This window comes from Sphaerodactylus townsendi, linkage group LG01, assembly GCF_021028975.2.
Source record: "Sphaerodactylus townsendi isolate TG3544 linkage group LG01, MPM_Stown_v2.3, whole genome shotgun sequence".
NCBI lineage: Eukaryota > Metazoa > Chordata > Lepidosauria > Squamata > Sphaerodactylidae > Sphaerodactylus > Sphaerodactylus townsendi.
The window spans coordinates 74,910,151-75,028,812 of record NC_059425.1 but is presented as its reverse complement, the minus strand read 5'-3'; the positions used below and the strand labels follow the sequence as shown (position 1 = coordinate 75,028,812).

The window sequence follows — 118,662 nt, the reverse complement described above, 5'->3', positions numbered from 1 at the left end:
TGCGTTTCAATGTAGCTAGTGGAAAGTGTTGTCAGATTGCAGTTGATTTAGGATTACCCTGTAGAATTTTCAAGGCAAGAGATGAGTAAAGGTGGTTTGTTATTGCCTGGCTCTGCCTAGCAACCTTCAACTTCCTTGGTTGTCTCCCATCCAAGCACTAACCAGAACTGATCCTGAGACCCAATGAGATTGAGCTAGTTATGCCTTTGTGAAAATTTCATTGTTATACAATAACAAGGGAAACTGCCATGTTGTTTTAATTTAAATTCATAGCAGCATTATAATCCACCTTTCTCACTGCGACTGAAGGCGAATTATGCAGAGCAAGTCAACAGGATGGGACACCCAAGTACACAGTGCAGTAAAATTAGGGTTTCAGAAACCTGGAACTAAGCAAAAATCTGAGCAGAACTGAAATAAATAATAAGCATTAACATGTTGTGTTAAATTACACAGTAGAATCCTACTTCCAACATTTAGGGTGGTTTTAACTCTTTACCCAAGCATCTTTCTGAACCATTTTGTTGCAGTACAGCCCTATTACCTATGTAAAAAAGCTCTTCTGAATAAACCCAGAGGGTGGGAGGCTTCCTGATCTCATCAAGCAGCCATTTCATGAGGAGGGGCCACAACAGAATCTCAGCAGTGGGAAGCCTTGCTAACTTCAAGAAAGCTACTCCATAAAATAGAAAAAAACCACAGGAAAAAAATCCTAAATTGTATCAATTTAAGTTGCAGTCCTAAACACATGTACTAGTAAGTAAGCCCCTGCTTTTGAGTGAACATGCTTAGATCATGTATACAGAACAGTTGATTCTCCATGAAAGCTTCTCCTTATCTTACATACCATAATGTAGCAAAACAAGATAAGCACAGAACAAAGTCTCGTGAAAGGAGTCTTATCTGTTGAAATACTGAAAGTACTCCAAGATGAAGTCAGTAGTTATTACTGAACTTCCTAGGGCGTTCAGCCACCAGCCTGGATTTCCTGTACTTAGTCTCTTGTAACACTGTAAGGATCTTGTGTAAGTACATATTACTTTTTTCATATTGTATTGGAATGTGTTATTACCCTAATTCTGCACTGAGCAGGTGATTGGACTAGAATGGCCTGTATGGCCCCTTCCAGCTTTATGATTCTATTATACCCCCGTTGAGGACTTATGAGAAGACATTCTGCTCTTCCAGGTAATTACCATTGAAGAAGGTAATGGACATATTGGGTTATGTGTGGATATTGATTATGGAATGTCTGGATGACAATTTTATTAAGCAAACTTTAGTGATACATAAGCATGTTTTTTTCTAGATTTCCCTCTGTACACATTCCAAAAAACTATATGTCATTATCTCTCAGCTGTGTTGCTAGGAAAGTTCCCATAGGAAGTTTGAAGGGAGAGACAAGAACTGGACTATTGTTCGATCCTAAATGCTAGGCAGAAAAAAAATGCATCTTTTCCTTCTTTCATGAAACGGTTATTAAAATATTCATGCTGTCCCTCTGTTAGTAGCCAATTAGGTAACAGTAACAAACATGCTAAAGGCTAATCTCATATAAAGGGCATATTCTGAGTTAGCAAAAATTGTAATAAGAGTATATAAACTTTGTGTAAATAGCTCATGACTGAGAATATTTGATAATTCTAAGACTGAAGCAAGTTGCTAACAATTTGATTGTTAAGTTTCCTTAAACTTTTGTAGCACAGAAGGTTTTTAGTTGAAATGTATTGCCCCCAGAGGGAGGGATGATTGCCATGGTAACAAACACACAACTTATTGAAATAAAACAGACACTTTATTTGTGGCAATAAAATTGGCCATAGCCATAGCGTTTATTGGCAGAAAGACAGAAGAGCGTGGCGCAGCATGGGGGTCTGATCTGATAGCTGGGCTGCCAGGCAGGCTGACCCAAAACAGCTTTCCTCAAACCTGCTGTTTAAGGAAAATGAACTCACCCTTGAGTTACAGGAGGGCAGAAATGAAAGGGGGAATTCCAGACGGGAGGAGGGCTGCATTCTGAAGAATCCCCCATTTTCTGAGGGGGGGGGCGCAAGCTGTCTCAACCCAAGCAGGGCTGCCAGACCCCAGGCTTGCTCCACCCCTACCTCATAGGGAGGTTCCCAAAGGGGGCAAGCAAGCAGCTTCCCCGGGCAAGATCAGTCCCCCATGCGCAAATCGACAATGGCTATGACAAGGATAAAGCAAGAACAATAGCCTCTGTACCCCTGAAAAGAAAGGGGAGAGGTGGGTGGGACTATCTCAGCGGCAGGACGGGAGAGGGGCCGCACGTGGCCCGTCCCCAGTTTAAATGGGGGAGGGGCGGTCTGGGCAGCTGACGCCAGGGCTCTGCGACCTGATGTCACCCCCCAGCCAATCAGCGAGCGAGGCCCTGCTGGCCTCATCGCTGGAGGACGGGCCCGCCCCCGCCCCGGCCAGAAGAGGCGGAGGAGCCTGATGCTGCCCCTTCCCCTGGTGGCAAATGGCGGCCGCAGTAAGTCGCGGGCCGCCTCCCTATCTCAATAGTGTATACTCACATTCCAATATTTTTAAAATGAATTTCTTATGGAGTCACGTTATTTTTATAGGAGAGGCATTGAAGAAGCTGCATTTTCATGTAGGAGAAACTGTGACTACTTTCTTCAAGTCCTGCTGGTGTTTTGCTGATGGACAAGTGCAGGTTACCTAACACTTAAGCAGTACTAGTAGTATCCACCTACAGCCCAAAAATTGTATGAACACTACTTATTGGGGAGTAAATCTCATTCAGTGGAATAAAGCTAACTTTTGAGTAGTCAGGTCAACATTTGTTACCGCTGTTTGCTAGGTAACAATAAGTGATTTCAGCTCAGCAACTTAATGAGGTGCAGGAAGTAGGCGTTCTTCAAAGCAAAAGGATTTTATTGCAAGTGGTGGTCACAGCTTGGTCAGGAGAGAATCGCCTCTTGCAACACAGTGCAAGAACTTTTATTCCCAAACTTCAAAGGGGGCAAAGGGGAGGTGAGGGGGCGAGTCCCTCACCCAAAACACCAATTGTAAAACAAGACAGTTCAAAAACGAGATACAGTTACACTTTTCTGAATGGGATTCCCAAATCCCGCTGTCAGGCGTCTTCCCGCAAGATCTTGCAATGGTGCTGAACAGAGAGCAGATAAGGTTTTATTCATAAAATCCAGGTGACTCGCTATCGCAATGCCCTCAGGCTCCCACTTCACTTTGCTGTAACAGAGAAAAGTTCAAACTGTCCAATGGTGGTCCCTGCACGTCTTCCAGCGGCTGGGGGACCTTTGGGTGCTGGCAACAGATTCGATTTGCAAATCCAAAGAGGGTCTTAGTCCTTATCAAAGAGTCGGCTGGGCGTTGGTCTAAGCTGCATTCCAGAGCCAACTTCCTTGTCCCTTAATATCAAATCTTTCTAGGCTATTGCTTTTACTATCAGACACATATTTCAAAAAAATAACATTTCTAACTTTAAACATTAGGGGAAAACTCTTAAAGGATAAACACATATACTTTATCTAGGCAAGACTTTTACATATTACACTATTGGCTGGCAGGCTTCTGCTTAAAAAAAACTAATAGAACCTTAACCTAACCGAAGAACCTTATTAAACTAAAATCCTAAACTGCAGGCATAAACTCAACAAAAAGGGGCTTTTATTACATCCTAGAACAGGCCTGGGCATTATATGGCCTGCGGGCCACATCCGGCCTGCCGGATGACCCTGACTGGCCCCCCTGCCGTACTGGGGAGCGAGGTGACTTTGAAAGCCCCACAGAAGCCGGTTGCCTTGGCTGCCGGCTTCTGCGGGGCTTTCAAAAGGCCCCTCTGCCTTTTGGCCCAGCCCTCCACAATATTTTCTTTCTTATGCGGCCCCATGGAAAAAATAATTGCCCACCCCTGTCCTAGAATGACACAAACACAAGGGAAACCATATAACATTGGCACAAACATACATATATGTTCTTTGTGAACCTTATGGAGGCTTCTAAACTACACAAGTCTCCGCATCCAGGCATGGAGCCAGTGTAGCCAGGCAACCTGACTCAGGAAAACATTTGTTTATTTTCCTGTGGTGGTAACACATTCTGACTGCAATCTGAGTACATTTTCTTGGAGATTCCGTTAAAATTAATGACAGACTGCAACAATTCACCCTGCAGAAAATATGTACAGTCAGAGGAGGCATATGTCTCCAAAGTCAAATGTAGTTCCACAGGCAAGCACAAGCACTTCATACTGCTAAGTCAGGGGTGTCAAATTCAATTGCACAGGGGGCAAAACTCAAAGCACACTTTAGGTTGGGAGCCGAACAGGATAATCATTTATTGCCAGGCATGCAAACCCCCTCTGCCCCATGGAGAAAGCAGCCGCCTGCTCTGTTGGGCAGAGGGGATAGCAGCGGCGGCCTGCCTGGTGCTGCTGCTCTCACGTCGCACAAGCTGGCAACACCAGGCTTGCAAACCCTCTCTGCCCCACAGAGAAGACAGCTGCCTGCTCCATTTGGCAAAGAGGGGACTTGCCTGCCTGGTGCTGCTGCTCTTGCGCCAAGCGAGCCGGTGAACACCGGCCATGCAAACCCCCTTTGCCCAACGGAGAAGGCAGCTGCCTGCTCCATTGGGCAGAGGGGGGGCGGCGGTGCCAGGCATGCAAATCCTCTGCCCCACAGAGAAGGCAGCTGTTCCTCCTGCTCCGTTGGGCAGAGGGGACGGCAGCACCAGGTATGCAAACCCCCTCTGCCACATGGGGAAGGCAGCCGCCTGTTCTGTTGAGCAGAGGGGACGGCGGCGGCGGCCTGCCTGGTGCTGCTGCTCTCGCGCCGCGCAAGCTGGTGACACCATGCTTGCAAACCCTCTCTGCCCCACGGAGAAGGCAGCTTCCTGCTCCATTGGGCAGAGAGGGGACTTGCCTGCCTACTGCTGCTGCTATTGTGCTGCGCGAGCCGGGAACACAGGGCATGCAAACCCTCTGTGCCCCATGGAGAAGGCAGCTGAACCGCCTGCTCCATTGGGCAGAGAGGGGACAGCAGCAGCGGCATGTGTGGGTACAAGAGGGGGTGAGTTTGACACATGTGTGCTAAGTGTTTGAAAATATGTTATGCACCCTTCCATTTTCACATTACAGCAAATGCCAGAATAAGCAAGTGCCAAAATAAACATATCTACTGTCATTTTCTATATTTTATTATTTTGTGAGCTGACTTGGATGTTAGATACAGACATAATGCATGGAATATTCTAAATAAACTATTTAAAATAAAATATGAATCTGCCTTACTTCCTGTTAAGAATGCTTAGGCTAAGGATGCAAGGAGTTTGCATAAAAGGATAGCCAGTTTGTACTGAAACTTTCCCTCTGACATGTTTTCAAAATGCATGTTTTTTTCCTTAACATGAAAGTATTCAGACAAGCAAAACCTTATGGCATTAGAAGAAGGGGTATAGTCCACCAGAAAAACTTAATCCTGCTGACAATAAATGTGCATACAAATGTTTCGTCTGTACATGCTAGATGTATATAAAATGAAAGGTTTTGATCTTTTTCAGTTGTTTTATGGCCTGATTCTAGCCTGATAACGTTTGTATGAATATACATTTAGTGATATACATTTAGACTGCTCAGTGATTGTGCTATTTTTAATGGCTTGTTTTTAATATTGATTTTTAATAATCTCATGGTCTCTGCAGAGGTGCCTTAAATCCGTGAAATAACAAATACATGCTATATGCCAATTTTTCTTTGCGTGATTTCTGTCCACCAGTTATAAATGTGTTTTATCTGATTCCCGTTGAAAATATGATAATATTAGTGGTGATGGCCGATTTATATTGCAGTCATCAAGTGAGAAGGACATATGTAGTATAAACGAGGCACTAATGGACTTTGCACGAGAGGACTCCATTGTCCATTCTGAATGGAGTACTATCATAAAAGCCAGAGAGGACTATTTGCAAACAAGATTACGCCTCACTTTGGGACCATAAACCGTAAAATTCTTAACAGGTCCCCTCCTACCAGCCAACCTTCCCCTACACAAGCCGCTATAAAGAGTCTTCCGTGGCAGCAGGGGCCGCTAGAGGGAAAGGAACGTATTTCTGGCCCGGAAGCAAAGAACCCGGTTTCGAGTGCCGGGTTTAGCGGGTGTTCCTGGTATATAGCGCTACGAGCCGCAGGAAGGGGGTGGACTTCTACTAAATTCCTAGTAGGCAAGAGCACGGCAGACGCTACCGCTCCTTTCCCACCCCTGCTCTTTCGTACCTCTTGTATCTGCCTCCCTGTGATGAAAATCCACTTTCTTATCCTCGAAGTACACACTGATCCCTCTCCGCGCGCGAAGAGAATTTGGCATGTAGCAGTTTTGAATCACCTACGAGATTCTTTGGTTTAACTTTTTTTAAAGCCTCATCAGGTTGATGTAAGAGAGAAAGCGGAGGAGGAGCATATATAATCAATGTCAATGTAAGTTTCGCATTTTTACGGGAGCAGTTGCTTTAAGATATTTCAAAAGCCATCTCTATATAGTCACCCTAATTTCCCATTGGGTAAAAATTGAGAAGGGCTGAGATGGTGGCAAGGCAAGTTGCAACATATATTTCTGAATAATTTGCAAGTATCACTTCGGTTGAGACCTAGAATTCGACTTTTGCTGACAGAATCAAGAACATGAGCAGAAGTCTTGTGACACTGGCAAGTTTTTATTCTAGCATGAGATAAAGCCGTTTTGTTGGAAAGTGCAAGTGTATTTCTGTTTTTAGAGGTCACCTCAAATCTGGATTGAGATTGTTCTATGCCAGGGATGTCAAATTCAATTGCACAGGGGGCCAAAACTCAAAGCACACTTTAGGTTGGGGGCCCAACAGGATAACCATTTATTGCCCCATGGAGAAGGCAGCCGCCTGCTCTGTTGGGCAAAGGGGATGGTGGCGGCGGCCTGCCTGGTGCTGCCGCTCCCGCGTCACACAAGCTGGCAACACCAGGCTTGCAAACCCTCTCTGCCCCACAGAGAAGGCAGCTTCCTGCTCCATTGGACAGAGAGGGGACTTGCCTGCCTGGTACTGCTGCTCTTGCGCCATGCGAGCCGGGAACACCGGCCATGCAAACCCCCTTTGCCCAATGGAGAAGGCAGCTGCCTGCTCCATTGGGCAGAGGGGGCGGCGGTGCCAGGCATGCAAACCCTCTGCCCCACAGAGAGGGCAGCTGTTCCACCTGCTCCGTTGGGCAGAGGGGATAGCAGCACCAGGTATGCAAACCCCCTCTGCCACATGGGGAAGGCAGCTTCCTGCTCCATTGGGCAGAGAGGGGACTTGCCTGCCTGCTGCTGCTGCTGCACTGCGCGAGCCAGGAACACAGGGCATGCAAACCCTCTCTGCCCCATGAAGAAGGCAGCTGAGCCGCCTGCTCCATTGGACAGAGAGGGGACAGCAGCAGCGGCATGCCTGCTGCTGCTGCTCTTGCGCCGCATGAGCCGGCAATACCGGGCTTGCAAACCCTCTCTGCCCCACGGAGAAGGCAGCTTCCTGCTCCATTGGGCAGAGAGGGGACAGCAGCAGCGGCATGCCTGCTGTTGGTGCTCTTGCGCCGCATGAGCCGGGAATACAGGGCATTCAAACCCTCTCTGCCCCATGAAGAAGGCAGCTGAGCCGCCTGCTCCATTGGGCAGAGAGGGGACAGCAGCAGTGGCGTGCCTGCTGCTGCTCTTGCGCCGCATGAGCCGCCAATACCGGGCTTGCAAACCCTCTCTTCCCCATTGAGAAGGCAGCTGCTTGCTTCATTGGGCAGAGAGGGGGCGGCGGCAGCAGCCTTCCCAGTGCTGCCGGCTCTTGTGCTGCGTGAGCCGGTTGCACCAGGCATTCAAACCCTCTCTGCCCCACAGAGAAGGCAGCCGCCTGGGCCACTAGAGCTCCCAATCCCTATTGAGAGAGTGGGTAAGTGTGAAGGTGGTTTTGGGGGTGCATTGCCCAGCTTGTAATAGTGTGACCACTCTGTCAGTTTTTAGTTGTGTAGTTGCTGTACCTGGAATGGATCTTGCGTGGGAGAGCTCACCCACAAAGTGTGTAGACTTTGCTCTCCTGGCTTGTTCTTTGGGCAAAATGTGAGTCCAGAGTGTTGTCTTACCAAGTGCTCTGTCCACTACTACAAGTGCCACTTGCTCACTCTAAGTCCCAACAGCAGGGAGTTGAAGGGCACCATGTTGTGCCTCACACCCAACCTCATGGGGTATGGCAGCATCTGGCAGAGGTTTTTAAAGTACAGGGGGTTCAGCCATTGGTTGCTGGGGAGCGGGCCTGGCCACTGCTGGGGGCCTTTCCATTGACCTGGGGGCAGAGGCATACTGGCAGAAAATGGCACCCAGGGCAAGACCAGAGTTTTCCACCTGCACCCCCGTGGTGCCCGAAGTTTTTTCGCAGAGGATAGGGGACAGTGGAAGAATGTTGTTGCCCTTTTCTGTAAAGCAGAAGAAAATGTAGTGATTTAGCACATTTTATTCTTCATTCATAGAATTCTCAGGCTGGGGCAGTAGAGCTTTTTTCCCTTTCCAATCTTAATTTCTTGTTTTTGTTTTTTCTTAGGAAGTTGTAGCTGTTGTCCTTGGCCCTGGAGGAAGATGGAGGAAATTTTGGTTAAACTATGTGGGAGCAGTCAAATAGATCCAATCCCTGTCTGGGACCATGGCAATGTTGGACATTGTTTCAACCAGCTCATTTTAAACATCTTTCCTCATGCAGTCCTTGCCATCATCAGTGCTTGCTACATAGGAACACCAAGGTATATTGCCAGTCCAGATTCGTGAGTTAAATCCCACATACATGCCCATATTTTAACACCCATGTTGTATATGGAGAACTCAGGAATATTCCATTCAGTTTAAGTGAGGTTGCATTTATGAGCCATGATATTTGTTGAAAAATAACAAACACCATCCTTGCTATATTCCTTAGGTAGTCCTAGCAGCTTGTTGGGCTTTCAAACTACTGAGGTGTACTAACACTGCAATCCTAAAAGACTTTTACTCATCAGTAAGTCTCAATGAAAAATATTTAAGGTTTTGTTGCACAAAACAGTTCTCTAGCAGCCCATAGGAATAAACATAAGCATGAGTATTTCTTCATATTTTCTAAGCAACACTAATTGCAAAATATTGTCGAAGGCTTTCATGACTGGAACCAACTGGCCGTTGTGGATTTTCCAGGCTGTATGGCCATGGTCTGGTAGTTTTAGTTCCTAATATTTCACATGCACCTGTGGCTGGCATTTTCTGGGGCATGTCATGGTAAAATATGTGTGGAGTACTTTGTGTAGTTGGATATCTGTTTTGTCCACTTCTCAGGTGGGAGGGAGATGAAGCACATTTGCATGTGTCTGGGATAAAAACCTCTAGGAACAGATGGATGGGGTGGCCAAAGGAAACCCTCTCAGCCCTATTATAGTTAATTTTTACATGGAACAATTAGAAAAACAAGCTCTAGAATCAGCACCCCCAAAAAAACGGCAGTGTAGTTCCAATTAGGAGCCATGGTGATGAAATTTCTGGATCACCTTAACAACATTCACCCTCACATTCAATTCACCATGGAAAAAGAGGGGAAACTGCCATTTCAGGATGTCATGGTCATCCGTAAAACAACCTAATAATTGGGTCACAGAGTATAGAAAACTGACCCACACAGTCTTATTACACCAAATTTCCAGACACCACCCATGATAAAAAAGAAGCTTAATCAAAACTCTGGTAGACCATGCAAAACAGATCTGCCAACCTCATCTTCCTACTGATGAACTGAATCACCTGAACTGGGCTCTGCTAGCAGATGCGTGCTCCATAATCAAAATAAGAAGAGCTATAAAACTGAGGGGAAAAACTGACACACACACACACTGAGGAAAAAACTGCACCCTAAAGGGAGGGTATTTCTTCCATGCATCAAAGGAATCACCAACCGAACCGGAAAACTGATGAAAAAATAACTTTCAAACAGTCTTCAGACCTACCAGAAAAATGCAACAAAGTACAAGAGAGACCCCCTTACCACCACAGGAGTCCACTGCATACCATTCAGCTGTGGACTAGTATACATAGGGACTACTAAAGGGAGCATTCTGAGAAGGATGAAAAAAAATGAAAGGCATTCCAGACTAAACCAACCGAAGAAATCAGGAGAGGCTGAACATGCTCTTATCCAAGCCAGACATAAACTCTTATTTGATGGCATGGAAATTCTTGGCAACTTGGACAGCTACTATGTCCAACTACGCAGGAAAGCCATTGAAATACAGAAACAACAAGGCAGTTTCAACAAAAAGGTGGGAGTCTAAAAATCAACAAAACGTAGCTATCGATACTGAATAGTACTGACCAAAAACCAGGAGACTTTTTAAATACCATTCAGCAATCCATCAGATACTACAGATTTCTCCCTGCTCCTTCCCCATCGCCTCACCTCACTCTAGTTTTGGAGATGAAACCAGGTTCAAAACCACTAGGACACATAAAAATGCAACTGCAAATGAACTCCACCTGGACACTTGCAAATATTCATCATCCCCCTCCCACCTAGGACAAAACAGATACCCAACTACACAAAACACTCCACACTGTCTCAAAGAGAAACACATCTTACAGTGACATGCCTCTGTGGACGCCAGCCATGGATACGGGCAAAACGTTTGGAGCTAAAACTATGAGACCAGGGCCACACAGCCTGGAAAACCTACAACACCAAATAATTGCAAACATATCAGATACCATATCAGATACCTGTGGCTTGAACCAATATAGTAATTTTTCACATATTCCAAAGGTTAACAGCATGGGAAATATGACATCCAGGAATGACTAGTGAAGGGGTGAGAGACTCTACTCTAAAGCCTGCTGTTTTCTCTTTACTAGGTTTTTGGATTCTGTGAGTGTCCACAGACCTGGCTGGAAATGCAGGATTACTGCATCTTTTATCCTTGCTGGCCTGTCTGTCCTAGACATAATTCCAGCAACTATATGGCAACGAGAATTGGACCCCTTATATGTAGAAGTACTGGCAAGCGGCATAGCCACATTGGCGTGGCTTACTCATAGTTTGGCATTGCTTGCTCTCTACAAGTCTCCACATAGTTTCAGCCGTGGTCCTGCAACACTACTGATTCTTGCCTTCTTTCCAATTCCCTCCCTTATTATTACTCTGGTGTGGCGCTGTCAGACTGAGATGGATGTTCAACACCTTCAACCTGGCACTGTCTTCAGAGTGTCTATCCTATGCTTGCAGTTGACCATACTGATTTTCTACATAATTGGATATATTATACCTGTATCTCACAGGCATGACTTTTGCTGTATCAATGATTCATGGCAGCATGAGCCTCTTATGACAGATTCAGGGATTTCTCCACCCACATGGCAGGGGGTGGCAGAAGATGGAGAGAGCTGGCTCTCTCGTTTCTCCTATGCTTGGATGAATCCTCTTATGAAGCGTGGCTACCAGTGCATGTTAAATCGACCTCAGGATATCTATCAGCTACCTCGACAGCTCCAGACAGGCAGAGTCTGGGAATGCTTCTCCTCCTGTTGGAAGAAGAAAGCTTTCAGCCAGAACACTGAAGAGACTACAACTTCCACAAACTTACTAATTTCCAAAAGTGATGGATTCCCATCCCCAAAGCGTCTTCATGGTATTCAAAAGCGTGTGAGTCTCCTGTCAGTCTTGCATGCAGTTTTTGGGCTGCGTTATTATTCCCTGGGTCTTCTCAAGCTGGCTGGCAGCCTGTTAGGATTCTCAGGACCCCTGCTTCTAAACCTGCTGGTGAGTTTTATGGAATCGCACCAAGAACCTCTTAGCCATGGAGTGCTGTATGCACTAGGACTGTTCGCTGGTTCATTCCTTGGTGCCATCATTCGGAATCAGTTCAGTTATGAGGTAAACAAGATGATGCTGATGGTGCGCACAGCAGTTATCTCTGCAATCTACCAGAAAGCTGTCCGGGTGAGTGGCAGTAGCCTGGCTGGCTTCACCACGGGGGAGATTGTCAACTTTATGAGCACTGACACTGATCGGTTGGTCAATTTCTGCCTAAGTTTCCATGAGCTGTGGAGTCTTCCTTTCCAGTTTGCCATCACTCTCTACCTCCTGTATCAGCAGGTAGGCATAGCCTTCTTGGGAGGGCTGGCTCTGGCTCTGCTGCTTGTGCCCGTTAATAAAGTTATCGCAAATCGGATCATGGAGAACAACAAGGAGATGCTGAAGCACAAAGACTCACGTGTCAAGGTGAGGAGGGGCTGTCTGGCATTTCCAGGGCTCATTTTTGTGTTTATCTGTTGATCTTTCCTGGAATAGCTTCATGTTGAATTCTTTGGGTATCTGTGACAGTGAACTTTTATAACACAGTCTGCATGATTTACCTGTTAGTAGTGAGCTAGCAGGTCAATCACCAAGGCAGTACACACAAACCAAGTATGCATGTTGAGCTAGCTAAGAAACCCTCTTTTGGCAGGCATCTAACACTTTTACGCCAAAGGAAATAAATGCTTTTTGTCCTGGTTCTTCCCTGTACATAAGGTCTTCTCTCATGAGTCCAGCCACTTAAGGCCTGTACTTTTAACAATAGCAATTGGTGCTGAAGGGCTAGTGTGAGTTCCTTAGCACATGTGTACCATAGGAGAAATTCTGGCCAGATTTTGATAGGAACATAAATGATTTTTTTTAAAAGTAACTGTTGAGACTGTTGAGAAAACTCAGCAATGAAGGAATAAGAGGGGAAGTCCTCCTATGGATTAAAAACTGGTTGAGAAACAGGAAACAAAGAGTGGGTGTAAATGGGAAGTTCTCACAATGGAGAGATGTCGGGAGTGGTGTCCCCCAAGGATCCGTTTTGGGACCAGTGCTCTTTAACCTATTCATAAATGACCTGGAAGTAGGGGTGGGTAGCGTGGTGGCCAAGTTTGCAGATGATACTAAATTATGTAGGGTGGTGAGAACCACAAAGGTTCATTTCGAAAGAGCTCCAAAGCCCGAGGGACCCCTTGATAGAATTAGGTGAGAGTGGGCTCCAAGGGAAATGAAAGCCAAAATGCACCACCGAGTTCAATGCTTAGCAAAGAGAAATGTAAAGAGTGATGATGCACATAAGAAGGGACAAAAAAAAATCCAAACTTCACATACACATGCTACAGAGGGGGGTCCAGTGCTATCAGTCACAGAACCAGGAAAGGGATTTAGGGCGTCTTAGTTGATAGTTCCATGGGAGATGTCCAACTCAATGCATAACAGCTGTGAAAAAAGGCAAACTTATGCTGGGGATCATTAGAAAAGGAATTGATAATAAAACTGCAAAGAAGATTGTCATGCCCTTATATCAAAGCAATTAGATGCTGACCCGCGCGGAGTACTGTGTCCAGTTCACAGTGGTCGCCGCATCTCAAAAAGGATATTGAGGAGATAGAAAAAAGTGAGGTTACAGAGAAGGGCTAGCCTTGAGGATGATTGAGGGACTGAGGAGCACCTTCCCTATGAGGAGAGAGCTGCAGCGTTTGGGACTCTTTAGTTTGGAGAAGGAGGCTGGCTGAGGGGATTATGATTGAAGTCTCCAAAATTATGCATGGGGTAGAAAATGTTGACAGAGAGAAATTTTTCTCTCTTTCTCACAATACTAGAACCAGGGGGCATACATTGAAAATGCTGGGGGGAAGAATTAGGACTAATAAAAGGAAACACTTCTTCACGCAACGTGTGATTGGTGTTTGGAATATGCTGCCACAGGAGGTGGTGATGGCCACTAACCTGGATAGCTTTAAAAGGGGCTTGGACGGATTTATGGAGAAGTCGATTTATGGCTACCAATCTTGATCCTCTTTTATCTGAGATTGCAAATGCCTTAACAGACCAGGTGATCGGGAGCAACAGCCACAGAAGGCCATTGCCTTCACATCCTACATGTGAGCTCCCAAAGGCACCTGGTGGGCCACTGCGAGTAGCAGAGAGCTGGACTAGATGGACTTTGGTCTGATCCAGCTGGCTTGTTCTTATGTTCTTATGTTCTTAACCAGTGCCTGAGGGAACAATATTTTGAGTAGCTTACTACTCTTAATGTATTAATATCCATTCAAATTGGGATGATCTGATGACTTAAGTTGAAGTTCTATTCACATGCATTCAGCGTTTTGCTCATGCCACCCAATTGGGTTTAGTCAGAAGCAACTTACACAGTATTTTTAGCATATCATTGTCCTGTTTGCACAGCCGTAGTACTTTACATAAAGCCGTTGTCAGCATTATGTCATGAACATCAGAAATTCAATTTCTAAAAACAATTTCTAAAGAACAATTGGGCAGTGGAAAGGTGATTTTTTTTCTCTTTTTTCCTTTAAAAAAAGAACAGAAAAAAAAACCAAAGGAAAAAAGATAAAGAAGAAAATACACAAAGACAAATATATAATAACAGTGATAGTGGACCTAGACATAAGTTTCTATAAATAGTTTCTAAATGTCTAAATACAAATTAATGCACAGTTGCCATCTATATCCCATGTGTTCAAATGCTGATAGCATTTTAAGATCTTCAATCCATTGGTTTGCCAGAGGTGGGCTTTTATTTTTCTAGTGTTGTAATGGGCATGGAGGGTCCATTTTCATTGACCAATGGTTGGCCTCCAGAAGACAGGCAAATAAGTTTAAAAGTGCATAGATATCCTCAAAAATCAATAAACTTCCTAATACCAAATTGATATAAATAATAATTTCTTCCCAGTAAAACCAAATGACTGGCATCTCCCCAAACATATGGTATGTTTAAGGAAATAATCCAGTGAGTTACAATGCCAGAACTTAGACACTTTACTCATTCCTTTGCTAAAGAACTTCTCTGGTGTCCAGCATCACTTTTTGCTGAATAAGTCTCAACCTAAGATCCATGAAGAGAGCAGGTATAACCTTTAAGGCCATATCTCGTTGCTTTGGCAAAATAGGGCAATCTATCTCCTTATTCCATTCATTCCTAATACTTTGCATATTGTATTTATTAATTGGCATCAAATATTTATAAACTTTGTTTTCTGCTTTGATTCAATTAGCGTTTTCAGGAGCGAAAGGGACTTTGAGAAACATAATGCTGCAGGGCCATATTTAGATACTAACAGATTTAGCAACTTAATTGCCATTCTACATATAATGGCAAGTCATATCTAAACCTCAGCTCAGAAAATGGCAAAAACTCATCACAGAAAGGTGTAGGTGGGTGCCGTGGCTCTTACAGGTAGCCATGCTGGGAGCCTCTGGCCTAGGGCTTGTGGCTACACAATGTGATATAAGTGCCACAGTCATTGTGCATGCTGATATAGCACCATACAAGAGGAGAACATGGTTCAGATTTTCTCTAATATGCCTGACAACTTTGGAGTATGTAATCATGTGTAAAGAGAGAGGTGCCTATGTCTCATTGTACCTTCTACTGCTTACAGTTGATGACAGAGTTCTTGTGTGGCATGCGAGTGATCAAGTTCTATACTTGGGAGCAGCATTTTGGCACCAGAGTGTATGGTTACCGAGCCAAAGAGCTGAAAAGCCTCCGAGCAATCAAGTACCTGGATGCTGTGTGTGTGTATCTCTGGGCAGCACTACCTGTGGTTGTCTCCATCGTCATCTTTATCACATATGTTCTTCTGGGACACCAGCTCTCTGCTACTAAGGTAAGAAAAGTGACTATTCTACAACATCTCTGCTTGGGTTGCGTATTATGATACTTTTGCAAAATAGCTTCCTGTATGTATAGTAAACAGTAAACTCTATTGTGGAAAGGAATCAAGGTGTGAAATACTTTGCATTGTTCTGAATGCCCACTTTGGGTATCCTTGCTGTGAAATGGGCATATTTTTCAGTAAAAAGGACATACAATATGTCATTCTGAAGAGCTATTGTGTTTGTTTCCTAAGCTTTTGGGAATGTAAGAGCCATGCTGGGTCAGACCAGTGGTCCATTTAATCCAGCATCCTGTCTCATGCAGTAGCAAGCCAATTTACCTTGAGGGCCAGCAAAAAAAACATCGAACAAGCCCCCCCCCCCCCACCTTTTCAGGCCACAAATTATGCAGTTGATTTAGCTTATCCTAGAGACTTATTTCAGTCTGAGTTTGGGATGGAATAACCTGGGCCAGATAGAAGTCCTGAAATGCACAAATCCAGTAAACTGAAGTTTAGACCATACTACATTCAGGTGCTATTCAATAAGAAAACCACTCAAAAACTGAGGAGCAAACCCATCCTGGAGGAATAGGCTGCTGAATCTTGGCTGTAGTTTCCTATTTAACTAATTGTACCAAAATGCTACTTTGTTTATTAGGCCTGAAATAACTGTGTCCCATTAGTCCTTCTAAACATTAGGAAGAATTTCCTTACAGTAAGGGCTGTTTGACAGTAGAATATGCTGCCTCAGAGTGTGGTAAGGCCTCCTTCTATGGAGGCTTTTAAACAGGCTGGATAGGGGTGAGCCAGCGAACCCAGCAGAGCCTCAGACAGAGCACAGATTAGCCTGCTGCTGGCTTCTCTCCACCGGATGTTATCGCTGCGTCTCGTCTCTTCATTGCGTCTGCCGTTGCGACTTCAACGGTGTAAAAGGGTTTAGTGTTTTGATTGTGTTTTTTATTGTGTATTCCTGCATGACAGGGGGTTGGACTTACAACTCTATGATTCTGTTTCAACCATAGGTATTCACAGCCTTGGCACTTGTTGGGATGCTAATTCTTCCTCTCAATAATTTTCCCTGGGTGCTGAATGGGATCTTGGAAGCCAAAGTGTCTCTGGATCGAATACAGCACTTCCTTGAGCTCACAGACCAGGATCTGGGGGCTTACTATAGCCAAGGTATGGAAGCCAGAGGAAATGGAGTAGCTAAGAGGTTTGGTGGGTTACAAGAAGAGGGACGGAGCTCCTTTGGGTTCATAAGGATGTGAGAAGAGCAAGAGAATGGTCTGAGTTTTGTGTAGTTTTTTTTTAAATGTTACTGCTGTTGTTTTGTGACATTTAACTGAAATTCTTAAAAGTGTATTGCTGTTTGAATTTGAGTGTAATATTTTACTGCTGCCTTTTTGTGGCTTTTGTTTATTGTTTTATGTTTTTGGTTTGATGTTACATGAGAACTATTTCAAAGATGCTTTGGCAAGTACGGCACATTAACTATATATAAAAACAAGTCTTATATCTGTAGACTCCCCCTTGGCAGTAGTGTGTTCTGTTCACTTTGGAATGGCAGCTCTCCCATCTGCCATTCCCATCCCTTCTCAACTGTTCTTGTTATTTCCACCCTTGAGAGACGGAAAGCCATGTGATTGCTGTGGTTGTTACTCCTAAGTATTTTTTCAAGTTTGAGCTCATTGACCCCAGCTGAGGAGAATAGAAGGTGAAGGAAAGGTTATTACTAAGATATCCTTATTTGTACTGCACCTGAGAAGTGCCAGAGGTCAGTGTCATTTGCGTTGAGTGTTTTCAGAGACTACCGTTGGATCTGTCTGTTTTCCCCTGGAAGCACAATGTGCCACTCACAAATCCAGGATGGGCCTCTTGGTCTTTAGAGAGTTTAACTGTATCTGTGCTACTTTTCTTTCCCATTGCAGCTGGCCCCTCTGACCCATCTTGTGCCCTAGAAATGCACAACTCCACCTTTTCATGGTCACCAGCAGGCAAGGACAGTGCTGAACAACACATACCTAAAGGAAGTTTGCAACTCTTTATACAGGATCTAACAGTGGCAAAGGTGAGCAAGGAAGCTCACAAATTTGGGGAAAACCGTCCTCTAAGTCTCTTCACATAAAAAGTTGTGTAGAGAGAAAGATAATGAATAGTAAATCTGAAGACTTAACAGTAAAATCCTGGTGCTTCTTTCCTTCTGCAGGGCAAGCTAGTGGGAGTTGTTGGGAAGGTTGGATGCGGGAAGAGCACTTTGCTTGCAGCTATCACTGGAGAACTCAGTAGGTAAATAATACCTCCTCTCTTCCATGATTCCATTGACTAGATTGAAGGCTTAATTTGGATTAGGACTCACCAGGTCTCATCCCTGGAGCCTATTTTTACTGCTTGGGCTTAGCAATGTGTATTGTAATAAAAAAGAACAAATATTTGTGTAAATTCAGTGCTGGTTGGGTTTGCTTTCCCAAACCCACTCTATCTAAACAAATTCACTTCCGCCCCCTCTTCTCCCGATGCTTATCTGCTGGATTCATGCAGTCAAGGTGGCCTGGTGTATGTTGGAGATCTGGAAGGAGGATTTGGCTTAGCCGCACAGGAGCCCTGGATCCAGTTTACTAGCATTCGTGAAAACATCCTCTTCGGGAAGGAATACGATGCCAGATTTTACCAGGAAGTAGTGGAAGCCTGTGCTCTGTCTGATGATTTGAATGTAAGAGCCCTACAATGAAAACATTTTCAGTCAGTCTACACAGTGTGGGTGAGGACCACCCCTAACTGTAGGAAATTGTTTGAATGCCCAGATAGATTGGATGTATACCTGATGATATTTCACTTGCTGCCTTTTGCTTTTTATCTTTGGAATTTAATTGTCAGGCTTTATCACCCATAGATAGGTGTTGGAGTTATTAGCCAGATGTTTGAGTCCTTTCTTTGACTTCCCCTCAGCCTGGTTGTATCTGGATTGCTCTTCAGAGTTTCAGGTTGAGGTATTTCACATCATCTGTTTACCTGCTCCTTTCTGCTGCTGATGCTGACATTGAACCTGGGATCTTCTGTGTTCAATGCATAAGCTCTGTGACTCAGCCACAATAGCCCCTCCCTGCAGGGTAGGGTAAAGTAATACGTAATCAAGGAAAGTGCCTGTTCTTCACTTAGGAATGGTCCTCACCCGTGCAGGATGGATTTCTTTCACTTTGGTTGATTATTGTTTTAAACTGGCTTCTCTTTGTACCATCTTACTGTCTGTCTACTTGTAACTCTTGTCACTGACTGCTACAGATGCATCCTGTGATGTGAATGCCGATGCATAAAAGTTTTGCATCATATATATTGTTAATCCATAAGGTGCTTCTGGACTTCTCTTTTATTTTGAGTTCTACGGTTATGTATGCAGATTTCTAAATATGGCTGTCCCAATCCAAAGAACAATTGCTTTGTTTAAGCTGCCATTTCAATCAGTTAACATGTCTCACTCTGATGGAGACTTAAGCACTTATAACTTTTTTTGAAGGGGCCATTTTTAAAATTAACTATAGTATTTTATTTTTTAAGTCATTATTGTTAAGAGAGAAGCTCCTCTTTAGCCTTGTGTGTTGCCCTGATCTAATGTTGATTCTGATTTAGGAATGAGGCTTGCACAGAGCTGGAAAGAAAGGAAACCCTTTTCAGTTAAAGCTCATAGCCTTCCCTTGTGAGTGGCTGCCACCTCAAATTTCATGCTCAAATCCTGCTGTACTAACAGTGCCTCTAGTTGCCACTCAGTAGGGTGGTGTCTGCTTCCCTCCCTTTCATGAAATGCATTACTTTTTTTGTCTGTTTAACTTTTAGATCTTACCTGCAGGTGATCAGACAGAGGTAGGTGAGAATGGAGTGACCCTCAGCGGGGGACAGAAAGCTCGAATTGCACTTGCTAGAGCTGTATACCAGGTAAATAAAGTGCTGGGTGAGCAAGAGAATAGGACAAAATACTGAAATGAAATTGCAGGAACATAAAGGTCTCTCCAAAGGTCTTCCTGAGCAGACAGTGGGTTCTGCTCTTAAGAATAATTAGAGTCTGAAGAAAAGGGGATGTTTCCTGTTGATTTCTTACCATCCTTTACAATACCGGCTACATCTGTGTAATTGTTCTCTGTAGGAGAAGGACATATATCTTCTTGATGACCCACTGGCAGCTGTCGATGCAGATGTAGCCAATCACCTTATGCAAAAGTGCATTCTGGGAATTCTTAGAAACAAGACCAGAATTCTCTGCACTCACAGAACAGAGTTTTTAGAAAATGCTGATATTGTATTGATGATGGACAGTGGGAGAATACTCAAGACAGGTATGACCAGGTGCCTTCTGTTGTTTCTGTTTCTCTTCCTCCCCCCTGCCCCATTCCGGTTTGAATTCTGGCTTGCCACTTTAGAGTGGGAATTTTTCACAGGGTGAAGCAGAAGGGTGTTTTCATATCAAATAGGTTGTACCGCATATACTCGCATAGAAGTTGAAGTTTTCAGCACATTTTTTTGTGCTGAAAAAGTCGCCCTCGACTTATACACGAGTGAGGTGTATTTTAAAAAATATTTTAGGGTTTTTACTTTGTCGGCCGCCAGGGGGCGCATTTTCAGGCTAGCGGCACCAAAATTTCAATGATTTTTCAAGAGACTCTCTTGATGATACCACCCAAGTTTGGTAAAGTTTGGTTCAGGGGGTCCAAAGTTTGGTTCAGGACCCTCAAAGGGGGTGCCTCCATCCCCCATTGTTTCCAATGGGAGCTAATAGTAGATGGGGCTACATTTTGAGGGTCCATAACTTTGGACCCCTTGAACCAAACTTCACCAAACCTGGGTGGTATCATCAGGATAATCTCTTGCTGATACCAGCCAGGTTTGGTGATGTTTGGTTTAGGGGGTCCAAAGTTATGCATCCCCAAAGTGGGTGCTCCCATCCCCCATGGTTTTCAATGGAAGCTAATAGTAGATGGGGCTACCCTTTTGAGGGTCCATAACTTTGGACCCCCTGAACCAAACTTCACCAAACCTGGGTGGTATCATCAGGAGGGTCTCCTAAAGATACTCTGTTGGTACTGCTAACATAAACATTCCTCCCCTGACCAAAAATCAGACATTTTTGGCGAAACAGATTTTTAACTCTCTTGTGTTGTTTTAAGCTTCCCAGGGTTGCTGATTGAGCTAAGGTTTTTTATTTATTTTTTATTTATTTATCAGTCTTATATACCGCCCAATCCCCGAAGGGCTCTTTTGTACTTTTAAAGTTATCGTTGAGACCATATTGTTTTTGTTGACCCTCTTTTCCACTTACAGAGCTAGTTTACTGTTTTTCTTTGAAATAAATATTCAAAAACATTTAACCTACTGATGCCTCAATTAATGTAATTTTATTGGTATCTATTTTTATTTTTGAAATTTACCAGTAGCTGCTGCATTTCTCACCCTCGACTTATACGCGAGTCAGTAAGTTTTCCCAGTTTTTTGTGGTAAAATTAGGTGCCTCGACTTATATGTGGGTCGACTTATACACGAGTATATACAAGTATTTTAGATGGGTGTATTTGGGAAGTTAAAATGGCCTAGAAATGAGCCATGCTGAAAGGCCTCCTCAATGTTGTGAACCCCTTCTCTGTGGTTATTTTACAGTTTTGGAGAGATTAAGTTGGATCAGCTGCAGTGGATCAATTGTTTTTAAAGGATTTGTTTGCTTATTATCTTTTTTATTAGTACCACTTTTGGGACCTGTTGGCTCTGTGGTTAGATAGAAATGCAAAATGTTAAAATGTCCAGTTGGCCATTTAGAAAATAAGATTTAAAACTATCAGACTGAGTTGGAAAATGGTGTGCAAATGTCAGACCTTGGGTTCGGAAATAATAGAAATTGTAGATTTGTTCTAAAGTCTTTATTTCGATTCGAAAGGTAAACATAAGCAAAGACAAATCTGAAGATCCCGCTCAAAACTTCTGCCTATATCCCTCTAGGTCCCACCCCTCCAAGCCAAATGGCTCACTCGATTCCCACTACAAAGCACTACAAGCCTGGGAACAGTTCACACTTCCCACATGATAAGGAGAGGGTGAGAGCCGGACACCTGCAGAGAATAAAGCAACACAGTTCCCTTTGCAAATGCCCGCCACCCCTCAGCTGTCAGTCACAGTCCTGACAGCAAGGGACAGAGAGGAATAAGAATGATGAACAAACAAGTTTAAGGAGAAGGAAAATGTTATATGGATGAAGTAGAAGACTCCAAGCGGGTATTCATGCAGTGACAGTGAGCCAATGTTGAACAGAAATTTTACAAGTCTAGAGCAGTATACAGAGAAATAACACCACTGAGGTGGATCCAGACTTTTAACAGAGGCACTTTGATTAATGGATCAAAATGTTTCTGCCTTCTGTCTCTTGCTGTGACCCACTGAGCTCCCTTGGAACACCCTTTTTGGGGAGAGCTGCAGGCTGTTTGGAGGAGATGGCAGCAAAGTTATGTCTTTCATTAAGTTAGTCTCAATGTAGCCAAGAATCTGGAGCCTCAAGTGGGTGATACAGCACTGCAGCTGACATATGTTCTAATACAGCGGTGGCGAACCTATGGCACGCGTGCCAGAGGTGGCACTCAGAGCCCTCTCTGTGGGCATGTGCGCACAGAGTTCGTCATGTGGGGGGAGTGGAAAATCACACACACCCCACACACACACATCTAGACTGGCCTTGCTTCTGAATAAACCCTCTTAGGATTGTGATTCATCCGTTTGAAGCATTGCACAGTTGCTTCACCAAGCTTACTCCCAAGTAGCTCGTGCCTTAGTGAAAACCGTTTTTTCTAAACTAGAATCTCAGTATTCAGGTTAAATTGCCTTGTTGGCACTTTGCAATAAATAAGTGGGTTTTGGGTTGCAATTTGTGCACTCGGTCTGGAAAATGTTCGCCATCACTGTTCTAATAGCTTCTGGAAAGCATAAAATTATGTTCTTATTTTTTTCTAGGAACCGCATTGGAGATTCTGCCACTGATGGAAACTGCCCCTAAGCTTCTGGAAACAGACAAGAGAAAGAAAGACAAAAGTCAGTATCCTGGTACCTTCAAGAGTACATTGATGTGACTGAATGAGATCAACAACAATTGGGCAAAAATTGAGGAGAGATGTGGATCCCAGCACTGGGAAGAGGGAGTGCCCAGCCTCCAGAACATTATGCACACAAAAAACTGCCGAAAATACAGATTCACAAAATGAAAGGATGACATTTTTGGAGGAGGGATAGCTTTGCAGGGCTTTAACACTTGTTTTCCTTTTCTAATTAACATAAGAACATAAGAAAGAGCCTGCTGGAACAGACCAGAGACCATCCAGTCCATCACTCTGCTACTCGCAGTGGCCCACCAGATGCCTTAGGGAGCTCACATGCAGGATGTGAAAGCAATGGCCTTCTGCTGCTGCTGCTGCTCCTGAGCACCTGGTCTGCTAAGGCATTTGCAATCTCAGATCAAGGAGGATCAAGATTGGTAGCCATAGATTGACTTCTCCTCCATAAATCTGTCCAAGCCCCTTTTAAAGTTATCCAGGTTAGTGGCCATCACCACTTCCTGTGGCAGCATATTCCAAACACCAATCACACGTTGCGTGAAGAAATGTTTCCTTTTATTAGTCCTAATCCCCCCCCCAGCATTTTCAATGTATGCCCCCTGGTTTTAGTATTGTGAGAAAGAGATAATTTTTTCTCTCTGTCAACATTCTCTACCCGATGCATAATTTTATAGAATGCAATCATATCCCGCCTCAGACGTCTCCTCTGCAAACTAAAGAGTCCCAAACGCTGCAGTCCCAAACTAAAGAGTCCCAAACAAAATAAGTTGAAAGATGGCATAGGCATTGCAGAGCAAGGCAAGCACATTAATTTTATTACTGGGCAGCAGTGATGTTACCAGTGTAATCTTACTATCATGACAGATAGTATCATGACAAAACTGAGTTCTGTAATTTGGGGGAGAAAAATTTAAATACATTTATTCAGCAGCAAAACAGTGTAACTTGAATACTGGGGAAAACTCCATAAGCCTGCAATAGAAGCACAACCTTGACAACATATGCCTGGATCTACAACATAGTGGTACAGTTAATGGCACTAAAAAGTTATCTATAATAACCCATGATTACTACTGACTAGTTTCTTTTTCTGTCATGTCACATCAAACTTATGGAGACCTCTGGTGAGTGGCTGTTATAGGGTCTTTGAGCTGTGTGGCTATGGTCTGCTCGTTTTTGCTTCTAATGTTTTGCTCATGTCTATGACTGGCACCTTCAGAGGCATGACACAGTGAAATGTGTCTCCATGGTACATACTTCAACAATACAGAGTCTTGCTACTCTGGTGAGGTTTACGAGGCATGAGACATTCAGAGGTGGTTTGCCATTACCTGCCTTCATGTCACAACCCTGGTATGCCCATCCAAATACTTGCCAGGGTCAACCCTGCTTAGCTTTCAAGATCTGACAAGATCAGGCTAGCTTGGGCTATCCAAGCCAGGGCATCTCCTCATTTAATCTCTCTCAACTGTTGTTCAGGAGAATTCTCAGCCCATTCTAACTTGAAAACCAAGCACACGCATGCCCAAATTGCGCTGCAGTTAAGCCCTTCAATCATTAGGTCAAGCTTGCTTCAGGGGTAAAAGCTGGGTAAATTGGCTCGTAAGCAGTCTGTATGTTCTTACAGGAAGCAACTTATATTAATCCAGAAGGAGGCATTCGGGAAGGTTCTGGGAGGAATAAATGGTGTCCAAATGTAGATATACAGATTTGTATGCTTCTTCTAAACAATTTGTTTGTTAACTACATGAAAGGATGCCCTTTGCTTGAACTGTATTATAAAACAAGGGAGAGGCACTTCACAGATTCTACAGGAAGTCTTGCTACTCTTGTCCTGCAGGAAGCTCCACTTGCTTCCTGTGACCTTCAGTTGTATTTCTCTTTTCAAAGCTTCCACAGCACACATCCAAGAGGAGGACCTGGAGCCTGAAGAAGAGCAACGAAGCTGCCTTTTCAAGCAGGAGGAAGAGAAGAAAGGAGGAGCAGTGGCCTTTCAGGTCTACAGAGCCTATTGGCTGGCTGTTGGCAGCTGTCTTGCGTTGTCCGTTCTCCTCTCTCTGCTGCTAATGCAGGGTAAACATTATTTATTGCTTTCATTTTTCTTTATTGTAGGTGTTCTGCAACATCATTGAAATGCTGCTTCCTGTTCAGATGGTAGGATTACCGTTAAAGGACAGATTGGAAACCTGAATTGGCTCAGAACATAGCCAAGTTATTAACTGAAATTTCCCCAACCAAACACATGTAGCCATTGTTACAGGATTTACACTGGCTTCCAGCCTGTTCCATGTATTAGTTCTGATAACCCCAGTCCCTGCTGTTACCCTAAGTAGCAGTCTCTACTTTATTTGGGAGAATTAGTTGGAGATAGAGAATGAGAAGGAGTAACTGGAATCAATAACGTCTGTAAACCAGGATAGTTTTAGGTGAAAACTCTCAAATGAGCAGAGAGTTGTATAATTAAAATATTGTTTTATTCAAGAATAAAAATAGTAAAACAAGAATTATATTTTAGACAATGAACACATGCACAAAAGCACTGAAGAACTGACTAATAGAAAAGAGAGGAAGTTGGATAGGGTTTCTAAGATGGGTGATAGTTGCTAGCCTTGAAGAAACGTCCCAGGGAAAGCAGCACTGTAGAGGGAAATGACCAGAGTTTCCAGGAGTAAAAGGAAAAGCCCGCATGCAAGTGGAGGGTGCAGGCATGGATCCAGAACACAGTGTGAATGGCCAAAGGACTAATATTCATGCCACAAAATGTGATCCCCTATGAAACTTCCTGTATTCTAAGATCATACTTTCAGGATGTTTCTGTGTTCTGATAAGAAGTTGGTACCTTCACTGTGGTAGCATCCTGGGCCCTTTAAAAGCAGTGCTGCAGCAAAGTGGAGTCTGGCCATGGTGGCTTCAGGATTGGGCTATAAAAACATTATCCTTAGCGTAAGCTGACTAAATAGATCTAAGATTTGGAGTGGACTCACTTAGGATTGCTATCTATTATTAGTTACAACTATTGTGAATGGGCCCTGTGCTTATTTTATATAATTTGTGGAGAAATATCACAAACTAGATGTCTTGCATTTCAAGACCTTTTGATGGTTCCCAATATTTCTCTGTACACATACTTTATCTTATAGCAAAGGACTAGCTTCTGTCTAGACAGGGAAATCTGCATTATGGAACCAGCCATATCTCATACCAGTTTTGCAGAAAAATCTGACTTTCAGAAAAAAGGCTAATTTGGTGGTAAAAAATCCCAAGACCATACCTAAGAGATGGCACAAACAGATAAAGTGCATACAGTAGTTTGAGCTACCATAGCAACCTAAACTTCCACATGAAAAATGGTGGTGGCCAGTAGCGTATCTAGGGGGGATAGGGGGGGTCTTAGGCCCCAGGTTCCACTTCTGGGGGACGCATTTTTCAGCCACAGCCACCCTCCCCCAAACTGTGCCCTGGTCAGGAACTCCCCAGTGCAGTTGAAGGCTAGTAAGCAGAGCTCGCCCTGTATCTCCCCAAGGAGGTAGGGTGTGCCACACCTAATCTCCGCGTAGAAATGGGAACAGCAAGAACCTGTTTGAGGCCGGCTGAGGCCAGGCTTGGACCCAGCTCCAAACTGCAGCCTGCTGGTGGCATCACAGCACTTCCCCCTGGCCCCATGCCTGACTTCCATATGGAAGGGCTTGTCCCATTTGCAGTCTCAACATGGAGATTGTGAATGGGGACGAACCCTGCCTGCCGGCCTTCTATTGCACTTCATATGCCCTGGTGGTGGCTGGGACAAAATGGAAGCAAATCATGGCAAGTAAGTGATGACTGTGAGGGATGGGAGCTTGGAGATATTGATGAGGGTAGGGTTTTTTTCTACCTGTTCAACTTACTCCTGATTTTCTTGGCAGTCAATTGGTTTGGACACAGTTCTTCCATATATCCACCCTCTCTTTACGTTATCACGGCAGTGGAATGGGAGGGTGATGTTATCATTGGTTGCATCATAACCCCCGTTTATTTTTTGTACATTGTTATATTGATATAGTGGCTGCATTTATTTCGATAAACATCAGTAAAATATCAGTACATCAATGTAGCATTGTAACGATAGGTTTAGTGGGATCTCTGAATTCCCAATCTTGGTTGTTTTTTCAAAAAGTATACCTGTTGTCCATTACCTTGCAATAATGTGCCATTTCCCTTGTGTCTTTGCGAGGGGAAGAGGCTACAAACTGACTATTTTTTTCAAATGAAAGCTGGGATTTCAGAGAACTTGTTAAATCTATCATTACAATGCTATCTTGATATTTTACTGCCTGTTTTAAAAAACCCAAAATGAAACCTCACATTTCAGAGTGGAGAGGAGGAGAGGGAGTGGTTTGATGATGATGACAGTTCAGTCATTGAAAAATATGCTGGGGAGGGGGGGTGTAGGGCCAATTGGGCAGGACAAAGAAAACCGACAAATGTTACTTACAAGGGTGACTCAAAATAGGTGTCCAGAGAAAGATTGGAGTGAAAGTGTTCTTAAAAGAACTGGAAATAACTGGGGAGGCGAGGCGAGAAGGAGGAGGAGAAACAACAGCTAAAGGCACAAAAATGGGTGCAAATCAGGGGATAAGCTGAAGCAGTATAGAAACAGAACAGATGAAGAAAAAATATTGAAAAGCCATAGGAGTAGAAAAATGGAATGGCACCTATTCTGCAAGTTCTCCTCTTGTGGAGACAGAGAAAGAGAGAGAGAACTTAATTTGTCTCTGGCTGAGAGTTCACTTTGTCCATTTGATTAAATGGACTGTATCCCACCAAAAATTGTGCTCTATTCAATTGGTTAGTTTTCAAGGAGCCTCAAGACTATTTTATTGCTTCCATCCGGAGTTCTGTTCCAGTTTGACCTTCTGTTTTTGTTCTGGGAGAAGAACACACCCACACAAAAAAGGACTAGAGGTTTACTTTAAAAAAAATGAAAGCTTGATATTCAGAGGCATATCGTGGCACTCAATCATTGTAATGCTACTCTGCTATGGTGGTGAGGTAAAGAAAGTGTGAGCTATGCTGTATTGCAGCAAGAACTATGGAGAGTATCATCTCCATGTGATTGCAGCCTTTATTTCTGTTCATAGTTAATTGCACTTTTATGGTATTCTGTACTTTATTTCCACCTTTGTAAGTTGCCTAGGAAGCTCTTTCAATTTGAAAGACATGTTAAATGTTTTAACTCAAAGAAATAAAATATGAAATCAAGTATATTTCTAAGATTCTGAGTTTGTGGACTTTTTTAAAAGTGAGATTTTAACCCTCGATGCGGCAGAAGAGCATGGACATTGTTAATTTTTCTGATTTGAAAATGGGCTTCTGGTGTACATAATTTTTCAAACAAAAATATATAATGCTAATGGACTATACAAATTGTGTACATTATATGAAAGTATTTTTTATCTATGTTTACTTACATCCAGGGTTTGGGTTTTTAAGATGAGGATTCTAGACTCCATTCTCCCAGGATGATGTGGACAGAATCTTTGGAGCTGTGAATCTTTGGAGCTCATGACTGTGTCCTGAGATAACTTTTGATCTGCTGTTTTTACACTTCTACAGCTTCCAGAAACATCTCTGATTGGTGGTTGTCGAACTGGATCTCTAGCCTACCCCACGCAGAGAATACCTCTACCAGGAGTTTGTCATCCCTGCCTTCCTCACAGCTGCTGCTCTTCTCCCACGGGGGACTCGTGTATGTACATGGACATAAATTATAAGATAAATTTAAGAACTGACTTATCAGATGAAAATCAAGGTGCTTTGTGTAGTGAGATGCATTCTGGCAAGATGTACTTCTTACAAAGACTTCCCATGGTTAACTTGGTCATTGAGAGCTTTGTTAAACCAAGAAGAAAAACCGACTGAATTTCTCTCAGGTGTCACTGGAACAAAGACTGGATCATATGCCTGATAAAGCTAAGATTCTTTTCCATCAGCCCAAAGAACAGCAGGCCCTAGACAGGAAACAGAACATTTTAAATTTCCTGGGGAGGAGTGGACTTAGGGAAGAAAAACAAAGGTTGCCCTGAGGATGAATTGCCTACTGATAACTGACACATGAGTGTAGCATGTAGGTATCTGTATTGCACTAACTGATGTGGTTAGTTCTTGATCTTCTGGATTGACAAAAGCACACAGTAGGAGGGAAGTGAGGAGGATTTCCTGTAGGAATGCCACCAACACTTTGAGAGTTATTGAGAGTCCAAGAGTTGGGCAGAAGGATGGGAAAAGGGTGTCTTGGCAAACTGCCTACCTTAACTGACCTTGTCTATCTCAATCTCAGTTCCCCCGTCCTGGCCTCCGTTCCTTCAAATGGCACTTTAGATGTGAAGTTCTACCTGACTGTTTATGGCTGCATTGCTGGGGCAAACTCTGTCTTCACTATCCTGCGGGCCTTCTTATTTGCCTATGGCACCATCCGTGCTGCTACAGTCATTCACAATCGACTGCTCAAGAGGGTGATAAAGGTAAATATCTGTCAGGTTTTGGAAGCTCTGCCAGGGGAGAGTGGCAACTTGGCAATGAAAGGGAGCTTCTCCTCAGCCCCATGCTTGTTATGTGTTTTGCCTTTTAAAATCTCCAAGTCCTAGTTATTATTATGGCTCTTCCTTGGCTGGGTTCTCCCCCCCCCCCCCCAAGTTGAAAAGTAATCTTATGCCACATTGCCAAACTGAACCCCAAAGTTTCCCTGAGGCAATATCTTGGGAAGAATACCTGTACTATGCCTATAGTGATTCCTTTTCATTGTATTTGTAGGATCCTATTCCTCATTATATGAGAGAGCTATTGAAAGGGGTTGTCATGCAACTGAGGTATCTCCCACCTCCCATATACCCAGAAGCAGTAATTTTCCCTAATTCTTCTGATATTTGCTTCTTCTGATCTTCTTGCTGATCAGCTGTGTCCGGGCTTGGCCGCAGTGCCTGGACTTGCCCCGCTGGGTCACGCATGGACTGGCACCGCAGGAGATGGGAAGGCTGCAGAGGAGCCTTTTGCAGGGACAGTGGAGGCCTTGTTCAAAGAGGAAGGCAGGAAAGAGAGGAGTTTTAGGCCCAGCAGGGCCTACCTGCCCGCAGCTGAGGCGGATGTGGGAGATGGGCTGGAGAAGCAGCTTAGACCAGGCAGGGCCCGCCCGCCCACAGCTGAGGTGGATGTGGGAGATGGCTAGGGAAGCAGCTGGGACGAGGGAGAGCAATGAGAGGGCAGAAAGGATATAAGGAAGGGAGAGTCAGGAGCTTCCGCAGCAGCAGGGAATGTGGGTGGTGGTGTGAACAGACAAAGGAAAGGGACAACTCAATGGTGGGAAGTGGGAAGGAGGGAAGAGGACCCTGGATCCCAGACCCCCTACCAGAACTTAGAGCACGATTTAGGCTGGTCCCATCCCTGTGCAGTAACAGGGTGGGAGTCTTTCACACAGGCTGGAAACACCTCTCCCTGTGAGGCAACAGGGGAGAGCCAAACCCCGGGAAACTCCTCTCCCTGTGAGGCAACAAGGGAGTGAGAGAAGGAGGGTGCAAACTCTCAAGTCAGCCAGGGGAAGGACGGCAGAGAGACCTGCTAGGAGGGGGGCATTGGCTGTGTGGGGAAGGCCAAGAGGTACACTCATGCAGGCACCCTGTGGGTGAGGTTGTTTCTTGGCCCTCCGGGCCAAGGGGACAAAACACCATCTGGGGAATCCAACACCCAGGTCAGGGAAGGAGGGACGGCACACTCGACACCGGGCGGCTAGGGGAAACACCACAAACTTTACTATATATAACCTTCTGGGGGCTTTTATTCAATTGTCCCACCCCAAACCTCACTAACATAAATCTATAACTGAACCAGCTTATGTAACTGAGGTGACCCCCCCACACCTTCTCTCTGCTTAACATGCAAGAGGTTTTTCAAAGTTCAATGATAAAACGTTAGAATTTTATTAAACTCCTCAGAGAAATAGGATAAGAAGGGGGAGAAATTTGTTGAGAAGGAAAGAAGCAGACTTATATACAAATTTTAAGATGTTCTAAATACTACAGCTCAGATGGCATTTGGCTATTTGATAAGATTTCAGTTTGTCACAGATTTCTAAATTGTTTGAAATGAAATAGACTTTTTGGTTGTTAAACAGCATTGTCTTGCACTCAAGGGTTCTTGTGTAAACTCTGATGCCTGAAATTTAGAAGGAATAGAATATTCACTAAACTCCTTTTTCACCTTCAGACTTCGGCAACCTACAGGATCACTTCAGAGCTTTTGAAGTAAATCCACCTCAGAGCTAGGGATGGGAATTCTTCTCCTGCACAAAGTTTAAATTTCCCTCCTGGTTAGAGATTGCGCTCTCTCTCTCTCCCTCTCTTCCTCTCTCCCTCTCTTCCTCTCTCCCCCCCTCTCTCTCTCCCTCCCTCTCTCTCGACTCCGATTGGGGTATAAAAACCAACTCTTCATCTTTCCCTGGAAGCTTATTCTCCTCTTTGGCTAATATAGGGTCCTTTCCCCCAATAGACACATTGTTTGATGTGCTGGTTTCAACCAAATCATTTCCCTTCATCTTCCTTCATAGCTTACGCGCGGAGATGAAAGCAGGTTAGGTTCCCTTTCTGCTCAGCTTTGATCCTAGAGGTCTAATAGAGTAAAATGCTTTCAGATTATACTCTTAAGAGGCACGTTTCAAGTGAGTAGCTATGTTGGTGTGCTGTAGAGCTACTTGGTCCTGAACAGACCTTTAGGAGTAAACATAAGATTGAATGAACAAACGAAACCCAGAGCATGAAACTTGAGCACTCAGCAGAGCAGAGAGCTCGAGCCCAGTGAGCAGACGACGGCATGAACCAGCTACATACATACATACATACATACATACATACATACATACATACATACATAAATAAGTAAGATCAACTAGATTTCTAGGATATAAGTTTTCCAGAATCTAATCTCTCTTCATCAGATATCTGACAAAGGAAGCTTGTACCCTAGAAATGTTGTTCGTCTTATAAGTTGTTACTAGACTTGCTCTTTTAGTGGGTACATGTAAGTGTCACACTGTCTGGTTAGGTCCGTTGCTACTACTGAATGCATATACACCACCAGCTAAGTGGAGAGGATGAAGGACTGCCACTGTTGTTGCCTTCACCTATCTCATTGTCCTCTACTGTCCTTGTATTATGGGGCAGTCTTGGGGTGAAGTTCCCTGTGCTTTATCTGTCCTTCAATCTCTGCTTGCCTCCATCTCTCTCTGTCTCTGTTCACTCATCCAAAGAAAGGTTTGCAGATGGTCTGGGCTCCTTAGCACAGGGGGTGGTGGTGAGGAGTGGAAGAGAATAAAGATGGACAGAAGTGCTTCATCCTCTTGGCTGCTAACTGATGGTGTATAAACGTTCAGTGGTGGAAATGGATTGAGGTCTAACCAGAGAGGTAAATTTACACATGGAAAATGTCATATCCTGCCCCTCTCACTTGGGTGTGGTTCCCTGCCTCAGCCCATCATATTTTAAGGTGTTTATAGCTGGGTTGGTCCCAAACATACACAGGTTTGTTTTATTGACCAAACTGATTATGACTCTTTCAGACAAACTCTTAATTTGGTCTAGTAAATGTTCAGGACTGCTTGATGTGTTACTTTTTCGATCAAAGTTCAGTCTTTTATCTGGGGTGAAAGCTCAGTCTGTCATGTGAGTATGTACAATTGTTTTTTGCTTTGGATAATAATATATATGGATCTCTATTCTGGTCCTTGCCATGGAAAACCCCCTTGTGAACATCACATTATGAATTGCTACTGTTTCTGACATACATTAACCTCTCTGTATTGTGGGGGGGCGGGGGGGCGGGGGAAGTAATGTGTGAAACTGCTTGCAGTTGTACAATGTGTTTCAATCCACTATGACTCTCATCACTCTTGATTCTTCATTGACAGGCCACAATGACCTTCTTTGACACTACACCAACAGGCCGCATCCTTAACCGTTTCTCTTCAGACTTGTACTGTGTGGATGACAGCCTGCCATTCATTCTGAACATCTTCCTGGCCAATGTGTTTGGGCTGCTTGGCATGCTAGTGATGATCACCTATGGGCTTCCTTGGATTGGTCTAGTCCTGCTGCCCTTGGTGGCTGTTTACTACTCCATTCAGCGCTATTATCGGCACACCTCGCGGGAGCTCAAGCGTCTCTACAGTCTCACTCTGTCACCTATCTATACTCACTTCTCAGAAACGTTGACAGGCCTCAGTACTATCCGGGCCACCAGGGCCAACGACAGGTGAGGGGTTTTTTTTTCAGTCAAGAAAAAGGTCTATACATGCACAGGAAATGCTGCCTAGAAGATATAGCCTTGTGATGAATGGCAAAATGAGGCAGCAGCAGCACATGTGAAAGAACTGTTTTTAATGCTAACCTCAGGGCTGTATCCAGTCTAGGTTTGAGACAGAGAATCAGCTGCGACTGGAGCTCAACCAGCGCTGCCGTTTTGCCAGCAACACAGCCATGCAGTGGTTGGACATTCGACTTCAGATGATTGGAGTTGCTGTTGTTACAGCTATTGCTGTGATTGCTATCATCCAGCATCAGAGGAAACTGGGGAATCCAGGTGAGCCACCTGACACTGGACTCTGTAGAAGCCATCTTCATCTGTGCCTAAGACTATGCCTTTACACTCATGTCTGGCTTCTTCATCTCACAGTAGCGTAATTTTCCACCTCTCCCCAATCTGCAACATCAATCTCTGCCCTCTTCCCCATTAAGATGGCACCTCTGGAGTTAATGGATCCAGCTGGCTTTGAGGATGCCACAGAGGATTTTGAAAAACTGGGCTGCGTCTCTGTTGTTCCACTGGCAGGTTCTCCAAAGTGATAGTCACTCCTCACTGCCCTGATCAAGGGAGCTGCACTACCCATTGTCTCAACTAGTTCTCTTGTTTCTGAATACAGTGTTCATAACTTCTTTCACTGATGCTTTTTGTGGGTGTCCTTTTTGTTCCTTTTAGGGCTTGTGGGCCTAGCCCTTTCTTATGCTCTTTCAGTCACAAATTTGCTGTCTGGGCTCATCACCAGCTTCACACAAACAGAGACCATGATGGTGAGTGTGGAACGGACAGAAGAATATGCAACAGAGATCCCCATAGAGCCTCAGGAGGGGCTGCTCCAGGTAAATCCTTCTTGCAAGGTCTCTACTTAATACTCTTCTCATCTAGAGACCAGATCTACACTTCCTACAGTCCTCTGAGTCTACATTGGTCCTCCACCAGTCTCATTGGCTCACAGTGATATTTGTATAATCTGCCCTGGTTATGGTTTTCTTTCAGTGGAGAAGGACATCCTGAAGACAGGGCTCATCCAAACACTCTCTCTCTTTCAGTAGGAGAACCTCCTTCCATCCTAATACTGCTTTCACTGCAGAGCCAGCTGACCTTCATAGTTATTGTCTTCTGTTATCTATTCACTAGTTAGTCAGTGGAAGAGTGGGGGAACTGAAATATTTTAAAAGCAAGAAGAGCCCAGCTGTGGAGAAAGACCTTTTTGCTTAAGTTGATTTGTCACCTCAGTGGCAACAGTGCAGTGAGCAAGTAGTCCTCTGAGCCAACCTATCCTCTTAAAAGGCACACCAGAGCTTCTCTGCCTCCAGTTTCAGAGAGGTGGCCTCCCTGGGATTGCAGTAATGGGTCCCACTCATGAAATGCAGCCTGTGCTACTATCACTAAGGCCAATGAGGAGTGAAATAGCTTGGCAATTGAGATATTTGGCATCCAGATTGTATAGTACACTCAGTCATCTTTCATCTCCACCTGACCAGGATCTTACAGGGCACAAAGTGATGTCCAGCACTGCATCTACAGTCAGCATAAATGTAAGCAGTGCCACATGAAAAGTCTGGGTCTCACCCTGTCCCCCCCTCTCCCCTCCCCCAGTGATTGATGGGGATTCTTTCCACCTGGAGTTCTGCTGATGGGTAAGGCAAGTGATGATGTACAATCTCAGCAATTAGATGCCAGAGCTTAGCTCAGCATAAAGCTTGGAGGTGCTTTTTCCTCTTCCTTCTCTTCAGCCACCCAGCTTATCTTTCTCTAGGCACAGGCACAGAGCCAAACTTCTGTCAGTCTGATGCTGAGCTCATTGGCCCATAGAATTGAGCTTATTGGACCTGATCTAGGAATGGCAGAGCATCTCTGTGAGCTGCCTCCAGTGCCAGTGCACATGCTCACTGGGTTCTCTTCCCTGTGCCAAGAGGAGGTGGCTAGGAAGTGCCTGCTCCTAAGTCTTTGGATGAAGAAGCCCCATCACATCCACATTCAAAGATTTCCTTTGGCTAGAGAAGAAGAGATATTGTCTACTCAGAATTATTTTCTCAAGATTTCCAGCCCATGCTGATATAGGCAATGCTGCCAGCAATAGTGCCTGAGCTCCCCAAAAGAGGCTCAGGAGGCTTAACGTAATTTGAACAACCCATGGCTAAAGAGGGGGAAAGAAATTTACTTCCTTTGCCTGGGTGAACAGATTACCAGTGTGAGCCAGAATGTAATAATCCCACCCCCACCCCCCAAAAAATGAGGAAGGCCCTCTTGCCAGCATATGCTTTTCAGGTCTGACTAAACATCTGTTATCCCCCCCTCCCCTTTCTTGCTGTATTAAATATCTCCATTAAAATACGAACAATCATTCTTGCAACCAGGTGAGATGACAACTAGCTAGAGAAAAGCTAGTTCTGTAGGCTTCTTCTTACCCAGGAGGGTTGTTTTTCTTTATCTTCTAATCAGCAGAATGCCAACTGGAAATTTCTGTTCCAAAGCTACACTGTATACACACACAGTGAGTGAGATCTCATTTCGTTATACTTGTATGCTGGAAGACCAGATCAAAAACAGCCTGCAGAAGCAACTGGTGGGAAGTATCAGATATTTGTTATCACTCACACTTTCACTCACGCTTAATCTCTTCTTCCTTCAAGGTTGCACCTGATTGGCCAAGTCGAGGTCACATTGAGTTCCAACAAGTGGTACTGGCCTATCGGCCTGAGCTACCCAATGCCCTGGAAGGGGTGACTTTTACTATCTATCCTGGGGAGAAGATAGGGATAGTTGGGCGCACTGGGTCTGGAAAATCCACGCTCTTCTTGGCTCTTTTCCATATGGTGGAACTCAGAGCTGGCCGAATTCTTCTGGACAATATTGACAGCCATTCTGTTAACCTGAAGGAGCTGAGGTAAGTAGATTCAACAAACAGCTTTTAAAATACAGCTGGAAAATCCTTCTTCCATCAGGTTCTGGTGGAATGCCATTGTCAAGAGGCTAATTAGTGGTGGCCCTGCCCAGCCATTCTTTAGTTTAGTCATGAAGAGTTAAACCATTTAAGAATTACTCTGCATTTGCATTATAGGTCCAGTGTTTCCCTGTCTGTTTTGCTGTGACAAGTAAAGAGATGGAGCAAGGCTGTCTCTAAAAAATATTTCTACCCAGCAGGTCTTGTTCTGTCTTTTAGGTCTAGATTGGCCATTATCCCCCAGGACCCATTCTTATTCAGTGGGACAGTCCGTGAGAACTTGGATCCTCAGGGGCAACACACAGATGCTGACCTATACCAAGTCCTGGAGCAATGCCACCTACGTGATGTGATTACAGAGATGGGTGAGTCCTTTTTGTGGGGAGGGGAAGGGAGGAAACTTGCTAAGGGGAAATGGGTGGTGAAGATTCAGCAGCTGGTGAGCATGAAATCTGCTAATACCTAGAAAGGTGGCAGAGGTTGAGCCTTAGTGGAAATTGCTGTCAATGTTAACTAAGAGTCTGGTAAGGTTCATTAATAGAAGTCTTTTAATGATAGAAAAGTTTGGGAAGATAAGTAAGTAATTTATTAAAATGTTGTAGTCACAGACCTTAACATAGCAAAATACAATTAATACAATAGCATACATAGAATGGCAACACCAACACATATAACTAACACATCTATTTGGAATGGTTGGGATACATGTGCCTCTTCCTTAGTTTACTTGAAACAAACATATGAGAGGCAACACAATGGGTAACAGAAGGATCTACATCTGCCACTAAAAAATTGATGCATTCCTTGTCTGTTCAAAAGGAGAGCAGAATGACCTGATTCAATTGAATAGCTCACCCAGGGGTCCGGTAGTACGTGGGCTCTTGTCCTGAATCAAACACCTCACACAAAAAGATATAAAATATTTTTGGCCTTATTTAAAAAGGAAATAAAGCAGTTCATATGCATTGATATCTGCAAATGGGACAGAATACCAGCTGAAAAATTGCAGTCAAAAATAATATAACAAGTCTCAATAACATCAAATTAGGAAAATTAATCTCTGCTGTTGCCTTTGTTCCATGGAGCAAGCTGTATATCCGAGGACAAGTTCAGAGTTCAGGAATGCAAAGTTCAAAGCAAATCAGTGATACAAAATAACACCGTGGCTAGCCAAAAAAGTATTAAGATAGATAGATTGCCTCTCTATAACTTATTAAAACTAATATCTACACTCTAACCCATGTGATGCAATCCAGCCAATGGGATCGCTCCCTCTAATTAAACCAAAGCACTGGTCGTTATCTCAACAGCTTGCAGGTGAAACCATTTTCAAACACTAGAGGGATGCTTTTCCCAATTAACTTTGTTCAGAGATGTTCATGACCTTGGTAGATGAGGCACACCGTTACAGCCGCTTCTGGTACCATAAAGGGACAGACAAAAAAATGTAGATTCTAAAATCATTCAAACATGGCTCCAGTTATGTCAACTCCATATAATAATAAGTATAAAAATATACTTTTTTTACATCCTTGGATTGGGAAAATGTTAAAATAGCACCTGACGTATGATGAGCTACCAAAAGAGTAGCATTTAGCTGCACCTTCCACGACCAGGAAGTCTGAAAAGTAATACCTGAATATTTTTTTTAAAAGCATTGATCAGTTTGCCAAAGATTACTCTTTTGGTTTTATTAGTTAATCTTTAAGTGTTCTTTATCACAGTAATATGCTAATGTGAGCAGTATCTTCTTTAGTTGTGGTTTAGTAAGGACTAGGATGGCCATATCATCTGCGTAGAGCACTATAGTACTCTTCCAGCCCTCCAAACAAGAGGGGAATTGGTCTAAAGAGTTCGTTTTCTGTACAGCGACATTAATGTGAAAATTAAATAAAAGGGCGCCAAGAGGCAACCGTGCTTAATCCTATTTGTAAAGGGAATTGAATCTGTAAAGCATCCAGGGCTGTCCATTCTGATCATGACTGTAGGGTTTGAATGTAATTCTCTTGAAAGCCTAATTAATCTCCTATCTATATTAGTACTATACCATAGCCTTCAGCGTTCAATTGAGTTAAAAACCAAAGTAAGATTCACAAAAGCTACAAATAGCCACTATTTGAATTGCTTAGTATATTTTTCAATAAGAGCCATCAGCATTTAGCAATGGCCAGTTATGCTGTGGCCTTTCTGAAAGTTGGTTTGTTCTAGTTTAAAAAATATTTGATTGTTCAGCTCAGCCTTCTAGCTTGACAAGCAAATGGTGAGTATTTATTTTAGATTCTATGTTTAAAAGTCTAAATTGGATGGTAAATAGCTGGGTCTGCTCAGTCACCCTTTTTTAAGAGGGAAAACAAGATGCTTTGTTTCCAGTGTGCTAGAACCACACATGAGTTGTTAATTTCTGAGAATAATTTAACAAATATAGAAACCCGCCGGTGTAGATTTGTGTTATATAGCTCAGGTGGAATCCTCCCCTGGCGCTTTTCCAGCAGTCAACGCATTAATCAATGTAATACATTTCAAAAGTGAAATCAAGTCCCAAAGTGGGCAAAAGCTCCTGCTTGTGGATATTGTATTTAGAAGAAAGAGTGGCCTGGAGGATTATAGACAAAAAAGAAGTGTTTATACCATACATCAACTGGGATGGAAGAGCCTGTGTTATTACAATCACTAGGCCTTAGGCCAGTGATGGCGAACCTTTTCGAGACAGAGTGCCCAAACTGCAACCCAAAACCCACTTATTTATCACAAAGTGCCAACATGGCAATTTAACCTGAATACTGAGTTTTAGTTTAGAAAAGACTGTTGGCTCCAAGGCATGTGTTACTTGGGAGCAAGCTTGGTGGTAGCCGATGGCTTTGCTTTGAAGCAACTGTGCAATGCTTCAAATGGGTGAATCACGACCCTAGGAGAATTTACTCAGAAGCAAGCCCCATTGCCTGTAACTGAGCTTACTCCCAGGAAAAGGATGGTGCTTTAGGTCTTCCCATGAAAATCAGTGGGGTTTAACTGCACTTAACAGGGTTACCTACACTGCTTACTCAAAACTAGGTCTTAGGTTTAATGCTAATAATCTCCCTGAAATAATTACACTATTATCACACTGTGGGCCTGGCGGGGGGAGGGGGAAGGGGGAGAGGGAAGTAAAACTTTCGCTTTCTGAAACCCAATACCCCCCCCCCCCTACAAAATAGAAGTAAAAAGGCAGTTAAGAAATTCAAAGCAATAATGCTGTGCAAGGGGTAGGATAACTTCCGGAAAGCTGAACTGGTGGAGCAACCATCTAATCTGTGGTTTTTCCTTCACATGTCATCACAGCACTTGACTTCCCACAAAAATGCAAAAGGAACAGAAAAATAAAAGCAGTTCTAGCTGATGTGAAAGCAAAGACCTTCGTGTGCTTTTTAAAAAATCCTAAATGCATCTCGGTTCCTCCTCCCTAGGGTTGATGATCCCAGGTAATCGTCAAAAAACTTGGGTCTGAGCATTTCCCTGGTATTTGGAAAGGCACACGTTTTGTTTGTTCAAGCAGCAGCAGCCTCGGGCAGCAGCAGCCAGCCTGCTCCAGCCTCCAGCAGGTCCTGCGCATGCGCACTGCTCTGGCATCTCCGCCTCCTCTGCCTCCGCCCCCCCTCGGGCATCAGCCACCTGGCGCACAGGCACCAGGCCTGCTGACCAAGGCCTCCCTATTTGCCGCGGTGTGCACACATCACACCCAGTGGCCCAGGCCAGCCTAGATGTGTGTGTGTGTGTGGGGATTTTAAGGGGGGCCCCATGTGACGAACTCTGTGCGCGCATGCCCACAGAGAGGCTTTGAGTGCCCCCTCTGGCACACGTGCCATAGGTTCGCCACCACTGCCTTAGGCAATCAGTTCCCAAAACCTTTATGCAATTTTTATTTGTGATTTGTGATTGTGAGAGCCAATTTGTCCTATTGGATTTGTTAAACAGAATTTTTCCACTTCAGGAATTGCTTATATTGGCTACAAAACTGGATTAGAGTTTGTATAGCATTAGCTGTTTCATCTAATTTAGGTCTACTTTAAAGGTGGCATAGAGTTTTTCTCATACTTCTACAGTCCTGATCAAATCAGGTTTCCCTTAAGTTGCCCTGGGTGGTAGATCTTTGAATAATCAAATAAGGGTTCAGCAAGGAAATGATATTGCTGAAATCATTTATAGCATTCAGACTGTCTATGATAAGCTGTGCTCTGAGATTTAATCAGTTAGGTGAATTAAGACACTGTTTAATACTGTTATCTAATTGATTATTCTGCTTAAGCCTACATGTAGCTAAACTGGAAGTGTTATTACGAGATGAAGATGAATAAATACTCCATAGGGAGGCTATAATTATAGGTAAATGGTTACTCTCTGGTCTATTTGGATATCAAATGCTGTGAGCCTATCATACAAAGGCAAGGAAACCAAAATATGGTCTATCACACTAGGATCTCTGGGCCTAAAAAGGATTAGAAACCAGTGGCGTACCTGCAGGAAATTGTTCCTTGGGTTTGTGCTGATTGTGCATCCCTGCCCCCCACCTCAAAATTGCACCCTACTCTCAGAATTTAGGCAGGCCAGCGCAATGCGCGTGCAGAGTGAGCGGCTGACAGGTGAGTGATGCCTGCTCAGGTAGGCCGGGGTATTTGGAGCCTAAAGCTGGCAGGAAGATGCTGTAGTGTGCCTCCCATTTCCTCTGAAGTGGGAGGAATCCTGAATGGGGGGACAAATGGGATGACAACATCTCTCAAGCACGGCCCATGTGGTGCTCAGACGTGCTGATGCCTCTCCAGGAGCAAAGCTGCCTCTTCCACCAACAGGTGCCTGATGTCCGGGATGGGGGGAGTGGGATGAGACTGTCTACACTTGATTAGGAATAGGCTTGCCAGCAGGAGAAAGGCGGCAGCTGAATGTGGTGATCCAGAAGTAAACCATGGCTCAGCAGTATGGGCTTTTGAAGGGTGTGGGATGGCCAAATGCAGCAGCAGGGACTTGTTGGATGTCAGGGAAATGGTGAGGAAGGGCAATGTAAAGGGGGTGCTGGTGCTTGTCAGGAGCCAGCGGCGTGAATTGGGTGTATACACGCCTCCATCCTTCACCTAGCGTTTTGCCTGCCAAATACAAGAGACTTCCTGGGTTGCAGGGGAGGGAGGGGGCAAGGCAGGTGGCCAAAATGTCCCTGTTCCCCTACGTGACCCAGGTGAATGGCCCCAGGGTCAAATTTCCCTCTCCCCTCCCAGATACACCATTGCAAGAAGCCCTTGGAAGAATTGTTATGGGTACCATGAAGCTAGTAGAGCCCAAATCTAAAGAGGATGTTCAGGTGTGTGACTCCAAAATGATTTAATATTTAATTTTGCGAGGTCCAAGGGGTATACTAAGCTTCTACCATAATGGTTTGCACCTTATTGATGTAAGAATTTATATCCTGGCCAATTCTGGCATTAAAATCACATGACAACAAAATATCCATCCTGGGGAATAATATCTTTGCCTTTTCTAGAATATCAATTTGGTCCGATAGGGTGGCAGACTTGAAAGGAGGCGTGTACAGATTAATGCAGAAGAGGTTTCCAGTTTGCCTACCAGAAATATGAATGACTGAATATAATTACATTCCAACCAAACAAGTGGTTGGATTAAGCCTTCGGTGCCTAAAGATATGAATGTCATGATAAGGCCATCGCTGGCTCACTCAAACACACTTGGTTTTGAAGGGAATAGATGACTTCCAACCTGTTTTTGTTCCATCGCGTTCTGTCCCTTCTTGCTTGTACCAAGTCTCTCCTTTTTGAAACATCAAATGTATATGGACCAATGCTAAGCAGATGTGTTTTGGATCCTATCAGGCTCTTATCCTGGATGGTTAAACTTGGTTACCCTAAAAGTGGCTTCCCTGTCTTGCTCTGTCCAGGTGGATTAGATTGTGAACTGGGGGAAAGAGGAAGGAGTCTCTCCGTAGGGCAAAGGCAGCTGGTTTGTCTAGCGAGGGCTCTGTTGACCCAGGCCAAGGTGAGTGCTACTGTTTCATACTCAGTTCCATAGGCACAGCAAATATCTTTTGCTTTGAGCCAACCTTTTCCGGGGGTGGAGGAGAATTCTGCTTTAGGACATAGAATCATAGAGTTGGAAGGGACCCCAAGGGCCATCAAGTCCAACTCCCTGCAATGCAGGAACACACAGTCAAAGCACTTCCAGCATATGTTCATCCAGCCTCTTGTTTAAAAAACCTCCAAAGAAGAGATGAGAAGGTTCGGGTTGCCCTATCTCAAAAAAAATGTGCATGAGCTGGGAAATTTGCAGAAAACATCAAGCAAAATAATTAAGAGATTGGAACACATCAAAAATGGATTGGCTGAAGCATTTGGGCTTCTTTTTACTTCAGAAATTATTTAAGAGGGACATAACAAAAGCTTCTTAAACTGTGCATGTTGTAGAGAAAAGGGATGAGGGAATTTTTTTCTCCATTTCTCTTAACACTATAATGTGTGGTCTCAAATTGAAATTGATTCAGGAGCACTTAGGGACCAATATGTGGAAATGAATTATACTTTAGCCGTATTTTATTTATTTATTTATTTTAAAACAATGCACAACTAACTTATGACATTTAATACTAATAATATTGTGATGGCTGCTAATTCGGATGGCTTTAAAAGGAGTTTAGAGATTCACAGAGGATGCATCCATCAGCAGCTTTCTGGTCAGCAATTTCTGGAGGAAGGGCAGTGGGGAAGGTTGTGAAGTCCGGTTTGTGAACATCTTGGAGGCATTTGGAAGAATGGTGCTGGACTAGATGGACACTTGATCTAATCAATTAGGGCTATTTTTATCATGTTAAGATTCTGGGACCTGATTGAGCGACTGGATTCAGTCAGACCATGAGTTGTTCTTGTGACATCCCTCATTTTCTGCATTTTCGTGCTGCTTTTTAAAAAACAACACTTTGTTTCAATTGTAGGTTTTGTGCATCGATGAGGCTACTGCAAGCGTGGATCATAAGACAGACAAATTGCTCCAGCAGACCATCCGTCAGCGATTTGCAAACAAAACAGTGCTAACTATTGCTCACAGGTGCAGTTTTCTTTTCCAATCAGCTACTGTTCTCAGGTCTCCATATAGAGGTAAAGCCAGGTGTTTGTCATTTAGCGATCACTTTGCCTAACCTTAACTTCCTTTAATTCTCAGACTGCCAGCCTCCTCAACAGGCTATTTATTATTTGCTGCAGTTAGCCACAGTGGATGCCAGATGGAGGAACACCTCAGCCACCTGACTTTAATTTACAAATCAGAAATACTTTTAGGAAATATCCATTACTGTGGTCAGACCTTTGGGGAATGGCCCTGGAAAATACATCCAGGAGCACTTAGGGACCAATATGTAGAAATGAAATATACTTTAGCCGTATTTATTTTGAAATACTCAGTTCCTAAGCTAGATTCTGAGTTTTTGATGGGCAACATTATCACACAATTTGTGAACTTTTCATCAGGATAATATGGGTTGCATATACTTTGAAAATCTAATATTTATATCTGCTGTTTCAAGAACTAGTATTAATTTAACATTTTTGTAGTAGTTCACTGTACACTAAGTCAGTGTGGTTTGCATCAATGCACACACAGAGATGATGCACACAGACCTTTAAAAATATGAATTCTGTGTAGATCCCAGTTTTTATACTGTGTCTATTCCAGTTACTGGAGAGTTTTGTTGTTTCTGTTACTTTCCTTTAAGCTGGAATAGATACCATGCATATTCTTAGAATCCTGAAGTCCTATTGTTGGGGAGAAAAGCAGGATAGAAGTATTTAAATTGATGTTATTGATATTTATTAATATTTTGCCCCATATTTAGAACTGGTGGCCTTCTGTGAAAAGTCAAAGAGCAAGACTGAGCAACTAAATGCTGCATAATAAATTACTTGTCTAAAACTTATAGTCCTAGAAACGCTGAAGGAGATCAGTGAGAATAGCATGTTAGCAAGTTACATTCAGTATGCAGACAAAATCAACATCCAAAGAATGCAAAAGTTCCTAGGGATCCAGATGGTAGTACATGGTGTGCTCGGTTTAATAGCCTGCGTGGTGTGGTGGTTAGGAGCAGTGGAATCCAGTATGGAGAACCAGGTTTGATTTTTTGCACATGAGTGGTGGATTCCTATTTGACAAACTGGATTTGTTTCCTTACTTCTACACATGAAACCTGCTGGGTGACCCTGGACCAATCACAGTTCTCTCACCTGCCTCACAAGGTGCCTATTTTGAGGAGGGAAAGAGAAGACAATTGTATGCCACTGTGAAATTCCTTAAATGTACAGAAAAGTGGGGTATAAAAACCAGCTCTTCTCCTTTTTCTTCTTACCAAGCATCATCATTGATGTTTTTAGATTTTATCTTATTACCTTCCCTGCAGGCTTGAGGCGGAACATATTAGTATAAAACAAATAAACTGAAGGAAATTCAAAGCTAATACCCTTGTAGGTGGAGTCTGCCACATGTTGTAGGATGGTAAAACTATTCATTGGAAGCTATGAATCTTTATCAAAATGAATGGTTCTTCAAGTACATCAAAAGTTCTTCAAGTACATCAAAAGCAGGAAGCCAGCAAGGGAAGCGGTAGGCCCGTTAGATGACAAAGGAACAAAGGGTGTGCTAAAAGATGGCAGGGAGATTGCAGAGAAGCTGAATGAATTCTTTGCATCTGTCTTCACCCAAGAGGAGGTGAGGAACATTCCTGCACCTGAACCAAGCTTCTTAGGAGGCGAATCCAAGGAACTAGCGAAGATAGTGGTAGACAAGGAAGAAGTTCTGGCAGCCATTGATAAACTAAATGTTACCAAATCCCCTGGCCCAGATTGCATTCACCCTAAGAGTGCTTAAAGAGCTCTAAGCATGAAATTGCTGATCTTCTCTACCTCTACCTAGCCATATGCAACATTGTCCCTGAAATCCAGGCTCCACTCCCTGAAGACTGGAAGATGGCCAAATGTCACACCAATCTTTAAGAAAGGATCTAGGGGGACCCGGGGGAAATTACAGGCCAGTCAGAGTTTGACATCTGTTCCTGGTAAATTAATAGAATCTATCATTAAAAGATACAAAATTATATAAAAGCGTGTGAGAAAAGCAAGACCTGCTGAGAAAGAGTCAGCATGGCTTTTGCAGAGGCAAAATCCCTGTCTTACAAACTTACTAGAGTTCTTTGAGGGTGTAAACAGGCATGTGGACAGGAGTGAACCGGTGGACATTGTCTACTTGGATTTCCAAAAGGCTTTTGACAAAGTTCCTCACCAGAGACTGTTGAGAAAACTCAGCAATGAAGGGAATAAGAGGGGAAGTCCCTCCTTTGGATTAAAAAACTGGTTGAGAAACAGGAAACAAAGAGTGGGTGTAAATGGGAAGTTCTCACAATGGAGAGATGTCAGGAGTGAAATGTCCCCTAAGGATCCTACTGCTTTTGGGGACCAGTGCTCTTTAACCTATTCATAAAATGACCTGGAAGTAGGGGTGGGTAGCGTGGTGGCCAAGTTTGTAGATGATACCAAATTATGTAGGGTGGGTGGAGAACCACAAAAGGATTGCGAAAGAGCTCCAAGCGGACCTTGATAAATTAGGTGAGTGGGCTCCAGAAATGGCAAATGCAGTTCAATGTAGCAAAATGTAGAAGTGATGCACATAGGGGCAAAAAATCCAAACTTCACATACACGCTACCAGGGGTCAAAGTGCTATCAGTCACAGACCAGGAAAGGGATTTAAGGCATCTTAGTTGGATAGTTCCATGGGAATGTCAACCTTCAATGCATGGCAGCTGTAAAAAAGGCAAACTATGCTGGGGATCATTAGAAAAGGAATTGATAATAAAACTGCAAAGATTGTCATGCCCTTATATAAAGCAGTGGTGCGACCGCACTTGGAGTACTGTGTCCGGTTCTGGTCGCCGCATCCTTCAAAAGGATATTGAGGAGATAGAAAAAGTGCAGAGAAGGGCAACAAGGATGATTGAGGGACTGGAGCACCTTCCTATGAGGAGAGGCTGCAGCCGTTTGGGACTCCTTTTTTTAGTTTGGAGAGAGGAGGCGGCTGAGGGGATATGATTGAAGTCTACAAAATTATGCATGGGGTAGAAAATGTTGACAGAGAGAAATTTTTCTCTCTTTCTCACAATACTAGAACCAGGGGGCATCCATTGAAAATGCTGGGGGGAAGAATTAGAACTAATAAAAGGAAACACTTCTTCACGCAACGTGTGATTGGTGTTTGGAATATGCTGCCACTGGAGGTGGTGATAGCTACTAACCTGGATAGCTTTAAAAGGGGCTTGGACAGATTTATGGAGGAGAAGTCAATCTATGGCTACCAATCTTGATCCTCCTTGATCTGAGATTGCAAATGCCTTAACAGACCAGGTGATCGGGAGCAACAGCCGCAGAAGGCCATTGCGTTCACATCCTACATGTGAGCTCCCAAAGGCACCTGGTGGGCCACTGCGAGTAGCAGAGAGCTGGACTAGATGGACTTTGGTCTGATCCAGCTGGCTTGTTCTTCTGTTCTTCTGTTCTTAATGATGCAAGCTGCACATCTGACCCAAACTAACTTAAGGACTTCAGTCTTGTTAAAAATAAGGCTGCTTAAATCCCAAAATTTGGTGGGATCAAAGTTATCCATCTTTGCACTCAGTTGTGACCTTAGTGTGCATTTTTACTTCATGACAACCACATACAAATATTGTTTAATACACTTATGGTGATGTTTAGACCTCTACCAAACGGGACCAAAACACATCTCAGGCAAGACTTGCAGTGATATGCAAGGAGCGAAATTCTGCTGTTTGGGAAACAGCATTGCAGGAAGTTGGCAGATAATTCTTTTATTATATTCAAGCACTAGTTGGCGATACGCTCAGATGCTTTCTGGCAGATTTCCCTGTGTTGATTCCTACAAATCATGCTGGAAGGATTTGGACTTCAAATTCAGCAGCCTACATAGGAGCATATTTCTAGCAGTGTAACAGGTACATTTATTGGGCTTAAGTTTTTTGTAGTATTACGGCACTGATATAGGCTGACTTTAGAAAGCTTTTCACTAAAGTATGTACACAAGGGGAAAATTATATTGAAAATGTCACAAAATACTTGCAATATTTTTTGCAAGAGTGTCTTCCTCACTCTTCCTCATTCAATTATATTAGCCTTTTATTCAGCTGCAATTACACTAATCCCAACAGTGCTCAGCATCTGTTAGACAGGATGGCGCAAACCTTTCTGTGACTATCGTCTTCCTGCAAATAGGTTTGTTTTTGGATTTTAACTTTGACTGCATCAACAAGAGGTGTCAGCTCTTCTTATTCTGCATCTGTAGGGAAATTTGTTCAGCAGTAGAACTGACTGCCTAGGCAGGTGGTGAGCTCCCTCTCACTGGCAGTCTTCAAGCAGCAGCTGGACAAACATTTGCCAGGGATGCTTTAAGCTGATCCTGCATTGAGCTAGGCCGGGGTTGGAATTAATGGCTTGTACAGTCCTTTACAACACTGTGTAAAGTGATTCTATGAACATTAACTATTTTATTTTGGGGCAAAATGCTTATTGAAGCATTCATTTATTAATCCTACCTGCCTATCCAAAAAATGGTTCTTTGGGCTGTGTTACAATAAGTTAAGCCATAGAGCACAAAATTACAATTTAAACAAAAGCTATCTGATTAAAGCAGCCCCTAGTATTCTTCTTAACAACATCATTTAAAAGCTGAATTACTAAAAGGCTCAATATCATGACAAATACTAAAATTATATTGCAGCCAGGAAAACTATCAAGTCTTTTGAGTGTAGTGGAATACCATTAAGGAAGAGTGACCCGACAAACCTCCCTCAGAGGTATCAAACTGCTGCAGAGAAGGCCCTCCCTCTCTCACTTATAGCCACCGATTGTATTTCACATGATGGGGGCACAGTGAAGAACCTTCAGTTACAATCTCAGTCCCTGGCAGGTCTATATGTGGGCATGTGACCCACACAGGTGTACTAAATTATGTGCCTGATAGGGTGCATTTTAAAAAAAATTTTTTTGCTGATTCAGGTATATTGAAGCCAAAAGTTATTGGAATTCCCAATATCCCCACATTCCAATACTAGCATTGGATCTGGATTTGAGTTTTCTTTGGGAATCTGAATATATTTGGCTCCATTACAGCCTATGGGAAAGCCATCCAGAGCTGTTTTTTTTAAAAAACAAAAACAAAAATAAAACACCAGTTTTGCTTTTGGTGCCTCCCCACAGAAGAACCATCAAGTTTCAAGAAGATTGAGCAGGGGATCCAATTCTATGGGTCTCCAAAGAAGGTACCCCATTGTTTCCACTGTGGGGTGGAACACCTTTTTTCCTCCACAGGAAAAAAGAGGCACACCTGCAGCAATCATGGGAAACTGTCTCCCATCCCAAGAACCAATACAAGCCCTACAGACTGAAAGAGGAACTGAGGAATTCCAGAAATACAAGTCAATGTGGCAAGCCCAACAGAACTGAGATCACACCAGAGAATCTCAGCACACACATACAGAAAATTAAACAAGAAGTTTACTTTTGCAAGGCCAACAGAACCAGTGTCTAACAGAGAAGCCCAGCAGAACTTATATCAAACCAGATAATCTCTACCGGGGGTGGTGGTGGGGGGCAGCCGTCCCATTCTAGTCTTTTCCTTTGCCCTTTCCCTCAGGCACCCCCTGTGCTCCCTTCCTGCTGCTCATTGTATCCCTGGCCCAAACTCTGCCTGGCTACTTGAGGAAAGTTAGGCACATAGCTACCTGCACTACAAAATTAAATTCACCTAGCCGAGCCTTGTTTCAGTGTTTTGTGTGCATTTTTTAAAGAACTAACTAGCGATTTTTTATTCTAAAACTGTCTAAGGTTTAATTGAAACTGATTTTCATATAGAATTTGAATACTTCGTGAAAAAGTGTAAAGCAACTGTATTAAACTTTTCCTGGCTCTTCTACAAGCATCTAATTAATTTTCAAGAATTCAGGAGCTCCCTTCTGGCAAAGGAAACCAAAGGACAGTCTAAAGCACTAAAATGAAACCAGGGGCGGGGGGGGCAACCAGAGAATGTAAGCTAAGCAAGAAAACTTTCCCACCAGATCTCCCCCTAATGAAAAAAGAGAGAGAAACCAACAAAGGATAGGAATAGTAAGGGAATAAATCCAAAGGAATAGTAAGGGAATAAATTTGAAAGAACCCAAGCAGAGCTTCCACACACAGTCCAAAAAGTATTAAAAAGTTCAGCTTCAATGTAAGCAACACAACAGTGAAAGCAAAGAACCAAACAGAAGGCAACAAAAGTCCTTTAGGACTGACAAGGCCTTTGGCCTCTCTTCCCCCACAACCCACAACCCACCACCAAACCCAAAGAACAAATCTAAAGAGAAAACTTTATGAAACTTTAAAACAAACCAGATTTGTTCAAACCAGTCTTTTGCAGCTAGGCAGGATGCAATACAGTTCTAGTCATAGCAGGGCAGACCTCCAGAGGCTCAGAGCAGCAGCTGAAGCCATGTTTAGCAGTGCACCCTCTCAAACCACTGTAATGGAGCCTGCTCTTGTGCTGTTTGCCCATGCACAGAACCATCTGAAGGGGAAAAAATCCACGAAACAACAACTGTGATTGGGCAAAGAGCGCTGCCGCCGCTTATGTACAATCCTATTTGCAGCTGCATCCTTCCCCCCTCCCTCCTATTCCTGGGAAATCTGCTGTGCAGTGGGAACAAGGTTGTTAACCTCTTCATTTGAAACAAAACAACTTTGTAAAAGACTGCCATTTTCAAATATTATAGCTGCCGCTAACATGCTCTCATATTTGCCTTTCAGTGTTGCCTTATCCTCCCTGCTGGTTGCCCCCCAATTTTTAACTGTTGCTATTTGACATTCCCAACTATTCCTCAGTAAAGCTGGGGGCAGGGGGAATTAGGACAGTTGGCTAGCAATTCAGATTCTCTCATGTGAGTTTGGCTGAAAAGATACTTGAAAAATGCCTTGGCATCTATCATTTCTTGAAGATAGCAAGGAAGATAATTGTGTCCTGTGCAGTACAATTACGCAGGTCATTCAAGTGTAAAATGTGGATTAAAAGAAAAATATTGCCATCCATAACAAATGTATATTATTAGTTAAGGATTGTGCTGTGTCTGTATATATACACACATAGCGTAAAACTGTGCACAGGTTGCATTAAATAGAAATCCTTCCTTTAGAATACACCCTGAACTGAATGGTGGGAATCTTTGGGAGTTCTACACTGCAATTGAGGAGCATGTAAAGATCATTTGTTTATCACTTGATCTGCCCAGTGTGGGCTGTTGCAGAATAATCAGAAGATGGAAATCTGTGCTTTAAATTCTTTAGTTCTGGTAGATGGCCGAGTGTTGTTTTTCAAAATACTAGATGTTATAGAAATGAATCTGTACGCTTTTAAGTTCAGTGTGACTTACTCTTAAATAAGGGTGGACACATAAGATGGACACTTGACTTTCAGTACTTCTCATTGATATCCTTGAAGCTGACGTTTAGGCCTTGTTCTTATGAGGCAGTGTTTTCCAACCTTTTCAACGTCACGGTACCCTTGACCTCGCTTTTCATATCTCACCCCTGCCATCCTCCCCCCACCTTCCCCTCCCAGGGTGAAGGGAAGCGTGGGGGTGGGTGGGAAGTGGCTGCTAACCTTGTGGCAGGCCCTGTGCCCTGGGCCAGCTGCATATCCTTGTTGGTGCTGGTGGGAGACACCGCAAAAGTGAGGAAAGCTGGTAGCATTGTCGCGGTACCCCTGGGACATGCTCACGGCACCCCAGGGTACCACGGAACCCTGGTTGGGAATCGCTGTAGGTGTGTACTGAACATGGTTAGCAGTTTCAAGATGGGACCTAGAGTTCCCCTGAACTGCAGACATCAGCTCCTCTTGAGAAGATAGCAGAGGGTGAACTGTATGCATCACAACTCCACTGACCTCCCTCCACAACTAAAGTCTGCCTGCCAGGCCCTGCCTCTAAATCTCCAGGAATGTCTGAAGCAGGAGCTGGCAAACCTAGGGTCACATTACAAGACTTCAAATTGATTGCTCCTCTGGGTTTTTTTTTAAAATCCTTGCAACATCTCAACTGTTTATGAAAACTGGACTTCTGAAAAAGCAAATGGCAGTTATGTATTGGTGTTAGATGCCTGTGACAATAGGCCCTTCCCCTTTTCACTTTACTTTATTGTAATAAAAGACAGGGAAGTACTTCCTACTAGATGAAGTTTGCCCTGCTTAATCAGTTGCCTTTCCTCCAACCAGGCTGAACACCATTATGGATTCAGACCGAGTGCTGGTGATGCATGCTGGGAAGGTGGCAGAGCTTGATTCCCCTGCTGTCCTCAGCGAGAAGCAGGACTCCATGTTTCAACATCTCCTGCACAGCGGGCAGCAGTGACCTCCTGGCAGACTCTGAAGACATGGAAATCAGCACCTCATGATTGTGAGGCGTGCCCTCTGTATCATGGTCCTTTCCATACTGTTCCTCAACATCCCTCCTTTAGGGGAGAGTGCAGTCCACCTTAGGCTGGGAATCTTGCTTCGTGACTTGTTGGCAGATGCAGGAATGTTCTGCTTTGACTGAACAGCATTCCAGCAGGTGATACAATTTGTACCACAGACTACGGGAATTTGTGCCTAGGCAGAACAGGGTGTGTGTGTGTTTTCGATTGTGGGGAGCGAAGAAGTGTATGTGAATTAAAAAATGGCTTTTGCTCAAGAATTCAAATGAGTACCTGATTGTAATGGGCTGGTGTTTTTTAAATAAAAATAACATTTGATTTTCTTAACAAATTGTCTTTCTTCTGAGTCTTCCCTCTGACTATCACTCATTAATACTAGGACTTCTCCCATTTTCCCCACCTGCCCTATAGACGGTCTCTGTCCATTCCCACCACATTTTATCTTTGTGTACTCTGGGTCAATAATTCTGAGGAAAACAGAAGTTTGTTCCTCAAGCAGTTCTACCTGACACCATCTCATTTCCTGGCACATCTTTCTCCCTAGTTGGAGTTGTCTACGTGTCTGGGCTTGATGCAAATGTTTCAGGGGAATTTATTGAAATACCTCTGATAAAAGATATCACCTAACCCATTTTATCTCTCCTGTTCTTTGGAGATGAAATGGCAACAAACCTTTCCCTAAACTTACGTAATAGGAGAATGCTTATTGGCTTTCTCACCCCACCCATTGCTCAAAGCCTTCTGCTGCCCCCCCCCCCTTTCCTCTGCCTAAACACTTTCTCTGGTTTCTGTTTTTATAGGAAAGGCTTGAGGATCTGGTAACTGCAGGATAGAGGGAGGGTATTGATATGGGATACAGAATGCTGCCTTGCTGAAGACTTCTACTTTTTCAAAAAGAAAAATCTCAGAAACTATTTTCTAGCTTTTAGCCTGAAAAAATAAATACAAAAGTCTGGGGCACATACGTGATAAAATCTAAAAAAACTAGCAAGCAGTGAAAGGGAAAGAAGATTTGAAGGGAGCAGTGCTCCACATGGCTTTTCCTTATGTCTAGCAGAATCTAAATAAAGCATGCAAAATATGCAGATACATGCAAATGTAGACAACTTGGGTACAAAGTCCAGCTTTTCTTGGAATGGAATTTCAGTTATTTGTAGTTATTGTACACACCTTTACCATTTCATTACCAAGTCTTGTATTATTACTTCTACATCTCCCCCACCACACCTTTTAGTCTGAGCTTGTAAGCGCTCCAAGAACACAAGCTGAAGGTAGAACGCCACTTTATGTCTCTGTGTTGGGAGTTTCCTGTGAACCGTTTTGAGAGAGACTGTAGAGAAGGTGGAGATTGGTGAGCGTGCATGCAGACTTAGATAGGCAAACACCCTGAAACAATGCTGCCACATCTGGATCCTGGACAGTGCCTGTCAGATGGAACGTTACAACTTTGAACAAAGGGCTTCATCTTCTCTCAGCAAAAACATAAATGTCCTGCTGGCTCAGACCAGTGATCCATCCCATCCAACATCCTGGTTCACACCATATTGTACAACTATGTAAAACAGGCCGATATTATCATGTTCATATGGCAAAGTTAGGAGAGGGGATTGATGCTGAATAAAAGTGGCTTGCCTGACTTCACCTAGTGAGTTCATATGGCAAAGGTAAGATTCGAACGAAGGGCTTTCTGGCTCACATCCTAAGCTACATTGCATTGCACTGGTTCTCTGAAATGAGGAACAGGAAATGTTCTACTTAAGCATAGTCCATCTGTCATTTTGACTCTTTGAGCAATTAATTCCTCCTGCATTCATAGAGTCCACAATACCGCTGCTTCCAGAGAAGGATAACTAGTGTTCCTATTGCAATGGCGGGGGAATTAAATCCACGGGTTAATACAAAAGCATGAGGGCGAAGATGTGAAATGCTACTTATAATCGCAATAATCCTCTGTTACTGGAAGAGTCAGTTGCAAATGCTGAATACTGTTAATCTATTTCTTATTTAAGATATTCAAAGGAAAAAGAACATTTCTGGTCCTGAATCATATTTTCACAGGGCATAGGTGGTTGAATAGACTTGACTCACTAATTCAAAACCTTTGATAGCATGTCCGCTCCTGGAATTGTGGCAGACTGAAGAGACAGTGGAATCTACACCAAAAATCTACCATTTTCTCATACACAGGGCTCCAAGCAGGTGCAGCTTAAGGCAATGTGCTCCTCACAAAACTCTTTCCTCTGCACATAGAGACAGCAAACGATGAGAAAGATATTTTCTGTTATGAATAAATAAGACTAGATAGTTACACTACTTGGGTATTACTTGAGCCAGGGAATCTTGTATTGGTAGCCCTTGAAGCTAAGCGTGCTTATCTTGGATACATGTGTTCATATAGAGCCTGATACTCTGGGGGAGGAAGAATACAGATGTTGCTTTACATGCACTAGGACTAGTCTGACCAGTGGAAAAGCTTCCTGTCTGAACTATGCGTTAAACAGATGAGCGTAAGCAGATTCCTTGTTTTGTGATAGACCTATTTCCTCACTGTCCTCTTGCTAAGTTGCAAAGTTCAGTGTTAGGTTTGGTCAAGAGAGATGCAAGTTAACAACCCCTACTTAGCCACTGAGTGAGTCACTGTCTGTCTTTAGCCTACCTTTCTCGATTGTTGACATTCCAGTTGAAATATTATACAGCGCTTTGTACATGGAGAAGAACTGTAATTATTCTTCCATTCTGTTCTCCAAATGCATAAGCCTTTGGGTGATTCTATTTACATCTTTGAGATGATTTCTCTTTCCAGAGTGGCACAAAATGGCAGCTCAATCTCCCCAAATCTGGAACCAAGACAAAGCCTCTTTATTTCTCTCTATTTAGAAGCAGAGAGTGATGTTTTCAAGGTGTTCAAGTCTAGAGGAGTGGGCAGGAAGGCAGTAATTCTAGTATTTTACTTTTTATTTTATAAAGTTACATTGTTCATCAACTGTGTATTACAAAAATAATCTTTCTGGTCAACTTCCCACCCTATCCCACCCTACCCCTTCTTTCCTCCTTTATTTGTTTAACTCATATTTCCAAACACATATCTGGTAGTTCCTTGGCCATGGAAGTGGGGTGCTCATGTATTTCTCACACAGGCAGAGGGGAAAGAGGAGTGTTAGTGAATGAGAATATGCCACACACAAGACCTAAATCAGAGCCTATTCCAAAGGAGGCCTCTGTTTCCAGCATGGAGACTGAATAATCTGAAATTGAATGAATACTACAGCACAGGTTCTACTTACCACCCAAATGGTCTCCCTCAACTGACCTTTAACAATAAAATGTGCTTCATAATGATATATGGTTGATTTGAAAGCAAGGTAATCTTTCCAGAGTTGAACTGCAATGAGGGGGAAATTTCATATATATTTGCATGCCACTCAAAAAGCTGTCTTTTTTCTCTGACCATTCAGAGGGGTTCAAAAGAAAACAAAACAGGTTATGGGGAGAGAAGGAATTTGGCTTCATTGCCTACTGGACCCAATATTCCATTTTGACGTGCTATGGCAATAATTTGAAGCTCCACATCCAGCTTTGTTCATCCCAGAAAAACCTTTGGAGCCAAGTGCCCTGTGAGATAGTCAAACTGGACAGAATATACTCATGGAGGTCACGGGGTTTGGGATTGCAGGTGCTGACTCAATCCCCAACCTCTGTACACTGATTATAACTTCTGTTCTGGGGGTCTAGCCATACCTCAGGGAGTATAGGCTCTGAATGTGCAATCTATACAGTCTATTTTTGCAGGATACAGATTGCATGTTTAGACCCTATGCTTATCAAGTTACATGCATGGAGACCTGTGCAGTTGGTATTCCCAAGCAGTATCAGCAGCTGCACTCCCAATTCTATCCCATATGCACATTTGTACCTAATCTGACCACCTGCTTGGGGTTGAGGGCCAACAGAAAGCAATATACTATGGGCGGACAATGTCCATACTCAGAATGTGAATCCAAATGCCAACGTCCATCCAAGCTACACTGTTTTGCATTAGATATGCATTCCAGTGTGCATCGAATGCGCAGTCTGGCTCAGCGGGACTTGTGCTTCACAGTTGGGATGATTTTGTTTTCTTGGTTATCATTGCCATCACCATGTAACTCAATCAAATTCAGCCTGTGACAATATCATGCTCACTACAATACAATGAAAGAAAAGTTGAAGCAGCAGCTGATGGAGGAAAACAATGTCTACAAACAAGCACGAATAGCACACACACACACAAATGGAAGATTGGGAGGGGCACGTTTCATGGTGCTTGTCTGATCTCCTGAAAAAACATTTCTCCTCCAAAACACAGCATAGCTGAACATTATTCTGTCTCCATAACAGCTGCCACAGGAGCTGGAGTTAACCTGAATCTTGCTTCTGTTTGTGGAAACTAGAATTCCTCAGGTGGTACTGAAAGTGCTATTATGTTGTTTCCTAAGTCACTTGCGTGTTAGTTCTTGCATAGCACATTAGGCTATGAAACTGGGATCATTACTTATTATGCCAAGCCACAATTTCCAGCTTCATACACATACATTTCCATTCTGATAACTGGGAAGAACCAGGTCAGTTGAGAGGGACAAAGGCTTCGTGTCTGCTTTTGCCTCTCCCTGGCACCACAGCTGAGATATTGAGGTGCTGGTGTAATGAAGTAGTGTGGTATGAAATCACTAACAAACCTGCTGAGATGGTTTGATAAAAGACAGGATAAGACATGCCGCTAGTTGTAGAGGTACCAAACATTTGCAACCACATGGAAAAAGGACATGGTGTGGAGTAGAATGGGCAAGATATGAGCCAGCATCATCAGTGCAGTCAGCAAACCAGCTTGCACTACTACAAGGCCCTTAGGGTGAGCTTGTGGTACTTGAAAAGGACTGAAAACTTCTACCCAGAACAGGAATCTCAGATTGTCTGTGCCAGAGCTCCAGCAGTGGGCTATGCATCAAACAGAGTCCAAGTCCTCTTGGTTAAATAGATAGGTCACAGGACAGTTCCAATGACAGAATTACCAGATGCCCACAGGCCTAATGGAGTTTTGGCTCCTACAACCTGCTCTGGCGTACTTGGCCTCGTTTCTCCCTTTAGTGCACGTGGGACGGAATACATCCACCTTGCTTGCTGTTTCTAATACCAGGTTATCATGACCCAGCATCTCCTTTGGCTCTCTTGGTAAGTTGGTATCACCACATTAGTGCCTTAAGCTGCACACATTCAAGGACTCTCACTTTCAAACAAGGATTTGCAACCTTGTAGGAATCCTCCTTCCTGCTGTTTCACAGACTTAAGTTCTACTGGAGCCCTTCAGTAGTTTGGAGACACGCAGCCAGAACAGCTCCAGGACATGGTTCGAAGGATTCATTGATGGGTTTATGTAGGTTGGCCAGAGTCCAACTCTGGGTCCTTACAGCTCTGTTGTTTTTCTGGGTTCCATCAAAACCGTGCTTAACATTCCCACTTGACACTCTTGGTCCTGAAGTTTCCGTGCAGACTGTGTGGGGCTTTGGGACCTCCGGCGCCCCCGCTGCCAGTTCTTCACCAGCAACAAAACAGTTACCAAGACCAGCACGACAGTGAGCAGCCCAAACACCAGCACTAAAATCAGCTGGGACTGACTCAACCCAGACTCCTGCTGCGTCACCACTTCTTTCACAGAGATTAGCAACCCTCCTGCATTTGGTTTTTCACTGTTGTTAGTTATCCGTTTCCCAGTAACCACAATTCTAACTGGCTCAGATTGGGTCATCCAAATGTCACCGCCGGGTGTGCTTTTCACAACACTGTTGTGATCAGGCTGAAAAGTGGTGACCCAGGTTGGTTCCAGAGCTGGCAGCTCACAAGATTTGCCAACAAATCCATCAGGACACAAGCAATCAAAATCGTTGATGCGATCATAACACTTTGCCCTGTTTCTGCATGGCTGGCTGGCACAATCGTCAATGTTGATGGTGCAGAAACGTCCTTCAAAGCCTGCCTGGCACTGGCAGGAGAAGCGGTTCACGCCATCAAGGCAAGTGGCACCATTGGCACAGGGACGCATCAGACAGTCATCAACATCAATTTCACAATGTGAACCAATGAATCCTGCCAGGCACTTGCAGGTGTAGTTGCTAGCAAAGCCATTGTTGTCCTGGCACAGTCCACCGTTCTTGCATGGAAATCTGAAATCAGAGATCAGGCATTTAATAAAACCTGCACAGACTGTGCTATTTTCTGATGGTGAAACCCACCTTTATAGAAGGCATTTAATTTTGTAAAATAAAACATATCAAAGAGCTTCTGGGCAAGAATCTGCAAGTCTTATAGATTTTGCAGCTGCCACTTTTAGTAAATGGGATTTTATCTATTTACTTCATTTATTTACTCCCACCTTTCTTGTCAAGGGCAACCCAGACCAGCTCACATCATTCTTCTAACTTCCATTGACCCTCACAACAACTCTGTGATGAATGACTGGTGACCCAGCAAGCTTCCAAGGCAGAGCGAGGATTAAAACCTGGGTCAACTGGATACTAGTCTAACCCTCTAACCACTACCCCACACAGGTGTCATTGTACTATATACGAGGCTGAATATTATATACATATTTATGATTTAGTTTTTCTTAAATATGATTTATGTGTAGTTTTCACCATTTACAAAAGCCGTCCCACCGTTATTCTAGGAATGTAAGAAAGCCCACCCTCCTGGGACTTTAGCCTCCACAAGAAACCTCACAGAAATTCTTCCCACATCAGATCTGTAGTATGGTATATATTCACTAGTCCAGGAAGCAGGATGGTAATGTGCTTCCTTCCTATCAATGTAACAAGGGAATCTCCAGAGAAAGCATGGTCTACCACAATGGTGCTGAGGACCAAGATGTAACCCTTGGTTTTCCCAAGATTTTTCCTCACCCTGAGGCCTTAAAACAAGCAACAGAGGAACTTGACACTGATCTCTCATTTTTCCTTTGATTTGCCTAGGGAAAGAAAGTGAATGCCAAATCTGGTTGTATTTTTATTTTAGGGAACATAGACACAATGGTGTCTAATGCTCCTGAATCAGTTCTTTTGCAGTAACTAGTTGCAAGGGAGAAAAGTTTCAACAGCTGAAATCCCCTCTTCAACACAGTTACCAAAGAGTCCTGCCTCAAATTGTGTTTGGTCACACTAAATGGGAAGGCAAGAAGTCTGCAAATTGGAAACCTAAAAGATGCAGTAACCATTCTGGCTTTCCTGGGTTTTCACACCTGAAGGCTAACATTCTCAGTCTTCATTCCCTGCGGTCTGTGTTGAAGGGAGAAGTTGCGAAGTCTGTTCTAATTGTGGGTCCCAGGGAAAGTACTGCAGGGAAAAGCTGTCTTCTGAATGCATACTGGAACACTTCCCTGTGGACAGTCATCTGGCTCAGACAGTATTTCCTTCAGGCTGGGGAGTTTACTGTGGCCAAGTTTGAGACGCTCTTCTGCTAGTCCCCATTAGTTCTATCAGAATCTCTCACCCTGCCTTTTCACACGGCCCAGTCTTCAGCTCGCAGTCCTTTCCATGGAATCCTTCAAGGCACAGGCAGGAATATTCCCCATCTCGGTCATAGACACACTGGGCTCCATTCTGGCAGGGGGTCTGGTGCTCACAGATATGCACATCTGGGAAAAAAGGAGCAACTGCAGGTCAAAAGTGAAGAAATCCAACCATGTATAAATATTGCATGCATGTCCTACGTACTTTTCAAACTGGCTATAATGAAACTGATAGGAAAAGCGAATCTGTGAGGTTAACCAGACCCACTGAAGATGGAAGCCACACTAATCTGACTAGGACAGTTGAGTATCAAACAGCTAATCATGGATGCATCTGAAATGGGAGTTACATAAACCTGCTGCAAGGAGGAACACTACCAACCTGTAAACAGAAATCACATCCCAGACACTGGGTATTGCTTAGCACACTGATGTTCAGCTGTTGGATTGGGATGCAAAGATGGGTCACATCCTGATTTAACATAGGTCACCACTTTATTATTTTGTTTAGGGGAATTTTTAAAGAATAAAAATAAGTAGGGAGGAGCAACAAGAGTCTACAAAGAGCGACGGAGCTCACTTCCTTTTTTTCTTGAATGCAAACATGAATATCAGGATGTGAGTCCACCAGTGATGAAGGGAGGGAGAACTGCGTCTGGGGCATGAACTGCCTGCACACCCCCACCATGCCCTCACCACGTGAATGCAATGACGGCGCCTGGGGTAAGCTGCCCCAGATATCCCCATTGCTTCTATGCCTGGAGTCCACCTGTCTAAACTCTATCCTTTGCATCTGGTAACATTACAGAAAAGACAAAAGCAAACTTACTTGGCTAACTATAAAAAAAGTGAGTTGTGTGCAATACCTTAGCATTGAAGGGTTCCAGAGTCTGAAAGCTACTGATCTGACAGAAATTATAGCATATAAGTAGGGACCTGCAGGGACACCTTCTCCACCATTTCCTTTTTCTCTTCCTTTAAAGCCCTCATAGCTTCTCCTCTTTTCCTGTTTCCGTCTCTCCTTCTCACTCATCAGTTAACCCACCTTTGTTTATCCCATGACTTCAGCTTTTCCTTCCTTCCTTCCTTCCTTCCTTCCTTCCTTCCTTCCTTCCTTCCTTCCTTCCTCCCTCCCTCCCTCCCTCCCTCCCTCCCTCGGAAAAGTATGGCACAGATGTGAAGTGGTTACATAATGGCACAGCATAATGTAGTGGTTAAGAGCAGGTAGACTCTAATCTGGAGAACCAGATTTGATTCCCTACTCCTCCACATGAGTGGCAGAGTCTTATCTGGTGAACTAGATGTATTTTCTCACTTCTACATTCCTGTTAGGTGACCTTAATCACAGTTTGTTCAGAACTCTCTCAGCCCCACCTACCTCATAAGGTGTCTGTTGTGGGAAAAGGAAGGGAAAGGAGTTTGTAAGCCACCTTAAGTCTCCTTACAGTAAAGAAAGGCAGGGTATAAAAATCCAAACACTTCTTCTCTTCAGGCCAAGCTCAGTTGAACAGTGGGAAAACGGCAAGAACTTGCAGGGGCACTTTCCCCCTGAATCCGCCCTCCCCTCTTTCGGTCCTTTCCTTACTTCCTTCTTTTCTAACCACTAACCAACCAACTTTTGTTTTATCTACCCCTTCCCCATCTTCAGCTTAAATTATTTATCTGATTTATTTGTACCCTGACTTTCTCCACAATGGGGACCCAAAGCAATCAGACAGAGGCCCAATGAGTCTAGCAGTCTGTTCACACAGAAGCCTGCAAACAAGTCAACTGCAGAAGCACTGTCCTGCCTGTGTTTCACAAAGCCTAATATAATGCACATGCTCTGCTGGTACTGGAGAGAACAGGTATATACCATTACTAGTGTCCATTGTGACTAGTAGCCATGGACAGCCTATTCTCCATGAACACACCCACTCCCATTTAAAAGCCTTCCAAGTCAGCAGCCAACACCATATCCTACAGCAAGGAGTTCCACAATTTAGTTATGTGTTGTGTGAATAAATACTTCCTATTGTCTATTTCAAATCTCTCACTCTTCAGTTTCTATTATGAGAGAGGGAGAAAAGCTTCTCCCTGCCCCCAGTCTCCCCATCATGCATAATTTTATAGACTTCTATGATGTTTCCCATTACTTGTTTTTTTCCCCTATTCTAAACAGCCCTAGGCATTTTAACCATTCATCATAGGGCAGTTGCTCTAGTCCCCTGATCATTTTGGTTGCTTTTTTTCTGCACCTTCTCTAGTTCTGCAAGATGGTGACTAAAACTACACAGAACTCCAAATGTGGTCTCAACATTCATTTGTATGAGACAGTATGACCACAGCAGTTTTATTCTCTATTCCTTGTCTAATTATATCCTTTTTACCAGCAGCTGTCTGACAGGTTGGCATTTTCATTGAGCTATGCCCTACCACATCAAGATCCCGTTCTTGGTTTGTCACTGCCAGCACAGATCCCATCAGTGCATATGTGAAGTTGGGATTTTTTTTTTGCCCTTCCCTCTAGTTTGGACAGATCCTTTTGGAGTTCTTCTCAGTTCATTTTTGTTTTAACCACCCTAAATAATTTGGTGTTATCTGCAAACTTGGCCACATTGCTGTTTACCCCCAGCTCCAAGTCACTGATGAACAGGTTGAAAAGCACCAATCCCAACACTGACCCCTGAAGCACCTCACTGACAATCTATTCCTATTTTGTGCTTCCAATTTTTTTTACCATAATAATCAAGGCAGGTGTACAACAGGTACTGTCACAGTTCCAATTTTTTTTTTAGCCAGCACTCAATCCATAAGAGGAGTTATCCACTTATCCCATTACTATGAAGTCTGCTTAGCTGTCTATATACTTCAAAAAATTCTAGAAGGTTGGTGAGATAGGACCTACCTTTTCAGAAACCATGTTGCTTAGGTTCCATATACTTGACAATTTTATCTTTAATCATGATTAAAGATAAACTTTCCATCAGTTTACCAGGAACAAATGTTAAGCTATCTGTCCTGTAATTTCCTCCCCCATCCCCCCACCCCCCAAAAAACACTTTTAATAAATGGGTGTTACGCTGGCCTTTCTCCAGTTCTCTGGTACAGAAGCTGATCTTAGGAACATGTTATATATCATCATTAGAAGTTCAGCAGTTTCCCATTTGAGTTCTTGAAGAAGTCCAGGATGAATACCGTTTGGTCCCAATTACTTATTACTTTGCAGTTTGTCTATACGTTTTAGAACTTCCGATCTTGCTGCCACAATTTGCCCCAGCTCCTCACTTTCCCCTCCCTTAAACATTTGCTAAGGAAAAAGTATCTGTCCTATATCTTCAATAGTGAAGACAGATTAGAAGAATTCGTTTAGTTTCTCAGTAATCACTATTCTCCTCTAGTGTTCCTTTACTCCACTGACATCCAATGGTCCAACTGCTTCCTAGTTGGTTTCATGCTCTTAATGTACTTTTAAAAATGGTGAAGTCCCTTGGCAAATGATGCAGCTGCTCAAAGCCAGCTAGAAGCAACAAAAGAAAGTTCCTACAGTTCGAGTAGTGAAGATGGAGAGGACCACCAGTATCAGATAGTCTTATCACCACCTCACTCTCCAATTCATGTCAGGCTTGGTTTGGTATGACTGTCAGATGCAAACTGTTACAGCACTACCCCAGTAGTAAGGAAAACAGCAGAACAGTGAAGATCAGTTCTGTGATTCAAACAGTGGTGTAGCTGCAATGGGGACATCTGGGGACAAATGTCCCGGGCACGCCCTGGTGAGTCATGTGGGGGCGGGAGTGGAAAATTGCCTCTCACACTTCGGGCTGAGAGGATGCAGATGACGCAGCCATGGCACAGAACAGGCAGGCCTCTTGGGCCATCAGCTGGCTCGGCTGCTGCCTGAGGGCCAGGCCAAGGCTTGCCCGGGTGGTGCCTGGCTGCTCTGTGCCGTCGGGTCATCGGCCCGCCCCTCGGGCAGCAGACCACCCTGCCGTGGTGCAAGAGGACTGCCCGAGCGGTATCTGGCTGCTCTGCGCCATGGCCAGTCATTGGCTCGCCCCTCAGACAGCAGACGACCCAGCTACAGCACAAGAGCTCTTTCCTTACTTCTTGTGCCAGGGCTGCTCCGAGGGGCAAAGGGGGCTGTGGAGCAGCCAGCTTTTGCGCCATGGACACCCCCTCTGCCCAGCCGAGCAGCCGCGGTACAAGAGCTCCTTCCCTCTCACACTGCAGCTGCTCTGAGGGGCAGAAGGGGTGGCTGCAGCACAGCTGGGTCTTGCGCCATGGCCACCCCCTCTGCCGTTCCGAACAGCCGCAGCTTGAGAGCTCCTTCATTCCTTCCTGGGGGGAAGGGGGGACCATGGGGAGCCCTGGATGCCATTTTGCTCTAGGTACCATTTGCCCCCACCCCCACTCTACTGAATCCAAACCACAGACCAAAGACATGCATAACCAACAAAGTCACCTTCGTGCTGTATCTGAGCAGAGGAGCCCTGCTGACTAGCAATCATAGCAATTCAGATGGCTTCTCATTTAAAAATCACAGATGGAGTGGGCAGGAGTCTATAAGAAGAATTCAAGATGCAGAATTCTACCAGTACCACAGTGGCCCATATTAATTTGGATGGAGGTAACTGAAAAATCTGGTTAGCCACTACGTGGATAAACAACATGGTGAACTAGATGTATCACTCATCTAATCCAGAAGGAGCCCTCAGTATGTTCTAACGTTATTACATTCCACTTGACCCTCTCCCACTCCATTCACACAATCGAACCCAAACTCTCAGCAGGTCATGGGACATGTCCCCAGAGGTCCATGTGATAAAGTGTTCAGATTGAGAACTGTCCCCTTTTTGCCTTATATCCTTCGATCTCAATTTTTCATGCAAACTTTAACCCATGATTTTCTGATGCTCCTGTCTAGTTGCAGTGACCTACCTTTGTCACAGAACTTGCCAGCCCAGCCACTTTGACAGATGCATTGCCAAGGCTGGTGGCATGTTCCATGGATACAGCCTAGCATCCTCACGCACTGTTCACAATATTTCCCTTCCCAACCTGGGTCACACCTGCAAAAGAATAAAAGAAGGTAAGGCAAGTTGCAAAAGCACCATCACATAGCATGCAGGGGGAAAAAGAAAGAATAGTGCCCAGACGTCGATAGTCCAGACTAGCCTGATCTTGTCATCTCTCAGAAGCTAAGCAGGGTCAGCCCTGAATACTGTTTGGATGAGAGACCTTCAAGGAAAACTGGGATCACCATTCAAAGGAAGGCACTGGCAAGCCACTTCTTTAGTTTCTCACCTTGAAAACTCTACTGGGTTGCCATAAGTCAGCTGCATTTGATGACACTTTACACCCACACACTCACACAGTGTAGCCCCACAGATATAACAACTTCTAGGTCACTGCATTAAACTTTTATTTGGATACTGGCTCCAGTTTCTAGATAATGAGTTGAATGCTTGTAGCTATAGGGGTGTGGGAACTTTGGGCAACACTAGCCAAAGATGTAATGTCTCACCTCTTGAATTCTCTACTTTTATTCTTAAAACAAGTTCCATCCCTTTTTGTTGCAGAGATAAAAGGGGAAAGGTGCATATAGTTTTGTCCTGTTTGCCCAGGAAGAAGTGGAGCAACAAGTTCACAGAAGTCAAGTCAGTTATCCCCTTTCTGGCCAAATTAATCTTCTTTCACTTTGTCACATCCTCTTTTCTTCCTGGGCGCTTTGATTTTTTCTTTCATGTTTTTCTCTTATTTCAATTTAAACTGTTTTGGGCTGCCTCCTATGTTTGCAGTAGGAAATTTGCCTCAGGAGTAGGTGGGACCAGGAAGGGGAGGCAGGAGCAGAAAAGTGAACACCCAGCTTCACTCAGCCCAGTATCTAGTGTTAATCATTAATTATAAGCCACCTTGCCATCACTTGCAAAGTTGCAATTACTTGCATTAGCTGTAATCATCGACATTAAACTGAAAGCTAACCTCATACCACCAGGCCTCATCCCATGACATACATGAACACAGAAAGCTGCCTTACACTGAATCAGGCTCTTCATTCTCTCACAGTTAGTTAGTCTTGTCTACTCAGAGTGACAGCAGCTGCCCCTGGTCTCAGGCGGAGGTCTTTCACATCACCTACTGCCAGATCTTTTAACCAGAGATGCTGAGGATTGAATGGGGGACCTTCTGAATGCCAAAAGGATGCTCTACCAATGAGTCATGATCCCTCATCAGGGTGTGGGATGATGGAGGCCTTGCTACCCTAGCCTACTCAATGTGCTAATGCCCCTCACCCTAAAATTTCTGGCCATGGGCCTGAGACCTCAATAGATCTTGAAATAAAATCCATAAGCTTTTTCTGTTTCCCTTGCACAGTGCAGAGTAATCCTTCAAAAGAACACCAGGAGAATTCTTTCAAACAGCAGCAGCAGACAGGAGAGGGACAAGGGCATGAGGAACAGGCAGAACTAATTTACTTTAATAATACTGCTCATTTGGCCTACAGGCCTTCAGCAGCGTCACACTAGATACAACAAAAAATGAATAACTTAAATAACCAACCAGTTGCTGCACTTGAAATCCTTTAAATTTAATTACATGAGCAAAAAATGGCTACTACAAACAATGTAACTCCTAAAATCTACACCTGCCAAGAATTTCTTCACCTTATCCAGTCTGAGAGTTCCTCATTAGAGAGGAGTAATTCACAAATCCTTAATATTGCAAAAGGTATCATATTCCAGTAAGCAATGCTCCAAAGTTTCTATCCAGAAGCACAGTCACAAAGCCAGTGGCATAAGGGCCTAGGGACAGGGGGTACCCTCTGTCCCCGGGTGCCACTAATCAGGTCACGTGGGGGGCACAAAATTGCAGCCCCCCCTCACGTGACCAGGAAGATGGCAAGGCAGCAGGAACTCCTGCTGCCTCATCGTCTTCAGGTGCCCTTGGCCCTGTCCATGTTGTTATTGACGTTGGCTGGGCCAAGGAAACCTGAGGACACTGCCCCCCAAGCTTCGCCCCTTCTTCCGGCTCCCAACTGGCAGCTGCCAGTCCCTTCTGCCCTGCCCTCCCCTCAGGGGAGAGCAGAAGCAACTGAGGCTCCATCCTTGTCTCCTTTGTTTTTATAACCGGGGGGGGGGGGCTGGGGGCTTATCTCCATGCTTATAAAAGCACAGGAGCCGAGGTCGGAGCCTCAGTTACTACTGCTCTCTCCTAAGGGGAGGGCAGAAGAGACTGTTGGCAGGGAATGGGGAGGGGGGGCTGGGGCCCCTGAGCCCCACCCCCGAGTGTAGCAGGGAGACGCCTGGAGAACAGTTGTCTCCGGGTGCCATTTCCCCACCATACACCTCTGCACAAAGTCTGAGTATGGAGTCCTTTGCATTCAACCTTGAGAAGAAACAGAGTTTAATCTTACAAGGATATATACTCTCTTGTATCGAGGTTCAGTATAAGAATCTACATATGGTTCAGTATAAGAATCTACATTGGGTAAGCAAATCGGAAGCATAAAGCCAATCGGAGCATGCCCTATAGGCTGACTTCATAGTGCTGAAAAGTCCAAATTATACAGACCTTTATTCACTGCAGAGTGCGCTGCTGATCTTCCCAATATCTCCAAATTACTATTGCTGAAACCCAGCAGTTGGAGTCTAGTCTCTATTAATTTTCTCCCATGGGGTAGCATAGGAGTCAGATTTTAATAGACAGAAGCACCCATTAGCTTCTGGGGTAAATAAAAATTACAGCCCAAGCCTAAAGGCCCTTGCCCGTGCTCATGCTTCCAGAGATTGTGAGCCTAGTTCTACCCTTAAAGAAACATTAGCCACACAACTTGGCATCCCTGTGAACTGGCAGAACTAAGAATAGGCAGAATAAGCGCCATCATTTTGTGGGCCCCAGCCACCACTGTCTATTTCTTTAATTATTGTCTTTGGCTTGTAATAAAATGGCTGTATCTGCCACTGGGGTTTATTACAGGAAACACTCAACATTTGATGTGCAAAATCACACATCAGTTACATCTGATGGGCAAAATGAGCAAAGAAATGTGTTTACTGGTCCATTCCAGTAATATCCACATTAGGTTTGTGCCTGAGCTAGGTTATCCTACAATAAAATGAGAAGGGGTTGGTTACTTTTGGGTAGTGCAATTAGTCAAATGCACAAAACTAAAACAATCTTTGCTGTTCATTTTTAATTAGAAGATGCAGAACATATTGGAGGGGAGAACAAAACAGTAATATGCACCAAGATGGTATTGTTCAATACCCTAGTCAGGGCCACAGGGCTAGTAAGCTTTAATAACGATGATTTAGCATACCCAAGGTTATACTAGCACAGTGTCAATTTACAGGCTTTGTGCCAAAGAAAAATGCCCAGCTGCACTTTCCTTAAGGAAAGGAGATGCGCTATCTTATGCTGCTGATTGCACAACTGCAAAAGGAACAATCAAAACAACACCTCCTCACAAACACACATCCAGCGGGGAAAATATTTCCCATGTACATAGTCAACCTTTTGAGCCATCCAGAAGAGACAAAAATGAGGAAGTCAAAGGAGATCCTGAGACAGCCTAACTTGACCTATATTGGATGGTCATTTGGTCAAGGTAATTTGGTAAAGGACAGAATTTCTGTCCCTATTCTTCAGTATTAAGTTGACCTTAGTTGGAAAAATGTGTCCTTCTTTAAAGTGATACATCTTGAACTACACTGGTACCAATAGCAGGGTGGATAAAAATTAATGATTTTTTAAAAAATAATATTTTTTGGATTTAAATCAAATTTTTAAAAACTAAAATGCTTTTTGAGGAAAAGTCTATCTAAAAATAGTTTAAATACTTTTCTATTTAAAATACATTATAGTCCAGAGGTTATTCATCATGAATTAAGGATTAGTTTTTTTATGTAACATGAGAGTGTATATTAATACAATGTTTACATTTTTTGATAAATAAATTCACAGTGTCATGCTTTTCCAGAGGTGTCAGTAAGATTGCTTTGGGCAATTTTTCTATCTAGAAGATATTATCACATATGTTTGGTTTAGCTTTTCTCAAAACGGTGAATTTGTGACTCCAGAGATAACATGCCTCTTCACAGCAAAAATGTTATAAAATAAACACCGAGTTGAGAAAAAGACTTTAATCCCCACTGTTCCTATGTAAATTTATGTACATAGTCAACCCCTTATCTCTTAAGTGCTAAATTTCAAGGTTCAATTAATAGAAGATTGTTTAGAGTGAAATAGATCTGCACAAGGAGCTAAGTGTGAGGAGGGCGAGACAAGCAGTAAAAATGAAAATGAAATCTTTTGAACAGAATACTTCACAAGTACTGGACTCTTATGTATATACAGTCTGAGATTTATCATATTATTCTCTCCCTGGAGAACAACATCTATAATGGTAGCAGGCTATAAAAGAGACCCAGTTTGGGAATTCTTTAATGATGTTCCTCTACCAATGGGTAAGGCTGATAGGCATGCAAAATGCAAACACTGCAACAAAAAAATGCATGGCCTGATAGCCTATATCCATGGTGGCGAACCTTTGGCACTCCAGATGTTATGGACTACAATTCCCATCAGCCCCTACCAGCATGGCCAATTGGCAATGCTGGCAGGGGCTGATGGGAATTGTAGTCCATAACATCTGGAGTGCCAAAGGTTCGCCACCACTGGCCTATATGAAACTGAAAAGAGCTTATCTCAAAATAATTTCATAAGTATCTATATATTTCTAATAGTATAACCAATCAGTAATTTTTATATAACTATAAAATTAACCCAAAAATTATTATAAAAACGAAACCTTCATCTGGTTGTAAATATTAAGGTCGTACCATCAAGAATGAGTCTTTATGTAGAAAACTATGATTTAAATCAAGTCTTACTTAATAGTGATTTAAATCAAATCCACTCTGACAAATACTAATTCTCTTGGATCGTCAATGTTTGGCAGTGGTGGGCTTCTGTCAGTCCATATGGTCTACTCTTCTTTGTACTAGAAACACCGTAGTCTACCAATGTGTACTAAATTTTCAATACAAGAATATATATTCATGATCTCTTGACTGTTAAGGCATTATAATACATGTTAAGATTATTCTGAGACTGCACTCTAGTTTAAGACTACAAGTAGTACCTTGAAGAGCCAAATCAAGATCCATGCAGTCCAGCATTCTTTGCAATAATCTGCAAACAGCAAGTGATAGGTGCTGAATGGAACATTAGCCTTTAATCCAGTGGTGGGATTCAGCAGGTTCGCACCACTTCAGCAGAACTAGCTGTTAAAATGGTGCTTGTAAACAACCAGTTGTGAAATTATTTGAATCCAAACACTGCTTTAATCTATCAGTGGCTCACAACATACTCTCCACCCACTCCTGGTCTCAAAAAAATACAGATTTGGAGAAGAGACCGGAAGATAAAGAATTAATCTTCAGCATATTTTTCAATGCTAAATCGCACCCACCAGGTGTGTGCATGTGTGTGTTCTGAGTAGGGCTGTTGCACCAAGAAAGGTTTTTTTTTAAAAAAAACAACACTCCACCCACACAATTTTCTCAGCCTCAAATCTTCCTCCCTCCAGGGCAGACACTAGCCCCACTGGGAAAAACATACAGGCAGCCAGGCAGCCAACCTGTATATATAGCAGCTCCAGAGGCCAATTTGATGTTGGGGTAGCACCTGTCCTCTGTGCTATGGCCCCAATCGGAGTCAAGGGGTCCCATGGCTGCTATTTAGCAATATTTTAAAAAACGAAACAAAAACCGCTAGGGACAGTTCACACATACAAAGTACTACGGAACACTATGGCACAAATTAACTTGATCTTGGTTGCCAGTGACACATCCTTACACTTAAGAATCTTTTCTAGCTCCTTCATGGCTGCCCTTCCTAGTCTCAATCTCCTTCTGTTTTCTTGGTTGCAGTCTCCCTTCTGGTTGATGATGGAGCCAAGGATTCAACAATTCCAATTTCCTTATTGTCCACCTTAAAGCTGAGTAATTCTCCAGCTGTGGTAATAGATACCGAAAAATACATATATGTGGTCTGTGATATAGTGGTTGTCATTTCCCAGTGCCTGAAATAGCCAATTTTTGACTTTAGATGCACATTATACTCCAAATCTCCTAGCTACAGCATCTAGAGATCAGCCATATGCAGCTGTGAAAGCATGTGTACTCTTGGAAAAACAATGAACATGTTATTATACCTAATTACAAAACTCTGGAATTCACCTAATTTGATAGGGGTTCTATACTACACTTTTATAACACTATGAAGTGCTACAAAATTATGCAAAGAGTTTAATGAGCACTGAATCTTGGCTTGTCTAGTACAGAATTCATAGGGTGTGGAGCAAGGCGGTATTTGATTAACTCATTCATCAAAACACTGTTTTACCCGCATTTGCCGTCCTCTTCGCAGCTGCCATGGGCCAAGTTACAGTGGTCAGTGCAGTCATCACCTGCAACACAAAGTGGAGAACAGGACTTAATGCACAAGGGAAACACAAACGCAGGCAGCCCCACAAATGAAATTTGCATATGTAGGCATGGAATGTCACATCCTCTTATGTAAAGGTGGAAATTTGGCCAGATTTGCTGTAAAAAAGACGTTAGAATGCTGACTGTAGGCTGCATGTTTTCTACAATATACCGCAGCAGGGTATACTGTGCTCCCCTTGGAGAGCGCACATACAACCGTTCCTCTGCCAGCTGCACTAGCTCCAGATTGAGTACTGGAACAAATTTAAGGTTCTAGTATTTACTTTTTACTTTTTATTTATTTATCATATTTTTATCCCTTTCCCAAAGGGCTCAGGGCAGCTTACAACAAGTTAAAAGCCCCAAACAGTACGGGATCATTATATCTACAAGACTGCCTCTCCCTGCCTCTGCCTATCCCCCAGAGCATTATGTTTCTCTGGAAACAACCTCTTGGTGATCTTTGGCCCCAGAACTATCCAGCTGTCCTTGACCACGGCCAGGGCCTTTTTGGCTCTGGCTCCAGCCTGGCAGAATTCTCTGTCAGGTGAGACTTGCACCCTGTAGGACTTAGTCCAATTCCTCAGGACATATAAGACAAAGACATATAAGACATGTATGGTGGGGAACAGGGATGGCTATGTAGATCAGCTGACCTCCCTTACCATTCCCTCTGTCCCTTTTTCCCGTCCTTTCCACACACACACACCCCTTCCCTTTCCCTTTCTGTTCCCCATTTTCCTCCTTCGATTTCATGGTATTTTCTGGGTCTGTGAGTTCTCACCTGCTGGTTGTCTCCCCATTTACAATCTTTGGACCAGCCTCACCTACAGAGGACAGCCTCACCTAATATGAGATGGCTACAGAGTACATAGTTTTAATGCTATTTTAACTTTATACAGTATATTTATTGTTGTTGGAAGCCTGGCCTTGCTGGAAAATGTGCAAGGAAAGAAGGAATGAGGTGGCCAGACCCAGACCCAGACCAGACCCGAGACCCAGAGGTGGAACCCCAGATGGATAGCCAGACCAGTTGAATGGCGGGCCAGTTGAGACGAAGGGCCAAGGGGCGAGCTTCAGGCAGGCACACAAAATTTCCCACCACTTCAGTAAAAATGAGTTGTACACAATTTCTTTTGGATGTAGGTTCTTTTATTGAAGTGAATGAGAAGGTGCTTGTAGCTGAGGAACTTTGATTGCATATCAGCACTCATATACCCACAACTCATCACTGAATCAGGGCTCATATACACAGAAACAATTTTACTCGATAGTATCCATAGCTGTATGCCATGCATTTTCTTTCACTGCCTTTCATTGTATCACAAAAACTTTCAGCACAATCAGTTTTTAGGATAATGAATGCATAGTCCTCCTCTGTTTGTTGCGTGCAGTGCAGAGGTCTTCAAAGTTTCAGTTCTTCAAAGGTACAGCAGGTTTCTCAGCCGTAAGTGAACTGTCTTTTACAGCTGGGAACTGTGTTTTTTTTTCTGTTAGTTTCTATTGTAGCTTTCTTACTTATTATTCATAGACTGACAACAGCAAACCACAGTGCAGTGCTCAAATTACAGGGCAAAGGAGGGTCTTGGTCCCCTGCCCCTTGTAGTAGATACCCATTGCTACAATTCTACAAGGTTTATGCAGTCATTAATTTCCACTCCACACAAATCTTTATTCAAGGTCCTTGATAACCCCCAAGATTACAGTTCTCTCCTTTGGATCTCTAAGGCTCGGTGCCAAGTGAGAACAGCAGTCTGGTCTCTTTGCTGCTATGCTGACTGTTTTCAAATACACACATGATATAACCCCAGATAGGACCTCTCTTTAGCCAGCTGCCAGCCTGCTTATTGCTCTCTCTCTCTCTCCATGCAAATATGTGCTAGTTAAGTCAAACACTCCCCCACTTCATAAGAGTCACTGCCAACACAAAAAATTCCAACTGCCCCACAGCCTGTTATTTATATCAGCTAAGGGGGGTAGAAAGTGCCCCACTAAACTGCTTTATCATTTTCTTTTTACGTGCTTTTAAAGGTCTCTGTTCTAAATATCTGTATGCTTAATGTTGAGTTTTGTATGATTTACTTAGCAATATTTGGATGTAATATTCTTGTTTATTGGTTTATAAGTATAACCTTTTGTAACAAATTATTATAGTTTTGTGCTTATGTCAGTGTTCATCTTATTTGGAAAAATCCAATTGTTTTAAATTCCTTCCTTACCAAGATTTAGAGGAACCCTGACTTCAAGGTATGGTTGCCAGGCCGCCACCATGGGCAGAGGATCCACCACTCTGGGTCCCCTCTTCCTGATGCCATTCAGTAGGCCAGTAGGATCAAATTAAGGCCTAGGTCTTGACATTGTCGGCATGCTGACATCATTTTCAGAAGTGACTTCATCACATTGTCAGAGGCATGGGAAACGCTCTGGTATGGACAAAACTTCATGATAAAAACACCTTCTACCAGTGAGTTTTTGACCAAACACCAGAGTGTCTCCTGTGCCATCTGTGATATGATGAAGTCACTTCCAGAAGTGGAATCAATAAGCAAACAACATCAAAGCCGAGGAGCCTGGCAAGACCCTCTACTTCCTGTTGATTGTCAGGAGGCTCCTGGCAACCCTACTTCAAGGTAAGCATAATACTGTCTTGAACACTAGAGAGTTTAAGAAAGGCCTCTTGTGCACCACCACCCCCGCTCTCACCACCATCACTCAGTTGGGGGAAAAGGAAGGGTGGATCAACATTGCCACGGCAGCACTTCTGACACAACCCAGAAGTGACATCATCATGTCAGGCAATGTTCTAGCATTTGGCCAAAATTCTATGGTCTGGCAAATGCTGGAGTGTCACCTGCATATGATGATATCATTTTTGGATCATACCAGAAGTGATATCACTGAGTTATCAATGACAGCTACTGTCACCTGCCATGGAAACCTCCTGCCAATTGCCAGTCTTCAGTTGGCATCCATAAGAAGGCTGGTCACAATCTTGAGGCAAATGTATGGCTGCCCACTTGGCACTGGGAAATTCCTGGAGATTTGATGGTACAGTCTGCAGAGGGTGGGGCTTTGATCCTTAGTAGAATATAAGGCCGCAGAATCCACCCACCACAGCAGCTATTTTCCCAGGGAAAAATGGCTATCATCTGTAATTCCAAGAGCTCTCCAGGTCCCATCTGAAGGTTGACAAACATAGTTAGGAGGCCCTGCAGCAGAAAGAAGGGACAGAACCCCTATCCCAGAAGAATTGCTGAGGATTTTCTTTGAAAGATCAATCACAGGGAGTGGAATCTATGAACAAATTCCTGAAAGTTCCCCTCTAAAACTGAGATGAGATGCCAGTCCAGAACAAGAGCGGTCCCTCTGAATACCTATTAACAGTCTGAAGAGGAGACAGAATGATGCAGAGAATTCATTGGCCAAGGGGAGTTTGATTAATGAAAGGAATAATCCTCTATGCATCACAGCTGTTCCATGCATTCTACCCTACATCTCAGTTGATACCTCTTCCCTTGGGAGCCTCTGTGGTGTAAGCTCAGCATTAAGAGGTATTTTTGTTTTTGGATCCCATAACACCCAGAGAAAGAGAGTCAATACTGCAGATTTGTGGTGGTGGTGGTGGTGGGTTGTAACAACAACCAAAAAATAATGTTTGTGAGAACTTAAATTTAGTTCTCTCATTTCAGTACATTTTAGCGGTTTTTGGTGGTCTTTCAGTAGTCTGAAATAAAGATGACATACAAATGTCAAGCATTCTCCTAATGGATGTGCATATGCCATTAGTTCATAATGGCACCAGGATTCCACAAAAGTATACAGCACGCTGTAGTAACTGAGCTAATGAACTACAACTTACCATAATCAGTGGGATGGGTCAAAATGGAGTCTTGCAGATTTCTCCAAGGACCTCACTATCTTTCCCAACACTGAAATCTAAAATACCAAATGACTGCCTCTCCCTATATCAATTCCAATGCCATTTGTGCTCCTCACAGCAATTTCTCCTCTCAGCACCTCTACCTTGTGTGCAGTATTCTTCCTCTGCCCATTCCCAGACATTCTCATTCATTGCCCAGGTGTTATGGAAGTTTGTCTGAGTGCTGATTCACACCTCACAAAACTTTTGTGGCAGCCATGAGGATTTTCAATCGGATATGTACCATAAATTCCTTGCTCTAAATATAACACTCGGGCCAGCAGAGCCCAAGATGGATCAACACTGTGGCATGGGGAGGGGGGGGCAGAGGGAAAGAGTACGTGAGCCTTTCCTCCACATATTATTTTAGCCATCTGAACAGTCACAGGGATAACGGGAATGATCAAGGCATATAGTTGCACATCAACACGGCTTGGTATTAATCAATTTTCTTTTTACTATATTTGTAATTCAACTTATATCACATGTGTATAAATAATTCACCCAATAGTGAACTTATATAAACAATCTTAAATCAATCTTATAACTCTATTCAAGTGTGTTATAAACTTATACAAATCTAAATAAACTTAATGTACTATTGTAGAATCATTCATATGTTTTGTTCCTCCTAAATAGAAAGTCCTAATCATCTTCTGGAAGTACAAAATGCCTCAATTGTGATGTTTCTCTCAGTTCCATAAACATATGTTAAACTTTCCAACAGTTCATTTCAGTTCTCCACAATAGTGCAATGTGGAAAGTTTCCGGACTGGATATATATCACATTGTAAACATCTCTGTTTCTTTTCCCTCCAGGAATTTCCAGCGTCATCAAAGAGACTGTATGATGCCCGGTTTATTCACGGGAAGTAACAACCTCACAACAAACTGCATCACGCGTTTGATATGTGTTTTCGACTGTTCTTCATCAGTGTTGCATTCCTTCATTGAGTAAATGTTTAGCCATTCCAGGTTATCATTGAACTATAAAACCCAGTTTTCTAATGGCTATCTTTCAGTCTGCACTCAGGAAATCCTGTCATTGTGCTTTAGTATGGTTAGCATAATACTAACCCGGAATGGCTGCCACGTTTCTGCCCCAGAGTCACCCCATGACATTGGCTTTGCTCTGCAAATTTCCTGAACCGCAAAGGTTGAGGTTTTTTTTAAATGCCCCTTTGTTGCTCCAGAGGCTTCCACCGCTGTGCAAAACTCCATAGCATAAATGGCACCAGTTTTCCCGCCTCGCCTCTCTGGCCCGCCCTACCAATGGACAGGTGAAGAGAAGCGGCACCCGCCCCCCACTTGCAGTAAAAAAAAAACCCGAGGGAGAAACCTTGCTTTTTAGAGAAAAACCCTGGGCAGAAAAGCGGCGTGTGCAGGCGCCACGAACAGGAGAAAAGCGGCATGTGCAGGCACCACGAACAGGAGGGTGGTGATCCTCTCGCACACGCAAGGATTTTAGACGCGGGAGGGGGCGAGGACAAAGCCCCTGTTTTGTGTTCAGGGTCATTTAAAACTAAAATTGTGAAAGTGAGTGGGGGGAATGGGGCAAGATTCAGCCAATCCGAACACAGGAAACAGGGACTTCCCGCGCATGTGTGAAAGAAACTATGGAACAGCTTGCTGTGCTTAAACAGTGTTTATGGGAAAGCCCCAGGTTTGTGGGGAACCATTCGGGGCTTTCCTCGCCAGCCCTGACTCAAGCGAAGGACACAGCCAGGCAGCAGTGGGGAACTGCAAGCAAGATGAGAAGCTCTGCAGCAGGTACGCTCCCCAGATAAGCCATGGAGCAATTTTGATGCGCAAAATCAGCCTTATTATACCAGGGCTAGGCATATATTCTCAACAAAGCTGTAGCAGAGAAACAGTCTAGAAATCTGAGTGCGTTCCTCTGCTCTTTCACTTGGAAGCTACCAACATTTCGACCCTTCAGTCCAACCATTTGAGATGAGAATTATAGCCTTTTCAAGGTATTGATTTCTGTTTATTTATTTAAATGTCTCCAAGGCTGTAACTGAGCCATACTATGGGCCAGCCTGCCATCTCCTTCTTTTTCTCTTCACCAGCCTGGTTTTTTTTGTTTTCCATGAAGGTGTCTCGCTTTCACTCTTCCTTATGATTACCAACTGGCCGGGCAGAGGGGATGTCCTGCCACTTTAATAGAGATTTAACAAAAATGGGCACTTGAAGCTTTTCATGGAATGAGTTAAATTACATCACCTGGTAACTGCTACAAATCAAATTGGTGTTACAGGGACAGCTGGAGGGACCAGTGAAAAATTTGGCAACCTGACCATCTTCCACTGTCCTTTTTCTGAACATCTGAAATCTTTCTGGCTTCTCCTTTCTATTTGCATATCTTCTCCTCATCTGTTTGTTTCTTCACAATGTGCTGCACAGAGAAAAATGACTTAGGCCTCAAAGATCACATCCTCATATGGTATAACTACATTACACACTTGGATGGTTTTTCTAGCTGGTGATGTCGTTTTGGCCATGGTGTCTTTTAGAAGGGGGTGCTGCAAATCTACTTTTAGTTTCTAGTCATCTCCACAAACTACAGTCCCCAAGGTTCTGAGAAGGATTATGACTAATAAAGGAGAATAAGTCTACAGTAGATGAACTCATTATCTCAGGCATGGGTTATACTGGGGCCTCTGCTACCCTTTTCATTTTTATGTGTTACTCACAGCCTTTTTTAGAGTGTCCAGCAGGTGTCACTGCATGCCCAAAAAACAAAGGGTGGGGGCAAAGCACCACTAAAATATTGGACAACTGAGGCAATTGTCAAAGAACACATCTACCAAGCTTCAGCACTGTAGGATACAAGCTGTCATACGCCAATTGTATGTTACTGTTTCCTGCAGGATTTCATAATCCTAAGCAGAAGGGCTCAAAGATGAACAAAGGAATGGCCAGGAAGGAGGGGATTCTCCTCCCTTTTCCCTCCAGACATTTTCCTACTAGCATCCCATTCCCAGGTTTTCAACCTATGCTGGAAAAGATATGGAGGTCTCTCCTTCATAGGAGGAAAACACCTGGCAGAGGGATTTTGGAAGAAGAAAACAGATGGAGGGAAAACAGTTAAACAACCTCTCACCTGCACCAATCCTCCACAGACTCACAGCCTACTGAAGCTGCTTTGCATTAAAAGAAAAAGGAAAAAAAGAGGGGGAAGTAGTGTTTTGTGCCAGTTACATATTACTTAGGCCTTCAAGCAGAATCCCATTGACTACATCACCTATAGGAGAAACTGTGGGAACAGCAAGGGAATTTTTGCCTTCAGATGAACCATATGGACCTTTTGAATTTTTACCACAAAGAATAGATATTTGCTGGCATATGAAAAGAGCGAAGTCCCAGCTGACGGTTCCAGTTCCCAAGTACAGCAAACGCCCGCAGTTAAGCTCCTTCATTTTTAGATAAGTTTTCTTATTTTACCTTTCTTGTTTTATTTTTTAGTCGTCTCCAGTTTTATACCTTTTGGAAACAACTATTGATAATAAGGCCTGAATTGACCTTGGAATGACAGCAGACTGAAAGTCTATTTTGTAAACAGAATCTGCAGGCACCAAAAACTTTTCTACATAGAGGCTTCATAATTGCTCAGAGAGAGATAACATACGGCAAGAGCTATATGGTTTTGTATAGGTATTCCCTTGTTCTGGTGCAATCAAAGAAAATCCTTCCTGCTAGCAGCCTGCCTGCCATTATACTTAAAACCTCTGCCTTAGCTCACACCAGGACGTAGTCAATCATACAGACACAGACACATAAACGAACTGGCATCAATAACCTCTTGACCTACAGGCCTTAGACTTCAATGTATAAAGTACAACCCTTCTGTGCTTTGAGTCTGAAGAGATAAGGTGGGATAGAAATGTTTTAAATAAATAAATACTCCTACCCCAAATAGTTCTATTTTTATCTCCTCCAGCTGAGGAAACAGACTACAGGCTATTCATCTCCACATGCTCTAGGAACGCACCCTATCTGTCAGACAGCACAGGGAGTAGGACACACCTATTCTATAGAACAAGGGATCATTATAATCATGATACATCATAAACCTAGCTGTATTTGTTCTCTATACTTCAACATATGGATAATCTAGTCATGCCATCCATACCCTCAGGTACTGTTTAAACCGAGGTATTCACCTGGCACCTGTAGACTGGAGAACATTTCTAAACGACCCATTTCTCACAGATAATAGCGCTATCTGAATAACATAAAATAAATGACTAGCAATTAATGTATTGCTCAAAGGAAAAATTCAACAGATCCTCACCTTGGACAAAATGGTGATGGGCCACTAAGATCCAAAGCAAGGACATGAGCTGAAGACAGAAGCTCCTGAGCATGGTCAGCGTGGCCCCACCGAGATAGTCACCTAGAAGAACAGGAAGGCAAAGTCAGACCAGTAGCACATATTCTGTAGTGCTTTCACATGCCAAACAATTCATACTAGAATTCTTCTTTAAAACACAATAACAAAAAGATCTCAAAATCCCTTACTTCTTTAGATGATTTCAGGTTCCTATTCTCCTTGACATGGAAGTCAAATGAACTAGAACTGTAAATCTACAGGATCTGTTGATGTGTACTGAAAAGTGACACTTCACCACTTAGAAGATGTATCTTCCACATCATTATCTTTGAAAGTCCTTCTTTTTTCAAGAACTGAAGGAAACTACCCCCACACTCATTCAGAACTGAGATCACCTCAAGGATATCCTCAATCACAGGACTACTATCTCGAAGGTATTGTTTTCTTGTATTTCTTTGCCAATACAGACTTCCAGATGTACTTGGTCTTCCAGCTGATACCATGGCATTTGCTAGTAGTAGGCAAAATTACAAAATACAAATTTGCAGGCTTCAAATAAGGATGTTCTGTGTGGCTTTGGTATACTTCAGAGGGAAGAAAGAGCAGAGAATTAACTTTGATTCTGACAAATGCTGAATACTTCCAGAAGCATTCTCTGTATTTGTGGGTTAAAATTTTGGAGTGACAATTTGGCTATTGGCTATGTAAAATTTAATACACTCTAAACATTATGGAAGAATTACAGCTCTTCTCTGTTGCTATAGCTCTTCCCATAATTTATATTCTATCTTAAACCTTTGTATTGGTGTATTTTTATCTCAGTTTTTTATTGTGTTATGATTATTGTTATGCCAAATAAAGGCTTATTAATTAATTAATATAGCTCTTCCCGGTTATTCCTGCAGAACAAATTGAGGCATTTATACATTTTTATCTACTATCTATCCATCTACCTTGACCTGGATGGCCAAAGCCAGGCTGATCTCATTAGATCTCAGAACTTAAGTAGGGTCAGCCTGGGTTAATATTTGGATGGGAGACCACCAAGGAATACCAGGGTTACTATGCAAAGGCAGGCAATGGCAAACCCACCCCTGTACATCTGTTGTCTGGAAACTCCTCCTGGGCATGATAAGTCAGCTATGACTAGTCAACAAAAGAAACTATCCTTCTAAAACAGGGTCTTAAGATGCTTTGGTTTATTTGTTGCATTTGTATCCTAGTCTTATGAAGTATAAAGCTACCTTGTATGGAATCAGACCATGGATTTATCCAACAATGCATCAAGAACTGGTGTGTGGGGTGATTAGGACTAGAAAAACCTGGGTAAAATCTGCCTTCATGTCCAGTGGTTGACCTTGGGCAAGTCACACTCTTTACCCTAATCCAGTGGTGGCAAACCTTTGGCACTCCAGATGTTATGGACTACAATTCCCATCAGCCCCTGCCAGCATGACCAATTGGTCATGCTGGAAGGGGCTGGTGGGAATTGTAGTTTATAACATCTGGAGTGCCAAAGGTTCGCCACCACGATCCTAATCTATTTTACAGGGTTGTTTTGAGGATAAAATGGTGGATAAGAGAATTGTTTATGCAGCCTGAGCTACTTGAATGTAGAATAAAAATGTAGAAGTTCTTACTCCTGTTAGCAGCAGTCCTCCAAAGAACTTGACATGGTATTTCCAAGCTCTACAACCCATTATCACTTTTAATGAAGATGTCAGAAACTTAATCTTTTCCCTTGTTCTGCATGCAAAATCTCTGTTCTACCTCTCAGTAATGGTCCTTTCTCTTGTTACAAAGAAGGCAGAACATATAGCAGGTAGGCTGGATTAAGGGAAAGCCCAAGTTCACTTGCAGCCAGTTAATATCTATTGGGACTCATCATATAGGCAAAGACACAAACTTGACTGACTTGTGAATCGCATGCGCGTGACCGCGTGCGTGTAATCATCTTTCTTCACTGTCAAAGCTTCCGACCATCACGATTTAGAAAGAAATGTTTTTTAAATGATGAAGTTTTAAAAATGATTCTGAAAAATTTGTTAGAAGCTGACTGAAGCCAGTAAAGTATTCACAAAATAATTTTAAGCTAATTTAATGATACTATGTGGGATCTAAAAGTACAAGACTTGTTTTGGTAAAAGAGGCATGTTCAATCAGTAGAAACCACTTTGCAGCAGCAGAATGCTCCATTATTAGTGCAACTGAAGTTCTGGTTCCTTTTTATGAATTGTTCAAAATGTCTGGCCATGCGGGATAAACAGTACTGACAGTGGTCAGTCTAGCTGTGACCATAACCAAAGGTAACGTAAAGGTAATAAATTAAGAATGAAAAACAAAGTGAAGACAATGTTTTCTCCTAATCAAGGAAGAATGAAATAAACTATTTTTTCAAGGAGAACTTTTAAATAATGTGATTGAAATTCTGAATTACCTGAATGAAGTATCTTTTAAGCACATATTTGCATACAGGTTTGACTATCATTTCCTTTTGACAGGGAACTCTGGGAACAGTAGCTTATCCAAGGATCTATAGTAGAATCCTCCACACCTTCGAAAAACTACAATTTTCAAGAATTTTGGGGGAAGTAGTAATAGTGGCACAGTTGATACATATTTGTAGTGTAGATACACCATAAAGTGGCATATGATATGAAGAGATGAGAATAGCAATGTGAGAGAATGTCACCTCTGTCAGAATGTATTCTACTTGCAAAGGTATAGATGCCAAATTTTCAAACAAAAATCCTATTCACATGTGATTATTAGTGGCTGTTATTTGTATAAGTTTCAGTAAACTAGTTATAGTCTGCTTTAGAGAAGTCCATTTGCAATCTGACTAAATTCTCATTGTTGTCCAATGTGCTAGAAGATTCTCTTTAACTTCCTGCCCTGAAGTATTATGTTGTGATGCTCTGTGCTGCTGAACAGCTGCGGCATATCAGGGAGGGCAGAGTGATTCCTGTGAATCTTATAAAATAATTTATGGATTAGGGATGAACAGTTGGCAGCCAACCTCTCCCGAGCTGTTAGGACCCTGGCTGAATACCACATGTCATTGAAAAGGTCATTTCTCCTTTCCATTGTTAATACCATCTCCCCATAGCAGAGACATGACTTCTTAAGTTCAGTGCCATCATAATACAATTATTTTGCTCTAATTATTTTCCCCCAAAATGATATACTTATTAAAGCAACAATTCCAGTACCTCAGTACACGCTGGAGTTACTCAATATTAACATAAATAATTTTATGAACTATTTTAAGGAATACTAGATCATGATGGAATGGCAGGAGCTATTTTTTTAAGACAGCAAATGGGATTCTGAACTATTGGATTGGGGGGTTGGAATAATTAGATAATCTCCTTGGGTTATGCAGATTTGGGCTGAAGAATATGCACAAGTGGGTTCTCATTTAGTAGTGCTATTGATCAAATGGCTACATTTGGGGTCATGGGGAGGTCTGTGTGCTGAACAGTCAGCAGACTCTAAAATTAAAAACCTGTGAATGGAATTATTTGTTTTTTAAACTGGAGGGTGAGTGGGTTGAAACTGTGAATATGCCAGAGGGTCTGTGGATTTTATTGGACTGGAGAAATCTGTAAATTTAATGTTGGATTAGAAGTTTAGAATTATTAAACTGAAAACCTACACAGGCAAGGTCAGATTGATTACTGATTGAGATAGTATACTGGGAACAGGGAAAACCTAAAGTTTATTTCCAAACATGTTATTCTCATTTTGTAAGAGCTCTTCTGCTATAAAATAAGCCAATAGAACGATCATCATGGCATCTTGTTGGTCCTGGTGTTGAAGGTATCATACATACCACTTTACACATTATATTTTAGGGGTTTTAAACACAGTCTAACATTTTGGCAAACACTGTAATTCATACAGCATACTTCCCAGTGATTTATGACTAATGTACAACTCATATTATGATGTGTGAAATGGCCCCTCCATGAACTAGGGAGTAAATAAGACAGCCAGTGAGGTGCAGTGGGTCTGGTGTCCAAATAGAATCTATTAGGATCTAGGAGACTCAGGTTCAAATCACCATTCTGGCAGGCGACCTTGGATGAGTCACACACTCTCGGCCTAGCCAACCTCACAGGCTTGTTGTGAGGATGAAACCGACAAGTGGAGAATGATGTAAGGCTCTTTGGATCCCCACTGGGGAGTTAGGCAGGAAATAAATGAAGTACATACATAAATAACTTGTTGCTGCTTCCCAGAATTTGGGTATGGATTATAAAATTATTAGTTTTACATCAGCTCTTTAGAGATGGAGAGAGGGGACCACTAGGTTTCATTTAGAAACAGAGGCGGGGAGGGGCTTGTGGAAGGCTCTAGGCCTCCCCCAACCCGGTCTGCTGAAAGTACCTAACCCACACGCCTGCCCCAACCCGATTGTTGTGCATTCTGTCCCAGCTGTGGGCTAGGAAGGCAGATCCCAGGCAAGGGTGGGGATTCCTGGCCCAAAAACATCCCCTCCGGTCCAGAAAGCGGGGGGGGGGGGACACGAGTCTCTTCACCCAGTGCCCCCACCCCACCTCAGTTTCGCTCGCTCGGCGCAACCCCACGTGCTCCTGCCGCCGCTGCCGGGCATCAGGGACAGCCTCTTCGCCGAGAGCCCCACCCCGAGGTACGGCAGACCCTCGCTGGCCGCACGCGCGACTGCTGCCCCTTCCAGGTGCGGAGCGCCTCCCTCCCTCGCGCAGCGCGCCAGCCTCGTGGAAGGGCGAGCCCCGAGCAGACGCCAGACGCCCAACCACCAGCACCCAGGGGAAAAGGAAACACAGGCCGGGGGGGGGGGGGGAGAGGGGAGATGCAGTGGCACCGAGCCCCCCCCCCCCCGGCCGGTTGCAGCGGCTCATCGTCCGGCCAGCCCCATCTGCCCCCGCCGCTGCCGCGCTTTGCAAGCTACCCTCCTCCGCGTGCTGCCGGATCCTCCCTTCCCACCCAGCTTCCCTCCTATTTCAGCAAGCCCCCTTTCCCCCAGGTCTCTCCCCCACAGCACTCTCCCTTCCCCAGCGCACATCCTTCAGCTCTAACCCCCACCCGCCACCAACAACAACAAAAACGAACTTCCCCTCGTCCTCACCTCGGCGATAGCGGCGGCGGCTCCTTTCTCTCCCCTGGGGGCGTGCCTGCCTGCCTTCCTGGGGTCTCCCCCAGCCTAGCGTGGGGAACGGCGGCGGCGGAGGAGGAGTGGGGCTGCCATGCTGCCCTGCCCTGCCCGGGCACGGGGGGTTCGGGAGGCGCGGCGGAGCTGCCTGCGAGCCTCGCCGCTCCTCCGGCTGCTTCTCTGGCTGCTGCTGCTGCCGCCGTGCACGCTCAGGCCGGCTGCCAGGGGCTGCGTGTGGCTACACATCCCTGCTCCCTCCCCGGGACATTCCGCCTCCCGCAGCCCGGCTGCTGCGAGAAGGAGGGAGCCAGCAAACTCGGGGCTGCAAAACCGCAGCAGGACTCCCTCCCCCCCCCCCCCCGCGCCGCCGCCCAGCCCCTCTCGCCTCTCACCTGCGACTCCTGCAGCCCAGACTCGGGGGACGGGGCGGAGGGGGGGAGACAGGAGGAGAGGCGCCTCTCCATGGACCGGGAACAGAATTGGCGCCTCCTCCCAGGAAGGCCAGGCGCTCCTCTCCCTCACCTCGGCTTGAATTGGCCCTATGTTCCGGCCTGGTTATTGATGTGCTACTGCCAGGGGTGGAATTTAGGGCCACCGGCCTCGGAAGGCGTCGCAGTCCCACAACTGCCAGCCAGGCTGTATCAAGAACTTCTGGTGGGCTCTGGGAGGAAGGATAAAAGGACTGAGGGGGCAAAGGAATTTGGACTTAATAAAATCATGAATGGTGTGGACAACTACCCTCAATATGCATACTGAAGTACATAGGCATCTGGTCTGTCTCTAAAAGTGGATCTGAACACGCAACTCGCTGCCCCAGGACATTATGATAGCATAGCAGTGAGTGGCAACAGCTTAGAAAGGGACTGGACAAAAGGAAATAGACTGCCAGATCTAACACCTTTAAAATACACACAGAAACCATGTTGAGGCAATGAAACACTAACAGCATAATCCAGATCCTTGGGCTGCATTGTACCATCATGGCTGAAGGTGGTGCGGCAAAGGTGGAACTTCACAACCTCAGAAGGGCTTTCCAGCAACTTGGGGAGCAAAAACAACCAACACCCCCCTCCCCACCACACACACACTGCCATGAAAACCTCCATAGGGCCTAATGAACTTATACCACCTAAAAGGGTGGTGTAAGTCTAAAGGCCGGGGCCACAGCACAACTGCCGCAAACCCAGCTCCACACCTGGCCCCCTCTGGCCTGCCCCACCCCCCATTCCAGCATTCAATGTGGATGCCAGTGCAGGTCTGTGGCAGCCTGAACTGGATTCCCCTGCTGCAGAATTGAAGGGCAGCTGACTGTCGGCACACTTACTTCATGCGCCAGCAAGTTGCCCCTTACGCAACAGAAGAGGGGAAATTAGTAGCTGCAGCCTTCTGCTGCTCACTGTGAGCCCCCCCCCCCCTCAAAATCTGGATGGGGCTGCCCACTATTAACTGTTAAAGAATTTTTTTGGCTGCTAAAGGCGCAGTATTTAATTTTGCTGTCATGCAGTTTATATGTCAACAGTAACCAACTTCTTAATAGAAAATAAATTCTCTTGGTTGCTTTATAAGCTGATTTATTATACAATCCTACTAAACACAATTTTGGCTCTAATGAGGTTCAAATACACATACTACTTTATCTAGACATATTGTATGTGCAAATGCTTCATGAATTACATCTGTGTAGATGTAATGTTTCTTCTATACAAAAGGGAGGAGAGCTACATGATAGGTGTTTCACCAACTTTAAGCGCTGACTCCTTTAAGCATTGAGGAATAAGCATTGAGGAAAGCTTGGTTTGAAACAGTCTCCTTAGCTGAAAGGACTGTCTTTCTTACTGCTTCCTTTGAGAACTACTGCCAGCTTTTGCCTCACTGCTTCATCTGAGAGCTACTGCTATTGCTACAATTGAAAACTACACTTGGATTGCTTTACTGCTCTTTTTGAAAAGTACCTGCTTTTGAATTACTGCCTATCTGCCACATTTGTAACATACATTCAGATTTATGGACTTTAATAGAGACAATTGCTTACTGCCTTATTTGCGAATTACTGCCTGTTCATTTTAGCATCCCTATTTGTTTCATTTAAGAACTATATTTGAACTTCATTAGAGTCAAAATTGCATTTAGCAGGATTGTATAATAAACTAGCTTAATTTTTCTTGGGAAATAGGGTTAGAATCAACATTTTAAAAAGTGTTGAAATGTGTTATTTTTAATTATGGGAGAAGACATACGAAACAAATAATAAATTTCCCACCTTGAATACAAAGGCTGTTTTTCATAGTTATGGATGCTTGATTTTTAAGGAGTTTTTTTCTTCTTTGGTTTTTTTTTTGAAATCTCTGGTCTGGGCTTCAAGGTCATCTTTCACTGGATCATGAAAAGGAGAACACAGCTAGTTTTACCAGAAATAAACCTAGCTACTGAAAGAACAAATGAATACCTGCACTTTTTTCTAGACCTGAAAGCTTAAAATGAAACCAGTGTGAAGGGGGGGGGGGGGGCTTTTACCAGGCTGAATTTCTATATATCCACCCATGTTTCTAGAGATCTTCTTAGGCCAGATAAATTTCACACAGAGAACAGATTTCTTGTGCTTTTGATTTTTTCTCCAGAAGATAGCAAATATCCTTAAAAAGATCCTCTGGTGCTTCATGTCTTGTTCAACTGCTGTCATATTTCCACAAAGGTTTTTTGGACCAACATGTTGCATCAGAACTAGAAAGATTTTTTCTTTTTGTTCCAGACATGGTAACACATCAAATATTTATTCCTTTCTCCTTTGCTTTCTTGGTAGGCCACCCTTTCATACCACTGTTGCCACTTACACTCAGACACAAACATTACTTGCTAAAATCAGCAAGATGTCACTTCCCTTTCTCTTGCGGGATGAAGCCTGCTTCTTGAAGGGATCAGTGGCCTGTCACAAATGCCAAGGAAAGAAGCCACTATGATACCATGGCATCCTTTCCATTAAGACACACACCACAGTGCAAAAAGAAAAGCTCTTTGCTGCTCAGGAACTTTGTGAAACGTGCTTTGCCTACTCTACTAATCCTAAAAGGTGGGGGGAGGGCAGCGGAAACCAGCTGGAGAAAGACCACAAACCCCACTAAGCTGCCAACTCAAATTAGTATCTCATAAATTGGCATACACTCCAGGTCAGTCTTGAGCATGTGCATGCATGTGTGTCCGCGCGCACACACACACGGAAACAGAAATCAATGCCAAGTTGGGCTTTGTGAATTGAAACAAATGTTCTCCCTACCACCCCTATCCCATGTCCTCCCTCTTCTTCCCATTCCATCCAGGCCCCCAACAAATACAAGCAGCCTGCTGGCCCTGCAGCAATGTAACCCAATGCCCTCCCATTGTTTCTCCTTCCCTATAGTCTATATTTGACTCTGCTGCTGCCCTGTTTGTGTATGTGTGCGTGTGTGTGAGAGAGAGAGAGAGAGAGAGCACATGCATCCACTCGCTTTGGTATTTGTTCAGCACTTCATTCCCCAGATGCCCTGGATTGCTTACAAATAGCTTCCACGGGCGGTAGGTGTGTGTCTGTATGCAGGAGAGGAGAAGGAGAGAATATAGGGAAAGATGGAACAGCTTCTGGCTCTTCATTTATAATTTTCGCCATTTCACCTATCTGTCAACCTGTAGAGGCTGGTTTGTTTCAAATGTATGTGCTTCTGCCTTGTGCGACAGCTACCCTTTCCAATTGCTGTCAATGACCCCATACCCCTGGACTCAAAGGTCGCCTGCTAAAATTGGCACTCTCTTTCAAAGTAGGAAGAAGTACATATGAGATTAGGCAATTGTGCAATCTGCTGTCTGTCCCTGGCACAATGTGGTCAGGATTATATAGGTTAATCCATTTTAGAGGGAAGGGGATTGAGTTTTTATCATTGTGCATTGGATTGTGATGGATGAGTTTGTTAATTGATTCTGCCGACGTGCGAAGAATTGTGCTCAATCTCTTGCCTGAGGCAGGACTACTCACCCCAGCTCCTACACTGATCAACCAGTGTAATCCAGACCCCAGTGTGTCATATGCAGAGGGCAGCCTCATGGCATAAAGGTATTTGCAAAGCAAAACCATTCATTGCTTACCATCTGGCTATCCATCTTTAACCTGCCTTTTGAATGGCCTATTCCTTTGTGGGGCCTTCCTACCATAGACTGAATGACATATTTGCACTATGCACAAACTCTGCAGGAAGCAGCCAGCTGCTGGACCCCTCTCATTGCTACTTCTGCATGTAAAGACACCCATGGAAATATAACCAATATTTGCAAATTTCCTAGCTAACTACTGATTACTTGGCTACCCCATCTATACTACTGAGTTTTAGAAAAGAGACAGTTGCTCAGATAATTGCTGTTCATCCACATCTGGTTTGGGAACATAGCAGGATAAGATAAAGGGGAAGAGAAAGGATGGGCACAAAAAGCGGTAAGGGGCACATATCTATCCTCTTTTATTGTGGCCAATTCCTTGTTTTCTTTCCTTGGCTAAACTTACACTTTTTTGAGTGATTTAAAAATACATTAAATTACATCCTATTTTAGTCAGCAATCCTTCCCTATAAACTTCCAAAATCTCCCAGATGTGTGTGTGCTGTGGGTTGTCAAAATGGGAGCTCTGTCTTACCATGCATTTCTGAAGGGCCTAGATACTATTTACATTTTTCCTAGTGTTACCAGACCGACCAATCTTTGGGGTGCCTGGCATGCAGTTCCAAGATGGGAAGTTGATTCCTACATCACCTGGTTTACCCCCAAGGGTAAAATACCTTGCCTGGTCTTCCCTTCTCCAACATCGGTCATGCAGATAGTCTGCTTCTCCCTCCATAAAGGAATTAACAGGTAAACAATACTTGCAGCTGGGAAAGAGCTGTTCCCATCTTCAGCCCTGGATAGGGTGCTTCAGAGAAACAATAGCCACACTGAGGAGAGTGCTTCAAGATATTCCACACAGCACAAAAACTAACCTGTTTAAGTAATCTCTTTCTAAAGACCACCTTATTAACATTGTCATTGTAATTTAACCAGCTGTAATTTAATCAGCTACCTTCCTCCTTTTTGGGAACTCGCAGTATAGCCACTTAAGCCAAGTGCTCAACCCATTAGACTAATGTTCGAATACTTATGTCTCTCTTGTGTCTCTTCAGAAAGGCAAGACTCTCCTTTGCCCAAGAAGATTAAGTTCTCTTAGCATGGCCAGAGGGCCCAACCTTCCCTATAAAATAGGCCCTCAGCCAACACTCCGTGTTCAATGTGTCTGGACTGTTGGTCTGTCCATGCTGTTCTACCCAGTACTTATAAGCCTGTCATTGGGTTCAGTTGTGCTGTGTGCCATCTGCTTTCTACCCTGCTTCCTTGGAGACCAGTGCAGGTCACTAGACTCTGCTTCATGGACCCAAAGCCACTTCAGGATCTGGTACAGTATCACCCCTAAGAATTCCACAAATTCCCTTCATCTATTCCAAACCTATCCTCTCAGCACTGCTTATATCCTAGGACTATGTGTGTGTTCTGCTGTTTTGATTATTGTGTGCTTGTGTGCACATATTATCCCTAAATAAATTTGTTAAACTTTATTGTGTTCTCCTGTGGATTTCTTGCAAATGCTGATCTTGGTATACATAGGCAACAAAGTTCCTGAGCTTGCCCAACCTTTTGCTAAGCCAAGAGTCTGCACTTTCTAATTCCCCAACTCTAAAAGGGAAAGACTCTTGCCATTTCGGATAACACTGGTGTGTCCCTAAGATGGGTGGAGGGGGGTATATTCTGAAGTTCTGCATATCCCAGACATAGGGGGTTGAATCAGGCTAGGGCAGGAGTCTGCAACCTGCGGCTCTCCAGATGTTCATGGACAACAATTCCCATGGTGGGGGGGGGGGGGGGTGGGGGGGGGGGGGGGTGGGGGGGGGGGGGGGTGGGGGGGGGGGGGGGTGGGGGGGGGGGGGGGTGGGGGGGGGGGGGGGTGGGGGGGGGGGGGGGTGGGGGGGGGGGGGGGTGGGGGGGGGGGGGGGTGGGGGGGGGGGGGGGTGGGGGGGGGGGGGGGTGGGGGGGGGGGGGGGTGGGGGGGGGGGGGGGTGGGGGGGGGGGGGGGTGGGGGGGGGGGGGGGTGGGGGGGGGGGGGGGTGGGGGGGGGGGGGGGTGGGGGGGGGGGGGGGTGGGGGGGGGGGGGGGTGGGGGGGGGGGGGGGTGGGGGGGGGGGGGGGTGGGGGGGGGGGGGGGTGGGGGGGGGGGGGGGTGGGGGGGGGGGGGGGTGGGGGGGGGGGGGGGTGGGGGGGGGGGGGGGTGGGGGGGGGGGGGGGTGGGGGGGGGGGGGGGTGGGGGGGGGGGGGGGTGGGGGGGGGGGGGGGTGGGGGGGGGGGGGGGTGGGGGGGGGGGGGGGTGGGGGGGGGGGGGGGTGGGGGGGGGGGGGGGTGGGGGGGGGGGGGGGTGGGGGGGGGGGGGGGTGGGGGGGGGGGGGGGTGGGGGGGGGGGGGGGTGGGGGGGGGGGGGGGTGGGGGGGGGGGGGGGTGGGGGGGGGGGGGGGTGGGGGGGGGGGGGGGTGGGGGGGGGGGGGGGTGGGGGGGGGGGGGGGTGGGGGGGGGGGGGGGTGGGGGGGGGGGGGGGTGGGGGGGGGGGGGGGTGGGGGGGGGGGGGGGTGGGGGGGGGGGGGGGTGGGGGGGGGGGGGGGTGGGGGGGGGGGGGGGTGGGGGGGGGGGGGGGTGGGGGGGGGGGGGGGTGGGGGGGGGGGGGGGTGGGGGGGGGGGGGGGTGGGGGGGGGGGGGGGTGGGGGGGGGGGGGGGTGGGGGGGGGGGGGGGTGGGGGGGGGGGGGGGTGGGGGGGGGGGGGGGTGGGGGGGGGGGGGGGTGGGGGGGGGGGGGGGTGGGGGGGGGGGGGGGTGGGGGGGGGGGGGGGTGGGGGGGGGGGGGGGTGGGGGGGGGGGGGGGTGGGGGGGGGGGGGGGTGGGGGGGGGGGGGGGTGGGGGGGGGGGGGGGTGGGGGGGGGGGGGGGTGGGGGGGGGGGGGGGTGGGGGGGGGGGGGGGTGGGGGGGGGGGGGGGTGGGGGGGGGGGGGGGTGGGGGGGGGGGGGGGTGGGGGGGGGGGGGGGTGGGGGGGGGGGGGGGTGGGGGGGGGGGGGGGTGGGGGGGGGGGGGGGTGGGGGGGGGGGGGGGTGGGGGGGGGGGGGGGTGGGGGGGGGGGGGGGTGGGGGGGGGGGGGGGTGGGGGGGGGGGGGGGTGGGGGGGGGGGGGGGTGGGGGGGGGGGGGGGTGGGGGGGGGGGGGGGTGGGGGGGGGGGGGGGTGGGGGGGGGGGGGGGTGGGGGGGGGGGGGGGTGGGGGGGGGGGGGGGTGGGGGGGGGGGGGGGTGGGGGGGGGGGGGGGTGGGGGGGGGGGGGGGTGGGGGGGGGGGGGGGTGGGGGGGGGGGGGGGTGGGGGGGGGGGGGGGTGGGGGGGGGGGGGGGTGGGGGGGGGGGGGGGTGGGGGGGGGGGGGGGTGGGGGGGGGGGGGGGTGGGGGGGGGGGGGGGTGGGGGGGGGGGGGGGTGGGGGGGGGGGGGGGTGGGGGGGGGGGGGGGTGGGGGGGGGGGGGGGTGGGGGGGGGGGGGGGTGGGGGGGGGGGGGGGTGGGGGGGGGGGGGGGTGGGGGGGGGGGGGGGTGGGGGGGGGGGGGGGTGGGGGGGGGGGGGGGTGGGGGGGGGGGGGGGTGGGGGGGGGGGGGGGTGGGGGGGGGGGGGGGTGGGGGGGGGGGGGGGTGGGGGGGGGGGGGGGTGGGGGGGGGGGGGGGTGGGGGGGGGGGGGGGTGGGGGGGGGGGGGGGTGGGGGGGGGGGGGGGTGGGGGGGGGGGGGGGTGGGGGGGGGGGGGGGTGGGGGGGGGGGGGGGTGGGGGGGGGGGGGGGTGGGGGGGGGGGGGGGTGGGGGGGGGGGGGGGTGGGGGGGGGGGGGGGTGGGGGGGGGGGGGGGTGGGGGGGGGGGGGGGTGGGGGGGGGGGGGGGTGGGGGGGGGGGGGGGTGGGGGGGGGGGGGGGTGGGGGGGGGGGGGGGTGGGGGGGGGGGGGGGTGGGGGGGGGGGGGGGTGGGGGGGGGGGGGGGTGGGGGGGGGGGGGGGTGGGGGGGGGGGGGGGTGGGGGGGGGGGGGGGTGGGGGGGGGGGGGGGTGGGGGGGGGGGGGGGTGGGGGGGGGGGGGGGTGGGGGGGGGGGGGGGTGGGGGGGGGGGGGGGTGGGGGGGGGGGGGGGTGGGGGGGGGGGGGGGTGGGGGGGGGGGGGGGTGGGGGGGGGGGGGGGTGGGGGGGGGGGGGGGTGGGGGGGGGGGGGGGTGGGGGGGGGGGGGGGTGGGGGGGGGGGGGGGTGGGGGGGGGGGGGGGTGGGGGGGGGGGGGGGTGGGGGGGGGGGGGGGTGGGGGGGGGGGGGGGTGGGGGGGGGGGGGGGTGGGGGGGGGGGGGGGTGGGGGGGGGGGGGGGTGGGGGGGGGGGGGGGTGGGGGGGGGGGGGGGTGGGGGGGGGGGGGGGTGGGGGGGGGGGGGGGTGGGGGGGGGGGGGGGTGGGGGGGGGGGGGGGTGGGGGGGGGGGGGGGTGGGGGGGGGGGGGGGTGGGGGGGGGGGGGGGTGGGGGGGGGGGGGGGTGGGGGGGGGGGGGGGTGGGGGGGGGGGGGGGTGGGGGGGGGGGGGGGTGGGGGGGGGGGGGGGTGGGGGGGGGGGGGGGTGGGGGGGGGGGGGGGTGGGGGGGGGGGGGGGTGGGGGGGGGGGGGGGTGGGGGGGGGGGGGGGTGGGGGGGGGGGGGGGTGGGGGGGGGGGGGGGTGGGGGGGGGGGGGGGTGGGGGGGGGGGGGGGTGGGGGGGGGGGGGGGTGGGGGGGGGGGGGGGTGGGGGGGGGGGGGGGTGGGGGGGGGGGGGGGTGGGGGGGGGGGGGGGTGGGGGGGGGGGGGGGTGGGGGGGGGGGGGGGTGGGGGGGGGGGGGGGTGGGGGGGGGGGGGGGTGGGGGGGGGGGGGGGTGGGGGGGGGGGGGGGTGGGGGGGGGGGGGGGTGGGGGGGGGGGGGGGTGGGGGGGGGGGGGGGTGGGGGGGGGGGGGGGTGGGGGGGGGGGGGGGTGGGGGGGGGGGGGGGTGGGGGGGGGGGGGGGTGGGGGGGGGGGGGGGTGGGGGGGGGGGGGGGTGGGGGGGGGGGGGGGTGGGGGGGGGGGGGGGTGGGGGGGGGGGGGGGTGGGGGGGGGGGGGGGTGGGGGGGGGGGGGGGTGGGGGGGGGGGGGGGTGGGGGGGGGGGGGGGTGGGGGGGGGGGGGGGTGGGGGGGGGGGGGGGTGGGGGGGGGGGGGGGTGGGGGGGGGGGGGGGTGGGGGGGGGGGGGGGTGGGGGGGGGGGGGGGTGGGGGGGGGGGGGGGTGGGGGGGGGGGGGGGTGGGGGGGGGGGGGGGTGGGGGGGGGGGGGGGTGGGGGGGGGGGGGGGTGGGGGGGGGGGGGGGTGGGGGGGGGGGGGGGTGGGGGGGGGGGGGGGTGGGGGGGGGGGGGGGTGGGGGGGGGGGGGGGTGGGGGGGGGGGGGGGTGGGGGGGGGGGGGGGTGGGGGGGGGGGGGGGTGGGGGGGGGGGGGGGTGGGGGGGGGGGGGGGTGGGGGGGGGGGGGGGTGGGGGGGGGGGGGGGTGGGGGGGGGGGGGGGTGGGGGGGGGGGGGGGTGGGGGGGGGGGGGGGTGGGGGGGGGGGGGGGTGGGGGGGGGGGGGGGTGGGGGGGGGGGGGGGTGGGGGGGGGGGGGGGTGGGGGGGGGGGGGGGTGGGGGGGGGGGGGGGTGGGGGGGGGGGGGGGTGGGGGGGGGGGGGGGTGGGGGGGGGGGGGGGTGGGGGGGGGGGGGGGTGGGGGGGGGGGGGGGTGGGGGGGGGGGGGGGTGGGGGGGGGGGGGGGTGGGGGGGGGGGGGGGTGGGGGGGGGGGGGGGTGGGGGGGGGGGGGGGTGGGGGGGGGGGGGGGTGGGGGGGGGGGGGGGTGGGGGGGGGGGGGGGTGGGGGGGGGGGGGGGTGGGGGGGGGGGGGGGTGGGGGGGGGGGGGGGTGGGGGGGGGGGGGGGTGGGGGGGGGGGGGGGTGGGGGGGGGGGGGGGTGGGGGGGGGGGGGGGTGGGGGGGGGGGGGGGTGGGGGGGGGGGGGGGTGGGGGGGGGGGGGGGTGGGGGGGGGGGGGGGTGGGGGGGGGGGGGGGTGGGGGGGGGGGGGGGTGGGGGGGGGGGGGGGTGGGGGGGGGGGGGGGTGGGGGGGGGGGGGGGTGGGGGGGGGGGGGGGTGGGGGGGGGGGGGGGTGGGGGGGGGGGGGGGTGGGGGGGGGGGGGGGTGGGGGGGGGGGGGGGTGGGGGGGGGGGGGGGTGGGGGGGGGGGGGGGTGGGGGGGGGGGGGGGTGGGGGGGGGGGGGGGTGGGGGGGGGGGGGGGTGGGGGGGGGGGGGGGTGGGGGGGGGGGGGGGTGGGGGGGGGGGGGGGTGGGGGGGGGGGGGGGTGGGGGGGGGGGGGGGTGGGGGGGGGGGGGGGTGGGGGGGGGGGGGGGTGGGGGGGGGGGGGGGTGGGGGGGGGGGGGGGTGGGGGGGGGGGGGGGTGGGGGGGGGGGGGGGTGGGGGGGGGGGGGGGTGGGGGGGGGGGGGGGTGGGGGGGGGGGGGGGTGGGGGGGGGGGGGGGTGGGGGGGGGGGGGGGTGGGGGGGGGGGGGGGTGGGGGGGGGGGGGGGTGGGGGGGGGGGGGGGTGGGGGGGGGGGGGGGTGGGGGGGGGGGGGGGTGGGGGGGGGGGGGGGTGGGGGGGGGGGGGGGTGGGGGGGGGGGGGGGTGGGGGGGGGGGGGGGCGGGGGGGGGGGGGGGTGGGGGGGGGGGGGGGGGGGGGGGGGGGGGGGTGGGGGGGGGGGGGGGTGGGGGGGGGGGGGGGGGGGGGGGGGGGGGGGTGGGGGGGCGGAGGCATGGTGACTTTGGAAGTAGAAGGGGCTAGCAGAGCAGGAAGTATAGACGTAGGGGGGGAGCGAGCAACGAGATTTAGATTAGCTGAACTTAGATTAGACTCAAGTGAGAGCATAGAGGCAGGGTGTTCAGGTGAACTTGGCAGTTTCTGCGGGATGTTTGTCCATACTTGGATGTGGATGGCTCCCTGGTGCATGGGGTCGATGACCCCTGGGATGATGAACAACCCCTGTTCAGCGGCGGAAGCTTTTGGCAAGACCAGCCTAATGGTCTCCGTGGGGGTGGGATCACTATACTGAGCTGGAGCAGCGAAGATCTCATGGGGGAGCTCCGGGGGAAGGGTTTGAGGTGCGGATCTTGGTTCCGGGCTGGGGAGATGCCCGGGCGCGGGCCTCCCCAGCGGGCATTGGGAGCGCCCGGCCCTAGACTTTCCTGGGGGTCTTCGCCCTCTGGGGAGAGACCCTCCTCCGTCAGGGTTGTAGGCCCCCCCGCCGGGCAGCCTACAATTCCTCCGGAAATGTCCTGGCTTGCCGCAATTGAAACACTCGTCTCGGGGCTGCCTCATGGCAGCGGAGAGGGCGGCGACTAGAAGGCTGGCTTGATGGGCGAAAGACCCGATATCCTGGCAAGCTTTGAGCATGTCGGCCAGCTCGGGGTTCCTTCCTAGGCCTGTGATCGCTTTGCGGCACTCAGCGGAGGCGTTCTCCTTGGCAAGGCGCTTAAGGAGTTCGCCCTGGGCCTCCTCGTTGTCAACCTGCCTCTTGAGGGCCTCCTGGAGCCTGTTCACAAACTCGGCATAGGGCTCTTGGGGTTTTTGCCAGATGGTGGAGAAACTCTGGGTTGGCTGGCCGGCATTGGGGACTTTGATAAATGCCTTATAGGCGCACTCAGAGGCGACCGTAAGGGTGGCCTCAGGCAGGACAATCTGATCGTTGGGGTTGGCGAAAGCATCGAAACCGTAAAGCTGAGCGGCTGTGTAGGCGCCGCCGGAGGCGGCTGCCCTGCTAAGGCATTGCTGGCGGAACTCGCTTTCCCAGATCACAAATTGTGCAGGGCTCAGGAGCATGCGGAAGGTGGTCTTCCAGTCGTCCGGAACCATTAGGTGACTCCTCGCGACTGCCTCGAGCATGCTTCTCACATAGGGGCTGGTGACTCCCACGTCCCGCACCGCTTTGCGGAGCTCGGTGAGGATATTATAGCTCAAGGGGCGGTACTCGACAACCCGCCGAACTATGCCACCCTCCCCCACGGTATCTGTGAAGTGGACGGGGCACAATGCAAGGATATCGGCATCGTCTTCCGTCAGGGTTTCTTTCTTCTGCAGATCGTGGCTAATACGTTCTGCGAGAGTTTTGAAACCCGCGCCATTATGTGGCGCTGACGGAGGTGCAGCGGCTTCGGAAAATGAAGGCGGAGCAAGGGGAGGGGGCGGCCGAGCCGCGGGAGAGTTTGAATTGGGTGAAGGAGCGAGGGGGCAGAAGGAGGACAGGCGTCCAATTTAGTGGATAGAGAAAATTCCGGGGTTGAAATTGAAGGTGAAAGATCGAAAGGAGGGCGGCCTACAGCAAGGGAGCCGTAGGTCTGCAGGCTGATGGCGACAAAACATTGTCTCCACGTCAGTAGCAGCGACATCGGCGCGCGAGGCTCTGTGCGAAGAGTGCGCCCGATGTTTTCCCAGTCCTTAAGATTCAATGTCCCCCCCTCTGGGTACCATGGACACTGAGCTTCAATCTCCTCAACCAATTTGCGCAGCTCCCTTCTCTTTACGGGGACCCTGCCGCATTTCGTTGACGCTTTCAGTTCGTCAACGTGCTTGTCATAAGCCCTGCTTTTGCAAGCTCCCATACTCACCGGTGTTCCGTCGGACGAGAGAGTGTCCTAGGACGCGTGTCTCTGGATGCGCCGATCCAGAGGACAGGCGATACCGAAACGGTGGTCCCTGGATGCGCCGATCCAGCGGACTTCGGTATCGCGGCCCTTCCCCAGGCGACGGTGAGCAGGGTGGAGGTTCGAGGATTCCCGGGTTTCGGCACCAGCTTGTAGTCGACCCACGCGGTCAGCGTAAGAACGAGACGAGACGCGGAGATAACATCTGGTGGAGATCGCCAGCAGCGGGAGACCGGAGGTCCGTGTTCCTAGCGAGTCTCCCGTCTGCCGGTTCCTGGCACCTTTTATTGTTACTCTATCGGGGGCGTGTAGGAGGGAGGACCGGGGGGAGTTCCGGGAGAACGGGAGGCGGGAGGTCGGGAGATCATCATGTGATGTATGATCTCATCTGGCTACGTGCGGAGAGGAGCGTACGCGTCTGAGCCTAATCCTCACCTGGGGGCAAGACCATTGTCCCTGCGCCCGGTGATTGAGCCAGACAGTTCATGACCCGTGACTCATGGGGGGATGAGGAGTGGGGGTGCGATGCGACCGGCAAGGCCGCAGGTCCGTTGGCGTCCCAACGTTCTACTACGGCGCTGCTGGGTCGGCAGTGCACTACTACACTGCAGGTTCCACCTTCAAAGCCTGCAATTTAAAGCTGGCCTCAACCAGCCTTAAACTGCAGGCTCTGCCCTGGCTGGACCCAGTTTTATACTTCTGACTTCACCTCCAAAACGCCGCCTCCAAAGTCACATGGACTTTGAAGCAGAGCCCGCAGTTTAAAGCTAGACCCAGCCGAGCCCAGCATGACACTGCTCACACTGCAACTCCATGTGGAGACTGGGGGTGGGGTGTGCTGTGTAACACTGGACCTGAGCCCAGACTTGAACTTCACACCCTGCCCCCGGACTTCAAGTCGAGTTTGGGGGAGGGGCACAGTTTGTTGGGGGTGGGCAGGGTTTCTGGGTGGGGGGCTCTGGGATGCCTGATGTGCCCCCCTCAGGCAGTACCTAGGGCACAAATCCTGGCTCACCCACCCTAAATATGCCTTGTAAGTATATCATATTTACACACTGCATTTCCATAGGTATCAACTTATATGAATGATATATGTAAGTCAACATAATGATTTAGAACCAAAGTCAGATTGAGAGGTGAGATAGGTAATATACAACCTACCTCACAATAGAAAAAGCCTCCAAATAAGGATATAATAGATTATTATTGTTGTCTATGTGCCTTTGTTTTGCCTTTGTATTTGCATAAAAATATTTCATGCTAATATTTTCAGTTTCCTTTGTATGAGAATAATAATAAAGTGTTATTTTTAGCACTAAGGGTCTCTTAAAATTACATAGCCTATTCCTGATCATGTTATCATTTGCCCTGGGCAGAGATGCTTAGGTTCATCAAAAGGATTTATCAAATGATGGATAGCTTTTATTTGGAAGCCTGTGTGTTAACTCCACCCACAAACCCAGATGCCCCCATTGCAATCTTATTTGTTTATTTTTTAATTAGTTATTTTAATATTTCTATTCTATTCAGAGTCTTTCAGAGGGCAGCTTGCAATTAAAACCCACACTATTATAAAATCCAAGCCATTTAAAAACCATTAGACATAAGTAGCAAAAAAAGTCTGTAAAATAGAAACAGACCATTTAAAAGCTGATAAGCTAAAACCCATACATAAATGTCTGAGTAAAAAGATGTTTCAGCCTTCCACCTAAATAGAGTAAGTTACATGCCAAGTGAGCCTCAAGGAGAGGAGGTTCCAGGAGTGAGGTGCCACCACAAAAAATGCCCTCTCTTGTCGCCATCCACCTCACCTCTGAAGGTAGGAGCATCAAGCTGTTCAGGGCCTTAACAGTAAGATCAGCACTGGAAATTGTGCCTGGAAACAAATGGATAACTGCTTCTGCCTCTGAAGCTCCACCTCCAAAGTCACATGAACTTCATGGTTTTTCAGCACTGGGGCAATACAGCAGTATTCCATCATCATCTTCTGGAACTGGTCAAATGACAACAGAACCACTGAAGCATGATGCTTCCTACGCCCAGCCCAGACAGGTTCTTCAGAAGCATACCATGTTCAATTCTGTCTAAAGTAATTGTGAAATCCAGGCAGTGGTGTATTGGCCAAAATAGGACCCTGGGGCAAAAACGGAGTTTTCCACCCCTCCACCATCTCACAGAAGGGGGGGGGGGTTCAGCCAGGCTTCTCCTGGCTGAGTGATGGGGAGGCCACACACGGTGTTGGGGGGCACCCTTCCTACCTACCAGGCCCTCCAATGGCTGCTCCACTCTGACGGCCTGCTGGCCTACTGGGCGGGAAAGGCAGCTGCCCCTGGCCAGGTCCTGGACTTCAGCTGGAGGGAGAAGAAGGCACCTCCACCGAGGGAGCCGGCCCAGCCACATTTCTCTCCTACGGGGGAAGGCTCCCAAGAATGGCGCCAATGACTTCTCCCCCACTGAAGACTTGGAGCACTTCTTCACCAGCCAAGACCACAGAGCAACCAAGCCACTTGAAGAGTGAGGGGGAAGACCTGCCTGTTCCATCGGCCCACCCCCCCAGTCCTGGTCCCCCGAAGAATCCGTTCACAAGGCAAGCAGACCAACCGAGCAGCCTCCCGCCAAAAGCCAAGGCCTGAGGCGGCAGCCCACAGTCAGTCCCACCAGGACTCCCCCGCCGACAGCCAGGCAACAGCTAGACAAAGACCCTGCAGGCACGGGGAACCCAAGGCGCTTCTGCCCTCACAGCCTCGGCCCAACGGCAGCCCTGGGGCAGAGACACAGCCCGCAGTGGCAAGGGGAAGAAACACAGGGAAGTGGACTCCTACGGGAGCTGGCCAACAGTCTGGCTGCTGCTCCTGCACCCAAGTGGGGCTGAGTTGGTGGCTTGGAGCCTGCAGGGGAGGGGCTTCTGTAGCTGAGGGGCAGGAGTGGGGCCTGAGGGTAGTGGGAAAGCCCTGCCATGGGGCCTTCGGAGCTTCTCTCCAAAGGCGAGGAGAAAGGAGGAGGGGTGTGGGGTGATTTTCTGCCCCTCACGTGACTAAATGGGTGCCCCTGGGACATATGACCCCATATGTCCCTGTGGGCAGTATGCCCCTGAGTCCAGGATAATCAGTGGGGGTGCACTCCCTCATCACTGTCCTGTCAAACTTTGTCAGTCAAGGTGGTCAAGACCATTTCCATCCCAAAGACAGTCCTGAATCCAGATTGAAATGGATCTAGAGCAGGGGTAGGGAACCTTTAACACTCAAAGAGCCATTTGGACCAGTTTTCCACGGGAAAAGAAAACACTTGAAGCCGCAAATAATTTTTGACATTTAAAATAAAGATAACACTGTATATATTGGGGTTTTTTTACCTTTTACTCCACTCATTCTGAGAAGAGCATGAATGCGCCCGCCCTGCTGCCTGCAGGGCGGGCAAGGATGACAAAACAGTGACTCGACCTTTGCCGGCCACCGGGAAAGCCACCGCCCAGCTCTCCAATGGGGCGGGCGAGAGGAAAAGCCCGTAGCGTGGCCCAGACAGCTTCTGCGAGGCAGTGGTGTGTGCTCACGCACCCTGCTGCCTGCAGGGCGGGCAAGGATGAAGCCGGCGGCTCGGCCTTGCCGGCCACCGGGAAAGCACCCGCCCCGCTCCAATGGGGCGGGCGAGAGGGGAAGCCCGCGGCGCGGCCCAGACAGCTGCGGGCAATTGGTGTGCTCACCCTGCTGCCTGCAGGGCGGGCAAGGATGAAGCCGGCGGCTCGGCTCGTGGAGCCACAGTGCAAGGACAGAAGAGCCGGATGTGGCTCTCGAGCTGCAGGTTCCCTACCCCTGATCTAGAGATAAACTGTCTCCTCCAAGACTGACTGAAGCTCTGTAACTACCACCCATTTAAGCTCCTTGTCCAAGGATGTAATATTAGCCACTGGTGAGTAGTTGTTTGGGTCATTTGGCCCAGGGATTCTTTCTTCAGGAGGGATCTCACAACCATTTATTTCAAAACAGTCAGAACTACACTCTCCTGCAGAAAGGCATTGCCTCCTGAACCTCCTGGGCATAATATTATTAGCCATGAGGGTCAAGGGGAAAAACTGAATGTGGTGGGCTCTACATTTCAGAATATCTTGTCCACTTCATCAGGCCTCACCAATTGAAAGTCATCCATAAACTAAGACCAGATTGTACTCTAATAATATCCAGAGATTGAACTAGTCCAACTGTGGTTGATGTGAGCAATTTTATCTGCAAAATGTAGTACGAAGGAATTACAGCAGATTTGTATGTTTTCTGGGTCAACATCCTCTGGGACTTGAGATAAAAGCCTCTTCACAACCCAGAAAAACTCCATTGTACTGCATTGTACTGCATTGGGAAGATGCAATGTTGACAGAAAAGTGAGCTTGCCTCATTGCCAGAGTTGCCACAGAGTGGGCATGATAATATTCTCTCACCTGTGTTAGATCACATTTGCTTTGACATTTTCTCCACCTGTGCTGTATCCATCTGTCCAACTGTTTCATCATCTGAAGCTCCTCAATAAACCAAGGGGCATTCTAGACTTCATGGGAGGAGACAGGGTGCTCAGGGGCAATCATGTACACAAATCAAATCATTTCCATATTCTACAGGCTGACCAGGGCTACAACAGGAGTGCCAGCCTTGCTGACTGGAAAATCCCCATGAGACACATGCGGAAAAGGCCCTTTAGTGAGGTAGGTGAGACTGAGACAGTTCTGAAGAACTGTGACTAGCCCAAGGTCACACAGCAGGCTTCATATGTTGGAAACAAATCTAGTTCACCAGATTAGAGTCCATCACTCATATGGAGGAGTGGAGAATCAAACCCAGTTCTCCAGATTAGAGTCCACCTGCTCCTAACCTCTACACCACACTAGCTCTTTGCTTGGAACATGTCATGTAGGAGTTTAGGCCATCTTTTATAACCTAACCTTAGATTTCTTGAACATATGCAGAGATCCTTTAAAGTAGATTGAGTTTGGAGGTAGGAGAATAAAACATTAATCCAAAACTGTCTATATTTTAATAGTTGTTTTAGATTATCTGCAGAGTACTTGTTCTGTATTAACTGCATTATGTTTGCATCTCTAGGTTATGTATTATGTAAACTCAGGATCTGTATATTCTTCTTATATATGTGTGTTGTTCTTTCATATTCCTGGCAGCAGACCATAATAAAATAGAATCTGCCTTTTTCCAAATTAATTTGACAGCCTGTTATGTGTTAGAAATACTTCCTCCATTTCTGTCAGAAATTCATTTTATTCAGTAGAACATGCGATATATTCGCTAGGATGGCATCAAATGTTCTTGAAAGTATATGCATATTCCATCCATTTTGGAATGTAGCACAGAGTGTGGCTTCACAGGAAACTCAGTCATGTCAAGATACTTCACTGAAAGTCCACTATGGCTACAATCCTAGGAGAAATGCTTTCAGACCAATTTGCCCCATTTAATGGGGTGGAACACAAGTGTGGCACTTCCTTGAGCATGGCTTGCTGACCCACTGAATATAAACTAAGCAGATTGATGCTGTACCTTTATTAATGTACCCTTCTGCAGTGAATTTGGGGATTCTTAAGTGAAGCTCTAAAGCAGCTTGTATGGGGAGAAGTGGGGCGGGGGGCGAGTAGAGGGAAATGCATTGTGTAAGTGACATGACCCCAGTGCTGGCGCAATGCCACTTATGGCAGCACAAGTGGCACAAATGCTGGCACGGGGCAAATACGCCGGAATGGAGACTACTGGAAAATGCTTTGCTGGGGATGGCAGTGCCTTTGCCATCTACCCCATCAGCCCATCACCATGCCAAGGCCCATTTAAGAGATCAGGGACCAGGAGGGGCAGGCACTGATGCACCACCATGTTGTGTAGCATAGCACACAGAGTGAACAGTTTTGCCACCATCTCCAGCTGCATGGCTCACCAGCTGCTGCTATGGTGCAAGCAATGGGACTGCATCTTTAGCTGGCCAAATGCTCACTCTATGACTATACCATGGCTGGCTGCAGTGACCTGGTTGCCCATGGTCTGTTCTGTTAATTTGAAACAGGCTCACTGCTGTAGGGACTCAGCAGGAATGGCAGGAGTGGGTACCCTTGATCACCTATGGGGAGAGGGGTTGTCAGCAATAGTCTGGTTCAAGGTGGGGTCTAGCCTCCCACTGCTCACCCAGCAGCTACCCATTGCCATGTGCCACTCCTGCAGGAGCTGTTTGAGGCCTGAAGCAACAAAGATCTGGGTGTCATGCACACTCCTGGAGAATTTGGCCACAAGGTCCCTGAACATGCCATGGTGGTTGCAGGGCGCCTGGATGTTAATGCTGTGGAAGAGATGGTGGTTCTAATATACCTATGGATCTTCAGGAGGGGCTGTCAAGGTGATGTGGGTGCAGTCCACTGTACCTACCATGTTCAGGAAGCTGCAAATGCCCTCAAATCAAGCACATACGGGGGCAAAGTGCCTTCATCAGGAAGTGCAAATGGTTGTGGAGGTTGGCCAACATTGTGTCCAGAAACCCATGCGGCAGTGGTAGGCAGAGGACTGAGAGGCCTCCAGCATTTCAGCTACAACCCCCTAGATTGTTCTAATTGCCAGGAAACACAGCCACAGGAAGACCCTCTGCAACATGGAAATGCCTTGGGGACTGGCACCTGGCCCTGGAGGTGGAACCTTGCAAATCCCCTGTATGGCAGCTGTCCAGGTGGAACCATGCAAGCAGGTGCTGTCTGAGAGTTGGAGTGTGCTAATTTTCTCCTTTGTACCAGTGGGCGCAGTGCCTTCATCTCCAACAGACTGTGACCCAGATTTATAGGAAGGAGGTGGATGTGCCAGATAATGAAGTCATATGGAGGTGGCTGTATGGGGCACCATGGCGGGGAGGGGGGGAGTATACTGCCTGTGTGAAGAAGGATTTTGGGGCATTAAGGTGGGGGCAGGGGGCACAGTGAGGACAGAAAGTCCCCTCCAGGGTCTGAACTGTCCTCCTGGGGTCCTACATCCTGTTGGCACATGTAGGCCCCCTGGGGTCCAACTTGCCCGTTGGTTGCCCAATGGTTGCTCTGGCCATGATGGCATTGGAGGTGGTTTGGGAGATGTGTGGGTGACTGGGGTTCCCTTTGGCAGCCATACAAACCCTTCATTCCTTTCTTTTTGTGGCTATGTCAGTGCCTTCTTGACTGATCATGAAAGGCCAACACCAGCTCAGCTGGACTAATGCCAAGAAGGTGCTATTGTTTGGCCTGATTGTGGGCAATGTGAGTGTCATCCTGTCCTTGTACAAACATGTTGCTGCAACTTCGAGGGGATTGCTGCTGAGCGTGTGGCAGTCTCAGACAGGCTTGATGGACAGCAACATCCTACCTGAATAAATTGAAGGAACCCTCTGCCGGGCCAGGAAGAGGGTGTAGACCCTGATGGCTAGGAGGGCATGTATAACACGTCCTCCAGGATGGCCTTCCCAGACCCGATGCTATCATGAGAACTGTTATCCCCACTGCCGTGGTGACTAGTCGTGGAGTCATGATCCTGACCAGGGAGCACCCCTTCATGCATTCACTCCCTTGGACTCCACCTCTGTCTCCAATCTGACTGATGACCCCGCTCCCTTAATGCAGGTGCTGCTGGTGCATAGTTGTCCCTGACTGTCCCTTCCTCTCAAGAGAATGTTGCTGGTTCCAAGACATCTGCCAGCCTCCCTGGCCAGCTGGGGAGTACAGGTCCAGCTACAGCACCAGTCCTCCTCCCCCCTGCCCCGCCATGGCCTGATTGTTCCTGTGAAGACCCCACTGCTATCTCTGCCATCACCCCCCCCACACACACACACACAAAGATGAAATCAGTGGAGGTGTCAGCCGTCGAGCCATCAGTTGTGCCCGCTCACCAGCATCTGGCTCTCTGGCGAGTAGGTGATATGGGGAAGTTTGATGGGAACTTGGTGTAACCAGGGCTGTGTCCTCATTTTGCCTTGTCATTCGAGCCTGCTGTCATCAAGCACCTGCAGACACACACACACACCATGAAACACTCTGGCTGTCTCCGTGGTTCTGCAGTCACTCAGTATCCCTGGGTCACCAGGGGTCACTGAGGGTATCGACCCATCCCTGTGGGCTACGTCCGCCCAGTAGCTGGTCTTGAGGGTGGGAGGCAGAGTGGGAAGACAACTCAGGCACAACTTTAAGGCATCATGTGGTACCTACCAAAAGGGTGCACTAGGGGAGGACTGATGGTAGGCCTTTAAAATTTGGAGAGTCGCTGCTGGGTTGCAGCAGCAAGCTGCTTCCCCGTTCCTTCCGGTCCACAGGAGAGGGGGTAGAGAAGTATCAACAAGTGAGTGAGTCAAGTTTGAGTACTGGGCAATCCCTGGCCAGTCACTTGGGTTGGTTGGGCCCTCCCTGCCAGGGCGGTGGGCTGCTCTATTGCTGTTGGACACCCACGCTGTTGCCCACGTGGGTAGCCATTGAGCAGAATAGCCTTGGCACCTGGTGGGGTGCCATTAGTGGCTGGAATCTGTCTCCCAGTCAGATCACTGAATGGAGAATTTGTCTGGCACAATTGCAAGAGCCTCCACATACATTGAGTTTTTCTTGGCATGGTGCGAGATGCAGCTGAGGGACAGAAACCAGGGGAAGGGGTCTTAGATGCCGTGTCCCACTGTCTGCGTGCCTGGCAGCACCTGCCCCTGCTTTCCCACTGGCAGCATGAGCATCCCCTAAAACCAGCCATAAGGATTGTGTTTGCCAGTGTGGCCATACCTCAGGGCGGTAGGGTTGCTATTGACCCCCTATACCCTTTGCATATGCCCCAGCCCCTAGCACTTCACTGAGGGTTGCCTGCTTCCTGGGGGGAAGGTTTATGCTCCATCCCCAGGTGGCCCCCTTTGAGGTTGCTTTGGAACTGCCCCCTCTTCCCTCCTGCCTGCCTCCCCGCCTTCTGCATCTCACTCCCTGCCCCATCCTCCACTCCCCTGCTGACTGTGGCCCAGCCGGTTAATCAGGGCATTAGTCCTGCCCTTTCCATGCCAGCACTCTTATGCTGTTGCCTCTTTTCCCTGCCACTGCTTCTTTTTTGTATCATTCCAGCGCTGGCTGCCGCACAGCAAACTGCTTAGGAGGCAGGCAGCTCAGCTATGCCACTGCTTAACCATCCCCAGCTGCAGTGCAGTTCCCCCATATCCCCAGAATGCACTGCCCAGCACCAATGTGGCTTTCCATTAATTTAGTCTTCCCTGTATTTGATGCTGATCCAAATTATTTTCAGTGTATTCCTGGATTTATATATTTTGATTGCTTCTTTAGGATGATGATAATTTTTTAAAACCCAAGCCTAAATCCTTTATTACCCATGGTTCATACTTATGCCCATATTTATTACCCATGGTTCATATTTAGGATAGATACTAAATGGATGGATGCCGTCTGGCTTCTGCAGCAACAATCTGAAGATAATGGGTTACACTGAAATGTCCAGTTTTCTGCCTGAGATTGCAGCTTCCTCTTGTTGGATAACTCAGAAAGATCACATTGGAATGGAATCTTTCCCAACCAGTACTTTATGGCCTGCTTCGTGTGGTAGTAATCTGATTTCAGACTATACGGCTCCTTGATCGTGCAGTAATCTCGTGAGCAGGCAGTAATGAACTCAGTTTAGTGCCAGCCATATCCTAGGGTAAGGTAATTCCTTTCAGCCTGCCTAGGCCTGCCCGTGTAAACAACTAAGGCTCCACAGGGAAGCAGTGTTAGGGATTTCAGTAAATTTCTCCTCCATGCTTCAGGATTAGGTTCACTGGAAACAACATTAAGAAGTTCCAGTTACCTCAATACAATCCACACATGATTGTGCGTAATCTGACAGGCAGGCAGGCATTCAAAGTGGCCAAGAGTCAAAAACGTAGCCCAGGCAAAATGTAGCAACAGCCTGCAGTGAATCACTAAAATAAAAGCATTACTGAAGGCAAGCAATGCATACATACCTGGTGAAAACTCTTACATGTGCAGAAGAGGCTCTTCTTTCCATGCCACACATAGGTGGCACTTTCCTAAAAACACCTGAAGGCACACATACATTCACCAAAGTCTTCCTGAGGCCTATACCTAGAAAGCTATGCAACAACATGTTTATAATGTACCCTCATCCCTCATTCTTTCTCAAAGTCTGATACCCATCTTTCCACTGAGTTTTCTCTTGAACTGTGCAGACGACTTATTGGAGAAGGGGAATGCATATTGCAATTATCATCAGAGTTACTCCAGTCTAAATTCACTTACTTCAATGGATTTACAGTGCAATCCTAAACACAATCACACTCTTTGAGTCCACTGAAGACAAGTCTAACTCTGCTTAAGGCTGCATTGTTAATCTACCTCTGTGTCTAACCAAACACTCACAATCCACCCTTCCCCTTGGACCTATTTCACAGTATTTTTCCTCCCCAGTCTATGTTACAGACCACAGTTATTGCAGGCTAGGACCAAGCATAATTTCTCTGGATCCAAGGTAACATAGGCCTTTCACATGCAGTTCACCCTGCCAAATACATACAATCTCATGAGTCATAGTAGTAAACAAATCTATTTTTTACTGAAATTGTATAAATAGATCATGGAATGATAATGGACTTGCCAGCTGGTGTCCCCATCCCAAAACTACTGGGCCCTCTGTAAAGTGTACCCATTCCTCCCTAACTGCAGATTCAACCCTAATCATAGGATCCATACTGGCTGAACAATCTGAATGGCAGGGGTGACACTCTGAATATTCAGTAACCATTTTTCTCCCTGAGGAAATAACTTGTTAGGCATTTTTGGTTTCAAGTTGGAAAAATGGACATCCTAACACATCATGACCATCTATGAATGCCTCTATATGTACCCCAGTTCTTTTTTTAAAAACTCACTCACTGATGGAGAACAAAGATACAATTCCCAACAGTGCGGTGATTTGTCCAGCAAAATTGAGCAAAATGGTCTACATGCTATGCAAGGTTTCAAATGAAATGCAGATTTAGCAGGACAGGGGAAAGACATCTGCTTCTCTACAGCTTGCTCTTTGTAGGATTGGCACTCTAGTGGTCCCAAATACTGTGAATCATAGGACTTCTCATCCTTTAATTTTGCATTGTTCAGTATTAATAGAAAATGCCAGGTGAATTCCATGGTTTTGCTGCAGTATGTTCACCACAATGTCCCCATGTAATATTACCCATTACAATTTCCTCTTTGCATGTTACTAAAAATGCTGTCTGTCTGTCACTCAACCCGAGCAAAAAGACACAACGTTTTCTGACTCTACAAAGAAATTTAACGATGTTAGCAAGTCAGAGAGAAAACTAGGCCAGGGCTTCTTGTTGATGTGGTTTTCACAAGGATTGTGATTTTTTTCATATGGGGCACTTACAAACACACTACTGCTTCCCCAATGAAAACAGGCAGCCCAATCCACAGCCCCACTAACATTAGCTCTGCCCTGAGAATGCCTCTGGCATGCACCTGTTGCTTTAGTGGCAGTGCAGGAGCGCTGATGTGGCACCCAAACATCCCAGAAGGCCACAGCAGCTGTCTGCCAGCGTGTTTGCCCCTCTGCTGGGGTAAGTGCCCTGGGGAATGCAAATCTGCTGGTGCGCACTCACGTTACCTCCACATGGCGATTCGTCCCGCCATCTACCTCTGGATTGGGCCATAAATCATAATATAATTTGTGAGCACTGTGTCACCTCAACTCCCAATCTCTATAATTCTACTTAATGGTGTTGTTTGTCAGAGAGTGACTAAAACTTTTTGTCACCCAGGGCAGCCAAAAGGCTTCCATTTCTATCAGGCAAGAATATTTTTAAGGAGGGGGTGCTGTGGTTCACTGGCAGAGCATCTGCTTTGTATGCAAGAGGTCTCAAGATCAGTCCTTGACATCTCCAGTTAAAAGGGTTATGTAGCAGGCATTCTCCCCCTGGAGAACCACTGAAAGTCAGAGTAGACTATATGAATCAGTATAAAGACCAGTTTACATTTGATGTAAACAAAGTCATTAACAATTTCCTGCCTTCTAACAGAGAACTCTGGAGCTACCATGCTAGCCTGATCTGAGAGGCTAAGCAGAGTCAGTCCTCATTAGTACTTGGATGGAAGACCACCAAGGAAGTCCAGAGGAACTGCTCTGCAGAGGCAGGCAATGGCAAACCACCTCTAAAAGTATCTTGTCTTGAAAATCCTATGAGGTCACATGTCAACTGCAACTTGATGGCACTTTCATCCACGGCCACTACCTGGATCTGCCACCTGGGGTCAGGTTGCTTTCACCTGTCTAATGGTAGGGCTGACTTTTCTCTGTGTGGGTATGTAGATACCTGTGCACTTCCACCATGACATGGACTAGTTAGGAACCCCAGTGGACTGATGGTCCATTGTGTCTATCCACTGAGGGGCCAATACATTCCAAGTTCCTGACATCTGCTCCATCAGCAATCAAGGTTATATTTTACTAATCAGAGGGGGGTTTGTCTTTCTGCAGAATGACACCCGACCCGCCAATAGTGTCCTTTGAACAGCTCATGCAGTCTATATAAAGTGCTTCCTCTTGGAAAGTATTTTGAAGAGATTACCTTTTGCTTTTCACTGAAGGCCATACATTCAGCTGGTATTTAATATAATCAAAAATGTATTCCCAGGGCTCTCTGGCAAAGAGTTTAGGTTCAGCTGGAGCCCCCTTAAAATAAAGGGATTATTAGGAGTCAAGTGTTAAATTACCTGATGCTTGCTAATTGTACTTCAGAGGATTTAGTGAGCAACTGGTTCCAGCAGGGAGCAGTACTGTGGTATTAATGCGTTTATGTTAGTAAGTGTAATATGGCATAATGCAGTTCCTTTCATAGTACCTAATACTTCATTTTTTTATTGTGGAGAAAGCTTTCAATTCACTTTTGAAGAAAACAAGGTAAGGGGAGGAAACGGACACTCAACAATGAGTCATGGGTTCAGTTTCTAAATCTGGAGAAAATGTTTTTTTTTTCTAGTTATCAAAGTTAAGAGGCTGGAATGTGCAGTTCCTTAATTCTGTTAACAGCTTTTCCTCACTAATTTTTCTTGAAATAATTTGGCTTGAATAATCATTAAAGGCTTCTGAACCAGCTGGGAAACCAAGCCATTATTAAAGAATTTCTTTACATAGTAGCAGATGATAATATTATTCATGATGATCAATCACGTTGTAGCATGTCACCAGAAAAAATAGACCATAACGTGCAAGCAACCTTGAATGCATAGCTAGGATTTGAGGTGAAGAGCTGTTTATCATCTTGGTCCAGAGCAAAACCAAAAAGAATAGTGCTGCAGCACCTGAAGAGTAACATTTGTGATAGCATAACTCTTTTAGAGCTACAATTGATTTCAACAGAGGCATGAAGTTAAATCTCACAAAGTATGCACACACATATGCATATACATAGAGAGGGGGAAATTGTAAACAGTGAGGTTTAAAGTTGTAGAACAAACTCACTGATTGAATGGTTTTAATGCTTTATTTGCTTTGATATCCTGTGTTTTAAGGTGACTGCAAAAGAGCAAATGGCTCTTATCATTGTCACCTACAACAGCCACAGAAACCTGAACAGGGCACAACTGTGAAGGCTTCGAGGCAGCAGGGCCTAAATAGAAATGAGAAACCTCATTGCAGCTATGAAAATTTCATCAGCTGGCACTGGGAGGCAAGAATCTGGAAGTGCAGAGCAGATGGACAGCCTGGATTCTTGGAGCCATTGTCTTTCTGCCTGTTATCTGACTCCAGTGCACAGGGAGGATTTGGAGAATTTATGGAGGGCCAAGTATTGAGGGCCTTTCTTGAAATATCCCTGGCTGACATCTGACCAGATGCAGCACTAGCTCACCAGTGGTAACATGCACTAGTTTCTTCCCCTACATAAAAAAATTCTCAAGATCATGGAGGTGGGACTCTGCTAAGAGTCCCTAGTTTCCATGGTGTATATTTTCTGTAGGACTGAAGTTGCCTCTATTTTTACTACTGGCCTGGGAGCCTTAAAGCATGATCCACAGACAGTTTAGTACAATGGTTAGAGGGCAGGACCCAAAGGCAGGGAGCTTGACCATTATTTTATATGTTATATTTATAGCTTGTTTTTCCATCACTATCTTTCAAAGTGATTTACATCAATAATGACAGCCAGGCCAGGCCTTAAGACAAACAATCTAAAATTACAAGACACATAATGGAAGGGAAAGGAGGGAAAAGTTAGAAGAAGGAGATCAATTTGACAGAGGTCAGTTTGATCTTCCATTGCTGGTAGTCTTGCTTGGTTAAAAATGGTGAAACTGTCCTATGGTTTTTTTATCTTCTGGCCAGTGACAGAGGCCAGAACAGACTTTTTCCCCCTCAGGACAAAACAGCAGCAGAACTCTTCGAAGTTCTGTTGTCTATCCTTAAGTCAGTATTCTCTTAACTTAACTGGTCTCAATGGTGATGATAGATAGATATAATAATACATTTATTTTCAAACCTGCAGTTCAATCCTGAGCAGTTGTACCTTTCTAAATCCATTGATATCATTGGTCTGAAAAATATGTTAAACAGTACCAAAAAAATCATATTGCATAATAGAAAACAATGTAATGAGAGTAGGATAATACATACAGCAAACAGATAATACAAATTATATAGTTATATTGTCCACAGTCTCATTCTCTTTTTAAAAAAATGCTTTCCTGAACCATTCTGTTAAAATTTAGTCCTATTATCTTTAAATAAATGCCCTCCTGAACAGTTATGTTGGCCATAATTGTAGACTGACAGAAGTGTATGAACCTTCCTGACTTCCTCAAACAGACCATTCTCAGGAGTTGCAGCTGGCAAACCAAACAAGGTTTCCCAAAGATGTGACTAACTAGCCAAAGCAAACATTTGAACATCCAGTTGTAAAAGCAGATTGAGCAGTACCCAAACTGTGAATCTAATATTTCGAGAGAAATATAACCCCGGAGTTCTGGTGAAATGGTGTTTCACTTTGGTTGTGCCTCTGAGTCCTCCCAGACTACACATTGCTGTTAGGGCTATTTGGCTGGCTGTACAGCAAGTTCTTCTTAGCTCTTGCCTCCCCAGATACTGGGGACCTTAAATTTGACAGTAGACTAGAAGGGTTCGGATTTAGACTCACTAGTTTTGAAAAAAAAATAATCCAGGATCAGTAGTGTGAGTGAGCTGTGGAAATCTTAGAAACAGCCTCAAAAATGGGGGCGGGCAGAGAAATACAGCCCCATTCAGAAAAGCAGATTCCTCAGTCCCTTTCTTGGAATGGACCAAGAGCACTTCTATCTTGTCTGGATCAAGCTTCTGTTTACTGGTCATCATTCAACCCATTACTACCACCTCCACAGATATTCTTGAAAAGGAGAAACAAGTGTATATCATCAGTATATCATATTGATGACCTTTAATTCTATATCTTCAGATGACCTCTCTTAGAGGTCATGCAAACATTGAACAGCATAGAGGTTATTGGGGAAACTCAATACCGTTGATGGCCTGAGTCTAAGCAATATCACCCAGCACCACCTTCTGATAGAGGTTGTGAAACATGACCCAGTGCCAATGGTCCAGAAGGATACCAAAGCTGATGATACTAAAAACTGCTGAAAAATCTAGGGAAATCAACAAGATTGCATAGCTCCTGTCTATTTATTAGTTAAGAGTTGCCCATCAGGGCAACCAAGGTCATTTTCATTCTAAAACCAGGCCTGAAACTGGATTAAAATGTGTCCAAATAATCACTTTTTTCCAAGAAAGCCTGGAGTTGTCTAGCCGCTATTTACGCAAGCACTTTGCTCTCAAAGGGAATAGTTGTTACTAAGAAAGAGTTATTCATCTGGGTTCAACTAATAGCCCCATCCAAAGGGGGAAAATTTGTTGGTGGGAGCAGTGTGGGGGCTACTCCAGTGGGTTTGCCCTCCCCATGGCACTTGCCCTGACAGAGGGGCAAATCCGCTGGCAGGCAGCTACTTCAGTCCTCCTCAGCAGTGGGTGGTCCAGGGGCATGGCCAGGGCAGGGGGAGCAGACGTTAGCCTCCTTCCAGCCATTGTCCCTCTTCTGCTGGCAGCTGGACTTACACCAAAGAGGTTGGTGTAAGTCCATTAAGTTCAAAGAGGGTTCCCAGGTGGCAGGGAGGCTTTTTTGCATTTTAAGCCTCCCCATGCCTCTGGTATTATCTGGAAAGCCTCTTGGGGGTGTCAGGGTGGTGCAACTGCAGCACTGCAGCCAGGTGCCCTGCCCATTGAATGGGGCTGTAAGGCTTCATAACTGCCTCCTTCAGGGTAGCTGGTACCATGTCCTCTGTCTCTGTAGTGTGTTCTAGGACTGCAACAGCTATAAGTATTCTAGTGAGAATGGTTTATAGAAATGTCAGCCTTTCACGTTAACATTTTTGGCTCCATTCAGTCTCTCAATTTCTATATTTCAGAAGTGCAAAATCCTTTTTATGTTTCTTGTGTGACTACCTATTCCTTTTCTCATTGCCTACCCCCACAGAGAGATTAGAATAATTATTTGTTTGTAGCCCAATACCTGTTCCCATAGCAACCATTTATGCTTTATCCCAGGCATGCTACAGCCCAGCCTAACATGGAGTATGATGTCTTTAAATTTAATGGGGCTAGGTGTGCCTCTGTGCATAATATCTGGCTGGCTGTTTTTAAGAGTTAAAGGAGTGTACCTGGAAATTCATTATGTAATGAGAGGAAGAAATCCCATTTCATTTTAACAATAATTTTTCCACCCAATAACTCATCCAGAAATACAAATATATATCCATGCATGTCTCAAAACTCTATATAGCTTTATCCTAGTTAAATATTTCCTCCGCTTTTTTAGAGATGGAAAGGTATCCTCTGACAAGAAGGTCCAAGTTTGTAGCAAGAGTTATTAGTGTGTGTGTGTGTGTGTGTGTGTGTGTGTGTGTGTGTGTGTGTGTTTACACTGGCATAATCCAGGAGCAGAAGGTAAGCTGCCCTTCAAGGATTCCTCCTTTGATTAGTTCTTTGTTGTCATCATTAGCTTTCTTGCCAAGAGTTCTGTCAGTCTTTAGAAGGTAATAGGCAACACTTTGTCAAAGCAGTTGTCCCTAATTTAGGCCAACCTCCAAGTGAGAAGTAGAGTTCTCTATGAATTACAACTGATTTCTAGACCACATGAATCAATTCCTCTGAAGGAAATAGCAGCTATGCTAGGGTATGGAATCAAAGGCACCATATCTCTACCAAATTTCCTCCTCTTCCCAGGTGGTACTCCCAAATTTCTAGGAATTTCCCAAGCTGGATTTGGCAACCCAACCTCTCAACTGAGCAGCATAAGGAATGGCAGGAGTGTGTAAGCACAGACCATACTTCAGGATTGCGAGGAGAGAAACCAACAGATCTTCTACCAGAGGCTTCAGAAATGGGTTTTTGAGCATTTCTGCTAGGACTGTTTGATTATGTTGTCCTATAAGTGACCTGTAGACTTCAGTAGATTAGTTTTCTGGAAAAGTGCTATATTTATATGACAGCAGAATAGTTCTCATGTCAAACTGCAGTCTTCTTTAGTTAGACATCATCAACTATGGTGATTTCAGAGACTTTATAAACAGCTCTAAATTGCCTTCATTTGACTGATTAACAGTTGTACAAGTTCTCATGAAGGATACTGCTGCCCTTCCATGTAATCATGAGCCTTGTCTGTACATGCAGTAGATTGGAGTAGTAGAGTATCCTGCACGAAGGGAAACAATATTTCAATTGACCCTTGCATCAAAAGCTCATTGCAAGAAGGAAGTTGACAGCAGAAAGCTAGCTGCAGAATAACTCATCTCCCTGACATTCCAGATTTTTACTTGCAGATAATTTAATTGTGGTGTAACAACAGCAAATAGCATCCCTTACCTGCAGTCTGAAGTGGTGATCATTCTCGTGCCTCAGGATTCTATCATGTACCATATTAGCCAGGGAGGAATGTGAGCCTCACTGTAAGGTGACACCTTTACCAAAAGGCTTATTGTACTTGGTTGCAGCTGTTGTGTGATTTTTTTCCTGTATGTGTTATGATTTGATACTTTTTTCTACTAAAAATATACATAAAAAGGATGTTATTATTGTACATTTTATTGTTATTATTATATTGTACATAACTATAACTTGTTTGCAAATTTAAGATGACCCTCCTATTTTCCTTGATGAAACTCCTAGGGAAAAACATGATCTTCCTTTCAGGTAAATGTAATAAAGCTGCATGTGTAGACCAGGCTATGGTTCCACCATACCACTCTCTCACAAAGAGCATTTGACAAGGTTCTGTGGATTCTGTTGGCCAGCTAACCGGCTCATTTGTTTTATTTTCTGGAAAATGCTTTTCGGGTGTAGAAATAAACAGTTGATGGAAAAGGATGTGGGATGAGTCAGTTTGGAAAAATTGAAGTAGAAAACATTTACAGCAAACACTTAGGTGCAAACTATCACTTATATATTAACAGCCAATTCAGCCAAATCTGAGGATACTTCAATCCAGTGACTAGAATTATGAATGGGCAAGACAAATCTTTCTACAAACCTGAAAAATGCTCTGGGTTTGCAGAAAAAAAATGTGAAATCTTAACATCATCCCCAAAATGAAAAAAGAAGCAACTATAGCTTTAATCAATGGATTCCCTCTGTGGCTGTTGCTAGGCAACCAAAGAATCCAAGCTTGTTCTGTCAATAAAAGCAGAGGGAGTGGGCAGGGCTGTCAGGAGGAAATTGTTTAGGGGGCAGGATATAGGGGGCAGTGAGGTGCCACTCTACAAGTCCTTGAGGGTTTCTTACCAAGCAATTGGGAGTGGCCTAGTTGCCATCAACATGAAACACATAAGGTAGAAGCTGCTGGGAGGGGGAGACAAATGTAGGTTGACTGTTGGGTGGGAAGGAAGCAGAGAAAGTAGAGGCTGTGTGGCTTTCAGGAAAGGGAAAACATAGTGGGAGAGAGGGGAATGAGATGCCTCCTTCAAGTCTTGCAAGTTCAGACTTATACTGATAGCCAAGTTGGTTAAATCTGAGAATATTTAAATCTGGTGATTGGAGCTGTGAATGGGCGTGACAGATCTTTCAACAAACCTAAAAAATGTCCCAGAAAAAAATGTGAAATCCAAAAAACAAAACATGGGGGCTTAAAAAACCTGAAAACAAAAAAGAGAACGCCTGTGTGTTTAAGCAATGAGTTCCTCAGTGAATGTTCCGGGGCAAGGACAGAATTCCAAAATAGGTTCTGTCAGTAAAAGACAGTGGAAGGGGCAGGGCCTTTGTCAGGAATATGTTACCTCTTGAGGGGAGGACTCATTTGGTCAGGCCTGCCTTGGGTTGCTAGCTCTAGGTTGGAAAATTCCTAGAGATTTTGGGTTGGGAGGGAGGGGCATCATCAGGGTATAAGGCCACCCTCGAAAGTAGCCATTTTTTCCAGGGGGTCAGATCTCCATTGTCACAAGTTCAGTTGTAATTCTGGGAGATCTTCAAGTAAACATAGGCTGGCCAGTAAGCTCTGGGTGGCTTGACATCACCTGACTTGTATGACTCAACTAAACCAACTGCTTGCTGCTGTTCAACAGCAGCCACCCTATGTCTGCCAGCGTGGTGCAGCTTTTTCAGTAGGATCTGGGAGACCCAGGTTTGGATTCCCATCTTGATGCAGAAGCTTCAATGAGTGATTTTAAACTAGTCACACAGTTTCAACTCAACCTACCTCACAGGTTTGTTGTGTGGATTAAAAGGAGGGAAGGAAAATATTGTCAGCTCCTTTGGTCCCTTGCTATGGCGGTGTATAAATAAAGTCAGTAAAAATATGCGTGAAGATGGGAGACACATAAAAGGTGGGCTGATGAGTAGCTGAGGAGAGAATGAGGCAGGAAAGGGGGAGAGGATATGGGAGTTTCCAGGAGGAGGAAAGAGGAAATGATGTAGGGAGTGGAATACAAAACAAAGTGAGGTCCTTGAAGCTATCCTACCATGCAAGTGAGAGTGGCCCAGTTACTGGCACCATGAAACTTGGCCACAGTTGCTAGGTAACCACAACATTCCAAGTTTGGTTCTATCAGCAAAAAGCAAAAGGAGGTGGCAGATCCCTTTGTAGGCCTATTTTGGACTATGAGGGAGGATACCTTGGGGCCAGTTCTGGTTAGGGTTGCCAGCTTCAGAAATTCCTGGAGATTTCCTTAAGGATTCACTACCATGCAAGTGGGCCTGGCCCAGAAGCTGACATCACACAACTGGATCATAATTATCCTAGGTGTAGGCTGCCAGGAGAGGGGAGGGAAAGTTTAGAACATAAGAACATAAGAACAAGCCAGCTGGATCAGACCAAAGTCCATCTAGTCCAGCTCTCTGCTACTCGCAGTGGCCCACCAGATGCCTTTGGGAGCTCACATGTAGGATGTGAACGCAATGGCCTTCTGCGGCTGTTGCAATCTCAGATCAAAGAGGATCAAGATTGGTAGCCATAAATCAACTTCTCCTCCATAAATCTGTCCAAGCCCCTTTTAAAACTATCCAGGTTAGTGGCCATCACCACCTCCTGTGGCAGCATATTCCAAACACCAATCACATCGCTATGAAGAAGTGTTTCCTTTATTAGTCCTAATTCTTTTCCTCAAGAGCACTTTCTAAATGAATGCCCCCCTGGTTCTAGTATTGTGAGAAAGAGAGAAAAAATCTCTCTGTCAACATTTTCTACCCCATGCATAATTTTATAGGACTTCAATCGTCTCCCCCCCTCGGTCAGCCTCCCTCCAAACTCCAAAGAGTCCCAAACGCTGCAGCGTCTCCTCATAGGGAAGGTGCTTCAGTCCCTCAATCATCCTTTTGTTGCCCTTCTCTCTGCAATCTCTTTTTCTATCTCTTCAATATCCTTTTGAGATGCACTGGTCACAGAACTGGACACAGGCATCTAAGTGCTGGGTCGCATCTCACTGTTTTATATATGTACATGACCTCTTGCAGTTTTATTATCAATTCCTTTTCTAATGATCCCAGCATAGAGTTTCTGCCTTTTCATTGTCACAGCTGTTATACATTGAGTTGACATTCTGCCATGGAACTACTTCAACTAAGACTTTAAATCCCTTTCCCAAGCAGTCTGTAAATGACTGATAGCACTGGACCCCCCTGTAGCTGCAGTATGTGAAGTTTGTGTATTTTTTCCCCTATGCATCTACATTTTGCTACATTGGAAGTGCATTTGCCATTTCTGAGCCCACCAACACTTATCAAGGTCCGCTTTGGAGCTCTTCTAATCCCTTTGTGGTTCTCACTCCACCCTACATAATTTGCAGTATCATCTGCAAACTTGGCCACCATACCTATGCACCCCTCTACTTCCAGGTCATCATTTATGAATAGGTTAAAGAGCACTGGTCCCAAACGGATCCTTGGGGACAATTCACCTGACATCTCTCCATTGTGAGTAGAACTTCCCATTTACACCCTAACTCTTTTGTTTCCTGCTTCTCAAATCCACAGTTTTTAATCCAAAGGAGGACTTCCCCTCTTATTCCTTCATTACTGAGTTTTCTCAACAGTCTCTGTGTGAGGAACTTTTGTCAAAAGCCTTTGAAATCCAAGTAGACAATGTCCACCGGTTCTACCCCTGTCCGGCCATGCCTGTTTACACCCCTCAAAGCAGGAACTCTAGTAAGTTTGTAAGACAGGATTTGTTTCCTCTGCAAAAGCTTTCATGCTGGACTCTTTCTCAGCAGGTCTTGCTTTTTTCTACATAGTTTTATAATTTTATCTTTAATGATAGATTCTACTAATTTACCAGGAACAGATGTCAAACTGACTGGCCTGTAATTTCCCGGGTCCCCCCTAGATCCTTTCTTAAAGATTGGTGTGACATTGGCCATCTTCCAGTCTTCAGGGATGGAGCCTGATTTCAGAGATAAGTTGCATATTAAAGTGAGAAG

At 46.4% G+C, this 118,662-nt stretch overlaps 2 protein-coding genes across 2 annotated transcripts; one reads left to right on the top strand and one right to left on the bottom strand.

Annotated features, from left to right (window-relative positions):
• Window positions 1–6,162: 6,162 nt before the first annotated feature.
• Window positions 6,163–51,851, top strand: ABCC10 (ATP binding cassette subfamily C member 10). Its single transcript, XM_048483936.1, has 22 exons — window positions 6,163–6,457; window positions 8,569–8,764; window positions 10,887–12,252; window positions 15,441–15,668; window positions 16,682–16,838; window positions 17,588–17,727; window positions 17,866–17,945; window positions 18,198–18,369; window positions 19,488–19,586; window positions 19,795–19,984; window positions 22,638–22,715; window positions 24,626–24,808; window positions 28,328–28,460; window positions 29,052–29,235; window positions 32,667–33,010; window positions 33,168–33,337; window positions 33,734–33,894; window positions 35,692–35,945; window positions 36,222–36,367; window positions 41,920–42,017; window positions 42,967–43,079; window positions 51,325–51,851. The coding sequence occupies exons 2-22, from the start codon at window positions 8,604–8,606 to the stop codon at window positions 51,458–51,460; spliced, it is 4,593 nt and encodes a 1,530-aa protein (XP_048339893.1). The 5' UTR covers window positions 6,163–6,457; window positions 8,569–8,603; the 3' UTR covers window positions 51,461–51,851.
• Window positions 51,852–54,362: 2,511 nt separating this feature from the next.
• DLK2 (delta like non-canonical Notch ligand 2) lies at window positions 54,363–84,391 on the bottom strand. Its single transcript, XM_048505039.1, has 7 exons — window positions 84,320–84,391; window positions 83,904–84,165; window positions 78,752–78,853; window positions 70,453–70,516; window positions 63,982–64,112; window positions 59,043–59,187; window positions 54,363–57,721 (listed from the first exon to the last, which is right to left on the bottom strand). The coding sequence occupies exons 1-7, from the start codon at window positions 84,389–84,391 to the stop codon at window positions 56,965–56,967; spliced, it is 1,533 nt and encodes a 510-aa protein (XP_048360996.1). The 3' UTR covers window positions 54,363–56,964.
• Window positions 84,392–118,662: the final 34,271 nt, after the last annotated feature.

Coding starts and splice junctions, on each gene's coding strand:
- DLK2 (XM_048505039.1), bottom strand. CDS start 84,391: ATGGAGAGGCGCCTCTCCTCCTGTCTCCCCCCCTCCGCCCCGTCCCCC. Junction 84,166..84,319: donor CTGGGCTGCAGGAGTCGCAG/GTGAGAGGCGAG, acceptor AGGGATGTGTAG/CCACACGCAGCCCCTGGCAG. Junction 59,188..63,981: donor TGGCAAGTTCTGTGACAAAG/GTAGGTCACTGC, acceptor CTTTTTTCCCAG/ATGTGCATATCTGTGAGCAC.
- ABCC10 (XM_048483936.1), top strand. CDS start 8,604: ATGGAGGAAATTTTGGTTAAACTATGTGGGAGCAGTCAAATAGATCCA. Junction 29,236..32,666: donor TGCTCAAGAGGGTGATAAAG/GTAAATATCTGT, acceptor CTTCATTGACAG/GCCACAATGACCTTCTTTGA. Junction 36,368..41,919: donor TGATGTGATTACAGAGATGG/GTGAGTCCTTTT, acceptor TGCTCTGTCCAG/GTGGATTAGATTGTGAACTG.